The sequence below is a fragment of the Myxocyprinus asiaticus genome, chromosome 23, assembly GCF_019703515.2.
Source record: "Myxocyprinus asiaticus isolate MX2 ecotype Aquarium Trade chromosome 23, UBuf_Myxa_2, whole genome shotgun sequence".
NCBI classification, from domain to species: domain Eukaryota; kingdom Metazoa; phylum Chordata; class Actinopteri; order Cypriniformes; family Catostomidae; genus Myxocyprinus; species Myxocyprinus asiaticus.
Window position 1 is genome coordinate 25,809,416 of NC_059366.1, and position 121,818 is coordinate 25,931,233.

General features: G+C 37.9%; 6 protein-coding genes across 9 annotated transcripts; 3 read left to right on the forward strand and 3 right to left on the reverse strand.

Moving 5' to 3' along the window:
* Positions 1 to 1,558: 1,558 nt before the first annotated feature.
* Positions 1,559 to 11,666, forward strand: LOC127414263 (BAG family molecular chaperone regulator 3-like). The gene is made up of 4 exons (XM_051652179.1): positions 1,559 to 1,900; positions 7,664 to 7,972; positions 8,707 to 8,994; positions 9,274 to 11,666. Exons 1-4 carry the CDS (start codon positions 1,709 to 1,711, stop codon positions 9,976 to 9,978), a joined length of 1,494 nt encoding a protein of 497 aa, XP_051508139.1. The 5' UTR covers positions 1,559 to 1,708; the 3' UTR covers positions 9,979 to 11,666.
* Positions 11,667 to 12,186: 520 nt separating this feature from the next.
* LOC127414027 (phosphatidylinositide phosphatase SAC2-like) lies at positions 12,187 to 48,754 on the forward strand. 2 transcript variants are annotated; one of them, XM_051651676.1, is made up of 20 exons: positions 12,187 to 12,632; positions 16,126 to 16,206; positions 17,776 to 17,912; positions 30,036 to 30,164; positions 30,272 to 30,439; positions 31,337 to 31,393; positions 31,486 to 31,684; positions 32,823 to 33,002; positions 33,900 to 33,967; positions 34,090 to 34,214; positions 37,732 to 37,809; positions 37,905 to 38,025; positions 38,482 to 38,610; positions 39,434 to 39,551; positions 39,677 to 39,869; positions 40,500 to 40,571; positions 40,670 to 40,743; positions 40,869 to 40,997; positions 41,436 to 41,523; positions 41,642 to 48,754. In XM_051651676.1, the coding sequence occupies exons 1-20, from the start codon at positions 12,536 to 12,538 to the stop codon at positions 42,768 to 42,770; spliced, it is 3,372 nt and encodes a 1,123-aa protein (XP_051507636.1). In that variant the 5' UTR covers positions 12,187 to 12,535; the 3' UTR covers positions 42,771 to 48,754. The 2 variants fall into 2 exon arrangements, with proteins under 2 accessions (XP_051507636.1, XP_051507637.1); XM_051651677.1 differs by lacking the exons at positions 12,187 to 12,632; positions 16,126 to 16,206; positions 17,776 to 17,912 and having other exon boundaries at positions 30,045 to 30,176.
* LOC127414028 (mini-chromosome maintenance complex-binding protein) lies at positions 44,963 to 58,255 on the reverse strand. Of its 3 annotated transcripts, none has more exons than XM_051651680.1 (16): positions 58,090 to 58,255; positions 57,730 to 57,815; positions 56,801 to 56,941; positions 56,576 to 56,617; positions 56,352 to 56,442; positions 56,076 to 56,204; positions 54,535 to 54,689; positions 54,174 to 54,271; positions 53,929 to 54,098; positions 53,643 to 53,766; positions 53,328 to 53,445; positions 52,323 to 52,488; positions 51,692 to 51,825; positions 49,378 to 49,542; positions 49,185 to 49,273; positions 44,963 to 48,988 (listed from the first exon to the last, which is right to left on the reverse strand). In XM_051651680.1, the coding sequence occupies exons 1-16, from the start codon at positions 58,145 to 58,147 to the stop codon at positions 48,862 to 48,864; spliced, it is 1,893 nt and encodes a 630-aa protein (XP_051507640.1). In that variant the 5' UTR covers positions 58,148 to 58,255; the 3' UTR covers positions 44,963 to 48,861. The 3 variants fall into 3 exon arrangements, with proteins under 3 accessions (XP_051507640.1, XP_051507641.1, XP_051507639.1); XM_051651681.1 differs by having other exon boundaries at positions 53,328 to 53,439; positions 56,352 to 56,445; XM_051651679.1 differs by having other exon boundaries at positions 56,352 to 56,445.
* A 1,897-nt stretch (positions 58,256 to 60,152) lies between these two features.
* On the forward strand, positions 60,153 to 73,137 carry LOC127414219 (SEC23-interacting protein-like). The gene is made up of 18 exons (XM_051652085.1): positions 60,153 to 60,452; positions 61,077 to 61,585; positions 63,560 to 63,767; positions 64,075 to 64,268; positions 64,448 to 64,537; positions 64,631 to 64,751; positions 65,257 to 65,346; positions 68,046 to 68,187; positions 68,337 to 68,545; positions 68,796 to 68,893; positions 70,698 to 70,865; positions 70,965 to 71,060; positions 71,160 to 71,333; positions 71,488 to 71,643; positions 71,798 to 71,900; positions 72,098 to 72,283; positions 72,405 to 72,567; positions 72,661 to 73,137. Exons 1-18 carry the CDS (start codon positions 60,320 to 60,322, stop codon positions 72,740 to 72,742), a joined length of 2,922 nt encoding a protein of 973 aa, XP_051508045.1. The 5' UTR covers positions 60,153 to 60,319; the 3' UTR covers positions 72,743 to 73,137.
* A 674-nt stretch (positions 73,138 to 73,811) lies between these two features.
* LOC127414249 (chondroitin sulfate N-acetylgalactosaminyltransferase 2-like) lies at positions 73,812 to 81,821 on the reverse strand. Its single transcript, XM_051652144.1, has 8 exons — positions 81,611 to 81,821; positions 80,237 to 81,161; positions 78,736 to 78,952; positions 78,319 to 78,420; positions 77,813 to 77,994; positions 75,476 to 75,570; positions 75,297 to 75,378; positions 73,812 to 75,153 (listed from the first exon to the last, which is right to left on the reverse strand). Exons 2-8 carry the CDS (start codon positions 80,886 to 80,888, stop codon positions 74,861 to 74,863), a joined length of 1,623 nt encoding a protein of 540 aa, XP_051508104.1. The 5' UTR covers positions 80,889 to 81,161; positions 81,611 to 81,821; the 3' UTR covers positions 73,812 to 74,860.
* Positions 81,822 to 83,170: 1,349 nt separating this feature from the next.
* Positions 83,171 to 116,551, reverse strand: LOC127414257 (proto-oncogene tyrosine-protein kinase receptor Ret-like). Its single transcript, XM_051652160.1, has 20 exons — positions 116,324 to 116,551; positions 97,226 to 97,471; positions 96,245 to 96,538; positions 94,619 to 94,857; positions 93,124 to 93,319; positions 92,817 to 93,016; positions 92,131 to 92,413; positions 91,789 to 91,920; positions 91,502 to 91,612; positions 90,591 to 90,701; positions 89,730 to 89,986; positions 89,363 to 89,510; positions 89,112 to 89,219; positions 88,797 to 89,011; positions 88,524 to 88,646; positions 87,296 to 87,366; positions 87,017 to 87,154; positions 86,351 to 86,450; positions 85,551 to 85,698; positions 83,171 to 83,955 (listed from the first exon to the last, which is right to left on the reverse strand). The coding sequence occupies exons 1-20, from the start codon at positions 116,385 to 116,387 to the stop codon at positions 83,798 to 83,800; spliced, it is 3,342 nt and encodes a 1,113-aa protein (XP_051508120.1). The 5' UTR covers positions 116,388 to 116,551; the 3' UTR covers positions 83,171 to 83,797.
* Between the last annotated feature and the right edge of the window lie 5,267 nt (positions 116,552 to 121,818).

Here is a 121,818-nt window from a genome sequence, read left to right on the forward strand (position 1 = left end):
AATCAAGTACAACCAAGCAAGTACAACCCCCCTCAATATTTATACCATGATCAGTGGAAACATGTAAATGCTTCATGCTGCAAACCCCCCAGTTTTCAAGAAAAATCTACACCCTTGTTTGGTGACCATTATTTGACAGAACTCCTCTGAAGTCTCAGAAAAATAGTAGCATTCTTTGGCAAAAAAGTAACATACTGTGGTGGATACATACACACATAAGTGGTAGGACACGTATATTTATAGAAGCACTGATCCCAGGTGATATTTTAATGATGATTAGTGTTGTGCTGGTGATTACATCAATGTAAATACTGTAAACTAGGTTACCAATGTAATATTTGAATTATTCACCCTCATTTCATCGCAGATGTGTATGACTTTCTTTATTCTGCAGAACACAAATGGAGATTTTTAGAATATCTCAGCTCTGTTGGTCCATTCAATGCAAGTTAATGGTGGCTAGACCTTTAAGCTCCAAAAAGCACATAAAGGCAGCATAAAAGTAATCCATACGACTCCAGTGGTTAAATCCATATCTTTAGAAGCGATATGATAGGTGTGGGTGAAATACAGATCAATATTTAAGTCCTTTTTTTAACTATAGATTCTCCTCCCTGCCCAATAGGTGGCGATATGCACGAAGAATGCAAAAAGCCAAAAACAAAAGAAGAAAGTGAAAGTGAAGATTTATAGTAATAAATAAAAGAGGATTTGATCTGTTTTTTCTAACCTTTAAAACTCTGCCTCGTCCATTTTTATCAAGTACTTTATTACGAATGTATTACCTCTTATCCTATGAATTAAATCAACATCAGTTCATATGTTATGCCATAATATTAGGTATAAATTGCACTATAATGGAATATTAAGAACTATATCAAATGTTATATATAAAAAATTTCGGCCGCATTTTTTATGCCATTTTTTGCCCCAAGCCCACCAGAATTGCTGACCCTGGTTATCTGTGTTCCTAGGGTCATGGAAACCTTGGAAACATCAGGAATTTTACAATTGTGTGTCCAGGCCTGGAGATGTCATTAAAATCAATAAAATCTTAAAATGCATGAACATTTATTTTTCCTTTGCTCTTCTCTCAAATATCACAGTAGCTAGATTTTGCTCTTTGTGTTGTGTAGAATGAAAATTAAAATCACAATTATTTATTTTTATTTTGAACACAAATAAGTAGAATCGTTAAATATTTGGTAACTGAAATACAAATGGAAATCCGGGCAAGCAATCTTTATAAATTATTTGTAAAAATCCTTATCCAGTGACCAGGAAAGACTGGGAAAGTCATGGGATTGTCATTTGTCAAAATGTGTGGGAAGTTCTGGGTTACGCTGAACAAACTACACTGAGTATATGGGAAATAAGCCATATTTGGACTATGTAAAACCAAAATGGAAAGAAGGTTAATTGTCTTAAAGCCTTGAAATGCAGTCTGTTTGTTAGATTTACACTAGAGTGCAACAAGTGGGCTCGGTCTAATAAACTGAAGGGGGCGGCGATTTAAGTGTCCGAGTGGATCTAGCTCTGTCTGGACGGTCAAGGGGGTCATTTTTAGTCACACACGTGGGCATTACAGTTTAACCCCCAGCTAGAACTTTCTCGGAAGTCTTCAGAGAGATCTTGCTGCTTCGAGAAACCCGTCCCCATTTACAGTACGTCATCAAACGGATCCTGTAAAGCGTCTGTAGGCGCTGTAATGGCACAATATTCGGTACCGAAGCAATATCAGAGTATGAAAACACTGTCTCCAGTCGAAACGATGGCAACTAACGATCCTTTGCCACCCGGGTGGGAGATCAAAATTGACCCGCATACAGGGTGGCCGTTTTTTGTGGATCACAACAATCGCACAACGACATGGAATGATCCGAGGCATGACACAAAAAAGGTAAGACGGACCAGGCAAGATCTCGATTTCGCTTTGGAAGTTGCGCTGCCAAGTCTGATCGGTTGTAATTGTGCCCATTCCTCTATTTCACAACTGGTGTCATATTGACGGTGTAGTTGTTTTTGTTTGCATGGCTCGTTTAATGTATTACTTTGGGTTTTTATATTTTACGAGGGTGTTACATCGAAAAAGAAAATGTTGCTGAGTGCGTAGGCTACGATCTCACTCATGACATACAAATCTGAGCAGACACTGTCTAGATAAGCGCAACCACCACGCACTTGATATTAGCGTTAGTTCGTACGTAAATCACAGTCACCTCCGCTGAAATAGCCATCCGAAATATGTTTGTGTCATGATCTCAACTGGAGTGATTGGTGTGTGACGCACTGCAGTCATATGTGATGCCTCCGAGTGTTAGAACGACTCCACAATGTTTATTTAAAGCCTCAAGAACTACGCAGACTGCGCTTGTTCTCGACATCCCTGGAACTGCACAGCACTAACAACACGTCCCTGAAAGTTTCCCTTACATGGGATTTGAGAAAGATCCACCCACTCACTGATTCTGTCTTTCCCAAATGAATGGGTTTGAAAGTTGAAGTGAAGCACGTAAAATTAAAATGTTACACAGTTTGATTCCATTAGAAGTTTCAAAACCTTTCTTGAAGCATGATGTTCTGGACTAGTAATTAAAATGTTGGGAGAACACAGGGGCTTGCCAGTAGGCATATTTCATTAAACAGACCAACTCTTGTCTGAAGTTAGTGTCACCAAGAATCTGCTGGGAAGACAACAGCCAGGAGATAAACTGGGCACAATTTTTTGGCAAGAGTAGAGGGCAGGAGGTCATATACGCCTATATACAGCATAACCGTAGAATTGTATGTTTTGAATCAACTTTGTAGAACTACACTTGAAATCACAGACTTGGACGTTGGAAACATGAAAAAATGAAGTTGTCAAACACGGGTTCATGATGATATGTTAGTGACTGTATCTTATTTGATGTTTATTGTGTCTGAGGATCTCTGATTTACATTGATGAGCAAGGGAGGTCCTCCCCCACACAAAGAATATTTTAAGCCACTGTGTCAACAGCACAGGAGCCCATTGAAAAATGGTAGTGTGCCTGTGACACACACCTTGAGTTAGTCATTGCATTAGAATTGGCAGCATATATAGGGTAGACCATGTAAGCCAGTCCAGTCACTTAACAGTTGCTGTGCAAAGACTTTTTACCCACTCATGTTGCATGGCTGATCCTGGAATGCATCATCATTGAGAGAGGGCGGACTGACCTTTGCATGCCAAACAGATGAGGAGAGGAGATGGCCACATTAAAGCTGAACTATACATGTCTCTTCTGGATTGAGCTTGTTGTATAATATTGGAACAGTGATTAAAACCCAGAACCAAGTCGGTCGGTTTCAACTGCCGATAATAAGATATTTGGATTTATTATTAAAAAGTTTATTTAGAATAACAATAAAAAATATATACTTTGCAAAAAGATTTACAATGGGTGAAATTCACATATGACTGATTCCCTTACAAAAAATTTTTGCCGCAAATTTGCCACTTGTTAATTTCACATGTGAATGAGCTCTTGATTTGTTGCAAATGTTTGCCAGAAGTTTGCCGCTCTTCGCTGGTAGTGGTGAACCTCCGGCAAACCTTTGGCAACAATGGATAATTTGCCACAAGTTTGCAAGTTTCACAAAATGGCAAACACATCAAGCTGCTCTCTTGCTCAGAAAACTTACTTTGGTCTCTTCTATTAGATAAACCATTATCTCTGACTTAGAATATTTTTGGCTAAATGTAAAGCTGCTTTTCCACAATCAGGCCGAATGGTTCTCATTGGGAAAACATGCCAATTCGGGCCAGTTGGTACGGCTTCTGTTTCTTTTTCACTGTGGTGCTACACAATCAGGAATGTCCATAACAAATATGGAAGATGATCACATATTACAGTTTTTAGGATAGCTTTTTTTTTTCTGTGAATTGTCAAAATATTACATGAGTATTCCAGGCCCGGTTCCAGATCAAAATCTCTGAGGGTGCTTCTGAAAATAGTGGGGGTGCTCTGCATAAAGTGGAGCAATGCTTTTAGTATTCTTTGGGGGGTGGGGGTGGATTGCATCAAAGTGGTAGCTCATTCAAATAATCACTTAATCTACTTCAAACAGTAGCTATTATTTAATACCTTTCAAAGATTCAGTGCCATGAACTTTGCAAGCTTTGGCAAATCTAATAAAAGGTTTTCAACTAGTTCTTCAGAGGTGCTCATTGCTCACAGTCAGAATGGATTTTCTTGCTATTTGCTGCAATATGTATCATACTTGCTGTGAATGGTCTGTGGGCATTCCATGGGCATGCTGTATAAGACTGAGATTAACCTTTAGCATTGAGCAAATTTAAATCACCTTGAAACTTCCTTCTCATAATTGTAATGTTTATTGTTTTACAAGTACTGCAACTACAATATATGGGAGAGCAAAATAAATGATCAATCACCTTTTAATTAAACCCATATCCATAACACATTTTGATATAATAATTACATATTTTAGTACTATTAATATAAACTCAGCAAAAAAAGAAATGTCCTCTCACTTTAAACTGCTTTTATTTTCAGCAAATTTAACATGTGTAAATATCTGTATGAACATAAAAAGATTCAACAACTAAGACATAAACTGAACAAGTTTTACAGACATGTGACTAACAGAAATGGAATAACGTGTCCCTGATCAAAGGGGGGGGGGGGGGGGGGGTCAAAATCAAAAGTAACAGTCAGTATCTGGTGTGGCCACCAGCTGCATTAAGTACTGCAATGCATCTCCTCCTCATGGACTGCACCAGATTTGCCAGTTCTTGCTGTGAGATGTTACCCCAGTCTTCCACCAAGGCACTTGCAAGTTCCTGGACATTTCTGTAGGGAATGGCCCTAGCCCTCACCCTCCGAACCAACAGGTCCCAGATGTACTCAATGGGATTAAGATCTGGGCTCTTCGCTGGCCATGGCAGAACACTGACTTTCCTGTCTTGCAGGAAATCATGCACAGAATGAGCAGTATGGCTGGTGGCAGTGTCATGCTGTAGGGTCATGTCAGGATGAGCCTGCAGGAAGGGTACCACATGAGGGAGGAGGATGCCTTCCCTGTAATGCACAGCGTTGAGATTGCCTGCAATGACAACAAGCTCAGTCCGATGATGCTGTGATACACCGCCCCAGACCATGACGGACCCTCCACCTCCAAATCGATCCCGCTCCAGAGTACAGGCCTCAGTGTAACACTCATTCCTACGACAATAAACGCGAGTCCGACCATCACCCCTGGTGAGACAAAACCACGACTTGCCAGTGAAGAGCACTTTTTGCCAGTCCTGTCTGGTCCAGTGAAGGTGGGTTTGTGCCCATAGGTGACATTGTTGCCGGTGAAGTCTGGTAAGGACCTGCATTACAACAGGCCTACAAGCCCTCAGTCCAGCCTCTCTCAGCCTATTGCGGACAGTCTGAACACTGATGGAGGGATTGTGCATTCCTGGTGTAACTCGGGCAGTTGTTGTTGCCATCCTGTACCTGACCCGCAGGTGTGATATTCGGATGTACCGGTCCTGTGCAGGTGTTGTTACACGTGGTCTGCCACTGCGAGGACGATCAGCTGTCCTTCCTGTGTCCCTGTAGCGCTGTCTTAGGCGTCTCACAGTACGGACATTGCAATTTATTGCCCTGGCCACATCTGCAGTCCTCATGCCTCCATGCAGCATGCCTAAGGCACGTTCACGCAGATGAGCAGGTACCCTGGGCATCTTTCTTTTGGTGTTTTTCAGAGTCAATAGAAAGGTCTCTTTAGTGTCCTAAGTTTTTAAAACTGTGACCTTAATTGCCTACCGTCTGTAAGCTGTTAGTGTCTTAACGATCATTCCACAGGTGCATGTTTATTGATTGTTTATGGTTCATTGAACAAGCATGGAAAACATTGTTTAAACCCTTTACAATAAAGATCTGTAAAGTTAATAGGATTTTTACAAAATTATCTTTAAAATACAGTGTCCTGAAAAAGGGACGTTTCTTTTTTTGCTGAGTTTACATGTTAAGATAAATGATAGCAATTTCTTACTTTCTTAATATGTATTTTCTAAATTACTACTTTGTTATTAAAAAAACACTAATACAATGATTTTTAATTAATTATTTTATTAACATATTCATTGTAATTGTTTATAAATAGACCACTGAAAACCCCATATTTATCAATCTCTTATCTGAATAGACTATTATCCCACTTAACCCACTGTGGTGTTTCTCTGAATCTCAGAAATATGTTGAATACATTTTTATTTTATTTATATTTTTCAGCTCACCACTTCTAAATCTCATCTTCTAAAAGACAAGCATCTAGATATTCACAGACTTTTTGGCCAAAAATAATAATTTATAGCATTTTATTTGATCGCCTCTCAGTTTCTACCTCTATCTTTTTTGCATGCAGTTGGCCTGCATAAAATTGTGGTTTGCAGATTTTAGCGCAGCCGTGTGACTAGAGCTAAGCGCAGAGGGAAAATTACCTCCTAATACATTGACTCATTGTGCATGGTTTTTATTGCAATGTTCTTAGGCATCACACTTGTGGATTTTCCAATATTCATTATTGCACATTCAACTGAGGGTGCTCCAACATTCATTTGAGGGTGCTTAGCACCCTCAAGCACCCCCGTAGAACTGGGCTTGATATTGATATATGAGTTTGTTTGTTTTTTTTCTCCCCAGTTTGACATGCCCAATTCCCAATGCGCTCTAAGTCCTCGTGGTGGCATAGTGACTTGCCTCAATCCGGGTGGCGGAGGATGAATCTCAGCTGCCTCCACGGCTGAGACCATCAATCCGTGCATCTTATCACGTGGCTTGTTGAGCGCGTTACCGCGGAGACCTAGCGCGTGTGGAGGCTTCACGCTATTCTCCGCGGCATTCACACACAACTCACCATGCGCCCCATCGAGAGCGAGAACCACACTATAGTGACCACAAGGAGGTTAACCCAACGTGACTCTACCCACCCTAGCAACCGGGCCAATTGGTTGCTTAGGAAGCCTGACTGGAGTCGCTCAGCACACCCTGGATTCGAACTTGCGGATCTAGGTGTGGTAGTCAGCGTCTTTACTTGCTGAGCTACCCAGGCCCCTGATATATGAGTTTTAATGATCTAGCTAGTGTAATCACTGTGCCCAGAACCGTTCGGACCGATGGTGGAAAAGAACTCTATGTCCTTGGTGCATGTTAAAATACAGTATGTTGTCTACGTTATTTGTTGTGACATGATTGAAAATAGGAGCCCCTTCAATAACTTGTCAACCACATGTTTTCTTAATTTGTTTTCTCCTGCTAAACAGTTTTGCAAATAGCTACTAAATTCTTGAGCAGAACAAGAACTTTGAACTCACCACATAATTAGAAGTTTACCAATGTTGATCAAACATATGTTGAATGGGGTATATAACATATGTATGTAGAACATGTATGTATATGGATGCAATGCAAAGTTAACATGACACATTTTGAATTTGACTATTTTAGATGGCATTATAGAAACATTACTGGCATTAAGGTGCTAAATATTTCTTCTCATCGCATGAGGATACAACTATTTGAACAATCATGAGCAAATATATCCAAGTCACCAAGGCTAAATAGAACTCCTTCGGTAAAACAACTGTTTACTAATTTTATGTTACCGTATGTGTTTTTCCCCCCAGATTTTTTCAAATGGCCCCTCAATGTCCTCAGAGTCTCCTCAGGACATGCACAAAACCTTTTTTCAAGAGATGAGGCAGCCAACACTACGCCAGGGCTACATCCCCATTCCTGTATCCCATGAAAACACTGAACCTAGGCTGCAGCAATATCCAAGTTTCTCCTACATCCATCCAGGAGTGCATCAGAATTTGAGAGCAGATGGTCGAACACCTTCTCCTACACCATCGGCATACTGTCGGCCTAGATCTCCGGTGCAGGCCCCATCAGAAGCATGTTTGTCCTGCTCATCTGCTTCACATGGACCTGAGGTAAGATCATTATGAATTGGACTTTGTTTTAATAGTTAATTGAGTTGACAATCTCTGTTAGACAATGTATTTATTGCTTAAGTTTCATATTAATTCATGTACTATGCAGGGTTCCCACGGTCATGTAAAACCTGGAAATATCAGGGCATTTTAAAAGTGTGATACTGATAACCAGGCCTGAAAAATTCCTTTTAAATCTTAAAAGGTAATTGAAAAGTCATGGAAATCCCTAAAGTCAAGATAATTTTATGTTATGCTAAGTTTTTCTTCTGCTAGAAATTACTCTTTGTGTCTCTTTCAGTCTCAATAAACTGATATTTTAAAGTACTTAACCAGTAATTGTGATTGCCTGGAAAAGTAATAAAAATACCCTACTGTATCTGACTGAAATTGTGCGTGAATTTACTCTTTGTTAAATTCATATTTGGAAAGGTTTTTGTAATTCGCAAATTCTTAAATATATAATGAAGCACGTACTTCTCCAGCATTCTGTATGTGAAGAAAAACAAACAAGAAAATTAAACCTGTTGCTTAAAAATTAAATAGTTGCAGTGCTATGCTTATAAATACATTATTGCTGATTCATGTGTTCTTTCTGTTTTTACTGTGGCACTTTACATTGGTCAGTCAACCCTTTCCCAAGTATAATGAGATTTTGAATCTTGCTTTTCGAATTAAGTGTATTGTGCCTACTTCCAAAATCAAGTTCTGTGTTGTATTTTCCTTTGCCTCAGGTTCATCAGCCACAGGGCACACACCAACAAATTAGTGGCCTTCACCAACAGCCCCGACCTAGCAATACAGGCCTCCGGACGGGCTACATTCCCATTCCGGTAATCCACGAAGGTGCAGGAGGAGCCTTACAATTCCAGCCTAGCCAAAGTTCTCATCCCACTCGAGAAAAAATACCAATCTACCGTGAACAAGTGCCCATTCATATTCAGCAGAATCGCGCCGCAAGTCCCAACCTCATAAGGGCCCAGTCACCAGTCAGGTCCCAAATCATGGGAGAGAGACCACAGGTAAGTGTGTTAAAGAGCACTCAAAGCTATAATTATTAGGTCTTGATCAACAAATGCTCACAGTGTGCAATGAAAAATATATTAATATATTAGAAGCAAAAAAGAATAAAGTAATAGGAATATAAGAATCAATTTGCCATCAACTTGCATCGTGCACTTGCATCCTCAATTCTACAATATTGACTGTAGTCAATATAAAGGTTTCAGAGGTAATGTTTTCTATTAGATTTTTTTCACTTGTATCAAATTAAACTGAAGTGAATATGTTAACATTGCCAGAGCCAGCAACATATCGTACACACGGGGATACCACCTAAAGCTGAACAACCCATTGAAGAAACCATCAGAGGGCCTTCTGTTGAGATCCCTATTCAGAGAGTGAGTGATGTGCCACAGCCCACACATCAGCCAGTATTACATCAACAACAACACCAACAACCTGCACAAACAACTCAACCAAAAGCACAAGAACCTGTACAGCTGCCACCGCAGGTATCGGAGACATTAAATATTACCATGCAAGTTCCTCCAGCGCCAGAACCACAGGAACCAGCTGCCCCTCAAACACCTCAAGAGGTTTCACCTCCACATGTGCTGCCCGAAGAGACTCTGGAACAAGATCTGAGCCACCCAGGACTGATCAAAGTGCACCAGATATTGGAACGTGTGGAGCAAATATCACATGAGGTTAAATTTTTCAACGGGAAGAAGAATGATAAGCGATACTTGATGCTGGAGGAGATGTTGACCAAAGAACTGCTTGCTTTGGATTCTGTAGACCCTGAAGGTCGCGCAGATGTGCGTCAAGCTCGGAGGGATGGTGTTCGAAGAGTTCAGACCATTCTAGAGGAACTAGAGATGTTTGGTGAGCAGTTAGAAGGTGTGTGTGGTGACATCTACCCTGAGGCTAATAACCCAACCCAGAAAGGAGAACCGAGTATGATTGACTTGGCGAACACAGAGAAGGCCAAGGAGATATCATAAATAAACAAATTGGAGAGGAACACTCATCAAATCCCCATTTTTGTTTTTACTTGTGCAATTATTATGAGTTGCATGCACAAATAATTGAAGTTTTTTGTTGGCAATGATCTAACATGTGATTTGTTTACTGAGTGCAATCATGTGTGCTGTTATGTGATGCTGCTGTTGTTGAATCTCACCATGCCAGTGTCTTGTAGCACAGACGTAGTGATAAGTTTAATTCAAAGACATACATGATGAAGAGGCCTTGAACCAGACGAAAGTATTTTAACCTCCAAAATGTATCTTTTGTACCATGTAGAATAAATGACAAAATGCTTTTGATTATTCCTTAAGAACATATGGTGTTTTTGAAATAGTGGGCTATCAACGTGAAAAAACATTTGATTATAAACATTTTCATGCATGGGTTAAGAGAAAGGACATTAATCTTACATGAGTCCGTAAAGGCTCTCAATTTGGTTTTGGAATATGAAGGTTTTGTGTTTTATATAAAAATGAATCCCTTGTCTATTCTTGACACTTGACACTGACATTTAAAAATCATACAAGACATACAAGTCATTGTTGAAAGTGAGCTGTTACTGACAGAATTGCCTGTGATGGTCTGAATGCTTGTCAGTATTGGTAATTGTTGAATGACATTGTTACAAATAATGCTATATTTTTATTCTATTTTTCTTTGCCAAAATCAACATTTCCAATAGGAATAATGTTCCACGTCTCCATAAATATGTAGACTCTAAAAGAAAATAAATTACACTCACAGAATTAACATTGAATGTGGTGGCCTTATGGTTAAGAACTTGGTTTGTTAAAGCAGCGAGATTCCAGGTACAGTCCAAAGTAGGGGTGATTCAAGAACTGGTACCGAAATAACAATCCTGATCAGTCACCACTGTCCCCTTGTGCAAAGCAACTTAACCTGCTTCAGTGAGATTAGCAATTAGTGTACTAAAAGTTAATTTGTGTAACGTGTCGGCCAAATTCAGTTTAAAATATTTAAAACAGAGTACTGTCCGTCTTACATGACCGTTGTGAGGCTTTTTTTTTTATCTTGATGACCTGTTACTGGCTCTGATGTCGTACTTAAAAGCAATCAGAACCGGTTGCAGAGTCTGTTTTGGTAAATATGCAATGTTCAGTGTTCCCAGCTTGGTTATTTGCAGTTTGTTCAAATGTAGGCATCATTCGGTCACATAAGCCTGACTGCAAATAAAATACAATAAAGCATTGTGCTGACAGTTGCATGATTTCTAATTTACCACAGTTAAAAAAGGAACACATAGGATAATTCCAGTATACAACATACAGTGGCATTGTCTGCTTACTCTGCAAAATAATTGTTCATACACATTGGAAAGTAAAGTACAGGGTTCCCACATTCTCGGAAAACCTTAAAAATATCAGACAATTTTAATATTTGATATACAACCCTGGATTTGTACATTTTTAATTGATTTCTTAAAAAGAAAATTCTATAATGAAAATAATGTTTCAAATGTTTCATTGTTCATTTATTGTGAGTGCAATCTCTGTAAAATTATTTGTAAAAAATCCCTTAAAAAAATCCTTAAACTCCTGACTGGAAAAGTCATGGAAAGGTGTGGAAACACTGAAAGTATTATTAATAATAAATAAAATTAGTATTATTATATAGTACTTACAGTGATATAGGCCAGGATCACTGTAGTATCATGCACTCTAAGGCTGGAACTTGGCAATAAAAAATGCATCTAATTAATATAGAATAATATAATCTCATCTGGTTTCTGTAAGCAAATAAATGATTTATTTTCAATATTCAAGAGAGAAAGAGAGATATTCCTAACCAGCATGTTCAAAAAAGAAAAAGGTATAGCTAGATGATATGTCACGTCTACATTATATGTGTGAATTCATCATTTTGGCTTATTTAGACCCACAGGGACAGGGTATAGATTGATTGATTTTTGATAAAAGCCTAATATAAACTTTTCAAACATAGTATTAGCAATATAATATTTGAAACAACCCATCAATGATGGAAAACTCTGCACTAGGCTATACAAATGCAACATAAATATGATCTAAACTAAAAAATACCGATAACACTGGATTAAAGAACAAGCAGGCTAGTGCAAGAACATGTGCATCTCCAAGGCAGATGAACTATGATCTTCAGTGTGACGGAGGAAGTCACGTGTGTTTATAACTGGAGGAAATTGTTTCAGTCGCTTGCTGAACTGCTCCCCTCAGTGGAAATTATTAGACTGGTTGGCACATTACCAACCAGTTTAACATCACCAGCGTTTAAATGCGCCGAGGACTCATTTTCGATGGTCGGCCAGTACTTGACATAGCGACACGATGCGGAGTTTTATCAGATTATTATAAACCTTCACTCAGGTACAGAGCTAGCAGGTTAGCTGGTTCAAAGCACCAGGCTGCTGGCGTTTACAGGGACTGCCTGTAGGACGTCAAGGGAGCCGCTTCATCATTTCCTCGTTACTCGGATCGGGAACAAATCCAGCTGTTTGGTTTCTGGACGCGCTCATGTTTTGGCATTTTGGCGAGCATGGAGCTGTTTCAAGCTAAAGATCATTATATTCTCCAGAGCGGAGATAACGCGCTGTGGTGCAGCAGGAAGGACGGATCTTTGATCGTGAGACCGGGTAATGGTTACATTTCAACTTACATGTGTTAGGGGCCGTTCATAAAGATAGACGCTGAGCCACGAATAGAACTGAAGGCAGGTGTCTCGAGGAGCGAGACTTGACACTGCCTCTTAAAAGCTAAAACGCAACGGTCAAAGAAAGTTTTTTTGTTTGTTTGTTTTGTTTTGTTTTGTTTTGTTTTACGCAAGGACGAGTTTTATGTGAACGGACCCTTACAGTGTTACATTTTCATGGGCTACATTGTTGTCATTCCTCGCGCACAGTTCCTGGACACGACACAGCTTCAAAATAGAGGCAGAAAGGTGTGATTTGTATTCCTGACAGGAGGAGGCGGATCTCTGAAAACCCTTTAGTTGTAGATGTGCTTGATGTGCTTGAATTCTCTTTCTCATCTATTTAGCAAGGCTGTTGTCTGAAAGATGCCCAAACATGCATCTGTTTGCTGTTTTCACTGCCCTACTTTCAGCAGTGCGTGAATGACACGGGTGACAGTGGATACCGCCGATGATGTTTTGGCTAAATGTCGTCCCATAAATCCCGTTACATACTATTGCTAACACCCAATGCTTGGAATATAAAGATGGGTACATTTTGGTCAATGGCGTTTAGATGTCAGCTGGGAATTCTCGTTCATTTGGTCATTTCTGGTTTATGTTTTGACGTCCCATTTCCAAGCCGTTTTGTGTACATCTGTTAATAACAATGATGATGATAATTATAACAATTATAATAATAATAATAATAATAATAATAAAGTTTAATCCGTTTACATCTTGCTGTCATGTGTGATGTGAAAAAGGGTGAAAACAGGCTATGATCAAATATTATGACTTAAATTGTTTAAGAAATAAAAAAACTTATGTCTGACTGGACAGAAACATCAGTATATCAGTGTCAGAAATTAAGATTTAAATTAAGGTACAATATTTTAAGGGGCCTTTTTTTTTTTTTACCTTTATGAGGGCTTTTTTTTTTCTAACCATTTAAATCATAAGCGGTGTCTCATCCGTTTATGTCAAATACATCAATTTAATTAATACAAATGTATTACCTCTTTAAATTAAATCAACATCAAATCATATTTTATGGCATATACTGTATAAACAGTACTGTACAAAAGTCTTAGGTGCATTATATTTTTTTACAAAAGCATTTGTCTTAAAATGGCTATTTTATACATTCTGCTATTAGTATATCGCTAGGAAATATCAATTTTAGATTTCAACATTCACTTTGCTAATAGAATTGAAAATATGAAGAACAAGGAGCCCTACAACAGACTGTATGGCCCCCACAGAGCCCGGATCTCAACATGATTGAGTCAGTCTGGGATTACATAAAGAGACAGAAGCAAATGAGACAGACTAATTAGATAGAGGAACTGTGGCAAGTTCTCCAAGAAGCTTGGAACATCCTATCTGCCAACAACCAAGAAAAACTGTCCAGGTGTACCTAGGAGAATTTGAGCTGTTTTTAAGGCAAAGGCTGTCACACCAAATATTGAATTAGCTTTTTTATGTTTACTGGACTTTGAATGATGTTATGTCATTATTTTTGAAACATCCTCACTATCGACATTTTTCATTAGTTTCTAAAACTTTTGCACAGTACTGTATAAATATACAGTATAATATACTGTATTAAAGTATTAAATATTCATCACATCAGCTCTAACCAGTGAGTTGGCCCATTACAAAATATGCTGGTTTGCACTTCTAATTCCCTTTCACTCCTCACAAGAGAACAGTTTAATGGTGATGGTTAAAGTCAGGGGTCAGCCATGTGACTGTGCTTCTGGAGAAAGTGTTTGGTGTATTAGGTCAGTGCACAGCAGTAGATGGCCAGTGGTATAAGCTGCTCTGTTTTCTGCCCTGGCACTCAACCAACAAGACACACTCTCTAACCTTAGGCCATGTTGGCATCTCTCCCATGAATGCATATATGCCTTACTTGTGCCTTTAACCTGAAATTACATGTATTTATGTTATTTAAAAATTCTGAAATGTGTCACTCAGATACTGTGTTTTTTTGTAGACATTTACTTTTTGGTAAAGATACATGGCAGGCTTTTCACCACAAACAGCACCGATGCCTTTCTTATGTAACACATTACGCTTTTGTTCATGCCATTTTCCAGTTCTACCACACCTTTGAATGTCTACCGATTCACACCCCAGCCCTGAGCCTGCCCTTCTGTCTCTTGTCCTTTAGTCAAGTTTAAACCTCTAAATCTAGATGGACAGCTAGTTTATTTCTCCTATCAGGGGATATTCCCTGTGAAAATTTTAATGAGGTCTAGCTGTTTTTTTGTTGTGTTTTTTTACCACGTGTGTGCAGCCAGGCTGATCGGGTTTAGGTTGCACTGCTGTTCCATTATTTAACTGGAAAAGGGTTTCCACTGTAAGCATGATGCATAGATACAGATATGTTTAATGCCTCACTTGGCCTCATGTCAGGGGGAGGTTATATTACTGTAGTACTTAATAGTTTGTTTATAATTCAGAGCCGATGTAGTATGTCAAATGAACAGATCAGAATTTCAAATTAAAGATTAGCCACTTCACACTTCCATTTAGACATTCATATCAATAGATCCCATTGAAATCAATCATTGGCTGTATCCTATATAAGTGAGTTTCAAAAATGGGGCCCAGGTCACAGACAGCTAGGATAAAACTATACTACATGCAAATAATAATATGCAAATAACCATATAATTCTGTAAAGTTAAGATGGCAAAATAAATAGGCTTATCAACTTTTAAAAGGGAGGAGAAATTCTTTCCATAAAATTCAACATAATTTTTTTGCAAATTCATCTGTTACTTGGTAATATGGCTAATTCTAATACAATATTTGGCCAGTTTATTATTATTATTATTATTTTCAAAGTGTTAGGCTGGTAAATCACACTTCTGCTGTTTATGCATTTACAAAATTGTCCGTTTTCCATGTTAATGATTGTCCATATTGTGGGGCTTATGCATACAGTTAATGGTAATTGTAATACATTTCATTTTTGATTTTAAAGTTGTTGTTTTTTTGCATGATAAGCAATTTTGGTACTGTGTTGGGTAACGGTTGGCACTTGATATAATGTGTAGTGGCAAAAGTCTTCGGTTTTTCGTTTATTTATTTTTACAAATCAGATCTCACTCTTACTGGGTGAAGAAGTAAAAGTTTAAATTTCTCAAGTCAAACAACTGCCCTTTGTCATCAGTGGACACCGGCTTGTCATTCAGCAAATTTTCTTTATCTAAAACACCATAAATTTCAGGGATTCTTGATTCTTGCTGGAATCAAACCTGTATCCTTTGAGTTTGCAGGTCTAGATTCTTAAGAATTGGACTATCACCTCATCTGGTTTCTATATTGTTTGAATCATCATCTACAAATCAAAAGCCCTATTACTCTCTATTAGGAACTGAAATAAAAATGATGTTGATGACTCTTTAGTTAAAATGTGAATTTTCTTTTCATCCTTTGCTTAGCAACTGATCTGCTGCTGGCCTGGAACCCTGTCTGTTTGGGGCTTGTGGAGGGTGTTATTGGAAAAATACAGCTTCATGCTGGTAAGTCACTGGTATATTAATGAATAAAGGATGAGAGTTAGTTTGTAATTGATTGTAATGAACCTAATAAATTCAGTGGCTCTTGGACTAAAATAGGCTTTTAAACATATCTCACTGTCGCTGATATCCCATTTAAAAGCTAATTTAATAGAAGATGTGATTGTTCCCATATCTGCTTTAATTGAGTTTGAAGGAGGCAACTGGGTACCAGAGACTCGTAATGATTAACATAAAGAAAGGCAGCTCCAGCATCAGAAATGTCAGTTTAATTTGGCTTACTGTTATTTTGTAACTGCTTAATGACTTGCAGTGCTTTGTAGTCCAGCTCCAGTTATCACCAGACAAAACATCTGAACTTCATAGCATTTCAAAGACTGCATAGCATATAAATGTATCTAATATACTAACCAACAGAGAGAAATATTGTAGGCAGAGGTGCGGTAGGCAATAACGCCCAGCAGGTTTTGAAAGCTACCTGTGCACCTTATTGGATAGGAGAGTGTATTTTAACATAAAAAAAAAATGAAAATACACATCACCTTTAAAATAGTCCTAAAAAAGATGCTGTTCACTTCTATACCTTTACAGAAAAGTACTGCAGCGAAACCATGGTACAGTGATGATATCAGATGGTGAAGCTATGGTACTTCGATATTTACTGTACCATGACACAGAATGATGTATTTACAGGATTCACTATAATACATTTTCAAAGAAGAAGAAGAAAAAAACAAAACAAAAAGCATGGAAATACCATGATACCTTTAAGTAAATGTATAATACTAGAGAGGGTTAATTGAAGGGTCAATATTTCCTTGTCAATATACTGTATACTGGGCCATTTCTCTAAATAAATACCTTTCTTAATGGGTAAAAATTATGAAAAGGTCTTGAAGAATTGTTTGCATAGAAGTAAAATGATGGCACGCACCACATTTTCATTTCATCATTCAGTGGCTAATTTGGGAAGTGAGCCTCTGTGCTTTGTTAACAGGTATACTTTATTTGTATCGGTGTGAGTGTGGGTCTCTTCCTTTTTTAGTGTGAGAATAGCAATACTTTTAGTAAGCATTTAGTGCTGACATCTCTATGTATATAGTAAAATAATTGGTTGGCCTTTCATGCTTGACTGCTCTGTTTTTCTTATGCAATTTCAGGGAAGGACTACACAGATAAATGAGCCATATCTTGACTCTCTAGCTATCTACTGTACATAACTTATGTTGTAACAGAATCCAGTGGGCAAACCTGATATTTCCTTGCACCGTTCGTACAAAGAGCTCAGGCTGTTCTCATTAAATTTTCCAACCAAACATTTCAGAGTTACCTGCTGCTGGGAGAGCTTTCATCTATTGATTTTGTTTGAGCAGTTAGTGAAAGTATGACTGCACTGCACCTCAATTTAAATGTCTGTGAAGTCATTGTTATGAGAGTATTTGCCATCAGAATGAATCATCAGCTTAAACTTCCTTGCCAGTTAGAGCAGGAAGATGTGCTGTCATAGCCTTAGGTGTGTCTGGACTGGAACTCTGCACTCATAACACACTTCTTTCCTCCCCTTTTGTGCAGATCTTCCTCTGGGCCTGATTCTGATTCGCCAGAAAGCACTGGTGGGCCTGTTGCCAGGAGACCACAAAGTGTTCAAGATCACCAAGATAGTAGTCATTCCACTCTCAGAGGATGAACCACAGGATCTGGAATTAGAGGTGAATGATACTCACTAGGGGTAATAGCTTTCACGCATTATGAAATAAAGCCAATGGAAAAAGTCTAATTGTGCAAACCTCATCCATGCTGGATTTGATTAAACTATATTGCAATAGAGCCGGGGCGATATACTGTAGCTAAAAACATGATATCTTATTATATCTTTATATCAAGTCGAGTAAAGTCATTTTTATTTGTATAGCACTTTTCACAACACATTGTTTCAAAGCAGCATTACAGAAAATCATGCTTTAACAGAAAATGAAGTTGTAAAATCTGTAATGTCTTAAGAGTCATCATTGTGCAGTTTGATAAAAATGTGATTGTAAATTGTGTCTTAAAATAGTTAATTAATTAAATAAATAAATAATTGTATTTAGAACCCCAGTGAGCAAGCCGAAGGCGACTGTGGCAAGGAACACAAAACTCCATAAGATGTTGGTTAATGGAGAAAAATAACCTTGGGGGCAGAGGTGGGTAGAGTAGCCAAAAACTGTACTCAAGTAAAAGCACAATAACTTGAAAAGAATAAAAAATAAATTACTCAAGTAGAAGTAAAAGTAATGATGTTAATAATTACTTGAGTAAGATTAAAAAAGTATCCAATTAAAAGAATACTCAAGTAGCGAGTAACTAGTTACTTTCATATGTAACATAATGGATGCCTCTATATTCCATGACATAATGCACATTTAACATATATTACAGAATAATACAAATAATAATAATAATAATTATTGTTATTATTATTATCATTATTATTATTGGAAATTATTTCATCATTCACCCTCAAGTTTTTCCAAACCTGTATGACTTTCTTTTTTCAATGCAACACAATTAAAGATAAGTCAGACAGAATATTATCCTCAGTCACTATTTACTTTCATTGCATGCTTTTTTCCTTCATATTTTAAAAGGGAATGGTGACTGAGACTGTCAGTCTCTAACATTATGTCTAACATCTTTCGGGTTCCACAAAATACAAAAACAACATGAGGGCGGGGAAATGATGACAGAACATTAATTTATGGCTGAACTATTACTTTAAGGATGCTTGACAGATTTGGTCGAATCTGTCAATTAGAAGAGAAGTTTGGAAACCAGTTTCTAGTAATTATTACAGTGAAAAACGTGTACAATATTTCACAGGCCCAGTCATATAAAATGCTCAATAAAACGGTGCAAGATCTTGCTTTATTAATGCATACTGTCACTATTTTACAGCTTTTTAAAGTCCTGTATGGATTCGCAGTTCAGTGTAATTACAGTATTTTCAGTGTAGAAAGAATTTAGATTATTTGTTCTTTACAGTAAGGGTAAACTGCACCATATCTCTGTATTTGGAAGCATGTTAGGCTTATTTAAGTTCAGAGTTTGTTCTCTGTTTTCCATGAGAAAAACACGCCACATATGTCAAACGCAATAGTTGCTGTGCCGTGTGCATGCGCAGAGATGCGCTCCAGTAATCACACATGCACGCGATAGGCAGAGCAAAAGGCATTTACACTTAGCGTGGATGTTCACACAGATTTATAGAGTAGGCACTGATATATTTTAGCACTGATATAAAAATGTATACTTAGAAACTGAAGTCAGTAGAGCCCATAGTTACAGCATCACCCTGAAAATGACCATCACCATGACACAGACACGTTATCACAATTGCCCCAACTCACCACAGCAAGTTTTCTTAAGTTGGAGCTGCAATTCTAATCTTGAAATATCCATTTGTCTTGGTGTAAAATTAAGGCATTGCATGATGAAAGAAAGTGTTTGTTTTGAGCGCTTGCTTCTGATGCAGTGGTGGACTTGACTCGAGTGACAGAGCGCAGCTGCAAAGCTCCGCTGTCGTAAAAATTCTGTTAAAAAATCTCTCAATAAATTACGCATTTATTAAAACTTACTGTATTTAATTAAAACCAGTAATGTAATGACAGGAACGTCGCCCATTGTAACGAGGTAAAAATAAAAAAAACTTAATTAGAAATTAACTTGAGTAAGAGTAAAAAGTACCCACTATTAAACCTACTCTTAAAAGTAAATTTTTTCTAAAAATGTACTCAAGTAAATGTAGTGCGTTACTACCCACCTCTGCTTGGGGGAAACCAGGCTCACTGTGGGGGCTAGTTCCCCTCTGGCTAAACAGCATGAATATAATGCCAATATATTCTTGGGGTAAAAAGCTCCCTTGCCTGGGGTAAAAGGACCCCCATGGCTGTTATATTGATATAGTGTAGATACCAGAGGCTCGTACCATGAAGCCAGTTTCGGTGGCTAGCCAGGTAAGTTTTAGTTTAGTCACAGATAATGTTAGATTTTATTAAAAATGTAATTGCTTTGAGGGGCCTGGGTAGCTCAGCGAGTAAAGACGCTGACTATCACCCCTGGAGTCGCCAGTTCGAATCCAGGGCGTGCTGAGTGACTTCAGCCAGGTCTCCTAAGCAACCAAATTGGCCTGGTTGCTAGGGAGTGTAGAGCCACATGGGGTAACCTCCTCATGGTCGCTATAATGTGTGGTTCTCGCTCTCGGTGGGACACGTGGTAAATTGTGCGTGGATGCCGCGGAGAATAGTGCGGGCCTCCACAAGCGCTACGTCTCCACGGTAACGCGCTCAACAAGCCACATGATAAGATGCGCAGAGGCAACTGAGATTCATCCTCTGCCACCCAGATTGAGGTGAGTCACTACGCCACCACGAGGACTTAGAGCGCATTGGGAATTGGCCATTCCAAATTGGGGAGAAAAAAAAAGATTTTTTTTTAATTGCTTTTCATTTACCCTCTTTAGCCTTAGCAAAACATATCTTTGAATATATAAATGTAATATATTAGGCTATCTATAAAACAGCCAGTAAGATGGATTAATATGATACCTGCAAAAAATAATCATTTCTAAATATTAAAAGCTCAAGATTGCTATGGAAAGGGGTGAATGCCACCCAAACCCCTTCTTACTTTCATGGACTCGAGATGAATATACAGTATTTTACTTGAAGTTATAATTATAATTATATAAGCAATAAGCAAAATAAGCAGTACAGAAAATACGTCTTTTGTAAAAAGAACAAATACGTCTTATTATTGTGTAGCAATTGTTTTGCATACAGTATTTCAAGTGCTCACTTTTTTATGCTTTTTATTTCTGCATATTTTTTTTTACTAAAGACAATGTACAAATTGTACACCAAGAAAGAGAAATAAAAAATAAAAAAACACGATGTTTGAATAACCATATCAAATAACCATTCACAACGTATTCCAAAAATAACATGTGTAATTCATTCGTTTACATGTTATATTTTATTTCAAATAAAGTGGAAAGAAAGTTAAGGCATCACCTCCTTTTTTTAAAAATATTAAATGAGATAGGACCTCATACCTAATATTTTAACTAATTTTGTTTTGGAAACAATCTATCTAAATTAATTTATAATATTTTTTAACAAATCCCATTTATGTTCACATTCCAGACTTTTATTATTAATTTTAAATGTTACTTTCTCCATTTGGTATATTTCCGAAATTGTTTCTCTCCATCTTAGAAACTGTGGGGGTTCTGGTTTAAGCCAGTTACTTTCAAAGCTGCTATTCTGATTACCCTAAATATATTTTGTTCAGTTTTATTTATATATTATCCCCTTTTCTCCCAATTTGTAATGCCCAATTCCCACTACTTAGTAGGTCCTCGTGGTGGCGTGGTTACTCACCTCAATCCGGGTGGCAGAGGACAAGTCTCAGATGCCTCCGCTTCTGAGACTGTCAACCTGCGCATCTTATCACGTAGCTCGTCGTGCATGTCACCGCGGAGACTCCGCATGTGGAGGCTCATCTTTATACTCTCTATTCATTTTGTAATCAATAGTAGCCTATATTTATTTGTAATAGTTTTGAATGATATATACATTTTCAATTCAAATTAATATAAAATCTTTTATATTGTAAATAAATGTAAGCTTTTAAAATGAATAAGCCTGTGTGTTCTTGTTGTGGACCTAGACTAATTTACTTGCGCATTGATATGCCAGCTGTTTATTTTCACATTAAGAATTTGTTTGCAGCTGTCCTCTTGAGCTCTCGTAGCAGCCGCTGTTTCTTCTTGTGGTGTAAATGTCTTGAATTGCTTCAAAAATTGACAGTTATCCCTTGTACTGTGTAAATCATGTGTTTTAAGTCTTCATGATTTCATGCTGAACTCTTGAGCAGTGTAAATGCATTTTAATTTTTAATATTTTTAAAACAATGTCTTGTGCACAGTTTAAATGAATTTAAATTCTTATTTTCATAATCATTAGCTTTCAGCAGAGAGGTAAATCCTGCTGAGAAGTGAATCGCATTCTCTCACAGGATTGGTTGTGCGCTGCAAACATCACTCAATTATGTGCAAGAGTGCGTAATCTAATCTTAAAGTCAGAATCGAAGCCTGAGTTGACAGGGAAAGTTGATGAGCTGCATCATGGTACCAATTAAACCTGATTGGATTGGTTTGAATGTGTCAACCTGAAACCAATCCTGAAACCCTGAGTTTGTTCAGTGACCTTCATGGTACAGGCCTCAGGGCAATAGTTATAGGGCACAATTTGTCAACTAATGCAAATAATTTTGAGACAGCAAGATGCTTTTTTTGAGTAACAAATTAAGATATATGCTTACTCAAAATAATGACCTTAGGAAAAAGTCATTTCATTTCATTAATTTCAAACACATTTGGAATTTTATTACATCTCAAGTATTCTATAAGCAAACTAATCTCTATTATGATTGGATGAGTCAATGCAACTTTGAACATTCTTCATAATAAATCTACTCCCCCTCTTAAGAAAAACAGTGTATTTAATAGAGGCCTTTAGCCCTTGCAACAGGGGGGCTTTTTACCCCAAATACTACCTTTCCACTTATTGGACAGATATTGAAAATTTTTTGATTTAATGACCTTAAAGAAAATTGAAAATGATGTCTTGCTCTAACATCTACAGTTATTTCTTGTCATTATTCATTCGATCCTCATAGAATTTACAGGACAGTATTCCCAAATTCCCACTTCTTAGTGTGCCCAGTTAACGCCTAGACCCATGGCAACACATTAGATATTTTAGTCCTCTTGTGTAGTGAATGGTTGACATATAATTAGTGGAAGAGTAGTGGTGTGTGTTTCTAAGGGGTTCCAGAGGAAGCATGATGTTTCTAAGGAGTCAGTCTCTCAGGAGAGCCTCTTGGATTGAAAGGAAAATTTTAACCATGTAAGTGAAACAGTCATGAGTCTTTTCAGAGGTACTGTAATCCATTCTCCTAGAGTGCAATCTCTACTTCAGTTGTATGTCACAGAATAATTGCCCTCGTATTACTTGGATAGCAGGCAGCTTTCCTGGGTAGTTTGAATCTAGTCGTTATTTCTGTTCCCCTTCTGTCACTCACTCGACATTGTGTTGATGTAGTGACACTAGGGGTCGATCTTGAGAGCCCGAGACACCTTTAGATCTTTGAGAAAAGGCCAATGAGAATTGGCGAGTAGAATTTGCATGCCACTCCCCCCGACGTACCGGTATAAAAGGGAGGCTGGAATGCGGATTCATTCAGATTTTTTCTTCAGAGCTGAGCGGTTGTATTTCAGTGAGCTGAATACTACTACTGATCCATTCACCTCTTCAGAAGCATGTGCTGTTGGACATACGGCGCATTCCAGCGGCTTTCTCTCCACTCTGCACTCCACTGCAGACTACGCCCCTGGGCACTTCAGTAGCGCTTTAAAAGAGTTTATTTCCTCTATTAGAGCAGGCACAGTGACGTTGAACGTCTTTTTAAAGACCCGTCTTTTAAAGATGGCCTTCCGTCTCTGTGCAGTTCCTGGATGCGGTCGTTACCTCTCCGCCTCTGACGGTCACGATCACTGCCTCACGTGCCTGGGCCAAAATCACATTGAGGAAGCGTTCGTGGATGGTTCATGTTCTCATTGCGAGAACATGACCATGGCAACGTTGCGGTCGCAGCTTCCTTCTTTCGAGGGAAAGCCACTTCAGCTGTCACCCCCGCTGGTCCTTCTACCTACGGGTACGAGGCTGCCCTGGTTGATGCTGAAGGTGATTCGGGGACTTCAATGGGTACGGTTCCGCCGGGTAAACCCCCACGTACCGCCCACTCCCCGGTACGCTCATTTGCGCCTGTCCAGTTCTGGGATGAGACAGGCAGCTCACCTCAGTGCCAGCCTAATGTCTCTTTCGGAGCTCGTGAGCCAGATGAGATGTCGATCGCTTCATCGGAGAGTGCCTTGGTGATGTCGGACACCGAGGACTCAACAAGGCTGCCGCCTTCGGGTGTGGCAGCCCAGTCTGAGGCCGACGCGGAGTTGACCGCCATGCTTGCCCGGGCTGCCGCGAGTGTTGGGCTTGAGTGGAACCCTCCACCCGCCCCTGAGCACTCGCGGCTTGACGACTGGTTTCTGGGTTCAGCGTGCCACTCGCGGCCATGCCCTCCCTCCAGTCCCTTCTTCCCGGAAGTGCACGATGAGCTGACGCAATCGTGGAGGGCACCTTTCGCGGCATACCTGTGCCCGCTGAGCGACGACGTTGTCTCTGGAGACTAAAGCCTACAGCGCTGCCGGTCAGGCCGCCTCCGCCCTGCACACCATGGCCCTCTTACATGTCCATCAGGCCAAGGCTTTGAAAGAGCTACACGAGGGTAGTTCTGATCCCGGTGTGCTACAAGAGCTGCGCTTGGCGACCGATCTCGCCCTCCGTGCGACTAAGGTCACAGCGCGTGCACTCGGGCAGACGATGTCCATGCTTGTGGTCCAGGAGCACCACCTGTGGCTGAACCTGGTCGAGATGAGGGACGCGGACAAGGTGCGGTTCCTTAACGCGCCCATCTCCCAGGTCGGCCTCTTTGGCAACACCGTCGAGGACTTCGCCCAGCAGTTCTCAGCGGTGAAGCAACAGACAGAAGCCATTCAGCACATCTTGCCCCGACGCGGCTCAAGAGTGCGCACCCCGTCTGTTCGCCGAGGGCATCCCCCTGCGGCGACACAAACTCAACCGCCCAAGCCCAGCACTCGGCCCCAGCGTAGAGCCCCCCGCAGGAGAGGGACACTCCCCGCTTCTCGGCCGGCCGCGAAGACCCCCAGAAGGGCTCCCAAATGCCCCTGAGATGGGACACCCGAGAATCGAGTTGTCTGCGGGAACTCCGGAGCTGGTAGCCAGACCACTCCATCCCCTGGTGGAGGGCTGGGAGGAAAATCTTTTGTTCCCTTTTTCTTTTCTGTTCGCCGCACCCCGTATGGGCTGCGGTACCCACATTGTCAAAAAAAGAGCAGTTTCCTCTCTCCTCAGGTCACACCGCCAGTGCTCACGGTCACCGTCCCCACGGCTACCGGACACCGAGTGCCTGCAGCCTGGGCCTCACGAACGCGGCCACCCCAGCCGGCCGGTGGTGACGAGTCTCGAGGACGGCCCAAGAGGCCCTCCTCCTCAGTTGCTGACCCACCTTACACCGAGCGCGTGGAGCCAAGTGCTTTGAGGGTCCCCTCAGCGTGGTTTCCTCGGGAGCAGCGCTCCCTGCTCCTCCCCGCCGCGAGGCCCCGCCCCCAGGAATATCGGATACAATCCTTACGTTAGTGCCCCTTGCCCGGAGTTTGGACACATGGCTATCGCTTTCCAACCCGTCGCACTGGCTGGCCAGAACCATCCGACTCGGCTATGCGATTCAATTCTCCAGGCGCCCGCCCCGGTTCCGCGGCGTTCTCTTCAACTTAGTGAAGGACGAGAGCACCGCCATTCTGTCCCTCCAGCCGAGGTGAGACAGGGGTTTTACAGCCCTTACTTCATTGTTCCCAAGAAGGGCGGTGGGTTGCGGCCAATCTTGGAAAGACTCCTGTTCAAGATGCTGATGCAAAAGCACATTTTGACATGCATCCGGCATCAAGATTGGTTCGCGGTGGTAGACCTGAAGGATGCGTACTTTCACGTCTCGATTTTACCTTGACACAGACCCTTCCTACGGTTCGCGTTCGACGGTCGGGCATATCAGTACAAGGTCCTCCCCTTCGGCATGTCCCTGTCCCCTCGCCTCTTCACGAAGGTCGCAGCGGCAGCCCTTGCCCCGTTAAGGGAAGTGGGCGTTCGCATACTCAATTACCTCGACGACTGGCTGATTATAGCGCACTCTCGAGAGTTACTGTGTGCACACAGGGCACTCATGCACCTCAGCCGTTTAGGGCTTCGGGTCAACTGAGAAAAGAGCAAGCTCTCCCCAGTTCAGAGCATCTCTTTTCTCGGCATGGAGTTAGACTCAGTGTCAATGATAGCGCGCCTCACATACAAGTGCACGCAGTCGGTGCTGAACTGCCAGAATTTATCCAGGCAGGAAATGTCGATCCCACTGAAGTACTTTCAGAGGCTCCTGGGGCATATGGCATCCTCAGCGGCGGTCACGCCACTCGGGTTGATGCATATGAGACCGCTACAGTACTGGCTCCAGACCCGAGTCCCGAGGTACGCATGGCACCATGGCACACATCGCGTGGCTCTCACGCCCGCCTGCCGCCACCTCTTCAGCCCTTGGACAGACCTTGCGTTCCTGCGGGCTGGAGTCCCCATACAGCAAGTGTCCAGGCGCGTCGTGGTTACAATGGACGCCTCCAAGACAGGCTAGGGCACTGTGTGCAATGGGCACGCAGCCGCTAGCTCCTGGACAGGACCTTGCCTGCGTTGGCACATCAACTGCCTCGAGTTGCTGGCAGTACAGCTCACCCTGTGGAGGCTATTGCCATTGATCCAGAACAAGCACATGTTGGTCTGGACGGACAACACGACGACAGTGTCTTATATAAACCGCCAAGTCAGCGGTGACTCAGGTCGCTGCAGGCCACTCATATCCCTGGCAACCTCAACGCCCAGCAGATGCTCTGTCGTGGCAGGTGACACTCAGGGGAGTGTGGAGACTCCACCCCTAGGTGGTCCAGCTGATTTGGAGTCGATTCGGCAAGGCACAGTTAGACCTGTTTGCCTCCCAGGAATCATCCCACTGCCCGCTCTGGTATGCCCTGATGGGAGCTCCCCTCGGTACAGATGTGCTGGCACATAGCTGGTCCCGGGGGCTGCGCAAATACGCGTTCCCCCCAGTGAGCCTACTTACACAGGTTCTGTGCAAGGTCAGGGAGGACGAGGAGCAGTTCATTCTCGTGGCTCCGTATTGGCCCACCCAGACCTGGTTCTCGGACCTCATGCCCCTTGCCGACAGCACCTCCCTGGCAAATTCCCCTGAGGAAGGACCTTCTTTCTCAGAGATGGGGCACCCTCTGGCATCCACACCCAGACCTCTGGAATCTCCATGTCTGGTTCCTGGTTGGGACGCGGAAGACCTAACTGGTCTACCGCCCGCAGCGTTTAACACGATCCCTCAGGCCAGAGCTCTTCTACAAGGCAGCTGTATTCCCTGAAGTGGTGTATCTTCGCTAAGTGGTGTTCTTCCCGTAGCAAAGACCCCGAGGTGCGCAGTCAGGTCAGTGCTTTCCTTCCTGCAAGAGAAGTTGGCCGGGCGGCTGTCCCCCTCCACTCTCGAGGTCTACGTAGCTGCTATAGCAGCACACCACAACGCTGTTGAAGGTAAGTCTCTCGGTAAGCACAACCTGATCATCAGGTTCCTGAGAGGCACCAGGAGGTTGAACCCTCCTAGGCCACGCCTCTTTCCCTCATGGGACCTCTCCGTGGTCCTTTTAGGCCTACGGAGGGCACTGTTCGAGCCCCTAGAGTCAGTTGAGTTAAAGGCCATCTCATTGAAGACCACCCTCCTGACCGCGCTCACTTCCATCAAGAGGGTTGGGGACCTGCATGCGTTCTCTGTCAGCAAAGAGTGCCTAGAGTTTGGTCCGGAAGACTCTCACGTGATCCTGAGACCCCGACCGGGCTATGTGCCCAAGGTTCCCATGACCCCTTTTAGGGATCAGGTGGTGAGCCTGCAAGCACTGCCCCAGGAGGAGGCAGACCCAGCCTTATCATTTCTGTGTCTGGTGCGTGCTTTGCGCATTTACTTGGATCACACACAGAGCTTTAGACGCTCTGAGCAGCTCTTTGTCTGCTTTGGTGAACAGTGGAAAGGGAATGCTGTCTCCAAACAGAGGCTTGCCCACTGGATCGTGGACGCCATCACTTTGGTCTACCAGACCCAGTCCGTGCCCGCCCCCTTGCGGGTTCGAGCACACTCCACAAGGAGTGTGGCATCCTCCTGGGCACTGACCAATGGCACCTCTATAACAGACATCTGTAGAGCAGCGGGCTAGGCAACACCCAGTACCTTCGTGAGATTTTACAATCTCCGGGTTGAGCCGGTTTCGTCCTGTGTTCTTTCAGGTATGAACAGGTAAGTTTCGTTACGCGGGGCAGCTGGCCGGGTGTACCGCTTGTGTATAGCGCCTTTCCCCTCCATGAAGTGAAGCTGTGCGCTCTTCTCTCCCATGCATGTTCACGACCTGTGAACCCTGAATGTCCTTCCTCCTAGCCCTCTGGCTCACGAATTCAGCGGAGGAATTCGTAGTCGGACCCAGTACATGTGCTAACATGCCCTGTACTGGGGAAGTGCTCCACAGGTCTCGGTTACCCTGGTAACCTCCTGTGATATATCTTCCACGGTACAGTCTCCCTTTTTCGGTAGACCCGCGTCTCCCTTGGCAGAGCCCTCTCTGCCCCGGTCGCTGCGTTTGTAGAGCTCCTCCGCTACGAAGGGCAGGACCTACCGCCATGCCTCTTCCATGTGCGGCCTTAGGCCCATATGACGTATTCGCCACTTTTTTACCCTCCCCTTCAGGGCAGGGTGTGGCCTCCGTGGGGTCTTTTCCCCCTGAAAGAATAGGAATGGAAAAGAACGCCTTCCCCCGGTGCATTTTATGAGCATTTAAAGGCCCCAGCCAGATCTAATTTTCTGTGGAGAGAAAAACTTAGAGAGAAAAGGCCTGGCATGGCCTGCTCCCATACTAGATACGTCTCCTCCCCCCCCCCCCTCAGGGTTGTTGGGAATTACATGCAATTTGTGGCATCTGGGGAGGCTACGTGCAGTCCGAGTGCATCTGTTCCTACGCTCACAGTAGCTTGCCTACACCTGCATCGGCAGTTCACGTAACACAGTTCAGCCATTGTGGCGTTTCGTATAGGGACCCCTAGTGTCACTACATCGACACAACGTCGAGTGAGTGACAGAAAGGGAACGTCTCAGTTACTGTCGTAACCTCCGTTCCCGTATTGAGGGAATGAGACGTTGTGTCCCTCTTGCCACAGGCTGAACTACACCGCTGTAATGGCCGGGACCTTGTTTCGGCTCCTCAGTGCAAAAACCTGAATGAATCCGCATTCCTGCCTCCCTTTAATACCCGTATGTCGGGGGGAGTGGCATGCAAATTCTACTCGCCAATTCTCATTGGCCTTTTCTCAAAGACCTGAAGGTGTCTCGGGCTCTCAAGATCGACACCTAGTGTCACTACATCGACACAACGTCTCATTCCCTCCATCAGGGAACAGAGGTTACGATAGTAACCGAGTCGTTTTATAGGCACACAAATCTGCACTGGCATCAACAGGCCAGTTTAAGTATGCATCTTGGCACCCTTTTGGTTTTAATTAGAGCAATTACTTTACAGCATTGTCTGATGGCCTTTAACCAGAGAAGCAGGTTCTTAGGAGGATTACATTTTTTACATATGTCTCACCTACAGTTCCAGGAAAAAGTATGTGAACCCTTTAATGTGGATTTCTGCATTAATTGGTCATAAAATTTGATCTGATCTTAAAGTAAGTCATAGCGGTAGACAGACAATTACATGATACTTTTCTCCCAGCACTGTAAATGGTGTAGTATGGTGTGTTCAACTGAAGAATGTATCAGTGTTTGTGTGTTTAAGCAGACTGTGTTTGTCTATCGTTGTGACTTTATTCAAGATCAGATCAAATTTTATGATCAATTTATGCAGAAATACATGATAAATTCCTAAAACTGTTTTTAAATATAGACCTTTTTTTTAGCTTCGTCACTGATGATAGCAAATCATTCTGTCAGCAACACAGTCTATTGTATTTGCAAATAAACCTTTCCCTCTACAATTTAAATAGTGTATTTGCTAAACGATTCCTCTCATTCTCTTTCAGCTTTGTAAAAAACATCATTTTGGAATCAACAAACCTGAGAAAATCACCCAGTCACCGGATGAATCAAAGTTCTTGCTGAAGACACTGAGTCAGATCAAATCTAATGTTGCAGTGCCCATCAAGAAAAAGGTTGATGATTGAGTAATGATCATTTCAATCCATCAAAATGAACTTAGCAGATCTCTTTAATTTAAATTTGTTTGTTCACTCTCATCCAGTATTCCCTTGCCTTTCAGGTGAAAGAGAATAAAGAGAAGGAGCGTCTAGAGAAGCGGCTGCTTGATGAGCTCTATAAGATATTCATGGACTCTGATTCATTTTACTACAGTCTGACCTATGACCTTACCAATACAGTCCAGCGACAGGGAGCATTAGGCGAGTCAGATTTGCCCCTCTGGAAAAAGGTGAGACCCTCCAAGTTGAGTTGTTGTTTTGATGTGCTAATATAATTTGCAAGTAAAATATTAAAAAGCAATTAGTTTTGCTTTGTGGTTTCAAAATATTTATTGTTTAAGATTAAATTTAGAATATCTAAAAGCAATCACATGCATGGGGGTGGGGGGTTGCTCGGGGGGCTTTGCCTCTCTAGATTTTCCATGTGTCTCCGGTCAGCTGAAGAGAGAACCTATTGCCCACCATAAGTGCCCCCTCCCCCAAACATCACATCCTAGTACCAGCCCTTATTACATGTCTTATTACATTTTTCTGTTAATTCTGATATCAGGGGAGAAATCGGGAAATACTTCTCAGCGGGGGGCTTTTTTATTTTTATTTTATTTATTTATTTTTTTTGCATACAAAGCCAGTGAAGACAATGGATTAGCAAGATGTGTTGCCTTTGCACTATTTTCTATTTTGTGGTATCCAGTTTTCAACAAACTCTCAACTCAATATCATAATATATATATATATATATATATATATATATATATATATATATATATATATATATATATATATATATATATACACACTTTTTTTTTTTTTTTTTTTTGGGAGTGGCACTGTATGTGAGAGATAATGTTGCTAACTTGAGCCACAAATTCAAGATACATGTATAGATAAGTTTCACTTCCCCTTTCTTTAAGAATAAACCATTTTTAACTAGCGTTCTAAACAGTAAGATGTGCACAGATTTCAAATGAGCTATTTCTTAAGACATATTTAATACAAAACAATGAGTTTGGCCTCAATAATTTCCTGTCTCTGTATGCTTTTCTTTCTAGGCAAAAAATCCATCAAAAATGTTAGAAAACAAATGAATATTAGGAAACTCACAGAGCATTGGTTTTGTGTTGTAGGTGGATGATAGATTCTTCTGGAACAAACACATGATCAAAGACCTCATCGACTTGAAGGTTTAAAACTGTTATCTGGATTTTAAATAGTTAATTTTTGAAACTGTAAACCAACCCTGCATGCTAATGAAATGAGATGTCCTGTTTTGTAGGTGCCTCAGGTGGACTTTTGGGTGATTCCTATCATCCAAGGTTTTGTGCAGGTGGAGGAGCTGGTGGTGAACTACAACGAGAGCTCTGATGAAGAGAAGAGCAGCCCGGATACACCTCTGCAGGAACCCACCTGTGTGGATGATATTCACCCACGTTTTACAGTGGCCCTCATCTCCAGACGAAGCCGCCATCGTGCAGGTACAGTACAGAAAACACAGTGATTCTCATACTTTTCACATCAAGTACCACCTCTGATCAATTCAGAATATCCAAGTAATACATAGTCCCAACAAAGTATCCTCTGATTTATTTTATTTTTTATTATTCGCTTTGAGTGCAAGCTTAAGGACTGTGAGCAACATGCACATAATGCCATATTTTGATTTAATATGTTGTTCCTGTAGTTAAAGGGATAGTTCACCCAAAAATAAAAATGCTCTCATCATTTACTCCCTCATGCCATCCCAGATGTGTGTGACTTTTTCTTCTGCAGAACACAAATGAAGATTTTTATAAGATTATCTCAGCGCTGTAGGTCCATACAATGCAATAGAATGGTGACCAAAACTTTGAGGCTCCAAAAAACACAAACATTTTACATTCTTCTTCTTGTGTTTTGGTGATTCACATTCTTCATGCATATTTCAAGCAAAAAAGGACTTAAATATCGATCTGTTTCTCACCCACACCCATCATATAACTTCTGAAGATATGGATTAAAACACTGGAGTCATGTAGATTACTTATGATGCCTTTATGTGCTCTTTAGAGCGTCAGCATTTTGGCACCCATTCACTTGCATTATATGGACATACTGAGCTGAGATATTCTTCTAAAAATCATAATTTGTGTTCTGCAAAAGAAAGAAATGGGATGGCATGAAGGTGAGTAAATGATGTGAGACTTTTCATTTTCGGGTGAACTATCCCTTTAAAGCTTGCCTTCATGAAATTGCCTTTGAGGTCCAATAGAATAATACTGTATTTTGCCTTTCATATCAATCGCCTCTTAAAATGTGCAAATATCCTGCAATGTCAAAGTAACAGAGTCTTAGATGCACAAAGCTATATTAAACTTGTAAAAAAAAAAATATATATATATATATATATATATATATATATATATATATATATATAACTTCAAAAAATATTAAATAAATAACATTTAGAAATTAAAATTTTCCTGAGTCGTGCTACATACAACCTAATGGGCTCTCCCCATACTACAGTTTGAGAAACACTGACATAAGAGAATAAAGTAAATAGAATCTACTCAATGTGCAATCAAAAGGATGGTAATACCTTATGGTAATATTATCATGTGTTTTCCAAAAAAGGAATGCGCTACAAGCGAAGAGGGGTGGACACAGACGGACATGTGGCCAACTATGTGGAGACCGAGCAGCTAATCCATGTGCATAGCCACACGCTGTCCTTTGTACAGACACGAGGCTCCGTCCCTGTGTTTTGGAGCCAAGCTGGTTACCGCTACAACCCCAGACCTCGGATAGAGAAAGGTGGGGCCTATCTGTGTAATCCATTCTCTCACTAAGACAGAAATGAGACCTAACTCACAACTCAGTCTGGTACTTCTCTTTATTGCAAAGCTATCACTTTGATGCATCAGTGTAGTTATTGTTTGGAAACATTTTGTCCTGTGAGTGGCGTCAGGTGTGGAGCAGGTGTACTTTCATGGCTTCTTGGTTGAACATATTACTTGGAGAGATTGTTTGGATTCAGTGGTGAAAAATCAGCTCTTTACTGTGAATTCAAAACTGTGATCGATCTACAGCACTGTGTTTCCAACGTAAATAAACTTGCAGACCCCTTTTCTCATACGTTTGCTTAGCCCTTGCAGAATCTGTAAGATCTTGTGCATTTTAAGAAATGTAATTTAATTTTTGTATTACCCTGAAGCTGTATATACCACAAGACAAAATAATAACAGAAATTATACAATTTATCCTGTTCAAATCTTGACATTCCTTTGGCTCTTAAAATCATGTGTTGCCTCCTTGAGCATCAGTTACTGCTTGCACCATTTTGTGATAGCTGTGTATGAGTACCTCTATTGCCCTTAGTTGCAAAGCTGGAACTCAACATTATTGAGCCACTTTGGGGAGAACTTAAATGTGCAGATCATGCAAAACAAACAAAGAACTTGCAGTACTTGGAGGCTTTTTGTCAAGAACAGCTTTTACCAGAATATCAGTTTTTATCAGTTTTACCAAATAGCTTCATCAGTGCAGGACCAATGAATAAACAAAATGCAATTTTTATGATCCTTCTTATTTAAAACAGTGTAAATCTTGCAAAATTCTACAAGGGCTGTGTAAACCAATAAGAAAATGTTATTTACGTAAGCCTATGAGCAGAACTGTAGAATGTTATCTCACAGCTGTGTTATGTTGCAGGAGAGAGGGAAACTATGCCTTACTTTTCCTCTCACTTTGAAAAGCAAGTTGAGATTTACAAAAAACTGGTAAGGTGTGCTTAAAATATACCAATTTCAAGTAGTTATTATTTCAATTTCAAGTCATATAAAAAGCAATAGACATCAGTATTGCTGAGGTTTTCAATAATATGCAGTAATTTTCTCATCAGGTCATTATTAATTTAGTGGACCAAAATGGACGTGAGAAGATAATTGGTGATACATTCCTCAAACAAGTGCTGCTGTACAATAATCCCAATCTAACATATGTTTCATTTGACTTCCATGAGCACTGGTAAGAAACTCACAGCTCTATGTGCAGAAAGCAAAAGTGATTTCTAGCGTGCCACATTGAGTATTTTAATTAATATTGACTATAACTTATAATATGTTTATTGGGAGTGTGCCATTCCCAGAGAACATCATGAAATGAAATTTACCATTTGGATGTAAATTACCTTTTACATTCAAATGGTAATCTACATGGAACATATACCCCAAAATATAGCAATAAACTGCTCAAATCGTTTGGATTAAGATGTTCTTAATAGAAAATGCTATCTGTCTCTGCGTTTAACTTGCATCAAGCCTGACAGATGCGACAGATGCTTCATAAAAGCTTATGTTACAAAATATATTTGCTTAGGTTTTCAACATGTTTTCAGTAGAGCGCAGGTTCTGTTATGTGCACAGTGTGAATGCTGTAACCTGTTTAAGGGATAGTTCACCCAAAAATAAAAACAATTATTTACTCACCCTCATGCCATCCCAGATGTTTATGACTTTCTCCTGCAGAACACAAACAGATTTTTAGAAGAGTATCTCAGCTCTGTAATTCCATTCAATGCGAAAGGTCTAAAACTCATATAAAGTCAGCATAAAAGTAACCCATATGTCTCCAGTGGTTTAATCCATGTCTTCAGAATCAATATGATAGGTGTGGGCAGAAACAGATCGATATTTAAGTCCTTTTTATACTATAAATCTTCACTTTCACTTTCTTCTTTTGTTTATAGCGATTCACATTCTTTGTGCATATCGCCACCTACTGCGCAGGGAGGAGACCTTATACAGGGTATACGCGGGTCCTTAAAAAGTCTTAAATTTACTTTTTAAAATTTAAGGCCATAAAAAGTCTTAAATATCTTAAATTACAAGAAGTCTTAAATTTCGTTTGCTGAGGTCTTAAATTTTGAGGCGTGAATAGAGGAGACGCTTAAAACAGCAGAATCTGTGCAAGTAAAAATCATCTCTCTCTCTCTCTCTCGCTCTCTCTCGTGCATCCGTCATTTAGCAGCTGACACTTGAGTTTAGTGTGAGCACACACAGGGAAGCGCATTTTTACTGAACTTACGATGTTACACATGTATAAACCTTCATAAACCCATTAATCTGAAATGCAAATATCATTATTTTGCGTATCTAACACTGTCGCTCCTGCTTAGAATCGACAAAGCTGTCAACGTTACAATTTGCAAGCGCGCAAGGCTGGAGCGGTCTTTTGACGCCTTTCAAATCGTTGCGCTACCTTATTTTACACTATATCTTTGACAATAATTGTAAAGCTAACAGAACTACTCAGCTGCAGAGTTACACCTGTTACATCTCTCATCTCCATCTCTCTAGATCTAGGGCTGCCAACGTAATTGACACTGTTCTCACGCTCTCACACCACACGTCCCTTTTCTCACGCAATGATAATGTCGCGGAGCAAAGAGGACACTGACAGCGCACGACAGACAAGACAGAGCAGCCTGCATGATGCTGCGAGTTATTCAGACCAATCAGGGGGAAAACAACAGCACAGCGTCTCTCCATCTCTTTCTCTGTCATAATTTAATCTGTTAACATTTTCAATACATCTTGTCAACTTAAAACGGCCATATTTAAGGTAACTGATATTTGAGATATTTCACTCAAAAAGTAAAATTGTCATCACTTACTTACCTTCATGCTGTTGCAAACCTGTATGACTTCCTTATTTCAGTGGATATCAAAAGGAGATATTTGGGAGTTTCAGTCACCATTCACTTACATTGAATGAAAAACAAGATGCAGTGACAGTGAATGGTGACTGAGACTAAATGTTTTGCTTAACATCTCCTTTTTTGTTCCATGGCAGAGAAAAATTAATTCAGAGTTAAGGGTGAGCAGTGATGACAGAAATACATTTTTTTAATGAACTGCCCTTTAACTACCTGTTAAAGTATTTGTTAAAGGTATCTGCCAAGAAAACAAAATATAAATGTTATTCAGCACATGCTAGACCTTATTCACAGCAGCGGTATCTTTGATTTTTAATGACAATGACAACAAGGTGTGAGGGATAGACATACAGTCTCTTCGATGAGATGTACTGCAGTTTAAAGTGTTTTTGGATCATTCTGTGTACAAAACATTGAAAAAATATCTTTTCAAGGACACTCAGTAGATAAAAAACTCCAGACAACATGAGTTGTGGAAAATCAGATGGGATCTAGGAGCTTTTTACAGATTTATACCGTGCATGCCTTTGAAGAAATGGTAAGTCTATCCCTCACAGCCTCATTTCCATTCCCATTAAAAATCAAACATGGTGCTACTGTGAATAAGGTCTATAGACCAATCCTCTTAGCGCATGCGTAGTAAGTGGTGGCAGAAAGCCCGCTGACTGTTGTGTTAGATTTGACAGATTAGATGATTAAACGAAAGTATGTCACAAAACCATCATAAATACAAACATGTTCTTAGCGATACAATTACTATAATGAAATTAGTTAATAACAAACATGTAATCACGTTTGCTATGAATTTATGCTGCAAAGTTGTGAGTTGAAATGATCTCCTCAGTCCAGTCAGCTCTGTTGATGATCTTGAAGCCACAGCAGTCAACTAGAGCCCTCGGAATCATTTTTCAACAACGTAATCTAATAAAAGTTTTTTTTTGCGTGTGGTTTTTGCCACCACTTCTGTGTTTGACATAAGTAGTGACGTTGCCAAAGCATTGGTCTATTGCGTCACTTCTTGCTGGAAAGCAAGTGACTAAAGAGAAGGGTCACAATATAGGCTAGATACTTTAGGCTACATGCATTCTTAATGATTTCATTTAGAGTTTTAATGTTGTATTAACTTATTAACACATAAATGCACAATTATATATATATATATATAAAACAAAAAACATGTCCAGAGAGATTCAAGTAGCCTCAGTGGTTTTATATTTACCAGCTAATGAATTAATGTTTTTTTTTTTTTTTTATTGCAAAAGTGGTCTTAAATTTTTCTTAAAGTTGGCTTTAAAAAGTCTTAAAAAGTCTTAAATTTAATTCCTTCGAACCTGCAGATACCCTGCTTATAGTAAAAAAGGACTTAAAGATTGATCAGTTTCTCACCCACACCTATCATATTTCTTCTGAAGACAAGGATTAAACCACTGGAGTCATTTGGATTACTTTTATGCTGCCTTTTAAGTACTTTTTGTAGCTTCAAAATTATGGCCACCACTCACCTTTACATTGAATGGACCAACAGAGCTGAGATATTCTCCTAAAAATCTTCATTTGTGTTCTGAAGAAGAAAGTCACACATCTGGGATGGCATGAGGGTGCGTAAATGATGAGAGAATTTAGATTTTGGGTGAACTGTTCCTTATGGTTGAAATAAAAATGAGCCGCTAATGCATAATGTGTAGAAGAATGGTGAAATCGTATTAATCCTGAAACAAAGGTCGCTAATGAATTTTTAAGCAAATGTTTTGAAGGATAACTTGGATTGTTTGTGTAAACTGGACTCAGTCAGAGAACAAACAGATTTTCTCCTTTATCTCTTCCCAGTCGAGGGATGAAGTTTGAGAATGTGCAGACTCTCACTGATGCCATTTGTGACATCATCACGGACATGAGATGGGCCTGGTGAGTCCAGATAATTTTTTTTCTCAAGTGTTGGCTTTATTTCAATGTCATTTGAACAACAGGCTTATTATAGTCCATCCACTTTTTGCAAATAGGGTGGACCAAGCAGGAGTCATCTGCCAGCAGGAGGGCATTTTCCGGGTTAACTGCATGGATTGCTTAGATAGAACTAATGTGGTACAGGCCGCTATCGCCCGTGTAGTCACAGAGCAGCAGGTATGCAAATTTACCTTTTGAGCTTGGAATACACTGCACGAATAAACCAACACATAAAAACTAAAGCAAATTTTAAGTAATCTTTCTTCTGTGGAACACACAAGGAGATGTTAGGGAGAATTTTAGCCTCAGTTACCATTCACATAGATTGTGTCTTTTTCACATTCAATGTGAATGGTGAATGAGGCTAATATTTTGCCTAACATCTCCTTTTGTGTTCCACAGAAGAAAGAAAGATGAATGGGTTTGGAACAAAATGATGGCGAGTAAATAATGACATAATTTTCACTTTTGAGTAAACTATCCTTTTAAAATTAATGGTAAATGTAAATAAACCTGTGGCTTTTAGAAGCACTGCCATATTGCACCCACAGAATAGTATAGTGACTTGGTTACGCTCAGCTGTTTCCGGTATGCCAGTACATTAAAATAGCCTTTTGATCTTTTTGGTTCCAGCTGAAAAAGCTTGGTGTATTGCCACCCGAGCAGCCACTGCCCCTCAAGTGTTACAGGATCTATCAGGTGATGTGGGCCAACAATGGAGACACCATTAGCCGTCAGTATGCTGGCACAGCTGCCCTAAAGGTAAATTGATAGAATGCCTGACTTTGATTTATCTTTCAACAGCGTCAACAGAATACAGTATTTAGCTTACTTGAGGAGTCAATTTATATTTTGACTTCTACCCTTTCGAGTTACTGTAGCTCGCAGATCAAAATGTGGGTGCCTTTGCTCAAAAACGATATTATATATAGTTAAGTCAATTATGTTTTGATAAGTCTTTTTTAAAAGGAATAATCCAGGTTCAAAACAAGTTACGCTTAATTTTCAGCACTTACAATGGAAGTGAAAGGAGCCAATCCGAAAATGTTAAAATACCCACTGTTACAAATGTATAGCTACAAGATGTAAACAATGTAGGTGTTAACATGATTTTAGTGTCGCCATGACGATGAAACTCCGTAAACCTTAAAACTCTAGAATGATGGTAAAAATTACGATTTAAACAAATTTATAACTCAAATAATACTCACATTCTAACAAAAGAATTAACATAAGTGCTTTTATAAAAATATAAGATTCACATTTCTACCTTTTTAAAACCTTTAAGAAATTGGCCCCACTCACTTTTATTGTAAGTGCCTCACTGTAACCTCGATTTTTGCTTCTTTTTTGTGAAAGAAAATGAAAATTCAAGAAATTTTTTTTTTTGTGGTAATCAACATTATACCACAAATACTGTTGAGCTGAACTTGTATTGAACCCAGAATATTCCTTTAAGACTTTTATTTATTTGATATTTGATAAGGAGTAAATTGTAAAAGTAATGTAATCTTGAGACTAAAGCCTTTGTTCAATATCATTACTGCAGTACAGTGATGACTGAAGTGTGCAATCTGTTGCGTAGGGTGATTTTACACGAACAGGAGAGCGAAAGTTGGCGGGGATGATGAAGGATGGTGTGAACTCAGCTAATCGTTACTATCTGAACCGCTTCAGAGACGCCTACCGCCAGGCCGTCATCGGTGAGAATGAGAATGTTGTAATATGACTCGTTATGTATTCAGTTTGATCCATATTAAATAATCATACAATAGGCCCACTTAATTTTATCTATACCTTATCTTTCGTGAATCTCTGCTTTTCCCAGACCTCATGATGGGCCTTCCAGTTACGGAAGACCTGTACTCCATCTTCAGCAAAGAGAAGGAACATGAGGAGAAGGAGAGCCAAAGAGGAGCTCAGGAGCAGGTTAGCTTTCTGCTGCAGACATACATGCAGCTACTGCTGCCTGAAGATGAGAGGTTCCATGGTGGCTGGGCCCTTATAGACTGCGATCCAAGGTGAGATACTCTACATTTCACTAATCTTTAGCAATGCTTAGATCTAATTTTAAGCACATTGTATGTAAAGCACATTTGTTAGAAGACACAATACTACAAAACTAGAAGCGGTTTTGTAAGTGTATCTTAAAAATGAACTGTATATAACCTTTATTATTGAGCTTGATAACAAATATAAAAAATATAATCATTTAAATAAAATGATAAAACTACTGTTAATATAAAAAAATGATATTCTTAGTGTACTCTTCCTCCTACAGTTTATTGTCAATGGCTCAGAGGTACTTGTTTATATGTTGTTTTTTTTCCTGTTTGGTTCTATAATAATTGTGTGGGTGAAGGAGGCTTGTTTCCTCAAATCTTTGAAGCATTTGTTGGTGGCAGGTCATGGTGTTGAGTGATCGATGCCTAAAAAGCAGTTTCTGGTTGGGATGGAATTTTCTTCTGATGTTGATCAAATCTTTGTAAACTGTCTGAGGAACTCTGACCACAATATGTGCAATTCCATACTTGTTTCATTGTCTTTGTTTTTATATACCAAGTGTTTAATGAGACTATTCATGAGCCAAGATTTTTTATTTTATTTTCAAGAGTTTGACTGTTCAATATGCTGTTTTTTTTCTCTTGTAGTCTAATAGATGCCACACACAAAGATGTTGATGTTCTTCTTCTTCTGTCCAACTGTGCATATTATGTAGCCTAGTAAGTGCATTTCCTCAATGCTTCTGAATTAAATAAGTAATAATCCATTCCCTGGCATTGGTTGAGTAACACCATTCCACTTTGCTTTTGCAATTTAGCTATGATGAGGAAGCAGACAAGGTCAACCAATACCAAAGGCTCAGTTTAGAAGGTCTTGAAAAGATTGAAATTGGTAAGAGCATATATAGTAGATAAACTTGTCAGCCTCAGTGGGCTGAATTTATGTCCTATTAAATCAAATATTATGTTGTGATTGATTGATATCATGACAGCAATTGCCAATGTTGATTTTTTTAGGCCCAGAACCTACTCTGTTTGGAAAGCCTAAATACTGCTGCATGCGACTGCATTATAAGAATGGGGAGACAAGTGGTTACTTTCATACACTGAGAGCTGTCACACGGAATGCAGAGGATGATGGAAAAGGTAGGGGCTTGTGTTGGTATGCCATAATTTGTATTGGCTCTAGTTCAAGTTTATTCCCTGCTAAAAAAAACAAAACAAAAAAACAGCATAGCTGGTCATGGGATACTGGTGTTCCAACAAGATTTTTTGATTGGCTTATTAACCAGTTAGTTCTGGTTTTGGTTAAAGTTTTGCTGGGGAAAAATATGGCTATGCTGGTCCACCAGCTAGACTAGCATCAAACAAGCCTTAACCAGCATAAACCAGCCTAGACCAGCATGGAAATTGCATGTTGGTTAATCCAGTCTTTTTAGCAGGGTTGCGTAATTCTGTGATTGACATTTTGGGTTAAGTTGGTACAAGATATTACTTGTCTCTCTATGCTGGCACAACTTGAAGGGTGGTTGTGTTGAATTATTGATCCTTTCTTCGGCACTTGATGGATTGTTTGCATTTCAGACACACTCCAGTGCATTGCGGAAATGCTTCAAATTACAAAGCAAGCTATGGGGCTTGATGTCCAGGTCATTGAGAAGAAATTAGAGAGGTAAAATCTTGTTTATGGGTTGCTTAAGAGAACTTCATGGTTATTATTTGATTTGAGGCTACAAATTGCACTGGATGCTTGGTTGTTGATAAATCTTGCTTTGATTAATTTGTCTCAGGAGACACAGTAAACCACATGAGGATATTATGGGAATACAAGGAAAAGCTGTGGACCAAGTCTTTGGGTCTGGTTTGGCTCAAGGCAAAAGCTTCCTCTTGAACAAGTTCTCAACGCTAAACCAGAAAGTGAAGCAGACAAAGACCAACGTCAACATGGGAAATTTCAAGCCTTTAGGGAGACTAGGGACCTTCTCGAAGCCTGAGGTGAAAGTGAACTTCCTAAAGCCCAATTTGCATGTGAACCTCTGGAAATCTGACAGCAGTTTAGAGACTTCTGATGCCAATACTGGTTCGGCAGCCCTAAAAGACCTTAATGATGAACATTGTGAAGAGATCTCCTCTGATTCTGATTCCTACCACTCGGACGAGCATCCATGCTCAGGATCTCGGGAAAACGTAGACTATGTGCTTCCAAGCTGTGGAATTGTAGCATCTGTACCTCGACTTGGCAGTCGCTCACAATCTATTAGCAGCATTGAGCTTGCAGTCCCCTCTGTCATCCGAGTCACAGGCTGTGATAACAAGACTACAGATAACTTGTCAGTTGGCCTAGATGACCAGTCTCCTGGGGCAGCCTCGGAGGCAGAAGAAGCCATTCTGATTGACTTTGGGACACCTATTGATGCTTACTGCCACCAGTTCGTCTACGATGCCAAGACTAAAGCAATAGAGGTGTTTGAGGAAGTGGCAGCACCACCCAAACCGCAAGCACCTCACGGTACCAATTCCCCCTCAGCTCCAGATGCAAGGCTAGGTTCTTCACATTCTCAACCACAGCTCCCTCGACCATCTCAGCTCGAGGTGAACTCCTCTGTTCCTGGGGGGAATCTCCTGAGTGTCCAGCCTCCAGGCTCTGCCACATCATGCGGGTCACAAAAAAGTCTGGAAGGTAATATAGGACCCTCGCCAGCAGACAGCAATGGAAGCCGTGTCGTTTCTCCCTTTGCTAAGATCAGGAGCTCCATGGTGCAGGTGGCAAGCTTGACCCAGACAGGACTTACGCAAGGAATCAATTTCGCTGTAGCAAAAGTTCAGAAAAGCCCAGAATTAGATGCTGTCAATGAAACTCAAGAAAATGAATTGAGAGCAATGTTTACACAGTGCCAGACTAGGATAATTCAGATATAGTTCTGTTAGCAGATGCATTTTTAGTGTTAGATTGTGACTTCCAGTACAGTAACGGTAGCAAAATCTCACAAAACTGAACATTAATTCACCTAATGTCACACTCGTAATATCCCCTCCAGCTCACCAAACCAAAGTTTGCAGCCAGTGTTGTAGTATGTAGTACATCTAAGGACATGTCCACACTAAAATGTTTTTCAGTTGAAGACGCATTGAGTTTGCTATGTCTACACCTCTCATCCTCACAGAATTTTCGAAAACTCTCTCTAGTACCACTTTCTCCAGAAAACGATGACATTAGGAACCAAAAATGTATTAGTGTGGACTTGGCCTAAGATTACCTTACTGTGCCCCTGAGTCTACGTCAAATCCTAAACACATCTGTATATTGCTGGTTTGCATGTTAAGAAATAACTCTTGAGGTAGACTAAGGCAGGCAATATTTATTGCATGTCAAGACCCAAGACCTAGATTTGTCATGTGTGACCCCATTTGTGCAGTGCACTTGTTTGAATTCACTGGCTGTTGTAGCTATAACTCAAACCTTTCGAACTAATAACCACATTTTAATATCTATCAGTGGGCAGCTTAATATTACGCATTAGAAAAATGGACCGTAAAGTTACATTATTATACGGATATCTTTGATGTGGTGTTTGTCATTTAAAATATACCAAAATAGAACCAGAATAGTTGTGTAGGACCTGTGGTCAAATTATATTATTCAAAATGTAAGTATTATATGTAAGTACTATATCAGTTTCCTTAGAACTCTCCAATTAAGATGTTTATAGACAGATAATTTTTTATATGCTCTTAAGTTTATGACAATGGCTAATGGAAAGAGGAAAGAGGCCACCTCCCGTTTTTGGGCTCTGTTGATGCAGTCATGCAACCTAATTAGTCAACTCTGTCCAATGGGGAAACCGTTGTTTCACAGAGTTAGCAGAGGACTAAAACAGTTATTTATTGTCAGAAGTTTTTTTGAGGTTATACAAAAGCATATGTCTTAAAATATTAAGTTTATTTCATATTTTGAGTTGTAAGTGGTGGGATAAAGTAAGAGTGGTCTGTTAATATCTTAAAATGCTCTGCTTAGACATACTGTAGGGTGAACTCCATCTGCAAAGAGGACCTGTGTCAAATACCTGTTAAAACCTGGTAAATCTGTTATTTGCAAATTCAGATTGGTATTCAAATATACAAATGTACCAAACAAATCTAAAGTTATAGGACTTTAGATTAATATTTGACACAGGTCTGATGCAAGGTAGCCTTGACAGTTTTTGCACTCTTAAATGGCAAGAGCAAGCCTTACCAGATTATTAAATGCAAGTCTACCTTCAGATTACTGATATTTTCATTCAACCCATTCCGGTTATATTTATGTTTTGTCTGCGGTGTAGATATTATGTATTTATGCCATGTCTTTAGATAATTCTCTCTGACTTGTAGGTCATTCTGTTTAAAATTATTGAAGTGATTCAGATTAGATCATCATTTGAGGCTGCCATACCTCATAAATTCTTTATGCAGAAAGAACATCAAGCCTTACTGGACTATGTCCAGTGAATCCTAGATTAATTATGCATTAATTAACAGAATTTAAGTGCAAATCCTGTGGGATTGGGGGTTTATTGATGTTTGGGTACTTAGGTTCTAAGAAAGTCTTGAATAGTTCAATATCAGACTAGCATTACAATATTAAAAGGCCTGCCTCACACACTAATCTCATGTCCTAGCCAGTAATTATGACTATGAAGATCATATTGGCTTCTATGGGAGACTTATCAGTTCTATGGTCCACAGGTACTTTTTCAAACATCTATCTTTTTACTCATCTTTCTCCATCATATCTACTCTAGCACAGACTGTATGTACTGTGCAAGGCAGTGGGTTACACAATGCTGTTGAAATCCATACACACACAGACAATTCTGAGGCTGGTACATCATTTTAAAAACCCTCCAAGATAAGAACTGTCTGTGCTTTAATATATGGCGGCTGTTATGCAATACTGAAAAATACAGTATTGTAGGTTTTGGCAGTAAGACATTTTTTTTTTTTACTATAAGACAGCATGCACTGGAAACATTCTTCTTTGGCTGAGGTTTGTGCAGAGAGTTCTTGAATCAGTACTTACGATAAACATTCATCTTGTTTTGGGTGTGGGTTAGATTGTTTTCGATCATGTATTTTTATTTTTTTTTCTATGCATAAAAAGTTGCACTATCCTTGTGGTTGTTCCCTAGTTATTTATCACAAAGTGCTTTTGAATTCACCTTTTCATTTTCATTTTTGTAACTGAACTGACATCTCATTTTGTATTATTTTGTCCCACATCCATTTTTGTTTATGAATTTGTCCATAACTTTCACATCAAGCGCATTTCCAGTATCTTTCCATTTTCCATAAATGTTTGTGAATTGTTTCCATCCATTGTAACCAGCTTTTTATTGCAGATTATTTATTAAAAAAATAAATAAAATAAAAAAGAATTTAACACGCTTATACCCCAGCATTTCCTATGTTAAAAAACCTTAACTATTGTATAAACTGCTGTATTTTAAAATGTTATGGGATGTATCTTTTTTTTTTTTTTTTTTTTTTTTTAAAAGTAAATAATTAGAAGAAAATGTCATTTGATTCATTTACAAGTTTGATTAGCACCTGATTATTGATGATTGAATGACTAGAATATGCTTCCATAATTTTCACTTCTGGAACAATGTTTTCTTTAAGTACTTGTAGATATCACTTGAGAATTGTTTTCCAAAGGATTACAAACGTGGTAAGCATGGCAACCTCTTTTCCAAAATGTGGTTCCTCCCAGAGAAGACCTTTTAAAGGAGTATTTCACCCCAAAATATAAATTAATCATTTACTCACCCTCATGCCACATTTGTATGACTTTATTTTTTCTGCAGAACACAAAGATTTTTAGAAGAATATCTCAGCTCTGTAAGTCAATACAATGCAAGTAGATGGTGACCAAAACTTTAAAGCTCCAAATGCACATTAAGGCAGCATAAAAATGATTCATAAGACTCCAGTGGTTAAATCCATGTGGTCTGAGGCGATCCAACTAATATCCAAATAAATATGAGTCTTTTTTTTTTTTTCACTGTACATTTTGCCAAGAGCTAAATGGTGCTAGGAAGTAAGCTTGAAATCATGATTGCCAAGGAGACTGCTGATGTCAAGATTTATAGTAAAAAGTTAAGGGAGTTATTTTTTTGGTCTGTTTTGCTTCAGAAGAGATGGACTAAACCAGGGGTGTAAAAGGTTCTCAGAAATTATACTTAAGTGAAAGTATGGATACTGAGTGAACATTTTACTCAATTAAAAGTCCAAGTATCTAGCCAAAAATATACTTGAAAGTAAAAACGTATTTATTTTAAATTGTACTTAAGTATTAAAAAAGTAAAAAGTAACATTTCTAGCTAGAATGAAATGGAGGAGGTTGTGTGAGAGAGGATATTGTTAAATTCGATTGGTTTTTACTGTCTCTGACGACTGTCATATTTCTCCCCCAGTGGCATTTGCAACCTGATCATAGAATCATGTTACAGTAACTACATTTTTGCAAAATGATTACAAAATGTTGTATGTAACATGGCAATTTCCTGGTGGAATGAACACTAGAGACGCTAAAACAACAATGACTTTTATCCCCTTTCACTCAAATCACAACTAAAACAGCAGATTATCAGCTCATAAACACTTTTCGCTCTGTTCCCACACAATGCTATCTTATGACATCTAAACACTTTTACTATAGCTCATGACACATTTTAACATTTGCATTACACAACCAACTACAGTACATTTACCAGCTTGTTTGAATGTGATCAAATTTTGCAGTAGCTCAACTAATAGTGTTGCATATGTGATGCAAAGGACCAGGGTACGAGTCCTGAAGAGCATGCGAGTCGACACAAGAGCCGAAAGTGTTATAGAAGCACCACAAAATGACATGGTTGCTTCATAAATTGTTTTTCATCTCACATTTGCTTTTTATGACACTATCGGTGAGGTTTAGGTTTAAGACATTTCACTTGCTTTTAGCAGCACACAATGGACATTTAACTTCCATTAAATGTGTAATGAATTACATAATTAGATTTTGCAAAAACTTTGCCACAGTCACACAATGTTCATTGCATGGGAGAAGGCACTCAATTGCCATGTCAGAGCACCCAGCCCCTTGAAAAATAGAGAAGATAAAAAATAAAATAAATAAAAATAGGCTTTAAAGAACGTTAGTAATGTTGTTGGTTTTGTGAATTGTTTTTTGAGGTTTGCTACCAAACCTTGCTGTTGAGCAGATGGATGAATTCAATAAAATGTATAAAAAAAAAAAAATTAAAAAAAATTCTCCCAATTTGTAATGCCCAATTTCCACTACTTAGTAGGTCCTCATGGTGATGTGGTTACTCACCTCAGTCCAGGTAGCGGAGGACAAGTCTCAGTTGCCTCTGCTTCTGAGACCGTCAATCTGCGCATCTTATCACATGGCTTGCTGTGCATGACACTGCAGAGACTCACAGCATGTGGAGGCTCATCCTACCCTCCACGCCCCATTGAGAGCAAGAACCACTAATTGCGACCATGAGGAGGTTGACCCATGTGACTCTCCCTCCCTAGCAATCGGGCCAATTTGGTTGCTTAGGAGACCTGACTGGAGTCAGCACACCCTGGATTCGAACTCGCAACTCCAGGGGCGGTAGTCAGTGTCAATACTCGCTGAGCTACCCAGGCCCCAATAAAATGCATAATATTTACTCAGATTCCATTATTTTTATCATCATGATCATTGCTGGTTTTATAGTTATTATAATAATTCATAGATGTAATTTAAATATGAATGCAAGTGTAGAAATAAATGTAGACAATTACAAAAGCATTTTGTTTTTATATTAGGGGTGTAACGGTTTATCGTGGCACGATGCATCGTGGTTCAAAAATGTAATGTGTGGAGATGGGATGTTTTTAAATTTGTTTTATTATTTTAGCATCTGTTCTATCCAATACACACAACGTCCTACACCTACGTAACACGAGCATACAAATGGAAATCGCTTTATTGGCACAAGGTGCTCTAAAATACGATTGCACACTAGCAGCCACATATCTACTATATATAACGCTAAATATTATGTACAATAATATGGGGGAATATATTCCTAATGTCAAATGTCATGTCTAATTTGATTATACCAGTAAATTATTATTTAACTGGATAAGCATGCACTTCCATTAAATATGTATTTTTGAAAGGAATATTTAGATGTAATAAAAGACAATACTATTTTAAAAGAGAAATTTTAATTTAAAATATTTTTAATTTTGTCATCAGTGACAGTGTGTAAGCAGCATATAGTATGTATCTAACATAATTCCATAATATTAGCTAATATTTCCATTTGGTACAGCATGAGGGTGAGTAAATGATGAAAGAATTTTCATTTTTGGGTGAACTATTCCTTTAATAGCATTGAGATAAATTGTAATAGATATTTTGCATTCAGATGTGGTGTGACTGTTTTGTGGCTCCCATAGTCAGACTATGAAATGCAACACTAAACAGAGAAGAATGCTCTGGTGTTACATTTCAAAACACCACATTAACATGTCAGCTTGGGCACTGTCTTCGTAATACAGCCTTTGCCATGTTTAACAAGGAAATCATGCAATCGCACGGTTTATGCATTTGGGAAAATGACAAGAATCCCAAATTCTTATTGTTACATTGACAATATATATAGAATTACACTAGGTTATCAAAACTTTATTTTTCTTTAATACCCAGAAGTGCCAAGTGTGTAATTATTTGCAGTAAGGCAGTTATACTTTGTCATACATCTGCATTTGCTTATGTTAACAAATTTAAAAACATTTGAAGCATTGTATAAAAAACAATTCCCTACTTAACCAGTGTAAGTTTTTACCCAAACGTTTAAAGTAAAAAAAAAAACAAAAAAAAACCTTGAGCTGTACAATAATCATACACCATATGAAAACATTTTATATTTTAACCCAACATATTAACAAGTATGATAATCCTTTAAGTATTTGCAATAAGTAAAATATTTTAAGGCTCATTTCCATTCAAACATTTCTGCTGTTGTGTTCTACTTATTCTCAAGGCCTCCAGCTGCTTGGCTTTCATCCAGCCATCTCTTGAAAGTGTGTTCTGTCCATGACTTAATGACAGCAATCTAAAAGAATGAGAACACACATTGGCCAAATCCCAAATCAAAAACAACATTTAGTTGTTGAATGGGTAACAAATGTTTACAGAAACTCCCTTTAAGTCTTAAGTTGAGATATGACAAAATCTAGTAATGATCTAACTGACATTTATGAGACAGGATGTTTTTGTGATATGGCCCCTGGAAGCAGTTCAAAACCCACCTTGCAACAACCAGCAATCTATGAAGGTCTTCTGCAGACATACTCTGTGGGTCATCTTTACGCATGTCTACAAAGTCCTCTTCCACTGCCTATAGATCAAGAGCACAGTCAGTGTGTAAGACAAGTGCATAAGACAAGAAAATATACTGGAGAAACTCAGCGCAAAAATGTGTATACATCTGTCACATCTGACCTTTGTGATCTCATCAGAGATGGTGTAGTTTAGGGCACGTGCTACGCTCAGGTAGATGCGGTATTTGTTTAGATGAGATGGAATCTGTGCTACCTGCACTGCACTCAGGTACTCCACAAGGTTAGGTGGATTCAGCATGGGTCGAAGGTGGACCTGACAGTCAGACTGAGAAAGCAATCCGAATCAATAAATGAAAAAAAATAATAATAATAAATAATGGTCGCAAAGACACCATTTTCTTCCACATTAACAATGCCTTGCTAATGTCTCTTATGTACTTGCATGAAGGCCTGTGTTTTCAAAAAAGTTTCCCTACTACTCCCCCTATTTTCCATTGGTTGGACAAACAGATAATCCTGCCCAAAACTCACAACAATGGTTAAGCCAATGTTACTATAATAGGCTGGTTGGGATGCTCAAAGAAACAGAGAAATGTTTTGATAGTACCAGAGAGCCACAGTGTTTACACTTTTTGGTAAAATCAACCAACAAATGGCTTACTTCGAGTTGTCTCTGCGTATTAAACTGGGACAGGCAAAAGTATTTTAACATCAAAATAATTACACACATCACCTTTAAGTGACTGGGCTCAGATTTTTAGAGTTCATTGAAATGTCAGAAGCTATTACAAAAGCCACAAACTATTCCTCAACAAACCTAACATTCAGGTGTCTTTTCAAACTTTGTATCACTGTAAAAATACTTTGTGGCCAGCTTTGTGCCATTAAATAAGTGGCCTGTCCTGGCCTCTCCCTCTAATGTCCTTGTGATAGAGTTGCAGCCATGGCAACTAGAGAGCTGACGTACAGGAATAGCACAGCACATTCCACAGGATATTAGCATCACACTGAAGCCACGATTAGATCCCAGCCAGGGAGCTGACGACGACTCTGTGGATTGCAATGGAAATATCAGCCTGTCTCGATGAAAACAACAACTCCCATCCTTATGCCAGTCTCCTGGGAGTGACATTCGACCTAACATTTTCACCTGTTGGGAATTAAAGGGATAGTTCACCCTCATAATTTACTTACCCTAGTTCTAAACCAGTATGACTTTCCTCCGTGGAACACAAAAGGTTATGTTCGGCAAAATGTTAGCTTCAGTCACCATTCTCTTTCATTGCATCTGTTGTCAATACAATTGAAGTAAATGGTGACTGAGGCTAACATTCTGCCTAAAAATCAGGGACCAAAAATGAAATGTTTTTAATTTCAGTTCATTCTGAGCAAAAACTGTATTTTTTCTGGTTCCGGCATTCCACAGCCTCCTTTCCAAATGTTAACCGATTAGAACAAAATATAAGAACGGTTAGTAACATTCTTTTAAAAATCACAGTACTCTGAGCCAAGAGGTGGTTGAAATACCAATTGCAGTGTTGCCAGATCTTGCAAGAGAAACAAGCAAACTGATCTAGAAAAACAAGCCCAAAATAAGCCACATGCCTCAACCAAAATAAGTTAAAATAAGCAATTACATGTTTTCCTGTGTGGTGGATTTATCCGCTAATCTTCAACATGTTTTACACAAAACAATGCTTTTCGAATGAGCTTTGGAATGAGTATATGGAGTTTACTATGATATAAATTGCTGTTTTATAAGAGAAGACACGGATCATTCATTTGTACGGTTTCCGCAAACGGTGACTTACTGTCGTAACACGCCAGTTGACCGTTACGCTCGCTCCAATGGTAAAAACGTGAAGGTTGTTATCAGTAAATCTCTCCAGTGAGTCAATAATTCTTGTCAAAAAAAAAGAAAAACAGTATATCACTGAACTCTAGATTGCAGGAATCACTTTGTTTTCCTTTTTTATTGTGCAAAAAAAAAATAATAATTTGGTATATGTACTAATTATACATAGTTGTTATAAAAGATCTTCATTCAGAGAATGCGACATCCACAATGGGCAATTAAAAAATGTGTGATGCAGCAGTTTCCTTCAGGATCAAAGCACATGTTTCATTTTTTCAGGCAACATGAAAGTAGTGTAGTTCCAAAAATTGACCGTGATAAACACTTTGGCATCAAGAAAAAATTATTGGAACAAAATTAAGCAGTTGTAACAGTCAACATTTAAAAATAAAGTTTTCACTTCGCAACAATTGAAAATCACTATGTTCGTGTTTTTGGTTACATTCGGCAAAAGGTTTTGTTCCTTGAACCGTTTATAGTCCCTGCTAAAAATCTTAATTTGTGAGTGAATTATATGTTGAAAAGGGCGGGGTCACACTGATCTTGTGTGTAAATATGTGTGGTTGATATTTTTAATAATGAGACACAAGTGAAAGAGACTCAGGCCTAATGTTCTTACCGGGAGGAGAGAACGGCCCTCGGATGCAATAAGCACGTTAATATTGCAGGGGAATTCCATCTGGTGGTAGTTGAAATCGTAATCAACCTTCTGCCAGGAGATCAGGTTCCCCAGAGCAGTGATGTTCCGCACACCTACACCAAGAACAAACAGTGACACAAGGCTCTGTGCACTATAAACAACATGCAATAAACGAATGCAATTGCATTGCTCAGTTTTGTTCATTCAGTCTAAAGGGAAATGCCAGCTGCTGCTGCAGTCCTTTTATTAGAGACACACCCCTCCTCTGAAAGAGGCTGAACTGGTTTCAATTGTGTACGGTCAATATGCTAAGTTTAATGATGTTACAAATACAGAACTCAAAAGATGATACACATTTTAAGGCTACTCACAGATATTCTCAACTCAAAGACTAACAAGGTCCATGTATATTTTTGTATGTTTTCAGCCATTTAAGCATTAAGAATCCCCTTCCAAGTGTACATTATATATACATAAATAAATACATGAATATCACAAACATAAGTACCACACCACAGTAAGCCACTTTCTGGCAGATACCACATTTGTTGCATTTATGTCTCCTATTTAGCACTCTTTTTGTCTGCTGCTACAATCAGTGCTCTCTCACCTGTGGTGTCCAGTTGGCCCTGTTCCAGCTGCGTCTCATCCAGAAACAGGGATGTGTTATTGGCCAGCTGAAGAGTCCCACTCACCAGGCGGTTAGCCGTGTAGTCTTTCTGGGGCACCATGCGCTGGTTATTCATATTATGCAAGCTCATACATAAGCGGTATGACTGGCAAGAAAGGTAAAAGAACAGTTTACAATTCTTTATAGTACTAAAGCTAAAAAGAGAGATAATCAAGTAATAGAGTTGATAACGAGTGTAAGTAACAATGGTACATTGCTACCTTACATTACATATGCAAACTGCAGTATTAAAGGAATTAACCCCAAAATTAAAAACTTAGTTCATAATTTATCAAAGTGGCTCAAATGTTCATGAGAGGACTTGCATCGTTTAGCGTTAAAAAACAATGCAAGCTCTCGCATAAAACACGCATGCCACTATGAACAATCTTCTCTCGTGCACTCAAACATGCGACGGAGATCAAGATTTTAATTGACAAAAGACTTATACTTTGGGTTGTTTCTCACTAAAATCTATCGTATGCATTAAGACGACTTGGAATATGACACAAGTTGCATGGACCACTTTTATAATAGTTTTGGGTACTTCTTTAGGCCTTATCCAGTGCCATTGTATTAAAAAGGCGGACCGAAGAAAGAAAAGTCACAGGTTTTGGAATGACATTAGGATGAGTAAAGTGACAGAACTTTCATTTTTGGGTGAACAGTTCCTTTAAACTGTTTCTATAATTAAAGATCTATTTGTCAGAGCTGTGGTGCAGTGGGCTGCACAGTTGCTTAGGACATAAGAGCTCTTCGCTCATGGGGACACAGGTTCAAGTCCAACCTGAGTCATGTCCTGATCCTGCTCCCCCTCTTTGAACCCTACTTTCCTGTCTACACTCCACTGTCCTATAAATAAAAGGCAAAAAGCCAAAAATTTAATTAAAAAATAATAATAAGATCTATTTGAAGGTCTCAAAAAGCACATTCTTGAAGACTTACAGATGGCACAAGCTGTTGGATGACCTTGTAGAGATGCTCTGTGTATGGAGTGCTACGAGGACAGCCACTGAGATTGAGGGTAAATTTGCCCAAAGGAAGAACATCACGTCTGCTATATCTAACAAAAATAAATTGTGAAACCTCATGTGTTGTCTAAAGCACGGGGTGTTTAAAGCAAAAAAATAAATAAATAAATATCTGGAAAATTCCAAAATATGGAATATAAACATTTAGTACATTTAACACTTAAGAGGGGTCATACTTCAGACACAGACATTCAACAAAGACACTCTAGAAGTGGAATGAAAAACTTACACATTGGAGATAAGATGGAGAATGAGGTACTCTGCAGCAAGTGAATCTCCCAGCAGGACATGTGTGAAGTACGTGAGCAGCTCTGCTCTGACTGCTACCAATTCCCCAAGAACACTGGTTAAATCTGAGGACAGCATGCATGCACACGCACACAGACACACACAGACACACAGACACACACACACACACACACACACACACACACAACCAACACAATGACAAATATCCGGACAGCAACGTATACACTGTACATCATGTGCCGGGATTTTGAAGGGCAATGTCTTACAGTCTCCGTTCTCCTCTGAGGCACCAGAGGGCAGTAATGGGTTGTTGTGCACAAGGGGCTGGGCATATAGCATGTGCAGTCGTGGTACGAGCGACGCTGGTGGGCTGTGGACTCTTTGCTCCTCTACAGTCTCCATGCCTTCTGTGGGATCCAACAGTGAAGATGTCTCTCTGAAAATATGAAACAATATTACACTGCAATTGCAGAGAACCTCGTACAAGCGTCCAAAATTAATTGATAATTACCTCTCATCTGCAATCACGCTCAGTGCAGGGTCCACAGAGAGAATGCCAAATACTTCTAACATGTCATTCAGTTTGAAACTGTCCCAGTCCTCATATACCTGCCAATTACAGAGAACAGCCAAGTTGGATGACTGTCTATGTGTAGGTGTGGAACAATTCAATGCTGTGAACCATCATATTACTGCACGTAAATTACAGTATTAACATGTGTTGGCTTAAGACAACTTGATTATAGCGTTAGTCAAAGAGCTTGTATTAAAAATGACATATTATAAAAAAATTAAACAAGAAAACAATTTCATTGAGTATTTGTCGAAAAGATGGTTTACAAGTTTAAGATTGAGGAAGAGTTGAGTTAAACCTTAACAAGGCAGGCTGGGCCCTTCTCCCCAGGCAAAGGGAAGTTGAGATCCAGACTGGAGGTGCAGTGTGAAGGTGATGAGTTATGATTGGGGGCTTCTGTCTCTTGACGCTTCGACTCCATGTTGCCATGAGAATCTGCAGAACTCTGAGCTCCTGATCAAAGACAAAAAAAAAAACAAAACAAAAAAAAGCCACATGAGCCAGTATACTAGCAACTTTTGAGAATATTCATAACTTCTGCATGATTTTCCCTGTCATTTATGATTTCTGAATAAAGATAAAAATAAAAAAAACACACATAAACAAACAAAAATCAATACAAAGATTGCACCTAGACGAGCAGTTTTCTGGTGATTAAATATTTTAGTCAAAGACAGGTTTACTGTCATTTTTAACACACTGCAGGCAATGGTTAAGAATGAAATATAGTTCCTTCAGGAAACACAGTGCAGATATACAATAAACATTAACATGCTGTAAACTTAGCAGTAGTGAAACGAGAAACGAGCATATAGGTTTACATTCATAAAATACATTTCCATGAAGTTTCCATGACTTTTAAAGTCTTAATGAACTTCAATGACCATTCCAGGCCTGGATATAACAATTGTAAAATTCCCTGATATTTCCAGGTTTCCAATGGCAATGAAAACACTATTTTCCATCCCTTACCTATAAGCTACGTGTCTACATACTCATTAAAATAGTGGATTTTGCCGATGCCGATAAATAAGGTGGTGGAAAAGGCTGATAACCGATTAATTGGCCAATCGTTTTTAAATAAAATTTATAGTAAGAAAAGTTTAAGAAAGTTTAACATTCTATAACCGGCACAGACATAGAGGCTACAAGATTCCAAAAAGAATAAAATCCTAGATGCAGTTTATTGTACAACCAAAATCCCAATAAATACTAGAACAAATGAAGATTTGGAGCATAACACGGAACTATAAACAAGCTTGAAACACACTTATACTGGGACTCTTATTTTGAAATTTCAGAGACTTGGCTCCATTACAATGCTCTATATTCAAGTAAGATTTTTATAGCCTATATACAGTTTTCACCAGATTGAAGACTTTGTATATACATTTCACCTGATTTCACCAGGTTTCTTCTTCTTCTTATTATTATTATTCACAAGATATGAAGTTGGAGACACGATGCATGTGCTGCTGATAGGGCACGCTTCCATATAGTCGCATTTTTCTTTTCCAGCCTTTGCTTCAAATTAAAACACGACTTAATCAAAATAACCAACTCTGCATTGAAGTGAGGCTAAAAATATGGATCAATATTTTCAGTCAATGAATGTTTTTATTTCACCTCAAGAGGTCGCTGTTATACTGTACAACTAAGCCAATCTAACTGTAGAATCCTCCAGCTCTGGCAACAAAGGAACACAAAGGGGGAAAAAAATATTGGCAACTATTGGCATCGTTTTCAGCGATAACCGATAGTTCCAAAATAGCAACTATCTGCTCCGTTTAATCTGTAAAACCGATATATCGGTCTTCCTCTACTTAATTTCCCTCCTACCTTGGTTGGGATCTTTCATCTGTTGCGGCTGCGTGTCCATCTCATCATCCTCCTCGTAGCTGCGCTTATGCCGATACGGGGCATAAGAAGTGGAGGGCTCCACTCGTGCCTGACTGGAGCCTGCATAGCTGTTCTGAGCCGTTAAAGATAAATGAACACTATGTTCAATCATGCTGATCAATCAAACATTGAAGGGAAAATTAAAATGAACCATGAATAGAAGCTCAGATCATCTAAATTGTATACAAGACAGGTACTGACTCCATCTAAAGGATATTTCCTTCACCCATTGAGATTCTCCTGGGATGGGGATGCAATAGAAGGTCTGTCTCTCTGATGTCACAGTGTTACTTGAGTTAAAGTCCACCTGCTGATGTTTATTTAAATATGTGTCACTATTCAGCATAATCCAAAACAAATGACGTAATTTTACCCATATTATTACAAAAACGCATGGCACTGGATGTATGCTTGTGTTAATCAGGCGAATATTTACTCACCCCACACTCTGTTACATCTTTGTACTTTCCACATTTCAACAGCTGTGGGCAAGGACATTCACAGAAATTATATTGAAAAACGCAAACAAAAGCAGTTGACTCCTTTTGTTATGTACACCATTGTGTTTTAAAAAAAAAAAAGAGACACACAAAAATGCACTAAATGGCATATCAAAAATACTTGTGCAAAGGGGATTCTATTGGACAGAGGTTAGAACGACTTACTTTGGAGTTTGTTGTGGGATCATTCATCTCATAAATGCCCATGAAAAATTCTGGATCGAACATATCCTGGACCATGCAACGGAATTTCACAAGGCTATTAGGCTTGAGATAGTGCATGGGAACATCATTCAGGGAAGGAACCTAGACAACCCAGCAGACAAAAAGATCAAGTCAAACAGGTGCATTATTTATCTGATGGCCATACAAGCTTCTTGAATAAGAGTGACTGATCCCTTAATAACATACTGGCTAATTATAATTAAAGGTGAACTCAGCAATTTTTCCCCATTAAAAACATTTTACTCCTAAAGAAATGAATTGTAATTTTGAAACATATGTATAAAATCATGACCACTCACATAAGATGAGGACTCTAGTCATATCAGTAACCTTATAAAAGCTGTTTTATTGTACATGGGGCAGGGGCGCCCTCATGGGGGCTGCCATTTTTGAATCACTTGACCAGCTGTATACTACTCACTTAATCTCAGTAACCGTCTTGTTATTGGACACTTTCACTCTTGGATTAAATTAGTAATGGCTGATTGTGAACAGTGAATTTCTACAATGGCATCTGTAACTGAAAACTATTGATTTTGAATGATGCTGCATCCACACCACTAGGTGTCACTGTAAGTCCAAGATGACGTGAGAAAAATGACATGCACCTTTAAAACCAATGACTATTGCACAGCCAGTACAACCCCAACGTATTCAAACAGCACAATTCTGAAAATATCATGACAGATGTCAGGGGAACTCGTTTACTGGATAATGAAATTGATGTTGATCTTTTAAAACAAACCACTCCTTATATACTCTAAACATGTGCACACAAATTAATTTACTTCTGAAAGCATATAGCATAAAGCCTTTCATGTGTGTTAATATACCAAAAATTACAAAACAAAGAAGCTTTTGACAGGTACCCATGTGTGAGCGTCGTTTTGTTTCAGTTTCTCTTTGAAGTGCTCCACCACTTTCTTCTCCCAGTCTGGACTTGAGTTACTTTGGGCTGAATGAATGAGCACAAAAAGTATAATACATTTTCTATAAGTTTCAATAGTTTATGCATGGTTGTTTACATAATTCAACAACAATGATGGCAAAGTTATTTTTAATAGGGCTAAAAAATGTATACTAAAAGTAATGAATAACTGGTCAGTATAAGTAAAACCATGCCACTAATAGAACTGAAAAGCATGACAAATCATGCTGATCACATGCTCCTCTCTAACTGCATCTAAATACATTAGTAGAAAACAAGCATTTTGACCGTTGCGTCTTACCAAACATGCCATCAACAACACCCAGTGGGTTATTGATCCAATCATTAACAGTAGGCATCGCTATTGGATTTACAAAACGACAAAAGTTAAAACTAATGTGCCTTTGAAATGTAGTACAATTAGCACGTTCTACAGCCCAGCACCACACAATACACCGTGGCGGGAAAATTGCGTCATTACAAATTACCATGTGACCTGGGCGCACGCTCTACGTTATGCCGCACGTAATGTGAAGGCTAGACAGAAGATCACCGATATTTAAAGTGGATCTACTCCAGGAGCCAGAATAACAAAAAAATATGAACTTTGCTTAAGAAAAAGGGATTTATTACATTTTCATTAATATCTGTATGCAAAAATTTGAAGATTGTTTCGTTTCCCCCAATGTGTACATTTGTGTTTGTTTTTTTTGTTTTTTTGCACAATAAAAAGGAAAACAAAGTGATTCTTGTGATCTAGAGTTCAGTGATATACTGTTTTTATCTGTTTTTTGACAAGAATTATTGACTCACTGGAGAGATTTACTGATATAACAACCTTCACGTTTTTACCATTGGACCGAGCGTAACGGTCAACTGGCGTGTTACGACAGTAAGTCACCGTTTGCGGAAACCGTACAAATGAATGATCCGTGTCTTCTCTTATAAAACAGCAATTTATATCATAGTAAACTCCATATACTCATTCCAAAGCTCATTCGAAAAGCATTGTTTTGTGTAAAACATGTTGAAGATTAGCGGACAAGCGGTCAGATAATTAAGTGATGAGCTGTTTCTTCACAAAAGCAGTTTATTATGCACACTGAAGAATCTCTTACATAGACATCCATTAAAAAACAAATAGTCTCTGGTCTCCTCGCCAGTGTATCGCTCATTTAATGTCTATTGGTCCGCCAGGTTTTGCATTGCTTTGTAACCTTGTAGGCTCCTTGGTAGAAGGGCTCTGGAAATGGTACATGAGTGTGTTGTCTGGAGGTGTTGTTATTTATTTATGTATTTATAAAATGGATAGTTCTGGCCCTTGATGCTGATTGGTTAACAGCCATGCTTTATTCATGATAAAGCACAACTTTGACCTATATTTTCTGGTGGAAGGATGGCATTTAATGATTTTACTTACAAAATATAAAATATAATATATATATATATTTCTACCCTTTTTCTCCCCAATTTGGAATGCCCAATTCCCAATGCGCTGTAAGTCCTCATGGTGGCATAATGACTTGCCTCAATGCGGGTGGCAGAGGACGAATCTCAGTTGCCTCCGCATCTGCATGAGACTGTCAATCTGCACATCTTATCACGTGGCTTGTTGAGTGTGTTACCACGGAGATATAGTGCATGTGGAGGCTTCACGCTATTTTCCGCGGTATCCACGCACAACTCACCACGCGCGCCACCGAGAGCGAGAAGAGTCACTCAGCACGCCCTGGATTCGATCTCGGGACTCCAGGGGTGGTAGTCAGCGTACTCGCTGAGCTGCCCAGGCCCCCACAAAATATAACATTTTAATGAACAGTTGTGTACTTAATATTTTTATTTTGTGGGGACTGTTTTATAAAAGCAATAAGACACTCGAGGCTGTACCATATTTTGAATAGTCATGGCTGAAGGGGTTGCAGGCACTCTTATTAATTAATTATTTTCACAATATAGCACGGCCTCTCATGCCTTATTGATTTTATAAAACGGTCACCACATTACTGCGCATTTATTTATTTGTGTTTTTTTAATTTGTAATTGTATTTTATTTATTTTTGTTGTTTGAATTTGTAGCTTTATTTATGTTCTTATGATTATTTATGCACTTGTTGCCGTATTTCAGCCACTGTTTTAATTTATAACAATCATAACTTATTTATTTATATATTGATTTAATCATTCAACTAGACTCTTTAACTTTTAAATATTTAATAACGTTCTGGAAGCCCTTTGCCAGAAAAGAACGAAAGAAGCGAAACTATCAAAGTTGTGATTAGTGATTTTTCGTCGATAGATTACTTTTGTCTTGGTACGTCAACATTTTGGAGACGCACTTTTCATGAATCTGTATATCATCTATTAGTCACTAGGTAAGATTCCTATACAAACAATTCAGACCATCAGAAAAGTAAAAGTCTGTGAAAATTCACAGGATCTCGTTATCTGTACAGTGACGAACCAGGAAGCGGGGGAAAAGAGCTCAGCCTCCTCGGACTGGAGGACAAGCTACGTGTAATATTTGGTTGAAAATGGCTGATAAGAAAGCCAATAACATCCCTAGTAGCAGCGCAAACCTGCTGTTTTCAGCTGCCCCGGAGTTCAACTTCAGTCTGCCCTTCATTCCTGTCAGTCAGGCCACTGGCCCTGCGGTTTTATCTGGAGGTGAGTTTAGAAAGTATGAGGTGAAAAAATGAGCTGCATTAGTGGCTAGTGATGTTAGCTTATCTCTGTTCTCAGCTCTTTGCGATGACTAGGTAACACTTATTATATATTTGTTAAATCTTCTCTGAAATCAGTTGGAAATGCCCTGTTGTTACAGTGTTGAATTTGTTTGGTTAATTAGTTCATAGCAGCTGATGATGTTTATGTTTGTTTTACTATGAGGGTGTTAGTATTATATCTGGTTGACAAGTCCAGCTTTTTTACATTTTGACTGAGGATCCAGATCCATATATCTTGATTTATTCTGTGGAGCACATAAGAGGATGTTTAGAAGAATGTTAGCCTCAGTCACCATTCTTTTTCATTTCATCTTTTTTTCCATACAATGAAAGTGAACTGTGACTGAGGCTGTCATTCTAGCTAACATCTCCTTTTGGGTTCCACAGAAAAGGTATACGGGTTTGGATCAACATGAGGGTGAGTAGATTATGACAGAATTTTTGGTTCCACTGTAAACATTTTGTCTTTATGCCATTTAATAGAACTTTTTTGTCATTATTTGTTTAAAAATGCATTCTGACTTAGACTAATATTCTGTACATTTCTTTGTCGTCCTCTGAAAAGACGATGTCAGTGAAGTTGGAGAAGAAGACAGTTTTCTTGGACAGACATCATCAACAGTTCCCCAACCCTCCACGTTCAGTTATTTCTCAAGTACCACCAGCAGCAGTGACCCGTTTGCCTCTATAGGACAGCAGCCATGCCCGCCTGCAGCACCCACTGTCGTTCCATCAACAACAGGGCCATCGCCTGCGTCAGTTGCTGCCAGTCTGCCTCTAAATCCACCAATATCTCACATGAACCCAGTTCAGCAGTATGGCAGTGTTGTTAATCAAAGCCCTATGGGTACCTATACTCCCCCTCCTAATGCCCCGACTCCTCCACCACCTCAGAGCTCCCAGCAGTCATATAATCCATACCGTCACACAGCTGCCAGTAGCAAAGCGAATCCATACCTCATGGCTCCTGAATTACAGCAACAGCCACCGAGCCAGATGTCCCAGCATCTTAACCCCTATTCTCAGGCTACACCTGCTCCTTTATTCCAGACCCCACCTACGGCATTCATGAAGGTTGGTCATCTTAATTGTCATTTTTGTCTTGTAGTTTTTTATAAGGGTAACTGACTTGCCTTGTGATGTGACATGCTATACTATTTAAACATTTTTTTTTAAGAATTATTATGCAGACAGTTATATTAACTGAGAGACTACATAGAATATTGCATGCATTTACATTTACATGTATTAATTTAGCAGTCATTTTTATCCAAAGTGATTTACAAAAAGAGGGAGCATACAACATAAGCGATTTATCTTAAGGAGACTTAAATTGTATTAGTAAAGTTTTAGCCAAGACAGAGATTAGAATGCAACATTTATTTTTTTTATTTTTTTTTAGTACAGGATGCATTTATAAAAAATCATTTGTCACATCACAGGATCATTTAAAGGAATATTCCGGGTTCAATACAAGTTAAGCTCAGTCGACAGCATATGTGACATAATGTTGATTAACACAAAAATTTATTTCAACTTGTCCCTCCTTTTCTTTATAAAAATCAAAAGCAAAAATCAATGTTACAGTGAGGCACTTACAATGGAAGTGAATGGGGCCAATTTCTGGAGGGTTTAAAGACAGAAATGTGAAGCTTATAATTTTATAAAAGCACTTACATTAATTCTGTTAAAACTTGTGTGCTATTTGAGCTATAAAGTTGTTTAAATTGTCATTTTAGGGTTTTAGGGTTTGTTGATATTACATCATTATGGCAACGAAGTTTCAAAAGTGGCTATAATTTTGCACAGAAAAAGGTTAGTAAGTGATTTTATCACTCTAAAATCATGTTTATACAGATATTGTTTATATCATGTGGCTAAACTTTTGAAACAGTGAGTATTATAATGTTCAAAAATTGGCCCCATTCACTTCCATTGTAAGTGCCACACAGTAACCCAGAGTTTAGCCTTTTTTAAAGAAAAGGAGGACGAGTCAAAATTAACTTTTGTGGTAATCAACATTATGCCACAAACGCTTTCGATTGAGCTTAACTTGTATTGAACCCGGAAAATTCCTTTAAAATGGACTAGTGAAGGCAAAAAGGTTATAAAAATGTTGAGAATCTTGAAAGAAATGGTGACTCATGGACTGTTTTTGCGACAATTACACATAGTTACGTACAAGAGTTATATACAGTACATATCTGAAATATGATCTGCTGTAATTATTAGTTTCTAAAGAGTCTACCAGTTATAAAAGTGTGCATTCATAAGTAGGAAAAACATTTTTTGATAACAATTTAAAGATAATCTCCAAAGGAAAATTCTTCTCTTGATTCAGGATCTAGTTCTTTGTTAGTTATATTTGTGATACTACATGTAAAATCAATTAATTGTGTTTAATTGAGCCAAAATCAATTAAGTGTGTTGTTTTACAGTACTGTATGTTTAAAGGAATAGGATGCCCAGTAATGAAAATTCTGGCATTATTTAGTCACCCTAATGCCGATCACTCTAAACCCATATGACTTTCTTTCTTCCGTGGAACACCAAAGGTGAATTTTAAGACTTTTGTTTTGCTAAATAATGCTAAACAATATTGACTCTGGTGTGTCAAGCTCAAAAAAAGCACAAAAAACACACTATAAAACCACTGTAATGTCATTTTTATAACTTGTGCACTATATCCCAAGTCTTTTGAAGCCATATGATCACTTTTTTGATGAACAAAACGAAATTTAAGTTGTTATTTACTCTCAAATCAAATCATTCATAAATTCAGTGAATTAAATATAACATCTACGTCAATAACGTCAAACCTCATTGGTTCTTGCGATATGATGTCATTATATTTGGTAGCGAGACGCGATGAGAATCAATGAGGTTTGATGTTATCGAAGTAGCCACCATATTTGAATTACAGAGTATATTAATGATTTGATTTGCATTTATTTTGGGGTTATCTATTCCTTTAAGAGAACTCATGTATTTTATAAGAGTTCTAAAAGAGATTTTACTTTGTCTTTTTACTGCTATGCTATATTGCAGCCTCCACCAACACAGGTTCCACCACCCCCTCCAGCAACCAGCATGGCTGGGCCATTGGTCCCTGCCAACTCTATGATGCCATACACATATAATGTTTATGAAGCCATTCAGCCTCACTGGTTCTACTGCAAACAAGTGGAGTCAAAGATGGTCTGGCTTCCCTTTAGTGTTCTGGATTCCATGCATCTGGAAGAGACTTTCAACTCGGGTGAGGCTGGAAGTGTTTTCATGAAACCTTGTAACACTGGCAGCCAATATTTTGCTCTTAGTTGTCTAGTTGTTGATGTATGAAACCTGCAGTTTATGAGGAAAGTTTAAGGGTAAGTAAGTGTAGTAATGTTCTTCCAAATGGAACTACTTGTGTGACTGTAACTTAATTTATTTGAGAGAAAGTGCAATTAATTGTTTTGCATGTATGCATGCAAAGAACTGTTATGTAAAGGAATGTGGCCACTGTTAGTCTATTTCACAACATATTCACTTTGGCTGATATTTATTGCGGAAATTGTCTCCAGTTCAGCCAGATCCAGAGAATGTGATTGTGTGTACGGATGGAGGGCGCTATGATGTTCAACTGTATGATCGTGCACGGACCGCTGTGTACTGGGAGGAAGAGCCCACCGAGGTCCGTCGCTGTACCTGGTTCTACAAAGGAGACACAGACAGCCGCTTTATCCCCTACTCTGAGGACTTCAGTGACAAGCTGGAGGTTTGTAATGCCCTACTTGGCCATTTTTCTAAGTATCCCAAAAATGAGGATGGCATATTAACTACTAAACTGTATGTCGTGTCATCATTACAAGCAAGTTATGCATTAATCGCACATTTTGAACATATTTTGTGAACTCTGTTGCATATTTAATAGATTTGTTTTTCTGATCAAAACAGGCAGAATATAAGAAAGCTGTTACTAATAATCAGTGGCACCGCAGACTGGAATTTCCATCTGGGGAAACCATTGTAATGCACAATCCAAAGGTACAACTTCGTCATGCACTACACAGAGTGATACTGCATGTGGAAGGTACACACTTTGCTATTGTTGCATAAACCTGATTGGTTTCTCTTCAGGTGATTGTGCAGTTTCAGCCATCTGCTATGCCTGATGAGTGGGGCACGACACAGGACGGTCAGACTCGACCAAGAGTAGTTAAGAGGGGTGTGGATGATGATCATGATGAAGTTCCTGATGGTGACTAAACCCTGTGACCTAGAGTTTTAATGTCTTATCTTAGGGGCTGTTCCTGCATCCATCTGCACAGTTTTTCTATGTAAACATGCTCTAGAAGGATATCTTTTACCATTGCAATATACTTTTTTAAAGCATCGGTTACTATGAGAGCACTGCGTTTATAAAACGGCATGTTAGAAACAGTTCAACCTTTAAAAATGTATCTTTAGACACCTGTTCTGTTCCATTCCAGTGCTTCCATCTAGTTTTTTTAAATGTAAGAGTGTGTCCTGTGTGAACGAACCCTTAGGCAGACACTAACAAATTATTTGTATAAACTGTTGCTGTGATTTCTCCCACTAAAATTCCCCTAAATTTAAGAATGGTTTCAAAATGTAGAAATACAATTATTTATCAAACAGCTCTAAACTACATTTGTCTCAGTAATGTATAATATTAAGTATTTCTTAAAGATGAGTGTGTAGTGTGGCTGTATCAGTGAAGAATATTGCCCTCTCTTCTCTAGGTGAGATGGCACAGGTGGACCATCTGGTGTTTATGGTGCATGGCATTGGCCCCGTCTGTGACCTGAGATTTAGGAGCATTGTGGAGTGTGGTATGTTACACAGGCCAGTTCAAATTTAAAGGAATAGTTCACCCAAAAGTGAAAATTCTGTCATTATTTACTCATATCCCAGATGTGTATGACTTTCTTTCATCTGCTGAAATGAAACAAAGATTTGTAGAAGAACATTTCAGCTCTGTTGATCCATTCAATGCAAGTGAATGGTGGACAGAACTTTGAAGCCCAAAAAGCACTTAAATGCAGCATAAAAGTAATCATTTTGACTCCAGTGGTTAAATCCATGTCTTCAGAAGCGATATGATAGGTGTGGGTCAGAAACGGATCAATATTTAAGTCCTGTTTTACTATAAATGTCCACTTTCACTTCCACATTCTTCTTCTTTTGTTTTTGGCATTTTGCATTCTTCATGCAGATCGCCATCTACTGGGCAGAGAGGAGAATTTATAGTAAAAAAGGACTTAAATATTGATCTGTGTTTCACCCACACCTATAATATAGCTTCTGAAGACATGGATTTAACTAGGGCTGTCACTATCGATTATTTGGCAATCGAATAATCTAACCATTTTTCTGACGATTAATCGAGTAATCGGAAAAATTATTTAATAACTTAGATTCCATAAAGTTGTGGAGGTGAAGTCACGTTTGGCTAAAATGCATTAATTAGCCTAAGTTTTGATGTATTTTACAATTGAATAACAACAACAAAACAATTGTGCGAACAATATCTAAAGCCAACAGACACCTAAAGTTGATCTATTATATAAAAAGTGTATATTCAAGTTGCGAGAGATTGGCTTCTCCAGGTGTGCCCAACTTTTTTTCTTTAACAAGTTCAACATGATCTACCCATTTTAGTTTAGATCTCAAATATGGGAAAACAGGCCATGGAAATTAAATATTGTACCTTTTCAGAAACAATGTCTGCCCAGTGCCCACCAATCTTGTTTATTTAGGATAAGTTATATATATGTGGTTAATCTATTTTATAGAGATATAAAGCCATTTTATTTATTTTTAATTTTTTTTTAACTATAACTTGCATGTAAATGGAATACAATATTCACAGTATTCGCATGAGATAGCCTACATTTTTCCCTCTCGCATTGAGCTGCAGCAGTTGTGGGCATACAGTAGTTGTGCATGTGCTACATGCAGATCACAAAAGCTTGTCGCTTGCCACTTACCGTGTAAAATGCCCTTAAGCATCTGGACTTTGTTTCTTACTGAGTAAAAATGTAATTTCACATGTGGAGATTTTTTCTCTGCCAGGTAAGACAAAGTTTTATATTGCCTCTGTGGGGCACGAGACGCGCAGCTGTGGCTTTAACAGCAGACTCATGCTGAGTTTTGACTGACAGCATACAGAAAGAACCTGCGGTTTTATTCAGTAAGTAAAGTTCTCTGGATTCCCACATTGAGTTTTACCTGTAATAATGACCATAAACTATCAAATATTTATCGGAAGTGGGGCATTGCAATCTATTTTTTAAACAATCGTCACAAAATCTTATCTGCATGAGTAAAAGGTTTAATTTCATTCAAATGGTAATTCATTTACACAGAACAGAAATAAAACGATAATTTGCTGAAAATAACCTTCTTTTATCATCTGGATTCAGTCAGATTTATTGAATAGAAAGTGTTTGTGCATCCGTAACTGCTTGTGTAACTAATCAAGTCTGACGGACATCTTTTTCGTGATATTATTTTATGTTGCTTCATAAAAGCCTATATTGTAAAACAACAATGTAGATAAATAGGTTTAGAGTGTATTCCAATGTGTTTTTTGCTGAGTTCAGCGTGTCCCAAGAAGGGCTCAACTTTTTCGCGCATCTGGACACGCAGCACCGCAGTCGCATGCAGATGAGCTTAGCGGGTGTGTGTCCTGGCGGGTTTGTGAAAACTGGATGTCATCTTTTGAAGTGCTGTTGCGTTGCTGAAGTGATGTTTTTTGAGGCCCTGCATTGTTTTTCAAATCTAAAGTGAAGCGCTGTCACACTGCTGACACCTCTTGTCGTTGTGTTGCACCCTCGTCCATGGACTGTGTCACTTCCACCTTATTTTCGATTCGTTGATTCGGTAGTTTTGTGATCAAGGAATTTTTGGAATTGAGTAATCTGATTAAATCGAGTTATCGTGACAGCCCTAGATTTAACCACTGGAGTCATAGGGATTATATGATATATTTTATGCTGCCTTTATGTGCTTTTTGGAGCTTCAAAGTTCTGGCCACCATTCACTTGCATTGAATGGACCAACAGAGCTGAGAATTGTTATTCTAAAAATCTTTGTATGTGTTCAGCAGAAGAAAGTAAGTCATTCACATCTGGGATGGCATAAGGGTGAGTAAATGATGAGAATTTTCATTTTTGGGTGAACTATTCCTTTAACCTTAACATTAATTTACAGCTTGACAACTGAATGCATTGTGTTTGTCCTTTAGTTTGTTCATATGTAAAGCTAAGTTTCTTAAATATAAACATACAATGTTCATGGAGTATACTATATACAGTAGTTTTTTAAGGTTTTGTTTGTCCTACTCAAAACTATTCTATAACTGCATAATTTGAAGTCAGAATTTTGGCCTTCGGCAGATTAATTTAATACAAGATTAATTTAATGCTTATGGAGCCAATATACAGTAATTGTAAAAACAAATCCTTTTTTGGACAGTCCTTGATCCTTGCTTCACTTCAAACTTCAAACAAATAGTTTTTGTTTACAGTGGATGACTTCCGCATTGTGTCCTTGAAGTTGCTGCAGAGTCATTTTAAGAGAGCCCAGGATGAACAAGTTATTAGCCGGGTGGAATTTCTCCCTGTTCACTGGCACACTGCTCTGCATGGTGATGCTACAGGGGTTGACAGGTACAGACATAACATTCAGCCACATTCAGGAGAGATGTGCAGTTTTACCTTGGATGCTGTAAATTATGCCAAAAGTAATTTTGTTTGTAAGTGAAAATGTTTTTTTCTGATATGGTTTTACATTAAAAAGGTTGTTTATAATCTTTCAGGCGGATAAAGAAGATTACCCTGCCCAGCACAGGTCGTCTGCGTCACTTCACTAATGAAACCCTCTTAGATGTGCTTTTCTACAACAGTCCTACATACTGCCAGACCATTATGGACACAGTGGCTTTTGAGATCAACCGTTTGCATGCACTGTTCATGCAGAGAAACCCAGACTTCAAAGGGAGAGTGTCTGTGGCTGGACACAGCTTGGGTAAGAATCCCTCCTTATATGTGCTTAAACTCTGATACATGGTTAAACTATCTTATAATTTCCATTTGAAACAAACTGATGTTTTGTTAGTCTTCTATAATGGTATATTTATTAAATTCAGTATTGTTGTTGAAGAGCTTCATTAAAAAACACGTTTTTATATGTTAACTAAACACACATCCAGTAAAATAATGCCACATATTTTATTGTACTGCTTTCTGTTTTAATCTATAGTTGTCTTAATTCACAGGCTCATTGATACTGTTTGATCTGCTGTCCAATCAGAAGATCGGGTCACCTTTATCAGGTCCAGTAATCAATGGCAATGCGCAGCCTAATGTGAAACAGGTATCAGTACATTTGGGATTAAAATGACCTAAAAATGCGATGCATTAATTAAACTAGTAAATAAAAATTGGCAGAAGCTATTTTAAGTTTAAATGGCAACCAAAAGCATCATCTTTGCACAAAGTGCAATTAGTGTTAGATGCTATTTGAACCCCGGTGCAAATAGTGGCAGATAATATTTGCAAAAATGATTAAATACTAACAGACAGTACAGGGGCATCACTGCAGCATGTTTATTGTGTTTATTTAGAGTCCCACAGACACCCTAAACTAATCCTAGCCATGGTTTTACTACAGTAACCACAATATCACCATGGTATTTTGTAGCAAAATCATAGTAACCACAAAATAAAACATGGTTACTGAAGTAACACCATGGTTAATTGCAATAAAACTTTGGCTTCTGCCAAAAAACGTGGTTACTATAATATTAATGTAGTAAAACCATGTTTAAAGGGATAGTCCACCCAAAAATAAATTCTCTCATTATTTACTCTCCCTCATGATATCCCAGGTGTGTATGATTTCTTCACCATTTGAAGAAAAATAGAAAAATATCTTACCTCAGTAGGTCCTTAAAATACAAGTGGATGGAGATTTCTCTTTTGAAGCTCCAAAAATCACAGACAGTCAGCATAAACGTCATCGATACGACTTCAGCGGTTAAATGAATGTCTTTTAATGCGATACAATCGCTTTTGGTGCAAAAAGGATAAATATTTAAGTAATTTGTTTTTAAACTCTAAATCATGTTTCCGGTCAGGAGCGGTACGCACGTGTGATGTGATCGCATTGGCATTTGTGACACGCTAGAACTGAAGCACGTGCTTCACACCCAGAAGAGCAGCACTGTTTACAAGTGAGGAGGAACACTGTACATTAGCTTGGTTGGTTTTGGTTTAGATCTGTATTTATCAGTTTCTTTACTCACAATGGTGCGTTTGTGTGCTTATACTGGATATCTCAACTGAGAGGAGAACGTGAGATTACGTCTGTATCATGGCAACGCGAATATGTGACATGAGAGACCACTTGGACTCCACCCTCTTGTGAAGCATACCCGAAGTGATGATTTAGAGTTAAAAAGTACTTAAATATTTATCTTTTTTCACACTAATAGTGATCGTATCGCTTTAGAAGACATTAATTTAACTGCTGGAGTCGTATCGATGATGTTTATGCTGTTTATGTGTCTTTTTTGGAGCTTCAAAAGAGAAACCACCATCCACTTGCACTTTAAGCACCTGCTGAGCCAAGAAATTTTTCTGTTTTTCTTCAAATGTGTTCTGGTGAAGAAAGAAAGTATACACACCTGGGATATCATGAGGGTGAGTAAATAATGAGAGAATTTCCATTTTTGGGTGAACTATCCCTTTAAATGTATCAAGATCAAACCTTTTTAAAACTCTCAGACCTTCACAGTGACCAAATCACTGTGAGGAAATCAACCTTTATATTATTATTTTTATTCTACCCATAGTATTAGTATTAAAGGAAATATTAAGAGAGACAGGAACATGATGGGAAAAACTGGGGCAAAATGGGGAATTGAACCCGGATCTTCCATATGAGAAAAACCCATTCACAGCATCTTTACACACTATGCCATTGAAGCGACACATGTGGATGCAGTTTGTCTTTGATTTCTGTGTTTCCACCAGACTGTTTGTGTTGCGTGCTGTGTGGCAAGTGCTGTTTACACCTAGTGCAAATAGTCACTGTGATAAAAATTTTATTTACTCTGTTCTGTTGGATTACCTGAGATTACATATTAAGTTTGTCTGTGTGCATTTAATTGTTGTAGATAAATCCAGTCATCCAGGTCAATGAAGTTCCTACCATAGCGGCTGTTGAGGAGGAGTCAAAAGAGGAAGAAGAGGAGATTGGTGACCTGTCATCTGTTCTTGAGATGTTGGGGTTGTCTGAATACCTGAGCACCTTTGAAAATGAAAAGATTGACGTGGAGTCTCTGGTGAGTGTTTTTATTATTATGTTTTTATGTAAACCTTTTTATATTAAATTTATAATGAAAAGCAACTCATCGCTGTCGTTTCTCCATCTCTCTTTGCAGCTTATGTGCACAATCGATGATCTGAAGGAAATGGGTATTCCTCTGGGCCCACGTAAAAAACTTGCCAAGTTTGTAAAAGAGAAGTCAGCAAAACAGGTAAATATTCACTTTGCTTCATATTGCATCAGGTGTCGAAAACCTTTATCATTCCTGCAGTGTGCTTTAAGACTTTAAAACACATTTGTTACCTGGCAGGCAGCAAGACAGGCTGTGACAGAGAAGACTGTAGCAAAAGAGGAACAAAAAGAGACCCCACCTCCCCTTCAAACAGAGCCCATACTAGATCCTTCCAGCAGCAAACTCCCAGTGGGAAGGACCATGTCCTCAATCCATGTGGATTACAACTATTTTGAAATAGGCACAGGACAGGTAAAGCTGATACACACACCATCCCAAATTAGTCTGTGGATGAGAATATATTGGCAAGAGGTACCAACTGTTGGTTGTAGTGTCTTAATTTTGTCAGAACTTGATGATATAGTACATGTGCTCTGAGATTTTTGACCATGATGTTCTCCTCTAGGTGTCAGTGGTGTATCATGCTCTGGACTTTGAGCCGGTGAATTTCTTTGCTCTTGGATCTCCCATTGGAATGTTTCTGACTGTACGTGGAGTGGAGAAAATTGAAGAGTCTTACCAGCTTCCCACCTGCAAAGGATTCTTTAATATCTATCATCCAGTAAGTAGTAAAGCTACTAAAGTGCAAAAGGTTAATGGATAATGAGTAACAGTGCCATAATCTTAACTTTATAATCTTCTTATGGTTATCTGTATGTTTCTAATACATAAAAATTGCCACAAATTAAGATGTTTCTCTTCGATCGTGCTCTCAGCTGGATCCAGTGGCATACAGAATCGAGCCCATGATCTTACCAGACATCGAACTGGACCCTATTTTGATCCCTCACCATAAAGGAAGGAAAAGACTTCATCTCGGTATGTCTTACGCACATGTTATTTCGAAAACCATCCTGAACCAGAATGAAACAGAACTTAGTTCATTGTTGTTGATAGATGCAATTAGTAGTAATTTAAAAATATGATACAAAAGCATTTATTGTAGTTGTAAAAAGAAGACATGACTTTTCCCAGTTTCCTGAGTGTGATATTGTTGTTTCATATGTTGTGTTCAGAACTGAAGGAGAGTTTGTCCAGGATGGGTTCTGACATAAAGCAAGGCTTTATCAGCTCTCTGAAGAGTGCTTGGCAGACTCTGAATGACTTTGCTCGTGCTCACACCTCTTCCACTCAACTGCACGAACAGCTCGCCATGGTAGCCAGTCAGATCAAGGCAGAGGTGGAAAAGGAGGAAGGAGAAGGTGAGACATTGAAGGAACTGCCATTGAACAACCACAATGCATTTGGTCTTTTCATTTCATTAGCTCACTGTGCATACTTCTGATACTGAATCACATCTAAATCGCAATGTTTTGTTTGTAGAGGTGAGTAAGATGGTTGAGATTGCTGAACCTCAGAAGGAGGAGACTCAAGTTAAAGTAGGCCTGCTGAATGGAGGAAACCGCATTGACTACGTCCTGCAAGAGAAACCTATCGAGAGCTTCAATGAATACCTGTTTGCACTCCAGAGTCATCTGTGTTACTGGTATGTGATGTAAAGAATCATTGCCTTCCATAAGAATGACACTGTGTTGTTTGATTATTTTTTAAAAGCAGATTCTTTTGTCTTTTTCATCAGGGAATCTGAGGACACAGTTCTACTCATTCTCAAAGAAATTTATAAGACCATGAACATATGCCCAGATCAGCCAGTGCATTGATATAATAGATGACTAAAACTCATAGGCATCAAAAACCATATTTCATTGAAGTTAAATCAATATTTTAAACGGTTTTCAACTCTCTTGCTGAAAAAAGTTTTGTTCTTTGCTTTTCTGTTTTTCTTTTTTCTATTCTTGCAGTTTGTTGTATAAAAATGAATACACTTGTATTATTCCATGTCTTAAATTAAGAAATTAAACAGTGGATTTCAATACCACCACAACAGTTTGAAATGACATTTTTATAGCTTAAATTATAGAGCTACAAAAGTTTGAGTGCAAATGTGAATTACGATATCAACAGAAACTTGTATTTAGAGTTAAGGAAGATGATATATTACTATGCTGTATAAAAGCAATAACCAACAAGTCATAATAAACTGATCTATTTAATAGCCGTTGTGTTGCTCTGGTCTGTCTTGTTAGAAGATGGTTACAGGTATAACAGTGCTCTAATGTTCTCATGCATAACAAGCACTTGTATAATGAGAATTTACTTTTAGCGGCACTTAGATTTTACTCAAAATTGCTAAGAACAGCAACTGTAGGTGCTCATGGCCATAGTAAAAATTGTATCTTTTGGGTCAAACCATCCCAGGATCAAACAAATACACAAAGCATTTGCAATAAGTTCCAGTGGTACACAGTGGTAAATAGAACTGGCAACTGTTGCTGGGGATCAGATAGCAGGCCCACATATTCATGTGTCGTTCATGCTATTTTCATCTCTGTCAGTCACCAGAACTTTGAAATTTCTCTTTTTCTTTGCCTTTATTTATAGGCCAGTACAGTGTAGAAAAGAAAGTGGGGTTGAGAGAGGGATTGTGGGATCAGGACAATACTCTCAGGTCAGACTCTAATCTGGTTTCCCTTGCGCGAACAGTTCTTAAACATCTGCACAGTCCACTGCTACACAGCTCTGATGAAATTACACATTTATCATCCAGAGTGAGTCCTTGTGGAAGTTGTTACTGATTTAAATATAAGACCACATATGTTATAGCTTTGTATGAGTATATGGACCTCTATAGTCTACTTGGATAAAGGGAAGAAACACCTTTCAAAATGGCAGGTTGTATTCCTTTTATTTGTTTAAAAAATGAGGAACGGAACAATTGCAACCTCCTTGTCAATTTGAGTCCTTGATAGCCATGGATATATTCAACTGGAATAACAGTACATATCCTCATCAGAAGCTAAGAGGCACATTCAGGCAAATCTGTTCTTTAGGGTTGTAAATGGTTCAGTTTCAATCAATGTTTACTACATATCACAGATTGAGTTAAAGTGGTTGCAGGGGTCACAGCATTTGATGTTTACCATTAACCCCTAACGTTGAATGCTATGGCACCGAGCTGCATCCTTACACATGGTGCAAAGTAAGAGTTTGATTCATGCATAAAAATGCATATCAGGACCATGCAGCAAAAACATGGAAAGCTTTGGGGAAAAATCTACAGTATATACTGTTCCAACAGAGACATTACCTACCAAAATGCCTATTTCCTAAATTAATCTCTAGCATGGCAAGTTGAACCACATCCATTCATGGATGATTGTCCCTTTCAGCATTTAAATTAGATCCCTTTTTTTTGTCAGCGCAAAGTTGAAAGTTATGTTATAAAAATGCAAGGTATGGCTCTGTCAGTTAGTTGCAAAATTAAAAAATTAAATACAAAGTCATGCTTTACTCCTGGCATGTCTTCTCAAACTTGCATTTATGAGAAGAAAGTACACCTTCTGTGCAAGAGAAGATAATCTTCAATAACTTTTGTTTCCTAAAGGAACTGGTCACTATTCACATATATACAGAGTTAATGTCCAAAAAGTCCTTGCTGAACATTTGAAACAATTCCAGAAGGTTGATCAAATGCTTATGTAAATGATTTACATAGTACCAAATCAGTACCATTCCCCCAGCCAATAAAGTCTTCTTGCTGTCATAGGGTCTTCTTTAATCTATGGATTATTTTAGATTTAACAAGGAATAATGTTCAGTTGAAAAAAGGTGGACATGTCTCAGACACATATCTTTAGTGCAGTCACTAAAAAAAAAATGTCCTCCATGCTGTGCACTGTTGAGCATGTACAGAATGGATGTCTGATTGCGTACTTGATTCATTCTGCCGGTTTACTCTGAGTTCTGAAGGCCTGCTTTCGAAGGTGAGTCTCAATCTCCTCCCTGAACACAAGCATGCCCAGATGAGAGTGTGACGCCTCATTCATGGCCTTGGATTGGATGCACATGCGGTATTGTTCTGGAGTCAGCTCATCAGCACATAGCTTCTCATGCCAAAGGTGGAACAGGCCTGACACAGGTGTGCGGATCACAATCTGATCACTCCGTAGATACTTCCTGTACAAGTGGACATCTTCTACCCCCCAGCCTTTCACTTCCAGGTCAAATCCTCCTAAAATAGAGATACTGCCATTTCAGTCATATGAAACAAGCAACACATACTGTCTTGTTATGAGAAAGAAATACACTTTATTTATATTCTTTAAACAAGAAAATCTTTATATTTTTTCCAACTCACAAAACCTACAAACTTACCAATGCTGAGGAAATCTGAGCGATACTGACAAGTCATACCAAATCCAAAATCCCTCCAGAATCCTGCATCTTTTTTATGAATCTACAAACAGCATACAATTGTATTATTTCCATTTGTATCACTAGATGTAATAAATTATATTAAAAAAGCTACATATTAAGATATTGATGTTACATACCAGCTGATTGTCAATAGGGGGTGGCAACTCATGATTTCCGTAAACTATGGCTGGATTATACAAACTGAAAACCACAGGATAGAAAACTCGCTTTCCTTCAAAGTAGAAAAAAAAGTCATTTACTAAGATCCCCTTTCCACCTGGTATTAAGATGCGTTTTTGGTGATCGGATCACGTGGTCAGCACTAAAAACAAGTCTAAATGGGGTCAAACATTTTGTGATCGGATCATAATAGCGCGCCTTTTTTCATGCTTTGTCTTTTCTGACTTTATTGTGCTTTAACGTCATGCAGTAACACACTGACATAGTGACTGATGCAGTTGTCATGAAACAGAGACACTCTATGGAAGTGATAAGGTAAGATGCAAGTGTATACCAGAGTGTTGTGGAAGCGGTCAGATGCAAGTGTATACCAGAGTGTGACATCACAATGTGGAGGAAGTGGAGGAAGTAGAGAACGAGTTGTTGATGTCAGTGATTTGAAACGTGGCATGATTGTTGGTGCCAGATGGGCTGGTTTGAGTAGTTCTGTAACTGCAGATCTCCTGGGATTTTCACGCACAACAGTTAGAGTGTAAAGAGAATGGTGTGAAAAACTAAAAACATAGAGAGAGCAGCAGTTCTGTGGGCGAAAATGGCTTGTTAATGACAGAGATCAGAGGAGAATGGCCAGACTGGTCCAAGCTGACAGGAAGGTGACAGTAACCCAAATAAACACACGTTACAACAGTGCTATGCAGAAAAGCTTTTCTGAACATACAAAATGTCGAACTTTGAGACGGATGGGCTATAGTAGCAGAAGACCCCTCTGGGTACCACTACTGTCAGCTAAGAACAGGAAACTGAGGCTGCAGTGGGCACAAGCTCATCAAAACTGGACAGCAGACGATTGGAAAAACATGGCCTGACAAATCTGGATGTCTGCTGAGGTACACAAATGGTAGGCCCACTGCAGCCTCAGCTTTCTGTTCTTGGCTGACAGAAGTGGAACCCAACGTGGTCTTCTGCTGTTTCAAGTTTCGACATGTTGTGCATTCTGAGAAGCTATTCTGCTCACTACAAATGTACAGAGGGGTTATCTGAGTTACCGTAGCCTTTCTGTCAGCTCAAACCAGTCTGGCCATTCTCCGTTGACCTCTGTCATCAACAAGGCGTTTTCGTCCACAGAACTGCCGCTAACTGGATGTTTTTTGCATTTTTGCACTATTCTCTATACATTCTAGAGCAGGGGTGTCAAACTCGGTTCCTGGAGGGCCACAGTCCAGCAGAGTTTAGCTCCAACCCTAATTAAACACACAAGAAGCAGCTAATCAAGGTCTTCAGGAGTGCTTGAAGATTACAAGGAGGCATTTTGGAGCAGGGCTGGGACTAAACTCTGCACGACTGCGGCCCTCCAGGAACTGAGTTTGACACCCCTGCTCTAGAGACATTTGTGTGTGAAAATCCCAGGAGATCAGCAGTTACAGAAATATTCAAACCAGCCCGTCTGGCACCAACAATCATGCCACAGTCTACTGAGATCACATTTTTCCCCATACTGATGGTTGATGTGAACATTAACTGAAGCTCCTGACCCATATCTGCATGATTTTATACATTACACTTCTGCCACACGATTGGCTGATTAGATAATTGCATGAATAAGTAGATGTACAGGTGTACTTAAAGTGTATGGTGAGTGTATATGTATGTACGTATTTACAGTATGTATATGGATAAATGAATGGAGCACACGCACACAAATACATCATGATACGCACATATACAGCACTCAAACAAAAAAGTGCAAGATGTGACAAATAAGAATGTGTTATCTAGTAAAGGGCCCATGTACATTCAGTTGGAATGCTTTTTTTTTTAATATATATATTTTTTTCCCTTTTTCTCCCAATTTGGAATGCCCAATTCCCAATGTGCTTTTTTAAATCCTCATGGCCGCGTAGTGATTTGCCTCAGTCCGGGTGGCGAAGGACGAATCCCAGTTGCCTCCGCGTCTGAAACCGTCAACCCGCGCATCTTATCACGTGGCTTGTTGAGCGTTGTTGCCACGGAGACATAGCGGATGTGGAGGCTTCATGCCATCCACCGCAGCAACCACGCCAACTCACCACGCGCCCCACCGAGAACGAACCACATTATAGCGACCACGAGGAGGTTACCCCATGTGACTCTACCCTTCCTAGCAACTGGGCCAATTTGGTTGCTTAGGAGACCTGGCTGGAGTCACTCAGCACGCCCTGGGATTCGAACTAGCGAACTCCAGGGGTGGTAGCCAGCGTATTTTACCACTGAGCTACCCAGGCCCCCTAGTTGGAATGCTTATTGAGATTACAGACCTGGAGCTGCATTCAGACGACAGGTACTAAGGAATTCCAGTTTGAAGTAGATGTCAACATCACAGAAGAACATCAAGACATCACCGCCTTTCTCCCATGCATGAGCTCCAATGTCCAGACCACGGCCACGAGAAAACTCCTCATCCACAGGGATCAGGGTGTAGTTACTGAAGTTTTCCTCGCTGGAAAATGATCAGAGCAAATTGCAATAAATTACTCCAAAGGAAACAAATGAAGTTCAGAAGATTCTTGGCAATGATGCTGTGTAATGACATACCAACACTGGGCCTTCATCTTAACCAGATTCCGATGCATTACTTTCTAACATTCAAATAATACTTTTGAAAATGTAAGCATGTTTCTTGCTGGTCGCTGCAATTACCATTTTCATTCATTTCTACTGACCAACTATGATGGGTAAACAGAACATTTCTTTTTTATGTTGACAAAACATTTCAGTTACGCTTCATGCATGCAATATAACAGAATATTTGCCAAGCTCAAACCTGGACATTTTCTGTAGAGATGCCTTCACCTCCTGCAAGCCCTCCTGTCCAAAGTACACCACTGTGAGATGCACCCGCTTGTCCTGTTGTATGCAAACCTCCCTGCAGACAGAAAATGCAATCTTTCCACATTTCTGACTAAATTTGACTTGTAAAATTGAACATTCCAAATTGATCCTCTAAGTGCACAGTTTTGTAGTATTCTGTATTCCAATAGGGGAATTTGTCTTTATAAGTTCAACCCCATGCTTTACAGCATGCTTGATTACACAGACACACACACATTTCCAGACCTGAACCCAGAATATGTCAGTCTTACATTATTTATTTGCTAGCATGAGTGGAAGATTTTACAATATGTACTTCACATACTTCCCAGAAGGTGTAGCACTGAAATTTCTAGAGTGACCTTCTCACCTGAAGTTGTTTAAGAACTGAACAAAAGCTTCAGTCCGGCCTGACAGTGGCACTATGATGTTAATGATGGTGCTGGCAGTGTCTACAGATGTACTCCTCACTTTCATCAGGGGCCCGAACGGACGGAAGAGGGTGACGTGACGGTACTCGTGGGAATTCTCTTTAGCAAAGTAGAGCTCATACAGTGTGCCTTTGTCCCTCTCTGTTCTGTAGAGTCCTGCCAAGAATAGCAAGTACACAAGAGTGCAGCTAGAGTAACTGAAAGTCTAATGCTGTGCAAAGTTCACACCATCTTTTTTATTCTCAAATACAAACATGCACTGTTAAGTACACACAAATCCCTGACCATGTGGCAAATGGTTTTGAATGGTGTCACATACCTTCCAATAGTCCATGGCCAACAACAAGGAATGGTCTGGGTTCAAAACTTAAGCCTAACTGATAATGTTAACTACCATAAATAAATGATTATGACTCGTTACTCGTAAAAAAGAAGCAAAAATCGCAGTTACAGTAAGGCACTTACAATACAGTAAATGTGGCCAGCATAAATGTTAAAATACACACTGTTATAAAAGTATAGCCATAAGACATAAACATTGTGTGTTAACACGATTTGAGTGTGAAAATCAGGGATTTCCTGGCGTTACAGCATTAACCAGATTACAGGGTTTACGGCGTTACTTCGTCATGACAAAGAAGTTATAATATTGGAAATAATTTTACACAGATCAGGTAAGTGCATTTATCACACTAAAGTCATCTTAATATGTATAATGTGTATGTCATGTGGCCATACTTTTGTGGGAAAAAGGGGGTATTTAACAAATGTTTATGGACTGGCACCATTTACTTTAATTTTGAGATGAGGAAAAAGTCAAAAACAAATTGTGGTTTGTATTTAACCCAGAACATTCCTTTAATACTGATTTAAATATTAAAGGGTTAGTTCACCTATAAATGAAAATTCTCTCATCATTTATTCACCCTCATGCCATCCCAGATGTGGATGACTTTCCCTCTTCTGCAGAACACAAACAAGATTTTTAGAAGAATATATCAGCTCTGTAGGTCCATACAATGCAAGTGAATGGTGACCAGAACTCTGAAGCTCCAAAAATCCTTTTTTACTATAATTTTTCAAAGTGAAAGCTAAAATTTCAAAGTTTAAAAATATTGATCTGTTTCTCACCCACACCTATCATTTCGCTTCAGAAGATATGGATTAAAACACTGGAGTTTTATGGATTACTTTTTTGCTGCCTCTATGTGCTTTTTGGAGCTTCAAAATTCTGGTCAACATTCACTTGCATTGTATGGACCGACAGAGCTGAAATATTCTTCTAAAAATCTTCATTTGTGTTCTGCAGATGAAAGAAAGTCATACACATCTGGGATGGCATGAGTGTAAGTAAATAATGAGAGAAGTTTCATTTTTGGGTGAACTAATCCTTTAAGTGATATAGCTAAGTGCCATATACTTCATCTGAAGAGCTCTTACCCTCAAAAAAATGGCTTTCTGTGAACGTTTGCCTCTGCATGGGGATGTTATCCTCCTGTCCATCATCTTCCTCTGGGTTATTGATAATATCCAAACCTGCTTCTATCACCTCCACCAGCTCATCCCTCCGGTCCTTACGTACAGGCTTCTCCTCAGGGTGGCGTGTCAGGCCCATCTCAAGTTGGTAGACCTTTGAGGTGGTGAAGCTCTCAAAGGGTACCAATGCATACTCACTCGGCAGTCTTGCCCCAGTATTCACCTCCGCCTTATCGATTTGAGAGTGCAGGTACTCCAACAGGTCACTGGGCTCCTGATCCTTGCCATCAATCAGGCTCTGTGGCCCTGGACCCTCCTTCTTTTCTTGAAGAACCCTCAGTTTGTCGCTCATCTCCTGAAGTTCTTGTTTGAGATGTGCAATTTGTCTTTTGAGACTGGCTGCTCGGCTGAGATGCCGCTCTTCCTGCTCCTGCAGGAGGGCTTGGTAGTACTCCTTTCCATAAGGCTCTCCTCCCAGGCCAGGCAGTTCTTGACTCATATCTGCAGGTGGGGTGCACTCCAGCAGGTATGCAAAGAGTAGCAGCACCAAGAGCAAGAAAATACCCAGGAGTAGCCAGCGTGCCCGCCCCTGCAGAGGAAGCCCCCGTCTGGGCATATCTGAGAGGCAGGGTGCTTATTACCAGCCACACGTTTGCATTCCCACCCAGTCAAGATCTAACCTCAAGGAGGGATGAAGTCCTTCACATTAATCCATTCTCAAGTGAAGTGGAGACAGTCTGAGAGTGCATTAGTGTCACATTTCTCTTATGATCATGCTCTTCTCACATTACAGCATTTCAGTGTGTTTAGATTCATCCGGAATGTGTGAATATACAAGTGACAAACTGTCATCCTGCTTGCACCATATTCCTCCTTTCAAGTGAAATAACTATGTGAAAAGAGATGTCAAAATGAATTAATTACAGAAACGTCCAGTAAAAGTTCTGATGATATTTTTGCTCATCAGTACATTTATTTAGACAAAACACAAACTGACAAAATTTTGAAGTAATGTGGAAGCCATATAAATATAAGTATATAACACTTATAATAACTTGCACTTTAAGAAGTATTATAATTTAAGGGAAACAACTGTATACTAAACATGTACTTTTATGTGCTTGTCCAGTGAATCAGCAACTACGACTATGAATATTATTAAGACTCGTTTACAAATAACTGTCTAAAATTAATTGTTAATAAGGCTTGTTTACAAAAATGTTAACAAAGAAAACCATTACTTTTATTGCTAATAGAGGAATATGCAGCTGATGTCTAATGTTGTAAAAAAAAAAATAAATTCAACAAAATAATAATAATAATGACAAAATGTTCCACCTCGTTCAAGCAAATTCTCAGGTAACCTGCAGAAGTCCTCTAGGTTGAAGGTATTTTCTTGGATTAAAACAAATGAAAATGTGCGACGCCTCAGTAGTTATGATAGTCTGTGCTTCTCAGTAACCGTTTCCTTGATATAACAGTTCAATAGAATCCAGAGCATAATAAATATGAGAACCAAACTCCAAGGAACAATGAAAAAAGGAAACAGTAAAACGCAAGTTACTTCCGCTTTGAGCCGTACCACTTCAAAATAAAAGTCTTTACGGCATCGTTCACTCAAAAGTGAATTTCTGTCATCATTTACTCACACGAGGTGTTGTTCCAAACACCGTATTAATTTCTTTCTTCGTTGGAACACAAAAAGAAAAATAATTGTGAAAATTATTCTGGCCACGCTTTTCCACGTAATGAAAGCAAATCAACATTACGCTTGTCAAGGTCCAAAATAATAATAATTTATTAATAATAATAAATAAAAAATAAAACATCATAAAAGTGGTGCATAGGACTCTTGGATTTTATTATGTCGTCTGAAATACAGATTGTGCCAGAAAAAGACAGACATTTCTTGTTATTGACTGAAAACATCAGCCTCCTAAACTCATTCATTGAAGTTCTTGAGAGAAGTAGCGATGTCTGATTTGTGAACAAAACGCTCTTGTGAGTCAAATCTTTACAATTAATTCCCTTGATCAATTTCACAAAATCAGACTGAATTATTTGTTAATGTAATCAGACTGATCCAATTTCCAAGTTTGACTCACTAACTGGAATATTTTGGCTCACTGGAATATGATTATTAGTGAATAACAACTTAAATTTTGAAAATGCCCTTACATAATTGCTATCATATGGCTTCAGAAGACCTTGAATATAGCTTTCGAGTTGCTGGTACTTTACTTTTATTTTTTTCCTTGTTTTGGAGGTTGACAGACCCAGTCATTCTCTTTCATTCTATGAAAAATAATGTCCAGGCCCAGGATATTCTTCACAAATTCACCTTTTTGTGTTCCACAAATTAAAGAAAGTCATACGTGTTTGGAGTGGCATGAGTAAATGATGACAGAATCTTAGGTGAACTATTCCTTTTCTGATATTTAATAATTTGATATTTTTATGAACTTTACCAACACAACTGATAAATTAATCTAAATTAATTAGATTTATTTTAAAGACATTTAACTCAGGCCCATTTTACACATACAGAGGACGCATTGGGCTCGCAATGTATTCATCATTTTGGTTGTTTTATATAGGAGCATTGTAATGTTTTATGAGTCTGTGTGTAATGATGGGCTCAGTGTGTTGTGAATTCTGTATCTGGTCAAATTATAAATATAGCAAGTGTCTTGGATAACATGATTCAAACCTTTCTTGATGGCAGCTACAATGGATGAAAAGACATTATCAGTTTTTAATTTATATGTATAAGAATGACCTATATTAAAGTATGAGAATGAGATCACATTAAACACAAAGAAATCAAATTTGGACATCTAAGAGTTTTATTGATTGTAACATAATGTTCTAACAACATAATGAGGAATCACACTCAGCTGTATGTATTGTCATTATTGTTGCACAAATAATGTCTTTTACATTGTACAAGGAATGGAAATTGAATCACCATATGACATTACATTAAACATATTCTGTTATGCCAATATTCATATCTTGTGGTTGCCGCAGAGTCTATATTTATTTCAAGAAAAAAAAAAGTAACTGATTCTGTCAGATCCTGACACATGATCAAAAGAAACTTTTTCAAATAATTTTTTGCACAATCCTTGGCAAACATCTACAGTAGGTGATGGAAAAGAAGCTCCCTTTAATTTCTGGACTGGGACCAACATTGTCTTGGTCATGCATTTGTAACTGGTGATCTATAACAGAAGTGGCACAGGCACTTAAACATGGACATTGAACTGTACAGAGTCATGCAATGATACAACACAGCCGACAGGGCCTTGTGGTAACAATTACCTATGAGCTGCTTGAAGCGTGCTCTATGCAATTTCAGCCAATTTGAAATCTATTACCATCCCTCCTGTGATCTACACAAAAGGCTTTACAGCAGAAATAAAAGGGAACCGACTTTAACATCATATAAGATATATACAGTATTATATAAATATACACATATTCTCCCATGTCTTTTTTACCACTGACTTTTGGTTTGCATTTTTAACTATCAAGCGTGTCCACAATTTTTGCGGGAGAATGCAAAGCCATCCAGTTTGCATAAACACTATCATTGGCATATCTTGTAAAGACAGGGTTAGTGGCATCAAGTCTGTTGAGTTGTACCGGGCTCTTCTCTGGCCAGTTCGGGTATGACATGCCTAAAAATGAGAACATATCATTTTTTCTGCATTGAGGAAGCATGAAGTAAGGTCCAGACAGTAAGGCTCTCAAACAAAACTCAGCTTGTTGCATGTTCTGAACATGAGTCAGTAAAACTGATAGGTTAACACAGCATGAATTACTTTTTTTTCTTTTTTTTTTTTGAGGATGTGGTAGAAACATGAAAACATTCTTTGGTCCCAATATTCATGGAGTGCATTATATTGTCTTTCATGTCAATAACCCACTGTGGTGACATCATCTATTCTATGATGCCATCATGACATCAGTATGTGGCTCCTGTCATCTTTGGCATTTTATGTACAGTACTGTGCAAAAGTTTTAGGCACTTGTGAAAAATGTTGCATAGTGAGGATGTCTTCAAAAATAATGCCATAAATAGTTTTCATTTATCAATTAACATCATACAAAGTCCAGTAAACATAAAAAAAGCTAAATCAATATTCGGTGTGACCACCTTTGCCATTAAAACATCACCAATTCTCTTAGGTACACCTGGACAGTTTTTCTTGGTTGTTGGCAAATAGGATGTTCCAAGCTTCTTGGAGAATTTGCCACAGTTATTCTATCTATTTAGGCAATTAGTCTCAGTTGCTTCTGTCTCTTTATGTAATCTCAGACTGACATGATGTTCAGTAGGGGGCTTTGTGGGGGCCATGACATCTGTTGCAGGGCTCCCTGTTCTTCTATTCTAATCTTTTCTACTTGCAAAAGTAATGTTTGGGAGTCTAACATTTACATTTCCTTTTGACACACTAAAGCTGAAGATATAAATAACCATCTTAAGACAAATGCTTTTGTGAAACACCTTATGTGCCTAAGACTTTTGCACAGTACTGTACATATTTTTTGTACATGTTATTTTTTTTAATATAAAACAGAAGAAAATCAGTGCTCTCTTAGAAAGTTTGTCTGAACTCCTATAAACTATAGAAATCAGTGAGTCTATGCATGGCAATTGCTTTACTGCTGGCCATTTATTGCTTAGTAATTCTACTATTAAAACCCTTTGCAGTTATGCACAATTTTGGGGAAAGCTAACAAAGTCTTGCATATTTATATTTAACAGAAGAGTTCAATTCAAAAGCCTTACTGCTTCATTTTTTCAGCACTGATTCCATCAACTTTAAACACTCATTTTCTGTAATATGATCAGGATATTACAGAGAGAGTACATCCACAGCACACAGGACCTGTTTCAAATGTAAACCTGACCTACAGTAATGCGCTGCAAACCATATAGATAATCCACAAATATTGCAAATCATAAAACATGTCTCTTGAAATATATTTTCTTCACTGAACAAAATACATATTAAGGTATCTAAAAATTTAATTTGTTTTGTCAGTAGTAGCACTTGGACAACAGGTTTAATAGTAGAGTACATCGGAAGCAGGTCCAAATTAAGCAACTGATCCCTAAATCCAGACACTACAGCACTAACTGAATTATCTATAAAACATGTTCAAAGATCACTGGCTACCATGCCATTAGCACAATCACAGCACTTCCTATACATCAACTGATTTTGTTCCTTGTATTAGAATCGAGTAAATGCATGGGAAATTCTACCATAGAGCTTGTTTTCAATCCAAGTGGAGGGGAGGGTTCGAGGGAGAGGGGCGTTACTACAGTCCACTAAGGGTGTGTCCTCTTCAGAGAGGGAGTCGTCATACAGCAGGGCATCTGCTGGCGTGGAGGCCGCAAGATCCAGATAGTCCTAATAAAGTGGAAACACACGGTTATGAAAGTTAGAGTATACGTACCTTAACTGTGTACAGTGTCATTTCTCATATTTCATGTCATGCGATAAATGTTATGACACTATAGTCAACATCCTTAACTAGACAACAGGTTGTGAAATTAAAATATTTGTGAAATGTCAGCACAGCGAACTGTATAATAATACATCAGGAAGTTTCAAGAATAACAGCTCACTAGAGGTAATGTTATTACTATAGGTAAAATATTTCAGTTACGATGGTCAAAACCTGTACTCTCTCCCTGAGTGTTGCTGTATTTATCTGTTTTATTTAAACATAGTCACTTACCTTGGGGATTTCTTCATCATTACCATAAAACATAAGTGAATAAACATATTATATACGAAACAATTATGGAGAGTAAATAGTTGGCTTGACTATTTAGCTTTGGTTGCCATGTCTTTTAAAGGATAACACCAAATTGTAACATTTTTATGAGTTTTATGATTTTATGAATTTAAACATTACTCCACTTGATAACTTCACTTGAATCATCTCAAATTTGTATCAGCTTTGAAGAAACATAAGTTTGCTCTACAAAGTTTTGGTGTGTTTGAATTTGTGTCTGTGTGTGATTGTATGTGAGAGAAGTATTTGTTGTATTCTTACTCTGCTTTTTACCATCATCTTCTCGAGTTCTTTGCTGATGTCTGAGAAGTTGGGACGCTTATCTGGCTCTTGTTTCCAACAACGAAGCATCAGATTGTACCTAAATTACATAACATAGCATCATCACCCGTATATATAATATATTGTAAACTTATTTGTGTTTGCTGTGCTAAAATGAATGGTAGATTTTTATTTTTTTTTAAAGTGAAATGCAGAAAAATACATCTAAAACTACAGTAGGTACATTGTTGTCTCATGGTTTCTAAAGTCATATACTGCATAATATGCTAAATTAAATGTTGAATATCCTAGGTGACATTAGGAACTATTTGCTCATTTAGCCTTTAAAGGTGAGGTGTGTAATTTTTTCAATATGTAATAATATCCAGGTTGCTCTGAAAAGTGTGCACACTGTAGCTCTATGTTGCACTATCAAAACATATCTCGGTTTGTTTGAACATCCCAATGAGTCCGACAGAGCAACATAGGCTCAGCCAATGGCGTGAGTTTGAAGTTGGACTATCTTTTGATTGATGAATGGAAGATGGAGAAGTGTCACCTGGAAACTTGTTTGAAAATTATTTTGGTACCACTTGCAATAAACCTCCAAAAAATTATTCTACTGATGACATAATGTCTGTTGTTTAATATCAGTAATAAACACACATTTCGTCTGTGCAGTTCTCTGGTTTCTCCATCCTGTAGCCTGTCTTTAGAAGGTTGAAAAGCCGTTCTGGGGCAATGCCTGGGTAGGGGTTTCCACCCAGAGTCACAATCTCCCATAAAAGAACACCAAAAGACCAGCTAATGAGAGAAAAGAAAAATACTATTTAGACTAATTCTTCAAATGTTAAATGTGACTCACAGAAGGTTACTATAAATATGCATTAAAACTAGTCACGGGTTATAGTTATGTGTGTTTCGTGTAACCCTGACATGACTTACACATCACTTTGTGTGGTGTAGATGTGGTCAAACAAAGACTCTATAGCCATCCATTTGACAGGAATACGACCCTGGAAATTGAGAACACATTATGACATTTATGTATTGTAATAAGCCTAACAACTATAAAAATGCAAATGGAATTAAACTATCAAAATAGGTTTTCTTGAGTATGGAACTAAAGTATTAAGTCTACATGTGTTACAGAAAACCTGTAATAAGTACACATGCACAATTAGAACAAATATGTGCAATAAGAACTTCAAAATTAGGGCTGTCGATTTAATGCTTTAATTCGCAAATAATTCTATAAAAAATAATGCATTAAAATTTTTACGCAATTAATCATGGCCCCTGACCGTAATAAGGAATATGCCTAACATTGGAGCAATTCAAACTTGAAGTACTACCTGTTTTCTTCAGGGGGCAGTAAGCAAAACTCCAGCTGTAAATGCGCAGCTTATACAGAGAACAATCCACACTTACGGACAGCAGACAGCACAAGATGAGAACACGTTTTTGCGTTTAAACACAGCTTGATGGAGTGCAAATCCGAATGCAGGGATCTAAAAAGTTTCAAACTATGTTTAACTTGAGACATTGATCTTAATATGGTCCAAAAGTGTCCATCTGACGCATGTATACATTGGCGCATCCTTAGAAAAGCTCTTAATAAATCTTGGACTGATTGACAAATTTAATTGCAAAATGTATTGCTGTAAATGTAGGACAATGATTGGCTTGTGTTCAATAATATGGAAATAAACAATATACTAAATTCTAAAGCCACTTTTTGATTTATAAATGCTTTACTCTTCTAACACAATGATGAAATGCATTTTAACTATATTAATTTTTTTTATATATATAATATATATATATATATATATATATATATATATATATATATATATATATATATATATTGTATTTATAATTATAATATTTATATTATATTATTTAAATATAACCATTTATAATTATTTTATACTGAATTAATGTTATTTGAGGATCTTTCTCAGCAAATATTTATATATGTGATTAATTGGATTAATTAATCAGCATATCATGTAATTAATTGGATTAAAAAATGTAATCGATTGACAGCCCTAGTAAAAATAGCATCTCAGTTTTCCAGAATATGTATCTTGTTTGCTACAATTAATTGAATTATTTTGGGAGATTTTTATTTATTTATTCTATTAGTAGAAATAGAAATTCTTATCACCTTGCTCCTCTTCACATATGAATCTTCCTCGTAGACATCTCGAGATAAACCAAAGTCTGATATTTTCATCTTTCTTCCCTCTGCAACCAGCACGTTCCTGGCAGCAAGGTCTCTGTGAACAAGCTAAAAGCATACAAATACATTTTTTTGCTGCACTCCATGAACTCCAAACTCGAACCTAATTATTTAAATCTTTAAAACACAAAACGCGTTTCTTATCTCCTCAACAAGTACAAAAAGTTTGGATGTATATTTCATAAACTGTTGACATACCTTCATTTCTGCCAGGTATTGCATTCCTCTGGAGATCTGCCATGCAAAAGAGATGAGGTCACCCATGGTCAGCGCTCTTTCATCTGGGTTTTCCAAGTAGCTGGAGTTACGGTTGGCATCATTGCCCATGTAGCTGGGTCCAACTTTCCGACTCTCTCTCAGGAAGTTGCGCAATGACCCATACTTGGCATACTCAACAATTAAGTATAATGGACCTGAACAAATCGACTTTTGTAAGTACACAGGGCAAATCAAACAAAGCAGAAATTATTGTCTGCAGAATTCAACATAGATCTTTTGTATATAATGTCTTACCATCCTGGCTGCAGGCTCCATACATCTTTATTACATGAGGATGATTAACCTGCTTGAGCAATGTGAACTCTGAAAGAAGATCTCGAAGCTCACTGTGAGAGGCATTTTCTGTGGGGAAAAAGAAAACAATGAAGGCTTGGCAAATCATTTCAGACACCATTTTTAAGACATCAGATCCAGCTCTTAAATTAATTAAGAGGAGATTCCCTTTTCGATGATAAATTGCATGGATTTTAAGCTGTATGAGATACCTTTTAACATTTTTACAGCAACTGTAGTGTAGCCAGCTTTTCCTTTAAGACGGAATGCTGTGGCCTTCACTACCTTCCCAAACTCTCCCTCTCCCAGAGTTTTACCCAGAACTAGGTTCTTTCTTGGGAACTCCCACTTTGGATCTTCCTGTTAACATAAATGAGAAAGCAAACCTGTACAGTTAAACAGAACAGAAGCAACTGCTCTCTCAACAGTTCCACTGATATCATTAATAAGGTAAACTTTATATATAGTAAAGATCAACATCTGACAATTACTCAAACTAAAATGCAAATCTAAATAATGGCTCTAGAATTCTGATGTGAAATATAAGTTAAAATGGAAGAACCAAGCAAACAGACTCACAGGTATTTTGAAGGTGTCAATGGCCACCTGATTCTCCATGGAATCTAGAGAAGCTCGCCGAACATTATTGGCTGAGTAACTGATGGGGTAGGACTGAGCCGGACGACGGAAGGTCATTTCAGCTGAGGCGATGGGCGGCTTGGGTGTGCTTTTGTGATAACAGTGGATAAAGTACGAGGACAGGAGGATGGAGACAATGAAGGAGAGGACGACACCAGTTGCAATGACTGTCTTACACATGTCGTCACAGATAGCGTCTGAAAAAGATACACAGAACCATAATTAGATAAAATGGTGTGAAAGTTGACAAAGCAATTAGTTTACTTTGAAATTTTACAGATAGAAATGAAATCAGATATACACTGCAAAAAAAAACAAAAAAAAAAACTTTTTTTTTTTTTATTGCTTTCCAGTAAAACTATCTAAACATTCTTAAAACAAGGTACATTTACTTGACAAGCAAAATGGCATAAATATATTAAATCTTGTTTTCAGAGAAATCAAACAAAGTTTAGTGAGGTTTATGCTTAAAAAAAGAAAAAACTGTTTGCCAATGGGGTAAGAAAAATAAACTTAATTCAAATGGAAAACAAGTTTATTTTTCTTACCCCTTTTTTTCTTTCTTTCTTGTTTTAAGCATAAAGTTTACTAAACTTGTCTTATTTCTCTGAAAACAAGACTTAATATCGAATGCCATTCTGCTTGTCAAGTGAATAAATAGATATATATATTTTAAAATATATTTAGATATTTTTTAGTGGAAAACAAGACAAAAATACTAATTAAGAACATAATTATTATTTTTTTTATTTTTTTTAATCGTCCAATCTTCATCATCAGTCGTCAAATCTTTCAGCTCACCCTCCATTTCATCCTTTTCACAGAAGCACTTCTCTGAGAAACAGTAGCAAGTCCCATATCCTGCTTTAATTCCATATAGGCCTCTCTCATGACCCCCGATTATGGGTTGACCTGACAAAAAGACATATTGTTTTTATAGCTGTTGCACTTCCTAAAACACAACTAAATATTTACAAAGGGTTATTATACTTTTTTATTTATTAATAAAGTTTTTTATCCCCTTTTCTCCCCAATTTGAAATGCCCAATTTCCACTACTTAGTAGGTCCTCGTGGTGGCACGGTTGCTCACCTCAATCCGGGTGGTGGAGGACAAGTCTCAGTTGCCTCTGCTTCTGAGACAGTCAGCCTGCGCATCTTATCACGTGGCTTGTTGTGCATGACACCATGGAGACTCACAGCATGTGGAGGCTCATGCTACTTTCTGCGATCCATGCACAACTTACCACGTGCCCCATTGAGAGCGAGAACCACTAATTGTAACCACAAGGAGGTTATTGCATATGACTCTCCCCTCCCTAGCAACCAGGCCAATTTGGTTGCTTAGGAGACCTGTCTGGAGTCACTCAGCACACCCTGGATTCGAACTCGTGACTCCAGGGGTGGTAGTCAGCGTCAATACTCGCTGAGCTACCCAGGCTACATAAAGGGTTATTATAATTAAAGTAAATTAATATGTTTATATTATCAATACATTATTATGTTTATTAATATTATGCATTTACTATTTATAAAATACTTGTATTATAGTAAGATTAAAACAATAAAAGTTTTAATATTTAATATACATATTTTTACATAAATATTTCATCAATAATTTATATTTATTTTTTAAATACATTTTAATCTACTTTTTAATGAATGAATGAATTGATATGAAAAGTTACACAATAAAAGCTAGAATTTTTCTCACTGGTGCAATCCTGAGGACATATGGATATATCTTTGCTTTCAATGATATCACAGTAACCATCCGGACATGTGCGGAGGTCAGGGGAACAGGTGGAATATTTTTCAGATATCCCTGCAAAGATAACACAAAGATATAGAATGATTTAACATTGACAGCGAAAATTGTAGAAACAGTTCCATAGTCCTATTGTGAGTGAAGTGTATTTGATCCCATGTCGTTTAAGATTTCTTCGAAAACAATAAAACACTACATTAGAGTAATGAGAAGACAAGAAAATAGTGGGTAACCTTTATCACTGCCTTGTCTCCACTGGCATCTGCCTGTGGGGGCTCCCAGGCCTCGAGAAGCCTCACACTCCCCTCGCTTTCTCCGCTCTGCACAAGCCAAAACCTGCTGCTCATCCATTCTCATAAGATCCACTACAAGACACAGTCAGATAGGGAAAGCAAAGCATAGGTCAAAGTCACAATCTCTCAAGTACTTGGATCAACATAGCAACAACATTCCCTAGATTAATGGTCATGTTAATCCTGTTCAACACTACTAAGCCTTGAACAGGCACAAATTCAAGCACTGAACCACTTTTGACTCAAACAGTGAACTGTTTCCTGTTGATCTTGTTGACCTACCTTCACCCTCAAATATGATGATGAGCTGAGTTTTGGCCTGCAGCTGGTTCTGCTGCTCTTGGGCAATAACCACATACTGCAGCTCTTGGCACCCTGCTCTGCGTAATGCCTCAGTGTCGTTCACATAGAGAACGCCAGACATCTCGTTTTGGCTCTGTGCAATGCTAACTGCTGCATAGCACGACTGAGCATCAGCAGAGATGTTCCTGTCCGCTATTTCTAGCTGATATTCAACATCAATGCCCTTAAACTTCAGACAGTTGTCCACACAGACTTTTGCAATCTAATAAAGACACAAACAACAGAGTTAAGTCACATGTAAGGCTAAATCTATCTGAATTATTTTTAGGTATATTGCAATTTCATAAGGAAATTGTCAGATTTCACTTACACTTAGAACTCATTTTATCTACGAGGTAGACAACAACCAGGATATTTTCTAAATAATATTGATTGTAATATTGTCCTGGATCATGATTAAAAGATAATCATTTTTCAAAATCATTTTATAGAGAAAAGTCTAGTCATAAAAAAATTTCCATGACTTTTCCAAGCCTGGAAAAACTATTTTAAAATTATTTGATATTTTTACATTTCCATCACAGTCAGAACCCTGAATGTTACACTTCTATACCACTACTATAACAATATTTCAACAATAGTTACTAAAAACATAATTTAAGCACCTGGGAGTACGTCGTTGGTTTCCGTGACATAGTGAAGAAGTAGGTGATATTGGAGAAACAAATAGGAACTGGCAGAATAGTGACATTGAAATGTAACAGCACTGTTCCCTCTGGGCCAGGGAAAGTGGTGTCATTGACCAGGTAGTCCAACAGAAATGAGCGTTTCTCTGTCACAGACACGTTCTGACTGAGCTTCAGCTCTGAGGGCAGACAACAGGATGAAGGACAATTCAGTGCACAACATTTAAAAAACAACGAATTCTTAAGACAAGTAATGTATTTATTTTTTATTTTTTCCTATACTCACTATATTCATGAACTGTCCCACGCACATTGCTAAAGACAGCTTTTTCTTCCCTGAATTTGGGTTCAATGGTAAATGTGTTTCTGATCCAGGGGTCATTCGTCAACAGGGTACCAACAAATTTATTCTGACTTTGGTCACTGGGATAAACAGGTGTTGTATCCCTGTCGTATACAGACAGACTTCCACAGATTGTACCCTACAAAAAGAAAAGATCATGTGATTCCACTTCTTTAATTCACATTTTAAAACAGGGATCTTCAATAGAGGGTTTGTGGTGATAATGCAGATAGTTTGCTAATTATTGTTTGATCTCAAACTTTTTTTTATGAGAAAAAGAAAATATGCGTTAAACAAAAATACACCATCAAGTTTAATCAAAGCTAACATTAAGAAGCTAAAGTTCAGCCAAATGTTTCATTGTCCCTCCAAAATGAATTAAGTAAAGGTAAATGTATAAATGTTATGCACATCTATATGCAGGGTTGGGGAGTAACGAAATACATGCAACGGGGTTACGTATTCAAAATACTAAATATAAGTAACTGTATTCCACTACAGTTACAATCTAAATCATTGGTAATTAGAATACAGCTACATTCATAAAGTATTTTGATTACTGAAGAGATTACTTTGCATTTTATTGTTATTTGTTTCATTTAATATTTAGTCCTTTCAGATGGAAAACATGTACACATATAAATGATGCGATCCAAAGTGCATTTGAACAGCGGTGAAACACTTTCTTATGATGTGTTACATTCATACGAGCAGACAGAGAAGTAAGTTTGAAGTAAGTTTAGAGCAGAAGAAATAGAAATAAACCTTGTGTAAATTGTCAGTTTTACGCTAAGCTAAAATGCTATTTCTAGCCATTTTACATGCAGGTTACCAGGCACGATCATATTTTTTATCAAGAAAATTCACGTTGGATCATAATTTCTTTTTTTCTAGTAAGACCTTTTGATATTTGGGTTAAAATCATATTCTTGATAATTTTTTTAATTGTTTTCCTGTAAAAATATCTAAAAATCCTTAAAACAAGATCAATTTGATTTGATCTTGTTTTAGAAAAAACACTACATAAGATTTAGATTCTGTCTTACTGTACTGGCAGAGTTTTTATAGTCAAAACAAGTGAAAAAATCTACCAGAGCTGAAGAAGTAATCCAAAGTATTTCGATTACGTTACTGACCTTGAGTAATCTAGCGGAATACGTTACAAATTACATTTTACAGCATGTATTCTGTAATCTGTAGTGGAATACATTTAAAAAGTAACCCTCCCAACCCTGTCTATATGTACATTAATAATTATTATTTTAAAAGTTTTGCAATATAAGCATCATAACAAAGTATGTAAATACAATTATTCAAATACACTTATATATATATATAGGGGTCCTTGGCCTGAGAAAGGTTGAAAACCCCTGTATTACAATATGAAATCAAAAAGATGACAGGCCTGACAGTTGTGGTCATGGTGTCTGATACACACCTCACTGCGATTAAACTCTATTATGACGTCCTCATTGTCGGTCCCGTTTAGATAGGGAGGATTATCGTCCTCGTCATAGATGTTTATGTACAGAGGAGTGATGAGTGTGTGCACAATCTCTTCTGTCCGCACCGTACAAACTATACCCAGACGGTACACTTCCTTCTCCTCACGGTCCACAGGTGCCGTAACCACCAGTTCTGAAGTGGAGCCATCGACCGCAAACGGAACTGGAGAGTCTGTTTAATAAAAGCAATAAAAGAAAATACATCTAACCAGGGTGTAAAATGCAGAAAAAAATAACAGGAATTTAATAAATAATTGCTGAATCTTTCATACTGGTCAACTTTAGTAAAATATAAATATAAAACCAATTTAAATGTGTGAGTTCACCTTAAGATCAGAAATTAATAGGGGCTCGAGGCAAAAATGCCACTGAATGTGACAAAAATACTCCCAAATTAAAAATGTATAAGCAAAAATATTAATTTATTTTTTTTTAATTTTTATTTTTTATTTTTTTTGTAACATATATTTCTTAAATTCTATTCTAGGCTTAATTATACATATTATCTGATAAAATATGAGTTAATGTTTATTTAATTTGAGAGGTAACAGCTTATCTAATCATTCCAATTAATAATTTTTTTTAAATCAATTGAAGTATTTGACTTAAAAGGAGTGTTTTTATATGTTAGGAAAAATTCCCATCATGAAGATAAAATCGCCCCTGTAAATCAAGTCAAAGAGGTTAATTTTGCCTCTTAATAAAAAAGATAATTTATGACATTTTGGTAACAATTTACAGTAAGGTTCCATTTGTTAACATTAGTTAACAACGTTAATTAATTAGTTAATGAACAATACTTATTAAGTACTAATTAATCTTAGTTAATGTTGATTTCAACATATACTAATACATTTTAAAAATCAAAAGTTGTATTTATTAACATTAGTTAATGCACCATGAACTAACATGAACTAACAATGAACAATTGTTTTTTGTTAACTAACATTAACAAAGATTAATAAATTGTGTAACAAATATATTGCTAATAGTTAGTTCATGATACCTAATGTGTTAATTAATGTTAATGAATGGCATTTATTAATCTTTGTTAATGTTAGTTAATAAAAATACAATTGTTCATTGTAGTTCATGTTAGTTCATTGTACATTAACTCATGTTTACAAATGTATTAGTATATGTTTAAATTAACATTAACTAAGATTAATAAATGCTGTAAAAGTATTGTTCATTGTTAGTTCATGTTAACCAATGTTGTTAACTAATGTCAACACATGGAACCTTATTGTGCTACCAATAATTTTTTAATATTTCTATATATACCAGATAAGTACTGGAGATAACTGCCTATACAAATACGAACAAGTAGTAATGAGATTGCACAGGTTACTCCAAAAGGAAATTGTCCTTACAGTACATACTGTATTTTCCTTAATATGTGTAGTGTCATTTGCTTTGGACTAAACTGTCTGTTATAAGACCATTTATGTATAACTAAAGCATATATAGTTTGAAAACAATCCACACCAATAACTGCTACTGTAAAAGACGCAAGTTCTCATCAATAGTTTGATATTGATACTGGGTTTGGTTCCCACCTGCTTCAACTCCATAACTGATGGTATAGTTGGGGCAAACACTCATGCGTGTAAAGCGTCGAAGCTGCCGCAGAGCCCCTGGCATACGGTTCTCTCTGATGTGGGGGTTTATATCCCTGTCAGGGAAGCACAATTTCTCCAGCTTGACCTGACCACAGGAGGGCGCTGTGGCATTAATGAGTGTCAGGCTGACCTCCACTTTGGGAAGGAGACTGCACATCATTTTCTGGACAGGCATCAGGGAGGCTGTGACCTTCAGGGTGAGCTTCTTCAAGGAGCTGGCTGAGCTGGTGTCTGGAGGACAGACATCATGAGACATGTTTTTGTAATGTGTCCTTTAACAAGGGTGTCATTTATCATCGTGTTTCCCTGACAAGTTTTACTAAGACACTGTGAGAAATAAGTTGGTTCCCAAATACATACAACATAATTTAATGCTTACTTTAAACTTTACTATATGCATAATACTAATATTGAGCTTCAGTGATACTGAACACTGTTTTCTTTTTAACCTGAAAAACTATTCTATGAATGATAACATTACACCAGCAAAATAGTGAAAAACCTTCAAATAGTGCACATTCTGAAAGCAAATTTGAGTCGGGGTAGTTAACATATAACATGTCTATGAGCTTTTTTAATCAATTTAGGTTCAAATTATTTTTATAAATGTATAGTGAAAGTGTATATTTTAATAGTTTTTTATGCCTTCACTAATTCACTCATTTTAAATGGTCCTCCACTGCAATAAATTCATTTGTGAAAGTACTAGTATTTCATGTAGTATCTCAATTAATTTGAGATCATCAAATCTCCATTCACAAAAATGTAAAAGAATGAGCAAAATGCAGTTTAAAATAGTTTTAGATGGAGTACCTGTCTACAAATGTAAACAGATGTAACTGGCAGATAGGGAAGCACTGCAACAAATAAACTTCAAAATGTCCAACTTGCTACAAATCAGTTGTATGCTAAACTCACATATACTTGCAAAGTCACTCCACTCCAGGGTTTTGTTCATAGAAAGCACTCCAGAAGCCTCATCCATGTGAAACCATGATGCATAAGGAGGGGCTCTCTGGGGATTTCTCCAACACAGTGAGAAAAAAGGCCTCTCTGCAGGCGTTTCCAGCATGGAATGGACCTGAAGCACTAGGGATCCCTGCAGCTGACCAACATAGATGCTCTCAGAGTATTCGCTTTGAGGAAAATAAAGTCCAAGTGAACCTGTCCAAAATATACATGAAATGTCATATACACTGTATACATTGTGAAGATTAGTCATTCCTGACAGATTTACTTTGATTCCAGCTAATTTTAAAGGGATAGTTCACCCAAAAATGGAAATTCAAAAATGGAAATTTCAAACTGTAAAAGTGAATGTGGAGATTTATGGTAAAAAAAGGACTTCAATATTGATCTCTTTCTTACCCACTTATCATATCACTTCTGAAGATATAGATTTAACCACTAGAGTCTTCTGGATTACTTTAATGCTGCCTTTATGTCCTTATTATGAGCTTTCAAAGGTCTGGTCACCATTCACTTGCATTGTATGAACCAACAGATCTGAGATATTCTTCTAAAAATCTTTGTTTTGTTCAGCAGACAAAATAATGTCATACACAACTGGGATGGAATGAGGGTGAGAAAATTATGAGAGAATTTCATTTTTTGGGTGAACTAACCCTTTAACTTCTTGGCTATATTTTTTGAACACTTCGTTCTCAAAACCCCAAACAAACTCCACAGTCAATTTAACAATATATATATATATATTGTTGGAGTCAGAAGTTTACATACACCTTAGCCAAATACATTTAAACTCAGTTTTTCACAATTCCTGACATTTAATCACAGAAAACATTCCCTGTCTTAGGTCAGTTAGGATCACTACTTTATTTTAAGAATGTGAAATGTCAGAATAATAATAGAGAGAATGATTTATTTCAGCTTTTATTTCTTTCATCACATTCCCAGTGGGTCAGAAGTTTACATACAATGTGTTAGTATTTGGTTGCAATGCCTTTAAATTGTTTAACTTGGGTCAAACTTTTTGGGTAGCCTTCCACAAGCTTGCTGGAATTTTGGCCCATTCCTCCAGACAGAACTGGTGTAACTGAGTCAGGTTTGTAGTCCTCCTTGCTCGCACACGCTTTTTCAGTTCTGCCCACAAATGTTCTATCAGACTGAGGTCAGGGCTTTGTGATGACCACTCCAATACCTTGACTTTGTTGTCCTTAATCCATTTTGCCACAACTTTGGAGGTATGCTTGGGGTCATTGTGCATTTGGAAGACCCATCTGCAACAGAGCTTTAACTTCATGGCTGATGTCTTGAGATGTTGCTTCAATATATCCACATAATTTGCCTTCCTCATGATGCCATCTATTTTGTGAAGTGCACCAGTCCCACAACATGATGCTGCCACACCCATGCTTCACGGTTGGGATGGTGTTTTTCGGCTTGCAAGCCTCACCCTTTTTCCTCCAAACATAACCATGGTCATTATGACCAAAAAGTTTAATTTTTGTTTCATCAGACCAGAGGAAATTTCTCCAAAAAGTAATATAGCTGTCCCCATGTGCACTTGCAAACTGTAGTCTGGCTTCTTCCTTGCTGAGCAGCTTTTCAGGTTATGTCGATATAGAACCCGTTTTACTGTGGATATAGATACTTGTCTACCTGTTTCCTCCAGCATCTTCACAAGGTCCTTTGCTGTTGTTCTGGGATTGATTTGCACTTTTCGCACCAAACTACGTTCATCTCTAGGAGACAGAATGCGTCTCCTTCCTGAGCGGTATGATGGCTGCGTGGTCCCATGGTGTTTATACTTGCGTACTATTGTTTGTATAGATGAACGTGGTACCTTCAGGCATTTGGAAATTGCTCCCAAGGATGAACCAGACATGTGGAGGTCCTTAAAATACATTCACAGGTACACCTCCAATTCAGTACATCTCCTATCAGAAGCTAATTGGCTAATTGTCTAAAGGCTTGACATAATTTTCTGGAATTTTCCAAGCTGCTTAAAGGCACAGTTAACTTAGTGTATGTAAACTTCTTACCCACTGGAATTGTGATATAGTCAATTAAAAGTGAAACAATCTGTCTGTAAACAACTGTTGGAAAAGCTGTTATAGTTTGCTAATGTGAAATCTGTGGAGTGGTTAAAAATAAGTTTTAATGACATCAACCTAAGTATATGTAAACTTCTGACTTCAACTGATATATATATATATATATATATATATATATATATATATATATATATATATATATATATATATACATACATACAACAGTTAGTTCTGGTTCTCAAATCTGATTGGACGAGAGACGTTCCATGAGCACTGATGGTCTGACAACATCAGCACTCGGACGCTTCATTGTGTGTGTATCACTCCGCTTGTGTTCGTGCAGTTCTAAACTAAAGTGTAAGAGCAGTGCATATGTGTTAAGAGCTACTGTTTGTCTTTTTTTTTTTTTTTTTTACATTACATATGTTAGCCAGCAGGTGGTGGCAAAAGATCATTTTTGTGTGTAACATGAGCCAGTTGGTGACGTGAAGTGAATCCGCGTCAGCCAATGTTTACATACAACAGCGCTCCGTGATCGCTACTACACTTCTAAAGATAGGAAATAGCTTTAAACAGCTTTAAACTAACAACTTCAGCATTAAGGCTGAGAGCTGAGAGACATAACAGACTGACTGATTACAGAACTCAAGGCGCTTACCTCTTACCGGAGTTTCCACATTGGATAAATACTGTTTAAAATGGCAGAGGACATTGCGGTTTCTATAGTGAAAGACACTAGCGCACCTGCTACCGCGAAATACCCCCGCTTGGACGGCTATTTTACCACTGAGAAAGCTGATCTTCAGAAAGCTGACAGAATCTCTGCTCGGGAGTGGCAACAGGTGATCGCACACGCTCTCTCTCTCTCTCTCTCTCTCTCTCTCACACACACACACACACGCACACACACATCCATCCTTTTTATCCAATAACTTGTTAGAAACAGCACAATCCCTGATACTATTTCTGAAGTGACATCTTTGAATTACTAACGAAGGCTTGGACGCATCATTTGTTTTGAACTAGCAGCGGCAGGTTCTGATCCGTCGTGTAAGAAAGTAGTTCCATGCACAAATGCGTTTTTATGACCGTACTCAGTTTTTCCTAATTTTTTTAAATTTACTTGTTCATTGAACTGTTTTATATAAGCAATATCACACTCACAATCGTGCTACATGGCCCTAAATCAGCACTGCTGTGATTACCTATGGCCGAATCACAGCAATACTGATGTAGGGCCATATCGCACTCTTGCTCGTATGATATTGCTTAAATATATATATATATATATACACTGGCAGCCAGAAGTTTGGAATAATGTGCAGATTTTGCTCTTATGGAAAGAAATTGGTACTTTTATTCACCAAAGTGGCATTCAACTGATCACAATGTATAGTCAGGACATTAATAACATGAAAAATTACTATTACAATTTGAAAAAAAAAAAAATTCTTCTTAAACTACTTCAAAGAGTTCTCATAAAAAAATCCTCCACGTGCAGCAAAGACAGCTTTGCAGATCCTTGACATTCTAGCTTCTCAAATTGTATTAGTAATTTTTCACCTTATTAATGTCCTGACTATACATTGTGATCAGTTGAATGCCACTTTGGTAATAAAAGTAACAATGTTTTTCAATAAGAGCAAAATCTGTTCATTATTCCAAACATTTGGCTGCCAGTGTTGTTTTTTGAGTCAAACGGGTTCACAAATCAGCCTGACTGATTCAGTATTAAAGAATATGTCTGAATTTGAATGATTCTTAAAAATCCTTAGCTGGTAATCACAAACTACATGAAAGATCATGGAAATTCACTGGTCAAAAAGTATGGGAGCCCTAAATGTAAAATGGGAGCAATTTACTCAGTTCTTATAAGCTTTAATTTGGCATCAGCCTTAAAAATTATTTAGCATTTGTAGGTATTTTTTGCCAGTGGATCCCAGGGTGAAGAAATAAAGAGTTAAGGGACCCCCCCATAAGACCAAAATAAGACCCTGGTGTTTCATAAAAACTAGAATTCTAGAAACATAAAACAATTTCTTTTTTCAAATGTTTGCAGTGACAGAAACTGACATTGTCCATTATTTGTCTCCGTTTTCAAAAATAACCTAAACAAGATTTTTTTACATCGGAAAAGTCTAAATATGCTGTTTTCTGAAGGAACATAAAGATGTGACTGTGAGTGACATTGGCTGAGTGGATCCTCATTTTCAGGGGGTTGGAGGAGAAGGTACTATGCCCCCCTCCCCCCCAAGAGCTCTGACTTAATTTGAACACTGAGTAGGGGTCAATGACATGATGCTAATTTTTTGTCCAGATCTATTGTTATTCAAAAATAAATAAAAAATACAATTCAAACAAGACAATTACTTGAATCCACCTCTTCTACCATGAACATGTTTTCAATTACTGAGTTCAAAGTCATTGGGTTATTTTTACTGGGGCTTAATTTATTAAATGCCATGTGGTGTGACAGTCTGCAGACAGAGAAAAAAACCCAATCAAAGTCTCATTAAAAGCTCAAATTCATGAAAATAATTTTTTTTTTTTTTTTTTGGCATGAGTATTTTTTAATTATTATTACTTCTTAAATAAGCAGTGAAACAGTTTTGTTCAAAAATATTAATATTTGAAAAACTTTTGTCAATCAATCTTAATTCTGATGTAATCAACATGTAGGTTGGCATTTTGTTGTCATGTGACAAAAACAAAAAAACAAAGCATAAAACAGAGAGTACCCTCAAAACAAGTGTGTGAAGTTAAAAAAAACAACAAAAACAAAAAACATTTATTTTCACATTTTTATGAATAGGCACATTTCGTTCAGGTCATATGGAGTGACCCTGAGAACATTTCTTGATATTCTTGACTCAAAAGTTTATATTTGTAATATATATATATATATATATATATATATATATATATATATATATATATATATATATATATATTATTTTATTTTATTTTTTTATCTTGAAAAATAGGTTTAATTATTTTTTAAATGAATAATTCAGTTGTGTACACTCTTATGTATTTAAGGAGCAAGGTATGTATTTTAATACATTTTACTGCATTGTTACACCACATACATCATATCTTCCCTTATTGATCCACCTCTTATCTCAAATTTGTTGAACAACAGTTACTTCCATGCAAATGGGTAAAATGAATTCATCCAACACATCCGTTTTTCTATTGAAATTGTGCTCGGTCCTCTGTCATCGAAAAATTAAGCTTCTCATATGACATTGACACTGGTTTTTTAATGAATTTCTCATATGGTCAATATGATGCGGTCTCTGAGTCTCCTTGGTTTCACCTTGGGAAGTTTAATTACAGTGGATAACATAATACTGCCCAGAAATGAATCATTACCTGCAGGATGAGTGTGGATGGAGAGGGGGGAAGGGTAATCTATAAAACACTATAAGATCCCCATGTGTTTTACCAGTAAATGGAGATGCAAGTGTTCAGGCTGTAATTATATCTCTCCTGTGTTCCTGTCCGACGACGGTGGGCGGCCACTTAGGAACGTACTAATGTCATTAGCAGACAGCAAAACTAGATTTTCTATTTCTGTTGGTGCAGTTGAGGCCTTGTCTCTGGTTTCAGACATTGATTTAATTTAGCTGTGCTGGGATGACAGCATGCCGGATTGATGGATACAATGTGACCAACCTTCCTGAAGGATGGAGATACACTCAGGAACACTACAACCCTTTTTATTAAAAGCCTTGTCAAGACACAAAGAAAAAACAGAACTGGATAGTGTCCCTTTGTTGGTTCGCTGGTCATTTGTGCTGACTGAGGGTCTTTTAGTTTTACTCAAAGGAGGAGACACTCAAACTTATAGCAAAAACACTAAGAACTATATAAATGCGCACTCATTTATTTTTGTTCTGTTTATGTTGCGCTGACTGATATGGCAGTCGTCATGGTCTTATACTAACACCTAGCGGTGTGGATGGGGCATCACACAAAATGTATCGATGCCATTTTAGAAATGTGCAGTTCACAGTCAGCCATGATTCATTTAATATGAGTAAAACTGTCTGAAAAAAATTGTTGCTGGTTGCTGGTCATGTGATCTCAACATGGCAGCCTCAATTACTGTGTAAGAGTACATGATTTAAAAAATAAAAAAAAAAATTCATATTAGTATTCATTACTTAATATGTAAAACTTTTTATTGAAGAAAAAATACTGATTGCACATTTAAGGACAAATTATCCTGTTATACGACGCATAGATTAATAAATTACAGTATTTAAGAATATAATTTAAAAAAAACCTCTTCTGCTTTGAGTACAATGTATGAGTAATATGTTAGATTGCCTGGTTTGTGCAACATGTGTAATAAATATTATTTTGTAACAGATGTGCCACAATAAGTCCTGAACCAATACATTTAAGCAAATCTGCAGAATGCACTTTATGAAAATTCATTGCTAAAAAAAAAAAGAAGCTCTCTGAGCAGCATTTGGTGAGATCCATGTTGTATTTCAGGTGCATTTTTCAATGTAAGTCGATATGGTAAGGCTCATGGGCTGGGTTCATAAAGCATAGCTGCAGGAGAGCTGAGGAATGACAGCATTAATCTTAGCTGATGCAGATACAGTGTTGAACAAGCTACTGGACTTGTTCTGACACTCATTCATCATCCTGTGTCAGTGTATCAGATGGAGTGCTCTGAGATTCACAGCAGTCCTGATAGCATTCAGAGACAAGGAGTGAGAGAGAGACATTTACTTCATTTGCACTTAAATAAACATATGAAATCTGAGTCGTTGTGTTGGTCCTTTTTTGGACAAGGATTCCCAGACTAAGAACAAGGTAATTTAAGCAAAACCCCTTGCTTTGTTGCTCCACTGTAGAACTCTGGGGTTGGTGACTGACAGTTTTTATTACATGGCTCTCTGGAATACTCGATTCTGATTGGTCAATGGCACCATCCAGCAGTCAGATATTGCTCTGTAACAACCGAACATCTGGGGATTAAGACATATAAGACCGCTCATCTGGGCTCTGCGAGCTATCTCTCCTGCTTCTTGGCTCACTGTGCGATCTTTAAAAGTATAATTAGTATATTAATAAAATAATTTCAACTCAAATCATTGTTTCATGTCCATTTATTAGTTTATTTGGCAAGTAGTCTTGTAATAGGCTGAATAATGGAGTCAGATGGTCATTTTCACAAAATAAACACCAACAGAACTTTGATGCAAACCGGAGGCTGATTTCAGCTGTTCAGCAATTTCTTTCTTCTCAAATTATAATTACAGTGCAAATCAATATTTTATGTCCATGTATTTATTTATTTGGTTAATAGCTGAGTATTAAGCAGGAAAATGTACAGTCAGCAGGTTGTTATCGCAAAATAAACCCCTTCAGGGTGATACAAGACTTATTGTGCATTAACAGCTGGCTGACCGTATATTATCCCTTACTTAACGTCTGAAAACTCTACAAGATATTCCGGCAAAAGGATGTTAGCATACAAGGGATAGCACTAATTTTTACAAATATTCCTCATTGATACAAATATCCAAATATGTTTTCTACATCTTAATTCTGGATTAGTTAAAATCCAGGCTATTATGGGGTATATAGCATACATCAGACTGATCTCACAGTGAAATCAGAAAGAGTAGGTTGACTTTCTTTAGCTAAAATTGGTCTGTGTTTACTGAAATTCGAAACATTGCCCCCAGTGGACGAAGTGGTAAGTGTTGTTGGGTGGATGGGAACATGTAAGCTCTATTTTCTGGGTGTAACGTCAATGTGGAGTGGTGCCAAAAGCAAATTGTGAAGCGAGTTGTTTTCAGCTACAGGCAGTAATACAGTGAAGAAGACTTCATGTTTTATAAACTGTACCCCCCAACCCAACCCCCAAACGTAAATCAGGGCTGGCAGTAAGATGGTGACCCCCTAGGGGGTTGGTGCCCTATGCAGACTGCATAATATGCAAATAAGGAGCGGTGGTACTGCCTAAACCTAACCATCAGTGTAAAAATATAATTTTAGAGGGAAAAATGCAACCTCCGAATCGCACTTGCCACTGATTAAGCGAATGCGATTACTTCCTGGTTCCGATGCAGTATCCGAATCCAGGTCTCCCACACTGCTGATGCAACGCTCTTTTGGTCATGCCACAGGGGAAGGTAAGCACACTGGAGCCGATGCAAACATGTCTGATAGCAGATGGCGCTTGTCAGTGAGTCGGCAGATCCTAGGGTACCAGAAGTATCAGAAACAACATGCAGACCTCCCGTGTGATCATGTTGGCAGGACAGTATGTATACTGCGTACAGAATACAGGAAATAATATCAGCCGCCATTTTTCATCTCTTTCTTTTGGATTAAAAATGCAATAAAAAAGTTTTTTATGTCCAAGATGATATCAGGACATTAAGGTCATCTGACACCAATGTAGCAAACTACTGTTAGAAATGTTATCATTGAATAATGCTTTCTATGTCACATAATTTTTAAGAATAGTAAGCAGCATACAGTGCATCTTGCACTGTATAGTATTTAGCAAGTAGCAAACTTGTATTTCATCCTGAACATAGCCTAAAAGAAGTATGTTCTTTAAAGAAGTGTTGGCAAAAACCAAATGTCTCCAATAATTAATGACTAAATGTAGAGAAGGATCCAACAAACTTGAATAAATTGCTTTAACAACACTATTCATACTGTAATTTCAATGTATTGATCAGTTTGTCTCCTTAATTATTCACATAAATGTTGTGTAATTTAATTTAATGAAGAACAAAGTAAGCACTTATGTTTACTCTCAAGAGGACACACTTTAATTCCGATAGCTCTGTCTCATTGGCGATTGCACAGCTTCCCCTAACATTTCATAAGAAATGCGGCAATATGTCAAGTTAAATATAAATGTATGTAGAACAGCTTCACAACAGACGGGAAGGAGAACACAGGGAAGCAGGTTTTTCCTGGCTCAGGTAGGACATTTAATAGGCCACTTCAGTGCTTTACAACTTCACCAACTCATCAGCTTCACAGGCACGTAGGCATTTAACACATCAGCTTCATAAACATGTAGTCACTTAAACACATCAGCTTCATAAAAATAACAGGTTAAACGTAACAGCTTCAGGAGCACCGTGGCCTTCTTTGTGCCAGACTCTCTCACCCTCTCTGCTGGTGGTGTGGCTGCATATATGACGCTCTCCCCATGCTCATTGGAATTAGAGACAGGTGTTACACATAATCTAGCTCAAGTGCCCTTACCGCTTTCTCTCTCTCCGGACGGACGCTCGATCACGCCCCAGCTGCCACAATGTACAAATAATATGTACAGTATAAATGACATATTACTCTTTGTGCATTGTGATGAGCAGGGCGGGGTTGAGTGGCGTCTGGGCAGAGCAAGGCCGAGAAGATAAGTGGTGAATGAGGTCGACCTGTGTGCCACACCGGTCTCACGTTCCAGTGAGGGGCGGTGGGAGTATTTAAGGAGAGGAGAAAGTGGCAGAGGAGAGAGAGAGACGCACAAAGTTGTCTGGCTGCATGTCAGTGTTATGCTGAAAAGCAATATGTGTTGGAGCTGCTGAAAAGCAGCTGTGTTGTAGTGTTTAATATACACTGAAAAGTGCCACATTAAAGTGTCTTACATGTTTGTCAAGCCGGTTCCAGCTTCCTGCTTGCCCATCTTGTGAACTTTGTTACATGCATTAATATATTTTGCGAATAAAAGTGTAAAACATCACACATCACTATTGTGCTGTACGTTCAAGTAATACAATCCACTTTTTTCTACATGAATATAGTATGTTCATAGAAGTCAGTGGACGCCATGCTTCAATAGGGGTGTATGGCAGATACCTGTTCCATTCAAATCAGTGTTGCAAAAGATCAATGTTCATTCAACAAGAGGCTCTTAACAGTTCTCTGGGAGTCTATGGAAGCTACATGAGCACTATTTGCATTGGATCTGCATCTGATTGTTTATTGGACAGAGGGCTTTCAATTAATGTATTTTTGTCCTGCTTGGAAGCCTGGGTTCTCTATATGATGATTGGTCGAGCTCTCAAATGAGTGGGACTTTGCAACAAATGGCCAATAATTTAAATGGTAATGTATGTAATAGGCAGGTATAAAATGTAAAAGTGCAGCTGTCAAACACAGAGTTCGCAGCTCAGAAATACACACGCAGTTATTTGCAGTCTGACATAACACATTAATTTCAGCTTTTATAATTGGATTTTTTACGTTTTGTTGCAAAAACTGTTTTGAGCTTAGTTACTTATTTTTGTTTCATTGATTGATTAGGTACTTAGTTTGTGCAGTTTGTTCCATTTGATTTTTAGATTCATCATTTAAAAAGAAATAACTTCACATTTGTTATACATACACAAAACCCCTTTCGAGAGCCTTGTAAGCCCTACCAGTGTTTTAGTGGTACTGGTCAGGGTAAGAAATAATCTTTATCAAAGTTCAAGTAATTTGAGTTCAGAGCTTTTGCGGATGGCAGCTGCAAACTACAGCCTATCCAACTGATTTGAATCATTCCAAATTCAATTTATTTCCAGGCCGGAAGCCAACAGAAAGCAGTTTATATCAAGCTAATTAACTCATAGAGTCGAAAGCAGCAGCATTGGTTTTGTGACATCACAAGTTTGACATGAGGTTTTCTGGGAATTCTATCTGTGAAACGCAGGTGACGGTAGTTGTGAGAGGATGTTTTGGAGATATGGCTGATCACTTGATCAGATCGGGCTCACTGCTCTGACCTCTCACAGTCACATCATGGATCATGTCTGTAAACAATATGATGAAATCTGACATATTGATTTCAGCTCACAGGCGAATTGACTTTGAACCTAACACACACATACGTACACACATACACACACAGGACAGGAAAAGCTTGACAAGTAAAATCACGTGTAATATTAATTCTGCATTATGTGAAATATCTGCATATAATTTCCATCAGCGGTTTGTTCACTCTTGTTATGGGTCATAAGAAGGTGTTTCAACTCTCTTCATCTTAACCTAAAATGACTCGAGTCAGCAACTTGAAAACATTTCTAATGATGCCACAAGCTAATTGAATGACACGAGCCCAATCAGGTCTGAACATAAATAAATCCTGATAAGTTTTTGAACACCAATCTGAAAACACATGGACATACAGATAAATATGGTGTCCAGACTCAGCGGAAATCACCATGACAGTAAGGTTTGCATGATGAGCAACAAAAACTCTCGGTGAGAGAATAGGTTAATGGGGGATGACCCCTGGAGCAGGCTGCACAAAGACAGGAACTCAATTAGCTGAACATGCACACTGACGCAGATATGTACCATCTATGAGATCATGGGAGCTGGAAGAGAGCATGGGTCTTTCTTGCCATTCCCTTGAACTCAACAGAGAGCAGAAACAAGCTCGCAGTCAGAGCAATCCACTTTACATAATCCACTTACTCCTCAAAGGGCTCTATTCATGACATGCTGTATGTAAACACAGGGATGTGTTTGTTGCAATTACCATCCGTTCCCATGTAGCTACATGGCTGCAGCTGTGAATATCACCATATTCTTGTGTAATCTTGATAATGTTTCAGGCTGGCAATGATAACTTTAGGCCATCTACATTATAATCTTTGCTGATGGCGGACAAAACTTGACGCACCCCCATGCCCTTTCCGCCAAGGTCGATGTGCAGGGCATCTGTCCCCAGTGATGTCCAAATTGAGAAGTAGCAGGCCAATCAATAGCAATATTAATCAACAGCCGAGCATGTTTCAGCCGATAAACATCCTGTGTTAAGCACATGTAATTTAAGTAAACGCATAAGTAAGGGATCCCACTAGACTCTCAGGAGTTACGCAGGCAAATAGTGTGGTAATTCACAGGAAATTCAGTTAAGATTTGCAAAGTTAAATGTAATTCAATTCAAAACCAGCCTTGTGGATCATTAATTATGGTATGAATATATTGTATTTTAGTGTATTGTATGTCTTGTACTAAAGACTTGATAAAAAATTAATTAAATTTAATCTTCAGAATGTAATTAATTAATTAATCTCAACGTGTATGTGCATTAAATAATTAAATAAAAAAAAATAAAAAAATGATTCAAATTAAAATAAATAAAATTACAATTGTGTTGATGATTAAGAACAACCGCAAAAACCAACAACTGTCTTTAAAAAAAATTTAATAACCAGACAAAGGAGACACTTTGAAGATATAGTTAAAGGACTAATCAACCTAAACATACTTAATTACAAAGCTAAATGATTAAGACTCTCATCTCTATAACACAGTAATGAGAATCATTACTTTGTGACCACAACGACTTAATTAACTAAAAGGCTGCCAATTATGCTATAATTCAATACAGGACTATTATTATTGATTATTATGGTTAAATTCCCCTCACTCTGTTCTTGAAGTGCATTGCATGGGCCTCTTTCTTCAGAATATCACAGAGCCTCCAACATTGAGAAGGTTTGAGATGGGAGAGTGGTTTACAAAAGACGAGATTTGAATAATCAGCACAAACTTATTGTATTACTCAAATGTAACATAGTAGATTTCTATAAAAGAATTAGATAAACAATTAAACATTATATCTAAAGTGCATATTTTCCAAATACTACTTCACCCCACTCTGAAGACTTCTGGGAACAGTTAGCTCACATATTGATTGATATAATTTCTGAGGCCTATAATTACATAATTATATAATTACTATATTATAAGTTTATTATTAGTTTAAAATTTTCTGATTAGAAGATCACATTAGCGAACTGTTATCAAACAGTCATGACATTCCAGTATGGATACGCTGTACTGGAAACTGGATTGGACATACACAGAATCCCATGCCTATAATATGATCAATCATCATAATCAGAAATGTAATCCACCAGCCCATCAATGTGAGTATGGAATGGACATCAGTCATTAAGAAATCGAATTAAGAATCTCCTGTGGGATAAGACAGTATGTTTGAATTTACTTTGTAATCTCTTTTGGGATTGGATGGGACATTACGGCTCATAAATGACAGACCTTTGAACAACATATTCTCTTTGATGGTATCATTACCATAAGCAATTACCAACATTATTCACGTAATGTTATAATACAAGCCTGAGACGGAGACAAAACAACAATCACGATTAGACTAAACACAGAAACAAAACCATTATGAAAGCTTTTTGTTTCCTTTCTACTTCTTTTTTTCTGCAATTTCTCACATTTGTGGAGAAACCGTCCAGTATGATCCATTACTCTGAGGTAACCCCATGACAGAACAAGAGCAAGTATGTTCCTCAGTGTTCTCCTCCACTGCCTCAAACTGCATATGCTCTCGGTTTTTATGGCTTGTACCTGCTGAGTCTTAAAATTCACAGTGCATGGTTGAAATGGGCAAACGGGTGAATTTACATGGACTAGTGAGTTCGAGGCGTTAAGTCATCAAGAGCTGGCATTTCCTAAATGTTAAGTCTTGCATTTTAAGAGTGCAATGTAAAACCACCTCCCATGTTGGATGATGGAGATGAAAGGGAACGGGGACAGAATTCAGTATTTTGATGTCAAGAGTGTATGTGCACTTTAGAATGTCTGAATATGGTTGATTTGAATGAGACTTCTTAGAAGAGCAATATCACAAACCAATTGCCAGCCACAAGATTTTAGCACCCCACCCCCTCCAAGCATAAACAGACCATCAGACAGTCTTAACTAAGCCATTGTATTGGTTGCTCATTGTTGTAAATGATCAGTCAAACATACCACGCATCAATAACCACTAGAAAATAACATGTAAAGAGAGCACCGAATGCCCTTGGGACACAGTTTCAATCAATGTCTTCTTGTCCTTCCACCAAAGCAAATTAGATTCCACAGATGCATGGGATAGAAATGTGACCCATAACTAGCTGAAGGATCTGGGATAGAACTTTAAGGTACAGACGCTGTGGACTGAACAATCCCCTCAAAACTTGGTCACTTGGTCATTTGGTTTGTGATAGACTTATTATAGTTGATGTAACATGGATAATTGTAAAATCAACAGTATTCTTAGTCTTCACCATGAAATCGAATCTGCCCAGAACAATACAGATTTAGTTGATTTTTATCGAACTGTTAAATTGTAATGCCAATAAACCTTAAAGCTAAAGTGTGTAATTTTGCTTTAAACAATGTTTACATTTGCAATTCCATTTGGTGGCGGTAGTGATGCAGAAAATACATACTTCAGCTTTAAGGTGATAATTTGTATGTATGTTTTTCAAATTTGTTCAATGATTTTTTTCATATTCCAGCTTAATATGCAGAGACAACTATAAGTAACTTGAAGCCATTCATAGGTTGATTTCCCCTATAATAATAACACTGTGGCTTTGTGGTGTTTTCAACATAGCTGTATTTTTTGAGCATCATGACCAGCCCGACATAGCAGCATTGGCTCAACCAATGGTGTGAGTTTGGGGATGGGCTGTCTGTATGGCTGACCAATAGAAGACAGGGGGAGTGTTTGGGAAACCTGTTTGAAAAGAATCACTGTTTTTTTTTTTTTTTTTTTTTTTCAATTTGATTAAGTGACACTACTGAACCAGAAATTATACATATTACCTTTAAGTAATATTAATTTAAGTTTTAATAATAAAATCAATTAAATTAAGATGTAATACATACAGGTCTACTTCTTTAAAGGTTTCAAACTTTGATCCAACTGGAAAAGGCCTAGATTTTCTTTTCCCTTTCTTTTAGGCCTGAACAATCTGCATACAGTAAAATAAAAGTAACCCCACTATAAAAATTCTTAAACCATCTTAGTGTTTTTCCAATCATGCTGAAAATTGGCATGATTTATAAGCTTTTCTTTGAGCAACTCAAGACACAAGCCAAACTAAACCATATAATTTAATAAAGTTGGAAATAAAAAAGTCTAAAGTATCAAATGTGGTTTATTGGTCTGCTCTGTCTCAAAAGCACTGACAGTTGACAAAAAATGTTGTGCTAATGCAGGATGGAGTGAGGGGTGAGGGACTGCAAGGTGGCTTGAACTTGATTCCCTATGTTGCTTCCCATCGGATGGGCAATCTCTTGTGGCCTGATCATGAGAAAATACCACTTGGGTGAGGGTTGAAAAGGTCAAAAGTCATGACACTCCAACAGATAAAGTAACCTGGTCAAAGCAGTGCATCAACAAATCAATGCCTCACATAATACACGACATGGGTTCTGGACTTATTTTATGCAAACAACCACCATGATGGAGAGCTATGGACAGCTGTGTGACTGTAGGAGTCAAAGGATTTATTTGATTATCAATCACATATGTACTCTCCTTCATATAAAAACCTCATAGCCTTATTAGTTGTCCATTTTATTAAGTCATTACTTTAAACATTTAGAACTTATTCTAAGAGGCATTTTAAAAAAAATCGCAATAAATAGTAATTTATTTTCCTAATTTTTACATATTTCTTAACATTTATTTTTTTATTTCCACATGGAGCATTGACTTATTCAGAAATGAACAGATAAGATGACAATGATAAAAATGCATTTAAAATGAATTTATCTCTTTTGATGTCTGTCGTATATGTATTGAGACTTCTGCCATACATACAACATAAATTTGAACTATAATTCAACTTGGCGACTTCAGTGCCAAGAAAGTAAACTTAAATAGTCATTATTGGAGGGTTTAAAAGCAGAAATGTGAAGCTTATAATTTTATAAAAGCACTTACATTAATCCTTCTGTTAAAACTTGCTGTTTAAATCGTAATTTTTACAGTCATTTAAGATTTTAGGTGTTGTTGACATTACATCGTCATGGCAACGAAGATGTACAATTGGCTATAACTTTACACAGAAAAGGTTAGTAAGCGATTTTACCTCACTAAAATCATGTTAATACGCATATTGTTTACGTCTTGTGACAAATATTTAAATAGTGACTATTTTAACATGAAACAATTGGCCCCCATTCACTTCCATTGTAAGTGACTCACTGTAACCCAGATTTTAGCTTTTTTCAAAGAAAAGGAGGGACGAGTCTAAATTAATTTTTGTGGTAATCAATATTATGCAACAAATGCAGTGAATTGAGCTTAACTTGTATTGAACCTGCAACATTCCTTTAAGCTTTGCTCTCATTGGTCTTATAAAAAAATAAACAGGAAGTTTAACACTCTTATTCGAGAAAATGACACAAACAGGTTATATATCGGTGTAAAATTGCTTGTTACACTACTGATGACTCATTTATGGACAGACAACTGTACAGCACAGCCAAACAAACTGTAGTTTAAATGTCAACCCATCAAAGCAAACATGGAGACACCAGACAATAATACAAGATTACGTCTGTCCTCAGTATGAACGAAACCCATTGCTTTTGTCATCATCCATTTTCATTGGATGGTGTGTCATAAAATAGATGAGATCCATTTTGCAGGAGGTGCTGCCAACCATCCTGTGTCTTTAATGTGGGGTTTTAAGCCTCATCTGTTATCAGGTGCTGTGTGCTCTATTATTTTACTGCCAGTATTTTCCTTTCGGAGGCAAACACATTGTGTTTGCCGAAGCACACCTGCTGCACACCTGCCCTCTGACCACCTCTCAGCACCAGGCTTTTGTTTTTCCTCACGGCAAAGAATCAAGGTGCCTCCGCACCATCTCTAACAAAGAGCCATTCAACAGGATGAAATCTAATCTTATTGTTCTTTAAATCCTGGTCATTATCATAAGGTAATATTCACGTCAATTGTTTGTTTAATGTAAATTCTAAAATGTATAGTTAATTCATGAATCAAAATTAAACTCTTCGCATGCTAACCCACCGAAAAAATAAAGACAACCAAAGAATGAGTCACTGACCCCAGATAAAAGTGGACAGGCAAAATTGAGCACATTTAAATAAATAAACACACAGACACACCCATACATAAATGGTCAAATCTGTTCAGAAAATTATGAATGGTAGGATAAAATTATTATTAATTTATATAGTTTCAAAATCATGAAAAAAAAAAATCAACATGAAAAACGTGATGTCTCTTTGTTTCTTTCTACATATGAACATATTTTATGGTAACAGTTTACTTTTCATAGTCTTTTTTACTCACTAAAATGTCTTTTTATTACAGTAATTATTTAATAAGCACTGTAATCCCCATTCAACCCATCCATTATGACCATGCAACACAATGCAATCTGTATTATTCTATCTAGTGACATCATCATTATCAAAAAGGTCAAATGTAGTCTGTAATTCACCTTACATGACAACATAAACAACTACATGTCTACATGTTGCATTTAAAGAATTCAGAATAAACTCCTTCCGATAGGACTTAATAATACTGGTGCTAAATTTTGCAATTGAATTTATAATTCTTGATAGTTCATTGGACGGATGAAAACATGATAAATCAAACATACTATAAAAATGCAATTTCACATAGCTGAAAGATTTATTTAACATCAGTATAGTATGTTGCTGTAGTCTGCATTGGGACAGAATGTAGTTTTATTTGTCTTCACATCAACTTACTTTTGACTGTCAGAGATAAGTTTTACATTTAGTTCTCATTAAACAACCTCTGCACCATAATCGCCATTCTGGAACCACAGCTAATGAGCTAAGATAGATATGCAACACTAAAGCATTCACACACACTGCCAATTGTCTTCAGAATGACCAGAATAGCTGTTAAACCTCCGCCATGTTCCACTTTTGTCTGTATTCAAGCTATGACCATTCCCTAATAATGCAACTGGCCACACACTGAGATTTAGAATCTATTCAGGAACGAGTTAGAATTTAACTCTAGTTATTTTGAGAGAGAGGTGTTAGAACAGTTGGACAGAGGGGTTTTAAATGGGATTAAAATATAATAATGTATAGGCTCATTCATATTGCTTGCACGGACCATGTGGCTGGCTTGCATGTATTTTGGCTTCAGTACCAGACTGCCCCTATGAAACTGTATGTTAGATCTCTCCAGTAATGCTCAGTGTTCTGTGTGTGTGTAGCAGTTAAAGTGCCCCTTGGTAATTCAGAGGAATTCTGTATTGTCTGTTGTATGTTAAGCATAACAACCATACATTTAACTATTATTTACAGTCTACACCATGGTTACATATAAAATATAATGTGAAATCAAACAAAATGAAAGACAATATAGTAAAAGTAAATGAAAAATAAAACCTCAATGATATAAAAATAATTTAGGATCAGTTTTTTTAAACTGTGTATTGTTATTAAAAATTGAGACAATAACTATGAAAACACCACTTTGCTCAAGAGCAATCTTTCAAATACATAATTTCCAAAAAGTAAAACTGACTCATTACTATCTCTTTGCTGCTTTTACATCTAAATACACTTTTCGACAAATAAAACGACACAGAATAACCTATATGATTTCCATGAGTCAAAAACTTCAGTGGGAAAACTTCATATAAATCTTAAAAAATATAATTTTGTAGAGTTTCCGCCTTCATTGTTTACTCCAATGTTTCAAGATTGTATCTATTAAATAAGGTCCCATATTCTAATACTCAACGGAAAAAAAAAAAAAAAAAAAAAAAACAAGAAAAAAAAAAAAAACAGCCACAAAGAGACGTTTAGTTGTTATATTATCATTGCATGGACCATGGTGTCACAAATCCTAGTGAGCTGCCTACCTAGACAGCATAATAGCCATAATAGGCGCACGCAGCATGTTTAGGTATCACGCGCGTTCCTTGCAGCTGAAATGCTACACGCCTCTCTGATGCCCATAATGCTGCACGCGCCTGTGCTGCTCCCAAAAAGGTTTTGGCACACAACCCACATGTTGTCACAGGTTACTAAGGATGCACGCTTCAGGCGTCAATTCTATTTAACTTAAAGTACAAGTGTATCGCCCAAACACTTTTTTCTTTACAGTAATACACATTATTCCAGTTAACAATTAGCTTAGACTTCGCGTAAGGTAAAGTAAAATCCTTACCTTTAGAAAGGAGAAGCAGGACCACTGCGATGTCTCCCCACACGATTCCACGCGCTATGCCCATACTTGTCAATCATAAGTGTAATTTCAAAATGAACAGGCAACACAAATGCATGTGAAAGAGGTGAAAGAGGTGAAAGTCTCTTTTGAATCTGTAAAAAGCAGAACTGTAGAATGTTTACGCTTTGCGCGCGAAGGAGCCACAAAAGTCCTTAACCTGAGTATCCAATTGACGGGTCGGTGACTGCAGCGCTGCTGCTGCTGCTGCTGGACAGCCAGCACACACACAGAGCGCAGCAGGGGGAGGTTCACATCACATCCAGCCAATTTCCTCAGATGTGTGTTCCGGTCCTGAATCACATCAGCGGCTGTCCAATGAACCAAAGCGTCCTGATGAATTCAAACTAAATTGCAGTTAAATTCTTAAGGCATTCAAAAAGGTAATTCTGGACAATTTGACTGTTTGGCTCTCTATCATGTAATGAAAGCATTTTATTATTCATTATTAATCATTTTAATAAACATGGTCAATTCATTTTAATTTTACAGTGCAGACACATGTATACCCCATACAGCACAAGCAACTCACGCAGTAAAAAATGTTTTGTCAGGTCACCTAAAAAATGAGCTCTATGTAGTAACATTTATATGAACTGTTTTTTATTCAATTCAAAATGTTAATTTGTCTGACTAAATCAACCTGAGAAATCAGGTTACACCAACAAAAGTAAATTTTAGGTGAGATCAAGTAGAAATAGAACACTGAGGTAACAACTGCAGGTTACACCACTTTTCTCAGTGTGCGGTAAAGAATAATTGGATGGTAGATACATTGACTGTGCTTTATAAGCAGAAATAATAAAAAAATGTCTGGTCTTTTACAGACAAAACGTGCATGCACAAATAGGTTAAACTAGGTTTATCTATATAGGTTAACGTTTTTACAGTCGCTTTAGGGTTTACTGGTGTTGCGTTGTCATGGCAACGAAGTTGTAACATTGGCTATAACTTTACACAGAAAAGGTTAGCACTATAAATGATTTGCACCAAAATAATATTAACACATATTGTTTACATTTAGTGGCTCTACTTTTGAAACAGTGAGTATTTTATTCTTTACAGTTTGGCCCTATTCACTTCCATTGTAAGAGCCTCACTGTAACACAGATTTTTGCTTTTTTTAAAGAAAAGGAGGGATTTTTGTGGTAATCATCATTATGCCACAAAAATACTGTCAATTGAGCTTACAGATTGTACTGAACCTGGAATATTACTTAAAGGTAACAATTGCATGTTACCATTCATTATGGTCTAAAGAGGTTTTGCCAAACCAATTCATGACAAATTAAATAAATTAGAATAAATAAATGCAAGTAAGAGAGCATCCCACCAGTTTCCTGCAGGAACAGTTTTATTCCTCTCAAAGCACATCAATGTATTGTAGGAATCAGGTGCACAGATACAAGGACTAACAAATAAGCCAACATGGCAATTTAGGAACAAGCCACACCCAAGCCTGTTCCTCAGGTACTCTAAAATTTTCAGAACAACACAGTGGATTTTCCTTGAAAAACATTACTAACAGGAATTTTGTCATAGTCTTTTATTGCAAGACTTTTGCTTGTCACTGTCTGGCAGTGCATTTAATTGAGCATTTTTCTTCATTAGTAATCAAATGTTTCAGTGTAGGGCCAAGGTTTAAGAGGGCTGAGTTCAAGATGGTGTCTGCCCATTTTGGCCCTGATGTTTGCTGGCAGTGTCTGAGCAGTATATATCCATGCTAGGGTGCAGCTCCTGGACCAGTTGATTGCTTATCTCTCTGTGAAGAGTGGTAAGCATGATGCATTACTCTGCATGCCTCTAGGGCAGCCCACCAGTGCATCACAGGGAAATCACTCCAATCAGCATCTGCCCTGATGGATGCCAAACGCAACAATAGCGGAGGCCTCAGATTTAGCAAACATAAGAGAAAGAGGGCACCCAAAGAGGCTTTGGCTCTGTTGGGTTAGATCCAAAAATGTTACTTGATCTGCTTTACATTCATAAAATCCATTCAAAAGTATGGGAAATTCTTAAGTGAAAATGGCAAAAACAGAACCAGATAATTATTTAATTGTACCACAGAGTTAAATGAACTCAATGGCAGAAGGGGAAACAACATAAACAGTTGTGCAATTTTATCAAAATGTGTAAAAATGGTTCAATATCTAAAACATGACTATGGTACAAAATGATATTGTGATGTTTATGTAGACAGTAATTAAACAGGTTCTTCCTTTGAGATATAGCTGCTTTTCACTAGGTCACACTGCATGCAGTCATACAGTTTAGACATTAATTTTAGAGGAAAATAAAACAATGGAGGTTAGATATTTTTGGAGCAATATACAAGAAGGGTCAATAAAACTACAGACTACGGGCCCTAAAAATACAAAATGTGCAAAGGTATTGTTTCAAGCTCAACTGTTTTGTTGATTACATTCAAGATGTATGTTATGTCGTATAAATATTTCACTTACTCTGCATATTCACCACAGGATGGTTTTGTTTACACAGCTTTACATAAAAGGGCACATAACCATATCTACATGAAGCATATTAAGAAATCTCGGGTTACTCTAAACCAGACACACAGTGGTATTTTCAGACATATGGTCAATGTAAATCAATATAGACAAGCCAATGCAAAAGCATATTCATGACATATACCACCACACTGACTTTCTTTTTTAAATGTGGTTGCTTGATAAGATTATTTTTAGATAAAAGCTTTTCAAATAGAAATTATACAGTAGATAAGATCACAATTTTTACATTCAAACAAACTCTCATTAGTATTGCATAAGTAGACAACAGGAAAGCATTGTTTACATAATAGGTCTATAGTTGTGGTATAGCTATTCTCAATGGCATTTTGCAATTATAGCTGTGCATCTGTATATCTTACATTAAATGATAATGATGATAAGTACTTGATTAAAAATATATTGATTCAAAAAGTGCTTACTGCAGTAGCTGAAGCTATACCTCTTAAGCAACCTGGTCTGCTCTTAAATGAAGTCCATATTCCCACTGGGAGATTAGAATAGCACAACACTAGTTATTAGTCCGTTCCCAAAATCAGTTGACCAATTTGCTTCACTCATAGGCCCTGCTCACTTTAAAGGTGTAATATGATCCTCTTAAAATAAAAAGCTTTCTCATTAACTAACATAGAGAAAAGGTTCAATTGAATTCCATGTAGAGTGAACAGGTTCAAATGTCTCAGCCCCTTCAGTATTATATATATCTTATAACAAGTTTAGAATTTTGGAGCACTTGGCCACTGGATTAAGTAGGATATGAAAACTATCATTTTAGACTACACATGTTCACTTTTTTCTTCAGTACAATAGAGGATAAAAATAAATGCAAAACATAATTCGGCTTCTTTGTTTGAGTTCAGAACCATATAAATAGAAGTTGTTTATAAGTGAGAGAGGTCCACATAGAGCCATTTCTGAGAAAGAGAGATTAAATTGTTACATCTTGACAAATTTCTCATCTTCTGACCAGTTAGTCCCAGAGCAGGATTTGGTAAACTGTTAGACATGGTTGACAAAATTATATTTGCTATGCAATGACTAATTGCTGAATTAATACATCACTTTCTATAAAACCTAAATTTTACTTTGGACATCAAGTTGCCACCCAAAACACTACCAAATTGTTTAACTTACAAAAGCAAACAAAACGTACTTATAATCAAATATTGAAATGTATAAATGTAGCATAAAACACACCGTGGTCGACATAAACCATGCTTATCCATATTGCAAGTGAACCAATACTAAATGCAGCCTTGTTTCTTGTACTTTGCGTAGTTTTGTTCATGGTTTTCAAGAATGAGGGCTTGTTACAAAACATGTCCATGTTGGCATCTGCTTAATTTGGCAAGCTTCTACCAAGAGACAGTTTTTAGGGCAAAATAGCATATAGTTTGATTGGACGCATGGCATTTAACATCAAAAACAAAAATGTAGGAGGTGCTATTAAAGGTATAGTTCACCCAAAAATTTAAATTCTCATCATTTGCTCACCCTTATCCCATCCCAGATGTGTATGACTTTCTTTAATCGCTGAACTCAAGTGAAGATTTTTAGAAGAATTTCTCAGCTCTTTTGGTCCATACAATACAAGTGAAAGGGTGCCAAAATTTTAAAACTCCAAAAATCACATAAGTCTTCATAAAAGCTATTCATACATCTCCAGTGGTTAAATCCATGTCTTCAGAAGCGATATGATAGGTGTGGGTGAGAAACAGATCACATTCTTCTTCTTGTATTTTTTGGTGATTCACATTCTTCATGCATATCAGACCCCACTGGGCATGAAGAAGAATTACAAGCATAAAAGGACTTAAATATTATTTAATGTTTGACTTAAATGTTTCTCACCCACACCTATAATATCAATTCTGAAGATATATATTAAAACACTGGAGTTGTATAGATTACTTTTATGATGCCTTTATGTCCTTTTTGGAGCATACTTTTTTTTTTTATTTATTTATTTATTTATTTTTTTGCCACCCATTCACTTGCATTGTATGGACATACTGAGATGAAATAATCTTCTAAAAATCATAATTTATACACATCTGGGATGGCATGTGGGTGAGTAAATGATGAGAGAATTTTCATTTTTTGGCTAACTATCCCTTTAAGATGAGATATTTTGCTATCCTACTTAAGCATGTTTATATTGATATTTGCTTTTTATTATTTGTATTGAGTATTGTCTGTTCCTTGCTGTCCGTGACCCTATCAAAATAGTCATGTGACCCATTATTGTAGAACCATTGCTGTAAAGTCATACTGACATTATTCCGTCTCATGAATGCGACTTGACAGAAAACATTCTTTTTTATGTTACATGGTAATTTCCATATGTGCATACACGTGAGTTGGCAGTGTAATGAAAACATTCAGAAAACATTCTTTTTTATGTTACATGGTAATTTCCATATGTGCATACATATGAGCTGGTAGTGTAATTTCTTTTATTTTGCATTAGTGTGAGCATGAAAGTGCTGGACCCAGAAACACTCCTCAGTGTGCCATCCAGCTTGACCCCTATTAAAGGGCTGTCAGCTGAAGAGCAGATGGTACCCACTCTCTGTTTCACAGCACCAAGGGGGGGTGGCCATGGCAACCGATATATAATAGCTACCCCTCAAGTGGTGGAATTGCTTGTTCTAATGCGTTAAGTACCACTTCAGCGAATTTGTTTTAATCACTACATTCAGGTCCTATCACAACTGACATCAAATAAAACATTGCAGGTGTCCATGGAAGACAGTAAATCTGACCCCCTGGTCTCAGCTCATATGCATTTTAACTAATTGAACACAGGAATACACCAAATCCAGTTTTACACACATGACTAAGATATCACTCATGAAATCACTCAAAAAGTAAAAAATCAGTGATCTTTAATGATCAGTATTTCAGAAA

Excerpts from the sequence above, each read along its gene's own strand:
- LOC127414028 (XM_051651679.1), bottom strand. The coding sequence starts at position 58,147 with ATGCCTACTGTTAATGATTGGATCAATAACCCACTGGGTGTTGTTGAT. Across the intron at positions 49,274-49,377 it reads TCTCTGATGAGATCACAAAG|GCAGTGGAAGAGGACTTTGT; the intron begins GTCAGATGTGAC and ends CTTGATCTATAG. Across the intron at positions 48,989-49,184 it reads AGATTGCTGGTTGTTGCAAG|ATTGCTGTCATTAAGTCATG; the intron begins GTGGGTTTTGAA and ends TCATTCTTTTAG.
- LOC127414257 (XM_051652160.1), bottom strand. The coding sequence starts at position 116,387 with ATGGGCATAGCGCGTGGAATCGTGTGGGGAGACATCGCAGTGGTCCTG. Across the intron at positions 97,472-116,323 it reads CCTGCTTCTCCTTTCTAAAG|GTTCACTTGGACTTTATTTT; the intron begins GTAAGGATTTTA and ends TATTTTGGACAG. Across the intron at positions 88,647-88,796 it reads AATACCTGGCAGAAATGAAG|CTTGTTCACAGAGACCTTGC; the intron begins GTATGTCAACAG and ends GTATGCTTTTAG.
- LOC127414027 (XM_051651676.1), top strand. The coding sequence starts at position 12,536 with ATGGAGCTGTTTCAAGCTAAAGATCATTATATTCTCCAGAGCGGAGAT. Across the intron at positions 39,552-39,676 it reads CTACCGCCAGGCCGTCATCG|ACCTCATGATGGGCCTTCCA; the intron begins GTGAGAATGAGA and ends TGCTTTTCCCAG. Across the intron at positions 41,524-41,641 it reads ATTGAGAAGAAATTAGAGAG|GAGACACAGTAAACCACATG; the intron begins GTAAAATCTTGT and ends AATTTGTCTCAG.
- LOC127414219 (XM_051652085.1), top strand. The coding sequence starts at position 60,320 with ATGGCTGATAAGAAAGCCAATAACATCCCTAGTAGCAGCGCAAACCTG. Across the intron at positions 60,453-61,076 it reads CCCTGCGGTTTTATCTGGAG|ACGATGTCAGTGAAGTTGGA; the intron begins GTGAGTTTAGAA and ends TCCTCTGAAAAG. Across the intron at positions 64,269-64,447 it reads ACTTCAGTGACAAGCTGGAG|GCAGAATATAAGAAAGCTGT; the intron begins GTTTGTAATGCC and ends TGATCAAAACAG.
- LOC127414263 (XM_051652179.1), top strand. The coding sequence starts at position 1,709 with ATGGCACAATATTCGGTACCGAAGCAATATCAGAGTATGAAAACACTG. Across the intron at positions 1,901-7,663 it reads CGAGGCATGACACAAAAAAG|ATTTTTTCAAATGGCCCCTC; the intron begins GTAAGACGGACC and ends TTTTCCCCCCAG. Across the intron at positions 7,973-8,706 it reads CTGCTTCACATGGACCTGAG|GTTCATCAGCCACAGGGCAC; the intron begins GTAAGATCATTA and ends CCTTTGCCTCAG.
- LOC127414249 (XM_051652144.1), bottom strand. The coding sequence starts at position 80,888 with ATGCCCAGACGGGGGCTTCCTCTGCAGGGGCGGGCACGCTGGCTACTC. Across the intron at positions 77,995-78,318 it reads TCTCTACAGAAAATGTCCAG|CGAGGAAAACTTCAGTAACT; the intron begins GTTTGAGCTTGG and ends ATCATTTTCCAG. Across the intron at positions 75,379-75,475 it reads CCCCTATTGACAATCAGCTG|ATTCATAAAAAAGATGCAGG; the intron begins GTATGTAACATC and ends TGCTGTTTGTAG.